Source organism: Pleurodeles waltl, chromosome 4_2 (assembly GCF_031143425.1).
Source record: "Pleurodeles waltl isolate 20211129_DDA chromosome 4_2, aPleWal1.hap1.20221129, whole genome shotgun sequence".
Taxonomy (NCBI): Eukaryota; Metazoa; Chordata; class Amphibia; order Caudata; family Salamandridae; genus Pleurodeles; species Pleurodeles waltl.
In genome coordinates this window covers 1,062,887,482-1,063,031,660 of record NC_090443.1, presented here as the reverse complement: position 1 = coordinate 1,063,031,660, position 144,179 = coordinate 1,062,887,482, and the positions used below count along the sequence as shown (strand labels likewise).

General features: G+C 48.2%; 1 protein-coding gene across 5 annotated transcripts; it reads right to left on the bottom strand.

The window, feature by feature from the left end:
• Positions 1-42,759: 42,759 nt before the first annotated feature.
• On the bottom strand, positions 42,760-87,287 carry LOC138293758 (oocyte zinc finger protein XlCOF6-like). Of its 5 annotated transcripts, XM_069233099.1 has the most exons (4): positions 87,159-87,269; positions 85,782-85,874; positions 82,414-82,507; positions 42,776-46,988 (listed from the first exon to the last, which is right to left on the bottom strand). In XM_069233099.1, exon 4 carries the CDS (start codon positions 46,260-46,262, stop codon positions 44,748-44,750), a length of 1,515 nt encoding a protein of 504 aa, XP_069089200.1. In that variant the 5' UTR covers positions 46,263-46,988; positions 82,414-82,507; positions 85,782-85,874; positions 87,159-87,269; the 3' UTR covers positions 42,776-44,747. The 5 variants fall into 5 exon arrangements, 3 of the variants coding, with proteins under 3 accessions (XP_069089199.1, XP_069089200.1, XP_069089201.1); XM_069233098.1 differs by lacking the exon at positions 85,782-85,874 and having other exon boundaries at positions 42,760-46,988; positions 87,159-87,287; XM_069233100.1 differs by lacking the exon at positions 85,782-85,874 and having other exon boundaries at positions 42,776-46,985; positions 87,159-87,279.
• Between the last annotated feature and the right edge of the window lie 56,892 nt (positions 87,288-144,179).

The following is a 144,179-nucleotide window of genomic DNA, read 5'->3' as shown; positions in this document are numbered from 1 at the left end:
GTACCTTTATTTTTAGTACTTCTGTGTATTGTGTTTTCTTATGATATTGTGCATATGACACCAGTGGTATAGTAGGAGCTTCACATGTCTCCTAGTTCAGCCTAAGCTGCTTTGCCATAGCTACTTTCTATCAGCCTAAGCTGCTAGAAACACCTCTTCTACACTAATAAGGGATAACTGGACCTGGCACAAGGTGTATGTACCTCTGGTACCCACTACAAGCCAGTCCAGCCTCCTACAGGGAAGTACTCTGATGTCACCTGCAGGCACTGGCCACTCGGATTCCAAGGTGGCAGGGAACTCTGGGAGCATCTAAGATGACAAAAACCAGGGACATTCTGGAGGAGCTCTGAGCACCACCCCTGGGGTGGTGATGGACAGGGGAGTGGTCACTTCCCTTTAATTCGTCCCATTTTACGCCAGAGCATGGATTGGGGGTCCCTGAACCGGTGTAGACTGGATTATGCAAGGAGGGTACCATATGTGCCCTTTAAAGCATTTTGAGAGGCTCTGGGAAGCTACCCCTCCCATGCCTGTAACACCTATTTCCAAAGGGAGTGGGTGTAACATCCCTCTCACAAAGGGAATCCTTTTTTCTCCCTTCCTGGGCTTGAGCTGCTCAAGCAACCAGAGGGCAGAAACCTGTCTGTGAGGCGGCAGCAGCTGGGGCTGCCTGGAAACTTCAGAAGGCTGTAATGGCAGTATTGGGGGTCCTCTAAGGAGCCCCCAGAGTGCATGGAATCATACAACCAATGCTTTCAAAAGCCTTCGGGTATGATTCCAATGCGTTTGATACCAAAAATGGCCATATTCGGAGTTACTATTGTGAAGCTGTACATAGGTGGTGTCTTATGTCCAGAGCACGTGTAAAATGGCGTCCCCGCACTTGCAAAATCTTGGAAAATGGTTCTGGAGATCGTGGGGGCACCTCTGCTAGTGCAGGGGTGCCCTCACACACAGGTACTCAGCCCCCAGGATTCTGGGTTAGAAGAACTGCAATAGGGGTGATTTATAAGTGACCTAGTGCAGTGTAAATGGCAGTGAGAGGGTGCATGCACCATTTTACAGAGGCTGCAATGATAGTCTTGCAGAAGCCTTTGCATGGGCTCCTTATGGAAGGTGAAACAAATGCTGCAGCCCATAGGGATCCCCTGGAACCATAATGCCATGGGTACCTAGGTACCATGTACTAGGGACTTATAAGGGGTGACCAGTATGCCAATTCTGGATGAAATACTGGGTTACCAGTATGCAATGACAACATTTAGAGGAGAGAGAGCATAATCATTGGTTAGCAGGATCCCAGTGAACACAGTCAAACACACTGACATCAGGCGGAAATTGGGGGTACTTTCCTATACTGATGTTGTGCTTAGTTGTTGTATTTAATTCTTCTTGGTATACACTATAACGAATAATAGTTGTTCGGATACAGTAAATTGAGCCAAAGGCCATACATGAAATGAAAAAGATGATTCAGCTAACACGTGTTTCGTCAATTCCTTGGCTTTTTTTCAAGTCTGATACGACCATACATGCAAAGATGAGAGCACATTAGTAAGAACTATATTTTCAATAAATCTCACAGAAATACTTTTGCTTAAAAGCTCAAATTTCACCACCCTAGAGTATCCACCAAATGCATTCTCAATATTTGTTGGAACAAGTGAAGAAGTATCCAGAAAAAGAATAACAAAATAAAAGAAATTTCCTTAAAAAGCCACAGTTTCCACCAACATTATAGGGTCGACTGGAAAATATAATAAGCAGAACGGAACCCAGTAAAGAACACGTGTTGGAAATGGACCTCATCGTGAAGAAAAGGTGATAGTACAAGAAAATATAATCTCCCACCATCCAAAACACTGTGTCAAAAAAAGGATGTTTACCCATATTATTTCATCAAATGAAGATCATTGGATTAAAGAAACACAAGGGGAAATGAAACCCATAAAAGTATGAAAGACATGCAGGTGGATTTTCTGGTTACCTATTTCTAGGAAATTGTTGTGTCCCAAGTTTGATACAATGATAGCCATGGGCAAGGTTTTCAGAGGGAAGAGCAAAAAGTAAAAATCGAAAATAACCACCTGAGAAATACAAATAAGAAATGACATTTAAACAGAACCCCTGTATTAATGTGACATCTACTGGAATACTAATATAGGTCTCCTCAAGTCCAGGTGTCTGCTATGTTAAGTCCAATTTGCAGTCTTCGCTATCTATAAGATAAATACGTAAATTTGTAATCACAATGAAAAGATGGTATCTCAATTATTGGCTGAGATGGCAGCCCTAGAATCCATGTCAAGTTTTAGAATCACTAAAAAAGACCCCCCCCCCCCAAAATGTAATCAATACGAGGAGATGGTATCTCAATTATTGGCTGAGGTGGCTGCTAAAGGATCTCTGTCAAATTTAGAATCGCTAAAAGCAGTCCCCTGTATTAATGGGAAGACCCGCCTCACATCATTCATTTAAATTCCATTTGTGATTAACCAAACAATATATCAACACAAAATAAAGTAGAACAAAAAGGACAATGGTTCTCTATTTTTATACAAATAATAAAGTCCTCACACAATTGAACACCATACTTAAGAAATACATTGCAGACACTAAAGTACATAGGGGACTGAGGTAGTTATCTTCCCCTCGCTTTATGATCTATCACCCAAAGTTTTGGCAGTTTGGGAACATTTACTTTTTGAAGCCTCTAAGGGCATGATGATGATTTTGATAGAGCATGCAGAGGAATAGAGGGATAACCTGTTAAAAGAAATTAGGGTTTTAGATCAAAGAAATTGATGCAATTAACTTACCCATGGTCAAAGAAAAAAATGATAGAGAAATCAGGCATATATTTAAAACAAAAAATTAACAAACGTTTGTAGAGACAATAATGATTGTAAAAATGGACAAATCTACACTCTTGCATATACATTTGATGGAATCTCTAAGAACACCACCAATGTGAATGCAACTACTGAACAATGGTGTCAGGGAGTGAGTCAGACATGTCAGTAACTTCTGGCGATGTAGGGGATAATGGTTCTATGAGTGTTTCTGCAAGCATAAGCTCAATTAATAACAACTTGGCCTCTTCCTGTTTTTTACGTGAGGCAAAAAGGTTCAAATTGGGCAACAAATGAACAACCTCAAGACCAATAGGAAAACAAGAGGGGGAAAAGGAGGAGTAGAAACAAAGAACACAGCGGGTGCAAACGAGGTCAACGCAAAAAATCAACAAACTTACAGACTATACTGATTCAGGACGGGAGTTCAGCTACCACTGTAAATAAGGAACATATGATCACAATAGTCCATTTATCTGATCATGTATTAACCAGGCATAAAATAAACATATTAAGCAAGGGTATGGGTTTCTGGCCATCTAATCGGTGTGCTACAACACAGATACATGGAGACCTTTTTAGGGTCACTAGACAAATGAAACTCAAAAAATTATTTTTTGAAAAGCAGAACATACATCTAAATCCTCTTAGAGAGGGGGGCACTCAATGTACGTGATATCCCATTGTTATTATCTTTGGACAATAGTGAAGACGATGACCCTAATGAACAACAGATCTTACAGGGTCTAAATGTATTGCAGGATGTGACTTTCAGAAGTGGACTTAGGCCCAAATCTACGTTCCTACAGACTTTACCTACTGACACTGTCATTGATGTTTTCAAACAGCTGGTGACCAAAGATTTTCATGACCTTGAGAAGAGAGGCCTAAATAGCAATCCGTATATACATCACAGAATGTAACAAGAAGTGAAATAAAAACCCTCGGTGAACTCAGTATGAACAAATCCTCTGCAATCAAAGAGGCAGACAAGGGAGGTAATATAGTTACAATGAACAGACATGACTATTTAGAAGAAATTGACAGACAGTTGGTGGACCCAGTGGCATATACAACATTAAAAGACAACCCTATGCCTTCAATTTCAAATTTGTTTGGTGGGCATGTTACGGAAATGGAGGGATCTGTGTCTAATCGCAGATTTAGAATACAGGTACATATACAATCCTCATCCAGAATACAGTGTCTATATACTCTATCAAAGATCCACAAAACGTGAACATGTCCACTGTAGGAGGCTGGACTGGCTTGTAGTGAGTACCAAGGGGTACTTGCACCTTGCACCAGGCCCAGTTATCCCTTATTAGTGTATAGGGTGTCTAGCAGCTTAGGCTGATAGATAATGGTAGCTTAGCAGAGCAGCTTAGGCTGAACTAGGAGACGTGTGAAGCTACTACAGTACCACTTAGTGTCATATGCACAATATCATAAGAAAACACAATACACAGTTATACTAAAAATAAAGGTACTTTATTTTTATGACAATATGCCAAAGTATCTTAGAGTGTACCCTCAGTGAGAGGATAGGAAATATACACAAGATATATATACACAATAGCAAAAATATGCAGTATAGTCTTAGAAAACAGTGCAAACAATGTATAGTTACAATAGGATGCAATGGGGAAACATAGGGATAGGGGCAACACAAACCATATACTCCAAAAGTGGAATGCGAACCACGAATGGACCCCAAACCTATGTGACCTTGTAGAGGGTCGCTGGGACTATTAGAAAATAGTGAGAGTTAGAAAAATAACCCTCCCCAAGACCCTGAAAAGTGAGTGCAAAGTGCACTAAAGTTCCCCTAAGGACAAAAGAGTCGTGTTAGAGGAATAATGCAGGAAAGACACAAACCAGCAATGCAACAACTGTGGATTTCCAATCTAGGGTACCTGTGGAACAAGGGGACCAAGTCCAAAAGTCACAAGCAAGTCGGAGATGGGCAGATGCCCAGGAAATGCCAGCTGCGGGTGCAAAGAAGCTTCGACTGGACAGAAGAAGCTGAGGTTTCTGCAGGAACGAAAAGGGCTAGCGACTTCCCCTTTGGTGGACGGATCCCTCTCGCCTTGGAGAGTCGTGCAGAAGTGTTTTCCCGCCGGAAGGACGCCAACAAGCCTTGCTACACGCAAATCGTGCGTTTGGCGTTTTTGGACGCTGCTGGGGCCCAGGAGGGACCAGGAGGTCGCAAATTGGACCTGCAGAGAGAGGGGACGTCGAGCAAGACAAAGAGCCCCGACTGAAGCAGGTAGCACCCGGAGAAGTGCCAGAAACAGGCACTACAAGGATGCGTGAAACGGTGCTCGCAGAAGTTGCACAAAGGAGTCCCACGTCGCCGGAGACCAACTTAGAAAGTCGTGCAATGCAGGTTAGAGTGCCGTGGACCCAGGCTTGGCTGCGCACGAAGGATTTCTGCCGGAAGTGCACAGGGGCCGGAGTAGCTGCAAAGTCGCGGTTCCCAGCAATGCAGCCCAGCGAGGTGAGGCAAGGACTTACCTCCACCAAACTTGGGCTGAAGAGTCACTGGACTGTGGGGGTCACTTGGACAGCGTCGCTGGATTCGAGGGACCTCGCTCGTCGTGCTGAGAGGAGACCCAAGGGACCGGTAATGCAGCTTTTTGGTGCCTGCGGTTGCAGGGGGAAGATTCCGTCGACCCACGGGAGATTTCTTCGGAGCTTCTGGTGCAGAGAGGAGGCAGGCTACCCCCACAGCATGCACAAGCAGGAAAACAGTCGAGAAGGCGGCAGGATCAGCGTTACAGAGTTGCAGTAGTCGTCTTTGCTACTATGTTGCAGGTTTGCAGGCTTCCAGCGCGGTCAGCGGTCGTTTCCTTATCAGAAGGTGAAGAGAGAGATGCAGAGGAACTCGGCTGAGCTCATGCATTCGTTATCTAAAGTTTCCCCAGAGACAGAGACCCTAAATAGCCAGAAAAGAGGGTTTGGCTACCAACGAGAGAGGATAGGCTACTAACACCTGAAGGAGCCTATCAGCAGGAGTCTCTGACGTCACCTGGTGGCACTGGCCACTCAGAGCAGTCCAGTGTGCCAGCAGCACCTCTGTTTCCAAGATGGCAGAGGTCTGGAGCACACTGGAGGAGCTCTGGACACCTCCCAGGGGAGGTGCAGGTCAGGGGAGTGGTCACTCCCCTTTCCTTTGTCCAGTTTCGCGCCAGAGCAGGGGCTAAGGGGTCCCTGAACCGGTGTAGACTGGCTTATGCAGAATTGGGCACCTCTGTGCCCAACAAAGCATTTCCAGAGGCTGGGGGAGGCTACTCCTCCCCTGCCTTCACACCATTTTCCAAAGGGAGAGGGTGTCACACCCTCTCTCAGAGGAAGTTCTTTGTTCTGCCATCCTGGGCCAGGCCTGGCTGGACCCCAGGAGGGCAGCTGCCTGTCTGAGGGGTTGGCAGCAGCAGCAGCTGCAGTGAAACCCCAGGAAGGGCAGTTTGGCAGTACCAGGGTCTGTGCTACAGACCACTGGGATCATGGGATTGTGCTAACTATGCCAGGATGGCATAGAGGGGGCAATTCCATGATCATAGACATGTTACATGGCCATATTCGGAGTTACCATTGTGAAGCTACATATAGGTAGTGACCTATATGTAGTGCACGCGTGTAATGGTGTCCCCGCACTCACAAAGTTCAGGGAATTGGCTCTGAACAATGTGGGGGCACCTTGGCTAGTGCCAGGGTGCCCTCACACTAAGTAACTTTGCACCTAACCTTTACCAGGTAAAGGTTAGACATATAGGTGACTTATAAGTTACTTAAGTGCAGTGTAAAATGGCTGTGAAATAACGTGGACGTTATTTCACTCAGGCTGCAGTGGCAGGCCTGTGTAAGAATTGTCAGAGCTCCCTATGGGTGGCAAAAGAAATGCTGCAGCCCATAGGGATCTCCTGGAACCCCAATACCCTGGGTACCTCAGTACCATATACTAGGGAATTATAAGGGTGTTCCAGTAAGCCAATGTAAATTGGTAAAATTGGTCACTAGCCTGTTAGTGACAATTTGAAAGTAATGAGAGAGCATAACCACTGAGGTTCTGGTTAGCAGAGCCTCAGTGAGACAGTTAGGCACCACACAGGGAACATATACATGCACACCTATGAGCACTGGGGCCCTGTGTGACAGGGTCCCAGTGACACATACATATAGGCCACAAACCTATGAGCACTGGGGTCCTGACCAGCAGGATCCCAGTGACACATAACAAACATACTGAAAACATAGTGTTTTCACTATGAGCACCGAGGCCTGGCTATCAGGATCTCAGTGAGACAGTGAAAACAGTGACAAACACCCTGACATACACTCACAAACAGGCCAAAAGTGGGGGTAACAAGGCTAGAAAGAGGCTACCTTCTCACACAACCCCCCCCCCCAAACGAAGGACAATAAGGCTAACCTTGGCCAGTTGAGACTTTATTGTCTAAGTGGTGATAAGTAGAGAGTAGCTCTGCAATAGACTGGTTACTCCCTTTATCATCCACTATATGGTTACTTCCCTGTGGGGATGTAAACCACCCTGTTTGAAGTTTTTTAGCTAAGCAACAATGTGAAGATGTATTTTCAGAGTTTCTATCAGTAAGTTTTAGTTTAGAGCAGTGGGAATTGTCCACTGAACCTATTTGTAGTGATGGAAATGCCAGACAGGGATGCTGTCTCAGAAAAGCCATAGCTGGGCAAAAACTTTGTCCATCTGGCTGGAAGAGAGAACAGGGATGCTGTTTCTCTTGAGTTGGAGCAGGGCAGGGATGCTGTCCTATGAGCTCCACACTAGGGCAGGGATGCTGTCCTAAGTGTTGTGAGGTAGTGCAGGGTTTCTGCACTAAAGTTTCTCTGGGAGGGTTGGAGGGATGCTCCATGTTAACTAAAATGGTGCTGTTTTTCTCACCAATGTTAGTTATCCCACAGAGAGGAACTTCCACCTCAGGGAGTACAGTTTTGCCAACTGATGATTCCCTTGGAACAGGTGCCACCCCAGGAGAGGTTTCTCCCACCACAGGAATGGTATCCTGAATGGTAGGGTGGTTAGGGGATACTGTGATACCCTTTTTACCTGTTGATGGAGAGGGTTCCTGAGTTTTCAGGCCTTCTCTCCTTTGCTTTTTCATTTCAGTAGAAATGAGAGGGAACAATTCCTCGGGGATGCCCAGCATGGCTGCATGGGCATAAAACTCTACATCAGCCCAACCTGAGGCCTCTAGGTCATTACCTAAGAGACAGTCTACAGGTAAGCTAGGTGATACCACCACCTGCTTAGGGCCAGTAACTCCACCCCAACTAAACTGAATTATAGCTAAGGGAAGAAACTTAGTGGAGTTATGGACATCAATAATCTTATACTGTTGTCCAATGATGTGTTGTTCAGGAGGCACTAGGTTTTCAGTCACCAAAGTGAAACTGGCACCTGTGTCCCTGTAGGCCAAGGCCTCAACACCATTTATTGAAACTGTCTGCCTGTACTTATCCATTGTAAGGGGACAAGCAGCCAGTGTGGCAAGGCCAGTGCCACTAGGTGTGACAGAAACTGTCTTGGGAGTGACTACCCCAGTTTCTACTATGGACCCAAACGTGAACCCAACTACACCCTTTGCTTGACTGTTGCCAGCAGTCCCACCACTAGTACCACTACTGCTAGCGGCACTAGAGCTTGATGTATTAGTGGTGGTAGGCTCAGGGGGTTTACCTGGACAGGACTTATCCCCTGGCCTATGGCCTCTGTTTTTACACACAAAGCACCAAGGCTTTTTAATGTGTGCAGGTTGGGAAGAAGAGGAAGAATTTGTTTTATCCCCACCCTCTGAAGAGTGTTTAAGATTTGAAGTGGGATCTTTGGTTTTACCCTTATCCCCATGCTTATCTTGAGATTTTTCACCATCTTTCTTCTTATTGCCATCTTTGTCACCCCCTGTATGAACTTTTCTGTTCACCCTTGTTCTGACCCATTTGTCTGCCTTCTTTCCCAATTCTTGGGGAGAGGTCAGATCAGAGTCTACCAGGTACTGGTGCAACAAATCAGACACACAATTATTAAGTATATGCTCTCTCAGGATTGTGTTATACAGGCTTTCATAATCAGTAACTTTACTGCCATGTAACCACCCCTCCAAGGCCTTCACTGAATGGTCAATGAAATCAACCCAGTCTTGTGAAGACTCCTTTTTGGTCTCTCTGAACTTTATCCTGTACTGTTCAGTGGTTAAGCCATAACCATCCAGGAGTGCATTCTTAAGAACTGTAAAATTATTGGCATCATTTTCTTTCACAGTAAGGAGCCTATCCCTACCTTTTCCACTAAATGATAGCCATAGGATAGCAGCACACTGCCTTTGAGGGACATCCTGTACAACACAGGCCCTCTCAAGTGCAGCAAACCACTTGTTAATGTCATCCCCCTCCTTATAAGGGGGAACTATCTTGTGCAGATTCCTGGAATCATGCTCTTTCGCAGGATGACTATGGGGAATACTGCTGCTGCCACCATGGGTATCTAAACCCAACTTCTGTCTTTCCTTCTCTAATTCTAAAGACTGTCTATCCAAATCCAGCTGTTGCTTCTTGAGCTTCAGTCTGGTTTGTTCCACTCTCAATCTATTGAGCTCCCTTTCTAACAATCTGTCATCAGGGTGGGTGGGAGGGACATTTCTAGATACAGAGGTATGATGGGAATGAACAGAAGGAGAACTGTCCCTTACAGAGGGCACCCTAACAGCTTGGCTAACAGTATAATGTGAGAGCACACCATCAGTATGGTGTGATTCAACCTCTGTACCAACTATGCTAGACTGTCTAGTAATGGGCAGGCTGAGAAGTTTCTTAACTGAATCTTTTCCTGGGGGAGTCCCTGGATCAGATTGAGAACCATTAGCTACGTTTTCACCAGATTGGGCACTTATGGCCTTATCCTGTACTCTAAGCATGTTAATTAACAGTTCTAAGGAATGATTCTTCCCTACACTCAAACCTCTCTCTATGCAGAGACTCCTTGCTCCTTTCCAGCTAAGGTGATCATATGCAAGTTTGGACAGTTCAACATTTTGGCCTGTGCCAGACATTTTTAGAGAGAGTTAAAGTGATAGAAAAAGTGAAGAAAGTTTTCAGAACTTTTTGGAAAGACAGAAAAAACTTTTTAAACTTTTAATAACTTTTTGAAAGTTTTAGAAGTACTTTTCAGCACTTAGAAAAGAGTGAAAAGAGGAAATGCAAAACGTTTTGGCTATGTGTATATACACTGACCTTGTTTTGTATATTTTTCTCTTATGAAAAGTACAATGACAAGAGTGGTAAGTAGTCTCAAACACTTATCCCACCACTGCACAACCAATGTAGGAGGCTGGACTGGCTTGTAGTGAGTACCAAGGGGTACTTGCACCTTGCACCAGGCCCAGTTATCCCTTATTAGTGTATAGGGTGTCTAGCAGCTTAGGCTGATAGATAATGGTAGCTTAGCAGAGCAGCTTAGGCTGAACTAGGAGACGTGTGAAGCTACTACAGTACCACTTAGTGTCATATGCACAATATCATAAGAAAACACAATACACAGTTATACTAAAAATAAAGGTACTTTATTTTTATGACAATATGCCAAAGTATCTTAGAGTGTACCCTCAGTGAGAGGATAGGAAATATACACAAGATATATATACACAATAGCAAAAATATGCAGTATAGTCTTAGAAAACAGTGCAAACAATGTATAGTTACAATAGGATGCAATGGGGAAACATAGGGATAGGGGCAACACAAACCATATACTCCAAAAGTGGAATGCGAACCACGAATGGACCCCAAACCTATGTGACCTTGTAGAGGGTCGCTGGGACTATTAGAAAATAGTGAGAGTTAGAAAAATAACCCTCCCCAAGACCCTGAAAAGTGAGTGCAAAGTGCACTAAAGTTCCCCTAAGGACAAAAGAGTCGTGTTAGAGGAATAATGCAGGAAAGACACAAACCAGCAATGCAACAACTGTGGATTTCCAATCTAGGGTACCTGTGGAACCAGGGGACCAAGTCCAAAAGTCACAAGCAAGTCGGAGATGGGCAGATGCCCAGGAAATGCCAGCTGCGGGTGCAAAGAAGCTTCGACTGGACAGAAGAAGCTGAGGTTTCTGCAGGAACGAAAAGGGCTAGCGACTTCCCCTTTGGTGGACGGATCCCTCTCGCCTTGGAGAGTCGTGCAGAAGTGTTTTCCCGCCGGAAGGACGCCAACAAGCCTTGCTACACGCAAATCGTGCGTTTGGCGTTTTTGGACGCTGCTGGGGCCCAGGAGGGACCAGGAGGTCGCAAATTGGACCTGCAGAGAGAGGGGACGTCGAGCAAGACAAAGAGCCCTCACTGAAGCAGGTAGCGCCCGGAGAAGTGCCAGAAACAGGCACTACGAGGATGCGTGAAACGGTGCTCGCCGAAGTTGCACAAAGGAGTCCCACGTCGCCGGAGACCAACTTAGAAAGTCGTGCAATGCAGGTTAGAGTGCCGTGGACCCAGGCTTGGCTGTGCACAAAGGATTTCCGCCGGAAGTGCACAGGGGCCGGAGTAGCTGCAAAGTCGCGGTTCCCAGCAATGCAGCCCAGCGAGGTGAGGCAAGGACTTACCTCCACCAAACTTGGGCTGAAGAGTCACTGGACTGTGGGGGTCACTTGGACAGCGTCGCTGGATTCGAGGGACCTCGCTCGTCGTGCTGAGAGGAGACCCAAGGGACCGGTAATGCAGCTTTTTGGTGCCTGCGGTTGCAGGGGGAAGATTCCGTCGACCCACAGGAGATTTCTTCTGAGCTTCTGGTGCAGAGAGGAGGCAGGCTACCCCCACAGCATGCACAAGCAGGAAAACAGTCGAGAAGGCGGCAGGATCAGCGTTACAGAGTTGCAGTAGTCGTCTTTGCTACTATGTTGCAGGTTTGCAGGCTTCCAGCGCGGTCAGCGGTCGTTTCCTTATCAGAAGGTGAAGAGAGAGATGCAGAGGAACTCGGCTGAGCTCATGCATTCGTTATCTAAAGTTTCCCCAGAGACAGAGACCCTAAATAGCCAGAAAAGAGGGTTTGGCTACCTAGGAGAGAGGATAGGCTACTAACACCTGAAGGAGCCTATCAGCAGGAGTCTCTGACGTCACCTGGTGGCACTGGCCACTCAGAGCAGTCCAGTGTGCCAGCAGCACCTCTGTTTCCAAGATGGCAGAGGTCTGGAGCACACTGGAGGAGCTCTGGACACCTCCCAGGGGAGGTGCAGGTCAGGGGAGTGGTCACTCCCCTTTCCTTTGTCCAGTTTCGCGCCAGAGCAGGGGCTAAGGGGTCCCTGAACCGGTGTAGACTGGCTTATGCAGAATTGGGCACCTCTGTGCCCAACAAAGCATTTCCAGAGGCTGGGGGAGGCTACTCCTCCCCTGCCTTCACACCATTTTCCAAAGGGAGAGGGTGTCACACCCTCTCTCAGAGGAAGTTCTTTGTTCTGCCATCCTGGGCCAGGCCTGGCTGGACCCCAGGAGGGCAGCTGCCTGTCTGAGGGGTTGGCAGCAGCAGCAGCTGCAGTGAAACCCCAGGAAGGGCAGTTTGGCAGTACCAGGGTCTGTGCTACAGACCACTGGGATCATGGGATTGTGCCAACTATGCCAGGATGGCATAGAGGGGGCAATTCCATGATCATAGACATGTTACATGGCCATATTCGGAGTCACCATTGTGAAGCTACATATAGGTAGTGACCTATATGTAGTGCACGCGTGTAATGGTGTCCCCGCACTCACAAAGTCCGGTGAATTGGCCCTGAACAATGTGGGGGCACCTTGGCTAGTGCCAGGGTGCCCTCACACTAAGTAACTTTGCACCTAACCTTTACCAGGTAAAGGTTAGACATATAGGTGACTTATAAGTTACTTAAGTGCAGTGTAAAATGGCTGTGAAATAACGTGGACGTTATTTCACTCAGGCTGCAGTGGCAGGCCTGTGTAAGAATTGTCAGAGCTCCCTATGGGTGGCAAAAGAAATGCTGCAGCCCATAGGGATCTCCTGGAACCCCAATACCCTGGGTACCTCAGTACCATATACTAGGGAATTATAAGGGTGTTCCAGTAAGCCAATGTAAATTGGTAAAATTGGTCACTAGCCTGTTAGTGACAATTTGAAAGTAATGAGAGAGCATAACCACTGAGGTTCTGGTTAGCAGAGCCTCAGTGAGACAGTTAGGCACCACACAGGGAACATATACATGCACACCTATGAGCACTGGGGCCCTGTGTGACAGGGTCCCAGTGACACATACATATAGGCCACAAACCTATGAGCACTGGGGTCCTGACCAGCAGGATCCCAGTGACACATAACAAACATACTGAAAACATAGTGTTTTCACTATGAGCACTGAGGCCTGGCTATCAGGATCCCAGTGAGACAGTGAAAACAGTGACAAACACCCTGACATACACTCACAAACAGGCCAAAAGTGGGGGTAACAAGGCTAGAAAGAGGCTACCTTCTCACATCCACCTAGTAGGCCGATAATCTCAGGGATTTGATCAGCAACCAAAAAACTATCTGAGTATGTTGATAGATTTCTACAACCATTTGTATAAAATCTCCCATATTTTTTGCAGGATACAAAAGATGTATTAAATAAACTTCAGGGTATATCTTGGTCACCGGACGTGAATTTGGTGACATGAGATGTATGTTCTTTATACACATCTATGCCCAAAACGAGAGACTTGGAGGCTGTATGCCACTTTTTAGCTATCAGATCAGCCTCCTATATTGAACAAACAAACATGCTGGTAGACATGATAGAATTTGTTTTGGACAACGTTTTTACCCATGACGGAATATGGTACAGACAGGCCTGGCATCGTACATTAACCTTCATATGGGCCTTTTTGAATTGAGATATATATATGGCTCAACGGATCCCCTTATCTTCTTTTGGGGAGGAACATAGACAATATCCTTTTGATCTGGACAGGGACAGAATCACCTTGTTGGAATTGTGTGACATCTCAGCAATAATGAATATAACATACAGATGACCCATGAATACAGTAAACAATCCATCTGCTTCTTGGATTTTGAGATCTACACAATTTCCAAAAAAGGTCCATACAAAACTATATTGTAAACCTACACCTTGCAATGAACTATTCCATGCCAGTAGCACTCACCCCCTTGCTCAGGTGTCAGCTATACCAAATGGTGAAATGTCTCGACAAAGGGAACTGCAGTGAGTCTGTGACAGAGCTGGAGGTACTTTGTAACAGATTTTTATAAAGAGTATACTCAGCAAGAGCCCTTAAGGGGGGCAAGCCTAAAATCTGGAAAACATCTGGTAACATGCTTCTGAGAAAAAAAAGGCAAAAACAAATAAGTTAACAACAAAAAAAAACATTATGTTTTTGCACGCCGTACAGTTCTGATAGTAATGCAATATACAAGCTTTTGCTAAATCACTGGCATGTCCTTACAGATAAGTCTCTAACACAAATATTACCATTGAAACCTAAGATGGGTCATAAAAGGGGAAGAACCATTGGGATGTTGTTTGAAACAGCTATTTGTCTCCACTAACGAAAGACATTCAAACTTGGCTACCAGAAAATCAATGGGCTTTTATAAGTGCAGTATGTGACATATGCGTTGCGTTGCAATGCACAAAACTCACAGTTTTAGCTTTAGTCAAAGTAGGACATACAAGATTCAAACACGCATTAATTGCAGCACCAAATGCGTTATGTCCTATGAGCATGTGAGACCATTTACGCTGGTAGTACCACACGTCCTTTAAAAGAACGCATACAAGACACACATGAGGGCGGTGAGAAATACCGATATGACATTGCCACTGGTGAACCATATCAGTGAGGTTCATGTGACATCTGATGCCCTGATAATAAGATTCTTGGGAATCTGTTAAACTAAAGTCAACCCAAGGGGGAAAATCGTGTAGTGGAACTGAGAAAGAATGAAGCACGGTGGCTCATAAGACTTTATAGTGAAGGCAGCTGGGATGAACCAGGACAGCGAGATGCACCATTTCTATGGTAATATCGTGGAGGTGGACATTCTTAATGATAATAAGTTGTCCTTATGCACAGTTTCACATGTTGTGAATTGTTGAATTGCATATTAATATTGTTTAAAACATTTCATATCAAGGATTTGACATGCACATCATGCAACCATGCTGTAACGTTGACTGTGTAATATTTGGTGGTGTATGGATGCATTAAATAAGCCACTGTATTGGCTTGATGCTGCACATTCTTACAATATTTATCTGTTTGAAGAAACAGATATAGCATGAGGCTCTTTACCACTTAATTCTAACTTTTCCTACTGCTATTTTGTGACATCACATTATCAAGTTTTAGTTGTTTTTTTTTTTTTTTTTTTTTACAAATATAAAAATATTTTAGGCTTTTTGATCTGTTAAAAACATCACCTTGGTATCTTTATAGGGCCGCTTCTTCTGACTTAAGGCCTCATCACAAGGCTGGCGGCCTTTAGACGGACACTGCTGTAGGGGTTTGACCACCACATTAAGACCCTGGCGGTCAGAGCACCAGGGTTCTGCCAGCACCACTGGGATCGATGATCCAGACGGCCTGGCAGTGGCAGAGATTGTAATCCGCCAGGGCAGTGCTGCAGCGCTGCCCTGCATGTTACGACCTCATTCTCCACCAGCCTTTTCATGGCAGTTTCTTATTCTCTGCTAGCCTTTTCATGGCGGTTTCATGGGACTCTTTCACCGCCATGGAAAGGCTGGCAGAGAATAGGTGCAAGGGGGCCACAGAGGGGCCCATGCACTTGGCATGGGCAGTGCAGGCGTCACTCTACCCAGCACCATCGCAATGTTCACTGTCTGCTGGTGCACCCTGCGTTCTACAGCTTTGCCACTGGCTTGATTATGAGCTGGAGACAATGCTGTAGCCTGTTTCCCACTAGGCCGGCGAAACTCCTAATAGGTCCGGAGGGGTGGTCACCACTATGGCAGTGGCCACCCTGTCGGGAGTTTGGCAGATGGGCGTTCATTACGAGTGTAGCAGTCTTTAGTCCGCCACATTAAAACTCTGGCGGTCAGACTGCCAGCACCGCCAGGATCCATGATCTCGGTGGCCTGGCCGTGGCGGAGATCGTAATCTGCCAGGGCACAGCTGCAGCTATGTTTACTATGCTTTGCCTAATAGATGATGTGCAACAGTTATACCAGAGTTGCCTTTGTAGAATTCAGACTGGCTTTTTAGAACTATGTAGTACTCTGATAGCAAGGATTTGATGAAGGAGCCTGTGGAGAATGTAGTAAAAGAACCCTGTTTAGAAAGTTCCCATAGGGAGGTATTTCTATTTAGTAGTTTTACATGGACCAGACACAACGCTAACATATTGCTTTACAAAGTAGGTAGAGCGCTAGATTACAGAAATTATAATTTTTGTGTGGAGAAAGATCAGTGTAAATAAGGTACTGATTAGGTGAATCAATACATTATATTTACAATAAAACAAAATGTGTATGATTTCAGACAGTCCCAAAGCTGTGATATCATTCTTTAGATTACTAACAAGAGTATTACTTTTGGCTTAGAGAGTTAAGTCTTGTAGTGAATCCTAGTTCGTTTTAATGGGACAACAGGAGTTAGCTTAACCTATGGCTTGCAGACTAGTGCCCCTGTCACCCAGTGACTTTTACCCTACTTAGCTTGCTCTGTTTTAGTGCATGTATTTAATTATATCTTTTAAGATGGCTGCCTTGTTTTGAGTTAGGCCTATGCGTTATCAGTGCCACCGCGCTAAGGCGTCAATATCAAGTGACAAAGATAAACAAACTGTAGGTGTTCACATTAGGTACTTTCCCTCTTCTCGCTTTCGAGGGAATTGTTTATATAAATTACCGCCCCACGCATGTCTTGTTATCCGTTGTTTGGGAACAGACCTACCTCATGGGTCCGAGCAGATCTGTATAAGTACTCCTTACTTAGACAGATAGTCAGAGAGATTCTTACCAGATGCCATCACTGCTATCGTGAACGCATGTGCCGTTCTCCATGTTGCCGCTCAGCAGATGTCTGATAGGGATACTCCTGAGAACAATGCACAAGAGGTGGAAACCGCCCTAGTGGAATGTGCACGCACTCTTGTGCCCAAAGGTCGACCAGCCTTTTGATGGCAAAAGGCTATTGTGTTCGAAATCCACTTGGAAATGGTCTGTTTAGTAACTGGATGTTCTCTTCTGGGTACACTGAAGGCTACGAAGAGTTGGTTCGATTTCCTGATTGACTTTGTTCTGTGTAAGTAGAATTTGAGACATCTTTTCAAGTCAAGAAAATGGAGAGATCTTTCTGCTCCAGTTTGAGGTTGTAGAAAGAAGGACTTCAGTACTACTGGCTCATTATTATGAAAGTCCGATGGTACTTTGGGGATAAATTTAGGGTTGGCACGTAGGATAACTCTATCCCCTCTGAACTGTAGAAAAGGCTCTTGGGATTGTAAATGCTTGTATTTCGCTGACTCTGCGAGCAGATATTAGAGCTAAGAGGAGCGCTACTTTGAGGTATTTGAGCTCCGCCTTATGGAAGGGCTTAAATGGTTCTTTCATCAGCTGGCCCAAGACTGTATTAAGTTGCCAAGCTGGAGGAGGGGCCTTAACTGGAGCAAATAACTGAAAAAGACCCTTCATAAATTGTTTTATAAGTCTATGAGACCAGAGGGATGATCCCGTAGATATTCCCCTGTATCTAGAAATGGCTGCCAAGTGAACCTTGATGGGCGCATGGGCAAGACCTGAGCGTGCTAGATGAAGTAGATAAGGTAAGATTTGTTCTGGAGTGGAAGAAAGGGGGTGTATGTTCTTGGAGACACACCACAAGCAGAAGCGTTTCCACTTTAATTGGTATGTCTTACTTGTGCTATCTGCATGTGCTTTAGCGAGGATGTCCTTACAGTCGTTAGGAATCTCTAAGTGGCCGAACTCATTGAATTCAGGAGCCATGAAAATAAGTTGAGAGACCTGGGATCCAAGTGTCTCATCTGGTCTTGATTGATGGTTAGCAAATCCGGAATCGGTGTTAAACTGATGGGTCGACACAGCAACAGTAGCTCCGTGTACCAAGGTTGACGCGGCCAGGCTGGAGCAATTAGGAGTATTTGACAGGGCTCCGATTTGATTTTGCTGATCAGTCGTGGGAGGAGAGGAATCAGAGGAAAAGCGTAAGCATAAATTCCTGACCATGCTATCGAAAAGGTATTTCCCCACGATCCAAGTTGGTGATGCCAACTTGCGTAAAATCGGCATTTGGCGTTCTGGGATGTCGCAAACAGGGCCAGATTTAGTTTTCCCCACCCGAGGAATACTCCATCCAGCATTTTCTGGTTCAATTCTCATTCATGGGGAGATGTGTTTAGCCTGCTCAGCAAATCGGCAGTGGTGTTGTGCACTCCTGGGAGATGCTCTACTTTTATGGACACTGAGGGGGTCATTCTGACCTCGGCGGTAAAAGGCGCTTACCGCCGGTCAGAAGACCGCCATAACACCGCCGCGGCCGCGGAAAGCCGCCACGGTCATTCTGACCTACAACGGCCAAACCTCCAAAAATCCGACCTCCACTGCAGCCCGCCACATCAGCGGGCAGCGATAAACTGGAGATGACCAAACCTCCACCGTCACGCCAACAGAAATACGCCCATGCCATTCTGACCCACGAATCCACGCGGCGGTCTTTCAAACGCGGTATTCCATTGGCGCTACACACCGCCGCGGTCAAAATACACACACAGCACCAAAACACAGCCACATTGGACAATTCCAAATACACACACCTGATACACATACACACACCACTCCCACACAATCAATCAACTATAAAACACACACCCACATCACCCACAAACCCCTACGACCACAATTACTGAGAGAAGGAGAGAGAGACACAGCAGACAATCTATAGCAATACACACTGAGGCACACTACACCATCACACACACCACATAGTAGCACAAAGCACCACACACCAACATACTCATCATCACATACACCACCCCACACCTCACCCACACCACCCCATGGCACCCCAAAGGCACCCACGGTTTTCGGACCAAGAACTCCGGGTCATGGTGGAGGAAATCCTAAGAGTGGAACCCCAGCTCTTCGGCTCACAGGTGCAGCACACCAGTATAGCTAGGAAGGCGGAGCTATGGCAGCGGATCGTGGACAGGGTCAACGCGGTGGGACAGCATCCCAGGAATAGGGAGGACATCCGCAAACGATGGAACGACCTACGGGGGAAGGTCCGATCGATGGTCTCCAGGCACAACATCGCGGTCCAGAAGACTGGCGGCGGACCCCCACCCACCCCTCCCGAATTTACATCATGGGAGCAAGAGGTCTTGAACATCCTGCATCCTCAGGGCCTCGCTGGAGTAGCCGGAGGAATGGACTCTGGTAAGTCCAATCTCAACTACTATATCCCCCCCACCCCACCAGCATGCCAACCCACACCCCCACCCTCACCCCCAACCCCCCAGCACACATCCTCCCTGACAATGTCTCACCAGCACAACCCACCCATCCCAACACCAACTCCTGCATGCCAACACAATCCATGGACACCCATCACCTAAGCATGACCACTGCACTTACCCCCCCCCCACTAACTACCCTCACAACACCTCCCTAAAGGGAATGCCTGCACTGGGGGACAAGGGCACCCATAACACGCACGCTATTGCACACACAGAAACAATAACCAAACTCTCTTACCCCATGCAGGACCCGAACGCCAACACACCAGCCAGGAGGGTCCAGAAATGTCCATCCCACCCCCGGAACAGGCCCACAGTGAGGACAGCAGCTCTGTCGACAGTGAACCTGATGACCAGCCCGGACCATCGGGGACCTCTGGGCAGTCGGTTCCGCTCACCCAGACACAGGCCACACCAGACCCGTCCCCCTCTGCCAACACCAGCACAGCTCCCACCCAGCGGGCCCATGCCTCTGTCTCTAGGACACGTCAATCAGCGGTGTGTCTGCCACTACAGGGCACCCAGGCTAACCCAACACCCCAACAACAACAGGGACCTGGGGGCAGTGGTAGCGGGCACACCGTCCAGGGGACAGAGGCCGGGGGAAACCGGGCAGCTCGGAGGGCTGCTGTGCGACAGGGGGGGGAGGGGAGTAGAGGCCCAGGGAACCCACTCTCCAAGAGGCCCTCACCACCATCATGGGGGCCTACCACCACTCCCAAGAGACGATGGCGACGGTACTGGCCAGGTTCACTGAGATCCAGGCACAGCAGGAGGAACGCTACATGGGGTTCAGGGAGGAGCTGAGAATCATCGGGACCGCAATGGGGACCATCGTCCTGGCCCTCAACAGGATAGAAGACGTGTTGCGGGACCATGTGGCACCACACAGGGCCCCTGTCACTAGCCCGGACCAGGAACAGCCTACCACCTCCGCCGGCGCTAGTGGACAGGAGGCCCCAACACCACGACAGCCCACCAGAACCCCACCTCCTGCTGAAGAACAACCACCCCGTAAGAGGAGCCTGAGATCCAAAAAAACGACAGAGTAGGATGTCAAGACCCCCGCCAGCAGGACATACCCCCTGAAGTCTTCCCACTGTCCCACATTGCCACCCTGTCCAACCATGAACTGCCTCTGCTCCATCCTTCCACAGGCAAAAGGTAAATGCACCTGTGAGACTGAGAACTGGACTCTGCCATGGACATTACTCCACCCCCACCCATCACCCTAATAATCACATGTAACAATATCTAGCACTGTAAATAAATCACATATTTCACACAAATCAGTTTGGAGTCATGCTGTATTATTAACAAATGTATTACACATTACTGTTCAATATCTGTTCTGTCAATTAGTGATGACAACATACCAATGTCAATACGGTGTAGTTCATGGGCAAACCAAGCAGAAGTCACGCACTGAGTCATACAGCACTGAGAAGGGAAGGGAAAACCAAAAAGTAGTTAAAAATAACTGGGGGGAACTACAGAAAGTACAGATGCAGGAGGCTATAAGCAATAGTGAAATGGCGTGGGTGATTCTTACCTGTGTGTTACTGGAAATACTGTTGTATCACTCTGTCCCTATTGTCTGTGTCGTCCTCTTCGTCTTCCTCCTCTTCACTCTCCACAGGCTCCACGGCTTCTACAACACCACCATCTGGACCATCCTCCTGCAGGAAAGGCACCTGGCGTCGCAAAGCCAGGTTGTGAAGCATACAGCACGCCACGATGATATGGCACACCTTCTTCGGTGAGTACATTAGGGATCCACCAGTCATATGCAGGCACCTAAATCTGGCCTTCAGGAGCCCAAAGGTTCTCTCAATCACCCTCCTAGTACGCCCATGGGCCTCATTGTACCGTTCCTCTGCCCTGGTCCTGGGATTCCTCACTGGGGTCAGTAGCCACGGCAGGTTGGGGTAACCAGAGTCACCAATTAGCCACACACGCTGTCTCTGTAGCTGTTCCATCACATAGGGAATGCTGCTATTTCGCATTACATACGCGTCATGCACTGACCCAGGGAACTTGGCATTTACATGGGAGATGTACTGGTCAGCCAAACAGACCACCTGCACATTCATAGAATGATAATTCTTCCTGTTCCTGTACACCTGTTCATCGTCATTTGGGGGGACTAAAGCCACATGGGTCCCATCAATTGCACCAATGATGTTGGGGATGTGTCCAAGGGCATAGAAATCAGCTTTCACTGTAGGCAAATCACCCTCCTCTGGGAAAATGATGTAGCTCCGCATGAGTTTCATCAGGGCAGACAACACTCTGGACAAAATCTTGGAAAACATAGGCTGAGACATCCCAGATGACATGGCCACTGTTGTCTGGAATGAGCCAGTTGCAAAGAAATGGAGGACAGACAGAACCTGCACTAGAGGGGGAATTCCTGTGGGTTGGCGGATGGGGGACATCAGGGCTGGCTCCAGCTGGGCACAAGGTTCATGGATGGTGGCTCGGTCAAGTCGGTATCGTAGTATTATATGGCGTTCTTCCATTGTCGACAGGTCCACCAGCGGCCGGTACACGCGAGGATTCCTCCTTCTCATCGCAAGTCCCAGCGGACGGTGCCTAGGAAGGAGAATATGGAGTACAGAGTCAATCCACTCACAGGTACGTACAACACAGCTTGCACAGTACAGGTAAATGTATGGGTTGCTATGTTTGTATGTGTGCCATAGCAAGGCCTAGGCCTGTGTGACGCATTAGAAATTAAGCCATGTGGGCCCTTGAAATGGCGGATGCCTGACCTGTGAAGTGGGACAATGGGATGTGAGGTCACTGCGCTGGCGGGGCACACCGTGGCGGTAGGCGGTCGAAGACCGCTGTGCGAAGACGCATTGGTTAACATTGAAGCCTATGGGTTTCAGGAGCCAATGACGATGTGCGCCGGCGGTCGCGGTACGCACCGCCGCGGGCGTGACCGCCATTTCCTATCTGCTTAATCACTCGAGACCTGATCATCCACAGGAGAGGACCTATACTGCAAGTGCTGCTGTGAACTCGGTCTGGAAGTGACAATGGCTGCTGCGACTGGGGAAAGGGCCCCTGCCTTCACGTCTGAAGAGTTGGACAAACTTGTGGATGGGGTCCTCCCCCAGTATGCGCTACTCTACGGTCCTCCAGACCAACAGGTGAGTACACTGAGTGCACATTGAATGGGTTATGCCTGTGTGGTGTGGGGGGGATGTAAGTTGGTGGGGTGGGGAGGAAATGAGGAGTGCAACGCACGACAGATGAGAGAATGGGACCCATGGCAAGGTTGGGGAGGGGGGGGCATGTACTCCAAACATGCAGATATGTGACGTTTTCTCTTTCCCACCCTGTACATGTCAAACAGGTGAGCGCCCATCAGAAAATCGATATTTGGCGTGCCATCGCCAAGGAAGTCCGGAACTTGGGGGTCCACAACAGACGGGGCACCCACTGCCGCAAGAAGTGGGAGGACATCCGCCACGGAACGAGGAAGACCGCAGAAACACTGCTGGGGATGGCCTCCCGACCTAGGAGGGGTGCCAGTCGCACCATGACCCCCCTGATGTCCCGGATCCTGGCGGTGGCGTACCCTGAATTGGATGGGCGCTTGAAGACATCACAGCAGACACAAGGGGGTGAGTATCTGCACATTCTCCTATCTTTATGCGCAGTGGAGGCGTCTGGGTGGGGGAGGAGGGCTGTGGGTGACATTAGGCCAGGGCGCTTTCTGTAGTGTAGTCCTCTCCCTTAGGCATGGCCCTGTGCCCCCACCTCTGTAGGGTGCCAAGTGCAGCTACCCATGCTCCAGCATCACCCATGTGCGCGTCTGTTGTCCCTAGACCTGTTGGCCTAGTCAGAAGTACTGAGTAGTGTACCCCAAGTTCGCGACTTAGTGCATGAGGCACCTGTGTCTGTCCTCTCCGCAAAGGGTATTGATAAGGCATGCACTCAACTTTGTTTTCTTTCTCCCCCCACCCTTATTCTTTGTTTTCTTGTGCTTTAGCATCATCAGGCGGAGGAGATTTGGTGTCGGAGCACGAGGGAGCTGCAGGTCACCAGGCCCCGGTGGGCACTGAAACAGACACCGAGGGCACCAGTGATCCGGAGGACAAGGGGAGCACCACAACGGGGGCCGGTGGAGACACCAGCGACACGGACACGTCCTCGTTTGGGAGCTCCCTAGCGGTGGCGGCAACATCTGTGCCCCCCGCAACAACAGGTACAGCCGCCACCCAGCGCACCAGCACCGCTCTCCCAGCAGACCCTCAGTCTTCGCTCCGTGCCCGCTCGGCCAGGAAGGCGCGCGTCTCCTTCGCCCCAGGCACCTCAGCCCCTGCCTCTGTTACCCCTGCTGCCCTCAGTGCGGAGCTCATTGACCTCGTGAGGACGGTTATTGTTGGGCAGACTACCCTTCTGAATGCCATCCAGGGGGTGGAAAGGGAGGTGCATCGGAGCAATGCCTACCTGGAGGGCATTCATTCGGGTCAGGCTGCCCATCAACGAGCGTTCACTGCTCTGGCCTCAGCACTGACGGCAGCCATTGTCCCTGTCTCCAGTCTCCCTCTTCTATCTGCCTCCACCCTTTCTCTGTCTCCTGTACCTCAGCCTATCCCATCCACACCATCAGACCAGCCTGCACACACCTCAACACCCAAGGCCAGCTCATCCAAACATAAGCACCACAGAAGACACAAGCATTCACCCAAGCAACACCCAGATGCAGACATATCAACAGTCACTACCACCTCTGTGTCCCCGTCCTCCTCGTCTCCCTCCTCCCTCCCTGTGACGTCTACACTCACACCTGCATGCACACCAACATCAGCCAGTTCTTCCACCACCAGCACACCCTCCACTACAGTCCGCACACCTGCAGTCACCACCCCCACTGGCATTTACACGTCCCCTGTGTCCTCTCCCACTGTGTCTGTCACCCCCTCTTCCAAGACACATAAACGCAGGCAGACACCCAAACAACAGCCAACCACCTCACGACAGCCTACGTCCCAGTCACCTGCACCCAAGGACAGCACACCTGACTCTCATACAACCACATCCTCTTCCTCCACTTCTCTCACCACTACTCCTACCCCTTACCTTGGTCCCAAGAAATATTACCTCTCCAATCTTGACCTCTTTCCCTCCCCTGACCCACCCCCTCCATCTGGGAAAACTCCCAAGGGCACCTCAGCCACCACCAGCCCAGCTTCTAAGGTGCAAGTGGTGCATGGCTTGTGGAGTCCACCCTTTGGCGGCAGTGACACTTCGGTCAGCAGCAAGGGGACAGCCAGCCCCCCCCCCCAGGCAAGAGGACCCGGAAAGTGAAGGGCCGCCGTGAGCGGACAGAGACGGCTGCCCCCAAGGAGGTAACTCCGGCCACTTCACCTGCCACAACAGCCAGGGGAGGCAAGGGCCCGAGAGCCCCATCTAAGGAGCGGAAGGACAGCAGGGCGGAGAGGACAACCACCAGGAGAGCGGAGCAGGAGGGCCCCACAAGCCCCATCCCGGCTGCAAGGGACGACACCAAAGGGCCCAGGACTCCGTCCCCGAAGGGGCCTGACACAGCACGGTCAGAGGGCGAGTGAGCAGGGTGTCCAGGCCAGGTCTGACTCCCTTGACATACTGCACGGGCACCGCTGAACAGGGCCCCGCCGTGAAGACAGGTACCGCTGAACAGGGCCCCGCCGTGAAGACAGGCACCGCTGAACAGGGCCCGCCGTGCAGAAGAGCACCGCTGAACAGGGCCCCGCCGTGAAGACAGGCACCGCTGAACAGGGCCGCGCCGTGAAGACAGGCACCGCTGAACAGGGCCGCGCCGTGAAGACAGGCACCGCTGAACAGGGCCCCGCCGTGAAGACAGGCACCGCTGAACAGGGCCCCACCGTGAAGACAGGCACCGCTGAACAGGGCCCCGCCATGAAGACAGGCACCGCTGAACAGGGCCCACCGTGCAGAAGAGCACCGCTGAACAGGGCCCCGCCGTGAAGACAGGCACCGCTGAACAGGGCCCCGCCGTGAAGACAGGTACCGCTGAACAGGGCCCCGCCGTGAAGACAGGTACCGCTGAACAGGGCCCCGCCGTGAAGACAGGTACCGCTGAACAGGGCCCCGCAGTGAAGACAGGTACCGCTGAACAGGGCCCCACCGTGAAGACAGGTACTGCTGAACAGGGCCCCGCCGTGAAGACAGGCACCGCTGAACAGGGCCCGCCGTGCAGAAGAGCACCGCTGAACAGGGCCCCGCCGTGAAGACAGGCACCGCTGAACAGGGCCCGCCGTGCAGAAGAGCACCGCTGAACAGGGCCCGCCGTGCAGAAGAGCACCGCTGAACAGGGCCCCACCGTGAAGACAGGCACCGCTGAACAGGGCCCGCCGTGCAGAAGAGCACCGCTGAACAGGGCCCCGCCGTGAAGACAGGCACCGCTGAACAGGGCCCCGCCGTGAAGACAGGTACCGCTGAACAGGGCCCCGCCGTGAAGACAGGCACCGCTGAACAGGGCCCGCCGTGCAGAAGAGCACCGCTGAACAGGGCCCGCCGTGCAGAAGAGCACCACTGAACAGGGCCCCGCCGTGAAGACAGGTACCGCTGAACAGGGCCCCGCCGTGAAGACAGGCACCGCTGAACAGGGCCCGCCGTGCAGAAGAGCACCGCTGAACAGGGCCCGCCGTGCAGAAGAGCACCGCTGAACAGGGCCCCGCCGTGCAGAAGAGCACCGCTGAACAGGGCCCCGCCGTGCAGAAGAGCACCGCTGAACAGGGCCCCGCCGTGCAGAAGAGCACCGCTGAACAGGGCCCGCCGTGCAGAAGAGCACCGCTGAACAGGGCCCCGCCGTGTCAAGCACCGCTCCGCTGGGCCCTTCATCTCAAGCACCGCTCCGCTGGGCCCTCTTGTCAAGCACCGCTCCGCTGGGCCCTTCATCTCAAGCACCGCTCCGCTGGGCCCTTCCTGCAAGCACCGCTCCGCTGGGCCCTCCTGTCAAGCACCGCTCCGCTGGGCCCTTCATCTCAAGCACCGCTCCGCTGGGCCCTTCCTGCAGGCACCGCTCCGCTGGGCCCTCCTGTCAAGCACCGCTCCGCTGGGCCCTCCTGTCAAGCACCGCTCCGCTGGGCCCTCCTGTCAAGCACCGCTCCGCTGGGCCCTTCATCTCAAGCACCGCTCCGCTGGGCCCTTCCTGCAAGCACCGCTCCGCTGGGCCCTCCTGTCAAGCACCGCTCCGCTGGGCCCTCCTGTCAAGCACCGCTCCGCTGGGCCCTTCATCTCAAGCACCGCTCCGCTGGGTCCTTCCTGCAAGCACCGCTCCGCTGGGCCCTCCTGTCAAGCACCGCTCCGCTGGGCCCTTCATCTCAAGCACCGCTCCGCTGGGCCCTTTCTGCAAGCACCGCTCCGCTGGGCCCTCCTGTCAAGCACCGCTCCGCTGGGCCCTTCCTGCAAGCACCGCTCCGCTGGGCCCTTCATCTCAAGCACCGCTCCGCTGGGCCCTTCCTGCAAGCACCGCTCCGCTGGGCCCTTCATCTCAAGCACCGCTCCGCTGGGCCCTTCCTGCAAGCACCGCTCCGCTGGGCCCTTCATCTCAAGCACCGCTCCGCTGGGCCCTTCATCTCAAGCACCGCTCCGCTGGGCCCTTCCTGCAAGCACCGCTCCGCTGGGCCCTCCTGTCAAGCACCGCTCCGCTGGGCCCTTCATCTCAAGCACCGCTCCGCTGGGCCCTTCCTGCAAGCACCGCTCCGCTGGGAACCGCCGTCTCAGGCACTGTTTATGGTTCACTGTGCCCACCATGCCTCCTCCTTGACCAGTGGAGACTGTCATCCACCTGATGGACTGTGGCTTTGCACTCCCCAGGATGGTACAGTGGGCAGCCCACCCACTGTAGAGACATTGAGAGACTGTGGCTTTGCACTCCCCAGGATGGTGCAGTGGGCATGGTGGCTCCTCGTGGATCTGGCGTCGTGGACTCATGTGGCTGTGGTGCCCCCCCCCCTTCCCTTCCCCCTGAGGTGCCTGTAGTTTTAACATCTGATGCCCCTGCAGTGTTCTCTCCAAAGGACTCAGGTCTCCTGTGTGGGCTTTGCCCTTGTTTCGCTAAACATTGGCCCACGGACATGTTAGATTCGTAGGATGTGCAGGACTTGTTACTTCAGTTATACACTGATGTGTATATATTTATTTTTTTTGTAAATATTTATCACGGTTGGTCAATATTTTTCAGGAGATTTTTTTGTACATAAATATTTATTCTAAATTTGGTTGTGTCATTGTATTTTTTACAGGTGTTTGGGTGGTGTCACTGTGACTTGTTGCTCTGCATTGGTGTGTACATATTGGGGGGGTCGCATATGTGTGTGTGCCCGTAACCTTTCGTCCTCCCCCCTCCTGTGTGTCGTAGGTGCAGTACTCACCGTTGACGTCTGCGCCGGAGTTCGTACTCGTGGTAGATGAGCAGGTAGACGAGAGCAGGTATGATGTTCAATTCGGGTTCCATGCTGTCCGGATTCCGCGTGGAGTGTCTCGAGGTGAGCGTTTTCCATTGAAAATATCTGTTTCCGCCGTGTTTTTATCGGCGGTGCTCCCGCCCCGGAAAAGGTGGCGGATTGGTGGGTCGTGATAGGGTGGGCGGTACATTGTCTGCCGCCTGGCTGTTGGCGGTGACCGCCGCGCTGTTTGTTTGTTCCGCCGTGGCGGTCGGAGTGTTAAAGCGGCGGCCTGTGTTGGCAGTTCCCGCCAGGGTCAGAATTCCATTTTTTGGACCGCCAGCCTGTTGGCGGATTGGCCGCCGCTTTATCACCGACCGCCAGGGTTAGAATCACCCCCTGAGTGTCGAATGGACCTGGTCCAAATGGTATGTGCTTCTTTTGACAGTAGATGTGACAGAGTCCCTCCCTGCTTGTTGATATAGTGCATGGTGGTCGTATTGTCTGTTCGGACAAGCACTGAAGAGCCTTGGATTCTTGGAAGGAAATCCTGCAATGCCAGATACACTGCTCTGAGCTCAAGGAGGTTGATGTGAAGAGTGGTGTGAGGCATTTGCCTCTTACTTAAAGGTCCTGCAAACATGCACCCCATTCCACTATTGATGCGCATAGTTAGCGGACGGACCTGGGTTAAGAAGCAGAGGCCTCTGGAAATGTTCTCGTGTGTTATCCACCAATCGAGGGAAGCTGACATACGCCGGGTTACATGTACTGTGTCCTTGAAGGAGCCTTGTGTCTGCTTCCATTGCTTGTCAAGCTCCTCCTGGAGTGGACGCATACAAAGGCAACAGTGGGGAATAAGATTTATGCAAGATGACATCATCCCCAGTAATAACTTGTAGCGTAAAACTGAGAGACTTTTTTTGTTGAATTATTCTGACTAGCCTGACTAGCTTGTGTTGTCTGTCCACTGCTGGATAAGCCTTAGTTTGGACTGTATCCAGTATGGTGCCCAGGAAGACTATGTTTGTGGTTGGCTGAAGCTGGGACTTTTCCAGGTTGAGAGTGAGGACCAATTGTCTGAAAAGGAGTGAGGTCGCCTTGAGAGATCTGCGTACTGACTGGATGTCGGAAGCCTTTACTAACCAGTTGTCTAGGTATGGAAAAATTTGATGTTGCTTGCGCATTAGATATGCTGCAACTGGGGCTAGACACTTGCTAAAAATCCAGGGAGCAGACTTGAGCCCGAAAGGGAGCACCTTGAATTGAAAGTGCCTACCAGCTAAATCTTAGGAACTTACTGTGTTTTGGGTGGGTATGTGGAAGTAGGCATCTTGCAGGTCTAGGGAAGCCATGTAGTCTGCTCTGTTGAGAAGCTGCAAGATGTCTTTCAAAGTTACCATGCGGAATGACAGTTTTTTCAGATACTTGTTTAGCTCCAGTATAGGTCACCGTAGACAAGATTTTGTTTGATTAGGAAAAAGCGAGATAGAAACCATTTCCCCTTTGGGTATGGGCACAACTTCTATTGCTCCTTTGGTTAACATCACCTCCTCTTCTAGGTTGCAAAGATGGAGATGTCTTTGACATACTTGGGAGGGAGGTGTCCACAGGGCATAGATATAAATTCTAGAAGGTGACCAAATCGTATTATTTCTAGGACCCACTTGTCATTCGTTATCTGACGCCAATGATGAAGGTGGTGTTTAGCGAGGAAGGAGAGGCAGCCGGCAGTTGGAGGTTGTCATTGCCGTTCTTTGGCTTGCCTCCCAGACTTTTCTCTGTGAGGAGGCCTGCTATAAGGGTTGCAAGGGGGATATTGGGGTCAGGTAGGCAGGAAGTTATAGGAATAAGCTGGATACCTGTATTGCTTGTATCCTCCACGAAAGGAAGCCTGTCCTCTGCCTCTGGCACCTCGAAAGGGTGTTTTCTTATACTGTAGGGAGCCTAGCGATTTGGCAGTATCCGTGTCTGCTTTGACTGTCTGGAGGGCGTCATCAACATGTTTGCCGAAAAGGGCTTCTCCATCATAAGGACAGTCTGGAATCTTTGTTTGGACTTCAGGTAGAAAGTTAGTGGCTTTAAGCCATCCTTGGCGCCTTAACACTGCTGATCCAGCCAGAAGCCTAAAACCAATAGCAGCAATATCTAGTGCGCAGTCTATTATTTCTCCAGAGAATTTTCCTAGCTTCTGCTTTATTCGTTTCTGGAAGCTTGTCCAAGGAGTGAGTAATGTCCGGCCATAGCTGCCTATCGTACCTGCCAAGGAGCGCAAATGCATTTGCTGCACGCACCACAATGGCAGACATCGAGAAGAATCTTTTCCTGTTATCAAGGCACCTACCTTCCTTATCCGAAGGTGCGGTCAGAGGTGCAGAAGGGTTTCTGGAACATCTTTGTGCCACTTGGGAAATTAATGAATCCAGCTTCGGATGACCTGATAGGCAAGCAGGAGCGTCATCCGCTGCTTTGTACTTTTTATCCAGCTTAGGAAAGACCACTGGAACAGTAGCAGGGTTATGCATTATTTTCAAATCCTGATTCCACACATGGTCTATTATTGGGATAGCTCTGATGACTTTCCTATGAGGTTCTCTAAAGTCATACAAGAAACAATCTTGGTGGGTTGTTGGCATTTGCAACTCAAATCGTGAGGCTGTTGTCTCCAATAGATTATGGAAAGTACCAATATCTTCTGGAGGGGACTCAACAGAAGTTGGCTCTGGAAAGGCAGGCTTTGGCAATATATAGCTGTCCCACTCACCTGTGTTAAAAGTACTTCCCCTACTTCCCCGTCTTCCGCTTCACCATCTGACAAAGTGTGGATTTGCGGATTTTGCAGAGAAACATGCAGAGCGGTCGATGTACCTGCAGATGTCGCGACTGTGGAGTACTTGGTACTAAAACCACTGGTTTGGGAACGACTATAGGCTGTGGACGGAAACGTTCTCTATATTCTGCTAGCATGGCTTGCAGGTCAGAAACCAGACCGGAGGGCAAACATACCATTTCCTGCTGCTGTTGTTGAGGAAGTGGATCACAGTAGTGCTGGTCATAATATGAGTAATTGTCAGAATATTCCTGGCATTTCACATGTAATTGGGGTGGACTCCTAGCCACTCCATATACTTCATCATCTGAATATTCATCAACCAAGAGGAGTGACGGTAAACGTCTTGACACCTTACTTGGGGATGTTATGGATGACGTTAGACAAGTCTTGGACATCTTTGTAAGTGGAGTATGCTCCGTCGACAGGTAAAGAGGCAATGAAGATGGTCTTTGCCTTTTTGTAGGCATTAGCTTGATCCTCGACGATAGAAGAGTCGCTGTCACCGACCGTGGCATCGATGAGAAGGTAGTCGTCGGCAGAGGCATTGTTGACGGAACATCAACGTCGAAAATGCCGTCAACAGGAGTATCGTCGACAAGGACGTTGTCGACGGAGGCCTATATGAGGTCTACAGACTGGAGGAAAGTACCATCTTGCCTTGCATATTACCCCCATTTTTACATGTATGTCAGTTTGTTTTTGCCTGTCTCACTGGGATCCTGCTAGCCAGGACCCCAGTGCTCATAGTATGTGGCCTGAATGTGTATACCTGTGTAGTGACTAACTGTGTCACTGAGGCTCTGCTAACAAGAACCTCAGTGCTTATGATCTCTCTGCCTTTATATTTTTCACTATAGCCTAGTGCCCACTTTTACCAATTTCAATTGGCACACTGGAACACCCTTATAATTCCCTAGTATATGGTACCTAGGTACCCATGGTATTGGGGTTCCAGGAGATCCCTAAGGGCTGCAGCATTTATTTTGCCACCCATAGGGAGCTCAGACAAACCTTTACACAGGACTGTCATTGCAGCTTGAGTGAAATCGTTATTTCACAGCCATTTTCACTGCAGTTAAGTAACTTATAAATCACCTATATGTCTAACCTTCACTTGCTGAAGGTTAGGTGTAAAGTTATTAAGTGTGACTGCGACATTGTAGCACCTAATCCTGCCTGCTTTCTCGACTGTTTCCTGGTGGTGCATGCTTTGGGGGCTGCCTGCCTTCATCCTGCACTGGAAGCCACAAAGAAATCTCCACTGGGTCGACGGAATCTTCCCCCTTTTTCAGCAGGCATCAAACTACAGCGTCACCGGTACTCTGGCACCCCTCTCATCCTGACGAGTGTGACGGACCCAAGTGACCCAGACTGTCCAGTGGTCCAACTGTCCAAAGTTGGAGAAGGTAAGTCCTTGCCTCCCCTCTCCACACAGTAATTCTGTGCACCGAGTGAACTGCAGCCTCAAGGGTTTCTGTGGACATTTCCACGAAATCCTGCATGCACAGCCAAGCCTAGGTCCCCAGCACTCTGACCTGCAATGCTCAGCTCTCTGAGTTGATATCCGGTGTCGTGGGACCCTCTTTTGCAGTGTTGAGATAACTGCTGTGTTCAGACATCTTGAACCCGTGTTCAAGGACTTCTGCAGGTGCTTCCTGCTTGTGAAAGGGCTCTCTACATTACTGAGGGACCCCTCTGTCTCCTCTCCCAAGTGGTGACATCCTGGTTCTTCCTGGGCCCGGGCAGCACCCTTTTCCTTTAACCGCAACTCTTGCAGCTAGCAAGGCTGGTTTGCGGTATTTTGCCAAGGAAACAACTCTGCATCCTCCACCACTCCGTGGGACATTTTCTGCATGAAGGAGAAGTTCCTAGCACCTTTCGCTGTTGCAGAATCTTCAGCTTCTTCCATCCAGAGGCAGCCATGCACCTTTATCTGGGGTTTAGTGGGCTCCTGCCCCCCCAGACCCTTTCGCGACTCTTGGACTTGGCCCCTTTCCTTTGCAGGTCCTCAGGTCCAGGAATCCGTATTCAGAGCTTTGCAGTCTGTTGTGGTCTTTGCAAAATCTCATCTCCTATCACGACTTTAGTGTGTTTCTGGGGAAACAGTAGTACTTTACTCCTACTTTCCAGGGTCTTGGCCCTCATTACAACCATGACAGTCGGTGTTAAAGCGGCAGTAATACCTCCTACAGGCCGGCGGAAAAAAAATGGGATTACGACCACAGTGGAAACTAACAACATAGACAGCCACTTTAACACTCCGACCGCCACGGCGGTACAAACAAACAGCACGGCGGTAACCGCCAACAGACAGGCGGAAGACAATGTACCGCCCATCCTATCACAAGATGCCAATCCGCTACCTTTTCCGGGGCAGAACCAACGCAAACAAAAACAGAGCGGAAACAGTACACATAGGGAAAACACTCGCCTCTCCACACCCCACAAGGAACCAAGACGCCATGGAGCCAGAACTGCAGATACTGCCGGCGCTGGTCTTCCTGCTCCTCTATCAGGAGCTCCAACGACGGCGGCGACGACCACAGTGAGTACTGCACCTACAACACAGGGGAGGGGAGGGAAAAGAGAGTGACACACACACGCAACACCCCCACCCCCACCCACAACACCATACACACAAATACATGCTGCAACATTACATATACACCTCCCCACCCCCTTTGAATAACGCAAGGACAAAAGGAAATGAGTTGAACGATTGTAATCAATAAAAATCCAGTAGTCAAAACTCAAAATACAGTATTTACAATTATGTATACCAACTACACAAGTCCGGATAGTGCACCAATCATTGTCTGTGGACCACTGGGCCCAAAATGCATGGGCGAGGCCCACACTAGATACCTGACTCCAAACGGAGAGAACACTGGAGGGGCATCAAATCGAAATGAAACAGGCACCTCGGGGAGGGGAGGGGAGGCACCTCAGCCTGATGAATGCACGACGCCACTGCTCCGCGAGGGGGCTCCATGCCCACTGCTGTATCCTGGGGAGTGCAAAACCACAGTCTCTCAAGTGGGTGGTTTGTCCACTGCTGTATCCTGGGGAGTGCAAAGCCACAGTCTCTCAAGTATCTCAAGTGGGTGGTTTGCCCACTGCTGTATCCTGGGGAGTGCAAAGCCACAGTCTCTCAAGCGGATAACAGTCTTCTGGAGGGGGCTTTGTGCCGAGAGTGCTTCATCCTGCCAAGGACTGAGGTAGTGGATGTGAATCTCCACTGGTTCTGGAGGAGGCTTTGTGCCCAGAGTGCTTCATCCTGCCAAGGATGGAGGTAGTGGATGTGAATCTCCACTGGTTCTGGAGGGGGCTTTGTGCCCAGAGTGCTTCATCTTGCCAAGGGCTGAGGTAGTGGATGCCTTTCTCCACGGAAAGTGATGCTTCATGGAAGCTGCCAAGGCTCCTGGAACTGACCACCAGCCTCGGACGACTGACCACTGTGGATGGCAGCCTGTCTGCGGTGGTGCCATTGCAGGATGTCGCAGGCCGCTGGCAGGGCTTGCGGCGGTGTCAGTGACAGCGGTGCTGGCGGCGGGCTCTGTGGCGGTGCAGGTGGCGGTCTTCTCCGCAATACAGATTGGCTTCGACGTGGACAGAAGGTGTGACACTGGACCCTCAGTCGGTGCCACCATGCCCTCTCCTGACCTGCCCTTCAGTTTCTCGCCCTTCCCCACCTTGGATGGTGGCGCAGCTGTCTTGCCACTGTCCCCTTTCGTTTTCCCTGAGCCCTTGGTGGCAGGTGTTTTCTGCTTCTCCCTCCGGGATGTGGGCATCTTTTTTAGTTTTGCAGGTGGCGGAATGTCCTTGCCCTCGCTTCGTGGCACACTGGCAGGCAGCACTCCAATAGCCCGCAGTTGCTGGCACCACTGTGCCTGGGGATGTGGTGGCTGAGGTGCTGGGTTGGGACCTGGAAAGCCTGGCCCTAGGGGACAGACAGGGGGGGGTTGAGGTATAGGGAAGAGGTCAATATTAGCCAGGAAAAGTTTTTTAGACACACTGGGATGGGTAGATGGCGGGGGTTTGGGAGTGGAGGAAGAGGTAGTGGTTGTAGAAGGTGTACGTCTGCTAAATTTAGGTGAAGGTGCATGGGCTGGAGACTGTTGTGAGGTGGATGGCTGTTGGGTGGGTGTGTGCCTGCATTTGTGTAGTTCAAGAGGAGGGCTCACAGACACACTGGGAGAGGACACAGGGGATGTGTGAATGGTAGTGGGGGTGGTGAGTGCACGTGAGCGGTGTGTGGTGATGGGCGTGGGCGTGCTGGTGATGGAGGTAGTGGCTGAAGATGTAATACATGCAGGTGTGAATGGAGACGAGCCTGGGAGGGAGGAGGGAGACGTGGAGGAGGGGGACACAGTGGAGGCAGTGGATGTTTGTATGTCTGCATGGGTATGATGCATGTGAGAGTGCCTGTGGGACGTGTGGTGCTTATGTTTGCCTGAGCCACTTTTGTGTGTTGAGGTGTGTGCATGCTGGTCTGATGGTGTGCTTGGGATAGGCTGAGGTACAGGGGATTGGGTCTGGGTGGAGGAAGTTGGAGGGGGGAGGCTGGACACAGGTACAATGGCTGCCATCAGTGCTGAGGCCAGAGCCTGAAATGCTCTCTGTTGGGCTGCCTGGCCAGAATGAATGCCCTCCAGGTATGCATTTGTTTGTTGCAAATGCCTCTCAACACCCTGGATGGCATTCAGAATGGTAGACTGCCCAACAGTGAGGGATCTCAGGAGGTCAATAGCGTCCTCACTGATGGCAGAAGGGCTGACTGGGGCAGGGCCTGAGATGCCTGGGGCGAAGGATATGCCCACCCTCCTGGGTGAGCGGGCACGGGACACACGCTGAGGGGCTGCTGGGAGCGTGGTGCTGGTGGGGGGGTGGCGGCTGTACCTGTTGATGCGGGGGCACAGAGGGGCCCACCACCGCAAGGGAGCTCCCATCAGAGGAGTCGCTGTCACTGCTGTCACCTCCTGTCCCCGCCGTGGAGCTCGCCTCACCTTCCGTCCTGCTGGTGGCTTCAAACCCAGTTGTTTCGCCCACCAGGGCCAAGTGGGATGCAGCTCCCTCCTGCTTCGGTGCCACTGCTCCTCCGCCTGATGATGCTATTGCACACAAGAACAGGGAGACCACAAAAAGGGGGGAAGGGAGGGGGGAGACAGAAGACATGTTCTGTGCATGCAACACCACTACCTTTGGCAGACACTACAGACACAGCAGACCTCTGCACTACGCCATGCACTTATAGTTCCTAGATTATTCACAGGGCCATGGGGTAAAAGGCCTATGCCCAATTGCTGCACACATGGAAGTCACAGGAGCCTGACTAGGTGTAGATGGCACTAACCACTAGTGGGGTTGGGGTGCAACTGAGCCTGCCTCACAAGGGACCTTGCCTACCAAGCTCGCCCTGGCCTAGGGTAACCCACTGCCCACCTCCCCCACCCAGACACCTTGTAAGGCACGCAGAGTCAGATCATTGTGACTGTACTCCCCCCCTTGTGGGTATTGTGATGCCCTCAAGCGCCCATCCAACTCTGGATATGCCACAGCCAGGATCCAGAACATCAGGGGGGTCATGGTGCCACGGACACCCCTCCCACGTTGGGAGGCCATCCCTAGCTGGGCCTCCGCCGTCTTCTTGCTCCAGCGGCTAATGTCCTCCCATCTTTTCCGGCAGTGGGTGCTCCTTCTGTGGTGGACCCCCAGGGTCTGGACGTCCTTGGCGATGGCATGCCAAATGTCCTTCTTCTGGTGGGAGCTGACCGAGAGGAATAGTACAGGGGAAAAGGAAAATCTTTACCCATCTGGACCGTAAGTCATTGGCCCACGTTCCCACCCTTGCCCTGACGCACATACACTCACCGTACACTCATGCAGGCCTCAGTTCCCCATGTATCTTCCATCACAGTGTACTTACCTGTTTGTCTGGAGGACGGTAGAGTAGCATGTACTGGGGAGGACCCCATCCACTAACATCTCCAACTCCTCCGAAGGGAAGGCAGGGGCCCTTTCCCCAGACACATGAGCCATCGTCGCTTCCAGACTGAGGTCACAACAGCACTTGCAGTGTAGGTCCTCTCCTGTTGAAGGTCAGGTATCAAGTGAGTGAACAGACAGAAAATGGCGGTCACGTCCGCGGCGGTGCATACCGTCACCGCCAGCCTACATCGTCATTGGCTCCTTGGACCATAGGGTCCAATGTTAACCAATGCAGGATTGCGCCGCGGTCTTTGGCCGCCTACCGCGACGGTGTAGAACGCCAGCGCAGTTACCTCATATCCCCTTGTCCCACCTTACAGGTCAGGCAGCCGCCATTTCAGGGGGCCACATGGCATTAATAATAACTGCGTCACACCTATCTAGCCCTTGCATACACACAGTAACAGGCACATTGCGGATTAATAAATATGTGTAAATGACATTTTGTGATACCTGTGTTGGCTGACTCTCTGCTCGCTGTTCTCGTCCATAGGGCACGTCCACTGGGGCAGGTGATGAGATGGCGGCATCGTCCGGTGTACAGACTGCTGGCAGACCTGTCGACAATGGAAGAGAGACACGTAATAGTCACCTACAGACTTGATTGTGCAACAATCCATGAACTGTGTGCCCAGTTGGAGCCAGACCGGATGTCAGCTATCCGCCATCCCACAGTGATCCATCCTCTAGTGCAGGTCTTGTCAGTACTTCATTTCCTGGCAAGTGTGTCTTTTCAAAGAGCAGTGGCCATTGCATCAGGGATGTCCCAGCCAATGTTCTCTAACATGCTGTCCAGAGTGTTGTCTGCCCTGCTGAAACACATGCACAGCTATATCGTTTTCCCTCAGGTGGAGGATTTGCCCACAGTGAAAGGTGACTTCTATGCCCTGGGACATATCCCCAACATCATAGGTGCCATTGATGGGACACATGTGGCCTTGGTACCCCCCCCCCCCTCAGGAGTGAACAGGTGTACAGAACCAGGTAGAGCTACCATTTGATGAATGTGCAAATGGTGTGTTTGGCCGACCAGTACATCTCCCATGTGAATGCCAAGTTTCCTGGCTCAGTGCATGACGCTTACATTCTAAGGAATAGCAGCATCCCTTATGTGATGGGGCAGCTCCAGGGGCACCGTGTGTGGCTAATAGGTGAAAACAAGGACCCTATACCCTGTGAATAGTTCTATGGGTCTGGGGTTGTCCCTACGGGTTAGTGTGTGTCTAACAGTTGTCCCTCGACATTTGCAGGTGACTCTGGGTACCCCAACCTGTCATGGCTATTGACTCCAGTGAGAAATCCCAGGACAAGGGCAGAGGAACGCTACAATGAGGCACATTGGCAAACTAGGAGGATTACAGAAAGAACCTTCGGCCTCCTGAAGGCCCGGTTCCGGTGCCTCCATATGACAGGTGGTTCTCGCTACTACTCACCAAAGAAGGTGTGCCAGATCATTGTGGCCTGCTGTATGCTGCACAACCTGGCTTTGTGACGACAGGTGCCTTTTCTGCAGGAGGATGGGCCAGCTGTGGAGCCTGTGGACAGTGAAGAAGAGGAGGCAGAAAAAGAGGATATCGACAACAGAAACAACGTTATCCAGCAATACTTCCAGTGAGACACAGGTAAGAAGATAGCACTGCCTCACACATCTCATACTATTGTTTGACCCATCATAAGTCTGTCATTTTCACCCAATGTATGGACCCTGACTTGTCACTTTGCCTTTCCATTTAACAGATGTAGGTCCCACTTTGTGACCTCTGCTATATTTCCTCATGGACTAGAGCTGTGTTACATCGGTATGTTGACAATTAAATTGACATTGCTATATTCCATAGTTATTGCAATTACACATTTGTGAAATCACAGACTGACTCCAGATAGTTTTGTGATTGATGTGTGCTTATTTTTGTGCAAATAAGTGGAGGGGATTGTAAAATGGGCAGGGGTGATGGTGGAAGAATGTCCATGGCAGTGTCCTGTCTATTTGTTTCACAGGTGCATTGTCCAAAGGGGCATAGGAAGTGGAGCAATGGTAGTTTAAGGATGGACAGAGTGACAAAGTGGGACAGAAGGATGACATTCAGGGGCGTATAATTTCCTGGCGGGGTCTTGGCAATGTTCTCTGTCTTGTTCCTGGATCTCAGGGACCGTTTGCGGGGTGGTTCTCCATCTGCAGGGGGTGGGGTGCTGGTGTCGTGTTCCTGTGGCGGTGCTTCCTGTCCACTAGCGCAGGCGGAGGTTGTGGGCTGTTCATCATCCAGGCTAGTGTCAGGGGACCCTTGTTGTGCCACAGTGTCCCTCCTGGTGTTGACAAGGTTCTGCAGCACCCCTACAATGGTGACCAGGGTGGTGTTGATGGACTTCAGTTCCTCCCTGATCCCCAGATAGTGTTCCTCCTGCAGCCGCTGGGTCTCCTGAAAGTTGGCCAGTACCGTTGCCATTGTCTCCTGGGAATGATGGTACCCTCCCATGATGTTGGAGAGGGCCTCTTGGAGAGTGGGTTCCCAGGGCCTGTGCTCCCCCTGTCGCACAGGTGTACTCCCAGTTCCCGTTTTCCTGTGCCTCTGTCCCCTGAACCGTGTGCCCACTGCCACTGCCCCCAGGTCCCTGATTTTCTTGGGGTGCTGGGGTTGCCTGGGTTCCCTGTAGTGGTGGACATACTGCTGCTTGACATGTTCTGGGGACAGAGGGATGGGCCCACAAGGTGGGTGCTGTGCTGGTGTTTCCTGAGGGGGGGAGACTCTGTGGTGGCTTGTGACAGTGTGAGCGGAACAGACTGTCCCGAGGTCCCAGATGGGCCAGGCTGGTCATCTAGATCTAGTTGTGCAGAGCTGTTGTCATCACTGTGGGCCTCTTCTGTGGGGGGAATGGACATGTCTGGAACCTCCTATCCGGTGACGTTGGGTAGGGGCCCTGCAGGGGTGTAAAGTCATGATTAATGCATCTGTGTGTGCCATCGTGTGCAATGGGTGAGTGACCCTGTACTTCAGTGCTTACATTCTTGTCTAGGTCCTTGTGTGATATTTGGTTTGGGGTCTGTGTGGGTATCTGTAGTGGACATGCTTTGGTGATGGGTGTCCATGCTTTGGTGTTGCATGCAGGGCTTAGTGTTGGGATGGGTGGGTTGTGATAGTGGGACATATGTGAGGTGTTGGAGTGATGGGGGTGAGGGTGAGGGTGGGGGTGGGGGTATGTGATGGCATGCAGGTAGGGTGGGGGATATAATAGTTAAGAGTTGACTTACCAGAGTCCATTCCTCCTGCAAGGCCCTCAGGATGCAGTATTGCGAAGACTTGCTCCTCCCATGTTGTTAGATGTGGGGGAGGAGGTGGGGGTCCACCGCCAGTCCTCTGTACTGTAATCTGGTATCTGGAGACCACGGAACGCACCTTCCCCCGTAGGTCGTTCCACCTCTTCCTGATGTCATCCCATGTTCTGGGGTGCAGTCCCACTGTGTTGACCCTATCGACGATTCTGCACCATAGCTCCATCTTCCTAGCAATGGTGGTGTGCTGCACCTGTGATCCGATTAGCTGTGGCTCTACCCAGACGATTTCCTCCACCATGACCCTGAGCTCCTCCTCAGGGAACCTGGGGTGTCGTTGAGGTGCCATGATGTAGTGTGGGTAATGTGTGAGGTGGTGTCTGTTGTGATGTGTGAGGGGATGTGCTTGTGTGTGTTGTCTGAGGTGCATGGGTGTTGTGTGAGTGATGATGTTGTGTGTCTGTGGATGCTAGTGTTGTTTCTGGTGGTGTCTCTCTCTGGCCTTCTTTCGGAATTTTGGTAGTAAGGGTTTGTGGGTGATGTGGGTGTGTGTTTTATATTGGATTGGGTGTGTGGGAGTGGTGTGTGTATGTGTATCAGGTGTGTGCATTTCGATTTGTCCAATGTGGTTGTGTTTTGTAAATGTATGTGTATTTAGAGCGCGGCCGTGTGTACCGCCAATGGAATACCGCGGTTGAAAGACTGCAGTATGGATTCGTGGGTCGTGATAGTGTGGGCGTGACGGTGAAGGTTTTGTTATCACCAGTTTAACACAGACCTTTGGTGTGGCCGACTTGTGTGGGTTTCTGGATTTTGGCGGATTCTGAGCTGTGGGTCGTAATAACTGTAGCGGAATTCAGCCACCGCAGCGGTGTGGTGGCGGTCTTCTACACAATACACTAGCCTAGGAGTCCATTTGTGGTTTGCATTCCACTTTCTTAGTATATGGTTTGTGTTGCTCCTAGGCATATTGCATCCTATTGTATTCTACAGTGTTTGCACTACTTTCTGACTGTTTTACTTACCTGATTTGGGTTGTTGTGTATATTTGTGTATTTTACTTACCTCCTAAGGGAGTATATCCTCAGATATTCTTGGCACATTGCCACTAAAATAAAGTACTTTTATTTTTGGTAACTCTGAGTATTGTCTTTCTTACGACATAGTACCTAGATGATATAAGTGGTACTGCATGAGCTTTGCATGTCTCCTAGTTCAGCCTTGGCTGCTCTGCTATAGCTACCTCTATCAGCCTAAGCTGCTAGAACACTATTACTCTACTAATAAGGGATAACTGGACCTGGCACAAGGTGTAAATACCATTGGTAATCTGTATGAGAAATGTCTTCCAGTCTGAATGTATTCCTTACTTTAGTATATTGTTTGTAGTATTCTAACTTGTAGATAAGGATAAGACGATTGTCAGCAATTAATTTGCAACCAGTTAAATCGGGAGTCATTACATCATGATCATTAACCCGGACGTACCTTTTCATCACAGTGGTTTTTATCAGGAGTGACTTGGCTTCACAGGTAGGTTGGGAAGTATAATATTAAGCCCTTGTATACATGTGTTTTTATATGCATTGGCAGAAGCCATTGTGTGTCAGAGTTTCCATAGGAAAAACTTGTATTGTATTACTAATAACTTGCCACAGTTTGACAAGTTTTCACAAACCTTTCCGAACAAAAAGTTAATTCCTCAAAAGTTTAGGGGTAGTCCGTCAAGTGGGGGCATGAAAAAAGGGGTAGGTCTCACAGCACTTTTCCCCTCAACTCCCATAGAAAAAATTATACAATGAATCAGAAAAAAATGGCTGAACAGAATTACAGTATTATTTGCAGAAAGCCAGATCGTTACTTAGAAAGTGTAGTTTTTGTGACTTGTAAATCTGAGCTGTTTTGGAGAAACTAAGCTCTAAAAATAGAAATCAGGATGGATGGTGCGCCATGACTGCAAATAAAAAAAAAGTGTTTTGATTGGTTGTGAGGCCTCCTCCCCCCCATTGGATCCCATTGGATGGTTTGGACCCAGCAGCCCCACAGGACTGGATGCTCTCACTGACTGGCCGCAACATGAAATAAAATGTTGCAGCTGTCGTTACAGGACACAGAACCTTGATCCCCATGTCCTAAAACTTAGACACAAAGAAGGAAGTAGGGTCTATGGCCATTATAGGGCAAAGGGGGTAAAAATAAAAAAAGAAAGAAATAATTTGGGACAATAGTTTAATGGGACTCTTGCAGGGCATTTTGACATCTCCAATGAGAGTCCTGTGGACTCAGCAAGGCTCCCATCATGTGGTCCAGCAGGACCCAGCACTGCCTCTCTCCCTGTGCTCCTGCGAGTGCCCCGCAGAACCAATTTTATGGGGTAAAAAAAGGAATAAGATGGGGTGGAGGTCTGTGAGTGTTTGTCCGTCGATAGGGGCTTCTCTGCCTGGAGGGGAGAGGGTTTTGTTTGGCTGGCGACTTTACACCTATGCTCTACCAAATGCTGAATCCTAAAAACTGCATAGTACCCCTACACACTATGCAGCCTTGAACCCTTAACACTCCTTGCTAGCCCTATACACTACCCAGTCCTGGACCTAAAACTCCCCTTGCTAACTATATGCAGTACTCATTCCTGAAGCCAATTAACTCCTTACTACCCCTCCACACTGCTAAATTCTTGAACCGTACAATCTCCATACTACCCCTACTCATTTTTATTCTTGAACACTACACAATACGTGCTGTCCCTTAACAGTACCCATCTCCACACCCTAAATACCCCAAACCCTCACAAGAATTTATAAAATCATTATTCCATATATTAAACTATATTTTTAATTATTAAAATAATTCCTATTAGAAAATATTAAATACCCTCATTAAATGTTATATATAAATTACCTTAATTTATTTACCATCACAGTGTATTTAATTTATTAATTACATTAAACTAAAACAAAATGCTAATACAATTCATAGAAGCATAACTGTAACAATATACATGCATATGTGTACCTTTTGTTTTGTGGTTAGTCCTACCTTGGTTTTATTGCGTCCATGTTTGCACACCTTACACTTTAAATATGACAAAAACAGGTATAAGTACTTTTGGACTTCTTTAAATTCATTCTTCACTAACCTTTCGAAGGTCTTACTTTTCTAAATCGTACCTTAATCCCCACAGGGCTGATTTAGAGTTGGGCAGGTGAAGTTAAGTCATCGGTATGTCGCCAGATTTAAAGTTGTACACCAGCCCTGAGGAGAACTCTAAACTAAACGTTTACCAGTTTGTACCCTTTAAAATACATCTCCCCTGTCAAATTTGTAACATTCTTTTTGTTTCAAAAACAAATTCTCAAAGTGGGATTTTCTTTTTAAAATAACGACCACTAAACCACTGTGACGGAGTACCCTCCCTGCCAAACTCTAAATCAGCCTCTATTACTGGTTCTGATTTCAGGACCTTCCAGTGATTCCAGTATTTCATACATGAATCATTAAATGACCATCAGAAACATTTTACCAACATTTCATTTTTATTCCACTAGCTTAAGCAATAAGCCCATTTTAAGAATGAAAGGCTACATGCACTGCTCTGGGTACAAAGTGAAAGGAGCACATCATTAACACAGGCTTAACTTCACATTCAGATTTATAGAACAAAAAGCAGAAACGCCTGGCAACTGTTCCTGGCAGTTAGTGAGCTTCACACTAGGCTGACAAGACTTTACGTCCAGATCTTATATAAGTCAGATGTTTTTATGTAAAGCAGTGTCTTGAAACGCAGCTTTGCCATTTTTTCCAATCCTTGCTGATTCAACCTGGTGGCTGCTACGAGACTGAAATCGCCTGTGCTGGTGAAGGTTGTACAAGTGAAGACAACTCCCGTCAGTGCTGCTGGAAACACTAACACTTTGCTCTAGTGGCGGTCAGGGATCCATGATTATAGAAGAAGACCACAGGTTCAGGTCTAGTTTCCTTGCAGAGATCCTTGATAATGGGAACCATTTACAAGTACTCAGCAAATGTTGTTCCTTACATGGAGTCATCCGTGTTGATCCTGGTGTCAACCACTGTGGAGGAACAGCTCTCACCTGGTGTTCTTGTGGGAAGCTGCACCTTAGGTAATTCATGGTTTCTCTATGCCAGGCCCTTGAGGGTTTCCCCCCTACTTTTCTTCTCATCTCCAACAATATTTAGTTGTCTTTTCTTTTTGGGTACAGGAGGTAAGAGACACTCTGCTCCATAGTGTGCACTGTACAACTAAAGTGCAAAACGTAAAAGGATAGACCTTGTCAAGAAGCCAACGCTAGCTACACTCAGAGTACGCACTGACACCTTAGTCGATAACAGTCACACTTCTTCCCTCAAGTCCACAAATAATGCATTACATTTTGTTCATGAACTATCACCCAGGGGTATTTTCCAGAACCCTGAGCCGTAGATTGGAAAAAAAAAAAAACAGTCTTCATCCACCATCAACTTCTGCAGAAATAGGTTCAGCTGCAGCCCTCAGGTATCAAGGCTCTGCGGAGTCACAGGCCATTGGCTGCCAATAAAAGCGGTACCACCTAAGTAGGTATCCCCTCTTTCACCAATCTCTTCTCTCGCTTCTCTTCAAATCTGTGTAATTCCCTCAGTTCACTGTGTTGTTCTGCTTTAGCTACAGAGATTGAAGCTTCCTGCAGCAATGAAAGAGAGACTGTGTTGGATAATCCAACAGCTTTAGCTTGGTTATAATACTGATAATAACTGGATTTTATGCAGTGCGCATTACAATAGTTTATATATTCTAAGTGCTGTACATAGCAAGTGCTATTATTCTCCAGTTTCTGCGTTTCTTTACTAGAGGTTAAACGTACATGTTCCAGCCATTCCCTCACACCACATGCGTCGCCTCGGTGTCCAAACCAGAAATGTTTTTACTGGTGCTGGCGACCTCATTGGTACTAACTGTAGTTTTCTGCGGTATTCCTTCATTTGTGCTTTCCTTGTTTTGAAGTTCAATATTGTCCTCTTGTTCCCTCAAGGTTAGTGTCTCTTTGTTGAACACATGTATCCGCTGGTGTCTGGTCAAACTTGATGACTGATTAAAACTCCTCCCACATTTACTACATGAAAATGGCTTTTCCCCTGTGTGTATTCGATGGTGGTTGGTTAACATTAATGCCCTGGAAAATCCCTTCCCACACACAGGGCATGCATGTGGCTTCTTTTCATTGAATGTGTAGATTCTTTGATCAGTAAGTCTATTTTCAGACTCGGATGTAGGGGAGAGTTTTTCATGGTGGTTGGTTGCTCCAGGGTCGTGTGTTTGCTGGTGTTCATGTATGTTTGAGTTACTGCTGACATTCGTCCCACAATTAGTGCTTCTCTGAGGATTATTCCCAGCGTGCACTATTTTATGTCTCTTTAAACTAGAGTTTCTGCTATATGTCTTCCCACATTCTGTGCACGGGTATCGTTTCCCTGTGTGCTTTCTACCATGTCGCTGCAGGGACGATAAGTCTTTGAATCTCTTCTCACAATCTGTACAGGTGTATTGTTTCTTTCTGTGTTTTTTATGATGCCTCTGGAGGAATAAGTCATATGGGAACAACCGCACAGATTTAGTGACATAAGTTTCATTACTTGCACTTGGGAGCAGCTTTTCTTGTTTACCTGTACTTTCTTGTTGATGTGCCTCTAATACTTGGGGGCTAATTAAAACATTCTCATTACAAACAGATGATTTCATGTCTATGTGTGTTTTCTGATCTGTGGATGAAAAGTTTTTAAAATATTTTCCCAATTCAATAAATGCAGCTGAATTATCTCCGATGTATGTTCGCTGGTATTTAATTAGCGCTGATGGTTTGCAAAAACTTCTGCCATATTCAGTAGAAATACATTTGACTGATTTCTTTTTAGCTCCCTGCTTCATTACATTTGGCCGGGTGGTGACACTTTGTCCACTTTCAGGAGATTGATCTTGTGTGTTTACAGCACATATAGGCACACTTCCCCTTTTGCTGATTTGTTCTTGTTTGGGAGACTGAATGATTGGAGTCTCATTGTCTTCAAGTCCTTTGGTACAGCTCTCTGGCTTTTCTACTTTCTTTTCAACATATTCTTCCCGTGAGATGAAGGTTTCACATTCTGTCTTTATCGGATGACTGTGACCGTCCTTCTGATGTTCCTGTAAAGTCACTGGTGGCTTCACATCTCCATCCGCTTCAACACGCCGCTGCAAGCGGTTTGGAAAGTTTGTTGGGAGAGCATCTTGCTGAACTCGAACAGACGGTCCTTGTACACCGGAAGGTCCTTGAGAGGAGACACTGTCGCAGGCACAAGGCTTCCAAATAATCCCACTCTCAGCTCTGCGAAGACGAGCTGCTAACCAGAGTCGTTTCATTCTGCTGTCCTGACAAAACCTCTGGAGATGCACTCAAGGAGCTTCAATCCACTTCCAGGTGTGATGAGGGAAAGTGTAACTAGACTGCTATGAAGAGTGAACTCCCAAAGGAAGAAAAAGAGGACAAACAGATTCACCTTCACAGTCTGGGCAGAGGAGGCTTTACCTGCTACCAGAGATTGCTTAAAAGCATCCAAGGAGGCAGAAACAGAAAGGTTACACTACGGTGCAGCAGTCAATTGAGCTCAGAGTAGGGTGATCCGTTCTTCAGTTTCCTGCAACCTCCGGTTGTGGTCTCTTATACACTTCATGCAGGGAGCCATAGTGGTGATTCGCTGTACAGACTTAAAACACATAATAAACACTGGAAAGAAAAAAGATTTACATGTTGCAGAATCTAGGCCTTCATCATAGATATGGAAGTGAGACTGGCACTTACAACCAGGGATGGGATTGGGATCTGAACCACTGATTGTATTGGATATCAGTGTCCATATTGATGTGAGCAGGTTCTTACACCATCTGAATCACTCTTGCCTGCTTCTTTTACCAACCATGTGTGAACTCCAGTTTCTGTCTCACGTGAGCTCTGAGGTCATGGTTTCTTCTCTTTCTGTATACTTAATTTCTTTATTGCTGTCTCTTGTATATGTTGGATTGTTCAGGTATTTCTCCATCTTCTTCAGTTTTAATCATCTCATCATGGCTCCAAGGTTCTGTTCTCTGCTGGAGATAAAGACATTTCACTTCAGCTTGAGAACAGATTCTGAGTAGGAGACAGAATAACAACAATAATGTAATAAAAGCAATTTTCCATCTATGCACCCCAACCCCAGCCCTACATCAATTAAGAAAAAGAGTTCAAGATGCACCCCCTCAAAGATTACTTGTTGACTGTACGCTTGCTGTTCACCCTGCCTTTTTGCTAGGTTTGCGCTATCCAAATATCAAATATGTACATATATTCTTACATACATACAAATGCATACAAACATATACACACATTAAAAAGGCACTTCTCTTTACAAATTAAACTAATTATATGCACCACACTCATTAGCATTATTTAAAACTAGCCTTAAAGGTCACCTACTGGGATGTCTACTGCATGAAAGAACACCTCCCACTACAGACAACTTTGTGATACAAGCTCTGGCACCTTGAGAACCCTTCACCCCAGGTGGAGTATTGAAATGCCACTCTGACTGGTCCCACGAGGTATTTTATAAAACTTGTATTCATTTTCATAAACACCAGAACACAACGGGCCGTGCAAAGTCACCAAGCACACAAGAGGGATAATCCCCACATTGATATTACAGGACATTTCAACAATAAACAGTAGCATAAATGTCAAGAGTAGATACCAGAAGCATGTCTTAATAATTACAGCATTTGACATGGACCAGGAGATCAATCAAAATACAGTACAGGAGAGCTAATAATTACACACTTGACCATCACATCTGCTTCATATCATTACTTGGTATGCAGCGGTCACTCCCCACCATCCGAGCTATCTTCTGGGCTGGAGTCTCCCTCACCCTGGAATTTATTAAGGAGACCCCATGTCATAGTCGCTTCCTCAGCACCCTCATTTGTACGGGTAAGGTGCATTTGACTCTCCTCGGTCACCCCCCATTCATTTAGATCCCACAGCCACAGGGATATCAGCAGCACTTTAGTGCCCATGCAGCCGATAGCCACTCACCTCTTTGCCAGCAGGAGCGCAACCTGGGCAAGCCTATACAGTATTTTTCATCCTGGGGGTCTCACCACTACTTGTAGAGGGCAAATCAATGGGGTCAGAGGTTCCATTATATCCGTTGCCTCTACTATGTTAGGTACCACCTCCTTCCAGAACCCTTGAATCCCAGCAAACCCCCAGGACAAATGCAAAAAGGTGGCCCCCAGTTTCCCATAACTCTTATATCTAGCAGCTCAAGTGGCCCACTCTCTTCAATATACTAAGAGATACGCAAGTGCACTGTAGGAAAGTGAAATGCAGTCATTTAAATCTATGTTTGTAGGACACTGATTTCACCAGCTCGCAGACCTGAGTCCAATCTGCATCAGCAATAGGTAATTCCAGTTCTCCTTCCCCGGCTCGACGTGCTGCATAAGGGTTAACAATCATACCCCCGTATCACCTAATAGAACAATGTAATCACGTGTCTCCCCTCCCCCAAATGAATAAGCCACCAAGCACCTGAGAAGGCTACGTCGCTGCGGGAAATCCATCCCATATTTCCTGAGCCATGTGCTCCAGCTTAGCATATTGAAAAAAGTGCTCTGGTCCTACAACAAAAGCTTCCCACGCGTCCTGAAAGGTGAGAAAGACCTCTCCAGGATAAAAATAAAATAAAATCACCTGCCACCTGGCAATCTCCCCTTCTCCATTGCTCCATGAACACAGCTCTCTTGGTAGATTAAAATGGTTCAAGATCCCAGATTCTCAACTCTGTGTCAAAGGTGGACCTACATAACACCATCCCAACCATCAATTCCCAGATCGAAGCAGTATGCCGCACCGAAAACGTGAATGGTCGCTCTGACCTACCTCCCCACATCAGTACGCACACCAAGGTATCACCGCCAGCGTGCTCACGAATAACCTCTTCTACAAACTGTCGGGGTTCGCCAGCCATTGCATGGCATGTTGTAGATGCGCCGCATAGTAATAAACTTGCATGTCTGGGAAAGCCAGACCTTCATCCTCCAAATCTCATTTGAGGGTCAACAGAGCCACCATACAATGCTGTCCCAAACTAACAAGATCAGCAAACTATCAAGCTTGCAAAAGAACTGGGGTCCAAGTGGAAACATCGCGTTCTGAACCAGATAGCGGCAACTGGGGAGAAAGACCATCTTGGCAACTGCTGACCTTCCAGTTACTGATTGGGGGAGTTTCTTACAGAATCAAACTGAGCCTTCAAGACCAGCTATGACCCTGTCCACATTCAGGTGCTTACAGACTGACTCATTGTGGGCTACTTGAATGACCAGATAACTAAATATCTCTGTCTCGCAGCAAAGGACCAACAAAGGAAGCTAGTCTGCTGGTGACGTCTCCACACTTCTAAGGGGGAATAACAGTGACTTGCAAGCATTAACCCGGAGACCGGATATTGCGCCAAATGTAGTCAGTAACCCCAACAAGATCGGCACTGACCAGCTGGGGGAGCGAACATAAAACAGCGCATCATCTGTGTATAGGGATACATGTGTAGTGTCTTTCACTAGTATCACCCATGGCTCCAATTCCCTGCATAACAATATGGCCAATGGTTCAACTGCCAATACAAAAAGAAGCAGGGAGAGAGGACATCCCTGTCTGTCCCCCCGAGGAGCAGCATCCCCCCATTTTAATCTCCTTCCAATGGCTTCTCATTAAGGGCAAGCACCTCTATAGATTAGCACACATAAATTGCTCCGGCCTACGTCCGAACTCTACTCACCATCTGACCAAAATAGTGACTTTCTCTGGAAGCCAAAAAGTACTGAAACATAGTGCTTAGAAACCAAGGGATTTAGTAAGTGTTGCACTCTGATCCAAACTTCTCAGGGTATGGACCCCACTATTAAACCCCCTACCTTCAGTGCCCCAATACCAGATTTTAAGAAATACCTCAAATCAGCCATCACCTCACTTAATTCTTTTTCTTTTTTTTTGCATTGACATGAAGCTGAAATTACATGGCGTGGCCAGACGCCAATGGCAGAAGAAGTCTCTTCGTGAGGCTCCCGCCTAAAATCCCCCACCCCGGTACATCCTGATTTACAGAGGACCCCCAGACCCTGCAAGCACATAACTAAGGGTGCAGGGAAGACCCAGGACCAGTTGTGGGGTGATCGGCCCGAGCGGGGCACCGGGATCGGGACCGGTGCGTCGCGTGGCCGGGAGCCGCGAGAAAATCAAGATGGCGGCCGCAACCAAAGAGGTGGAGCCGGTGGCCCCCCCCGCCGTGGAAGATGCAGTTAGGGACCCGCCTGAAACCCAGCAACACTGCTGAAAACAGTGCGAGGGGTGCAACAGATGATAACATTGGTCCGGAGCGGGCGGAGATAGGGGCCCGGCGGTACGTGGAGGTTCAGGTGAGCCGGTGGCCGGACGTAAGCGGCAAAGCAGAAGGCTTGGAACAGGGGGATCCCTGAGGGAGCAGTAATCGCTCCTCCTGAGACAGGAGGCCCAACGGGGGCGCCGAGAGGCAAGGGGCACCCCGACCTCGGATCAGGGGGCGGCGAAACGAGACCCCCTTGACAACAGCGCCGTCCAGCAGAGGTGCAGCAACTACGGAGCAATAATAGGAGGCCCATCCAAACAACCCAGAACTGTGAGTACTAAGGAAGACGTCAGGGAATGGGTGGAACCCTGAGGAGTGCACTGCTGGGGCTTGGCCCCGATAAGACTACAGAAAAGGAGACTTGCATGGAGGGAGGAGATATCCCTTAATTCACTGCCATCTCAGAACACGAGGAGGATTTGTTGATAAAGGGAGAAGGCACAAGGGGCACATTGGGGAAGGGGGTGGCTCAGAGCACTGGCTGCACCCTCAACCCTCAAGAGAAGGCCTCCCCAGCAGGGACACGGATCTATGGTGCAGCAGATTTATGAAGGCGGCGAAGGCTGAGGGGCTGGGAAAGTCTTCCACATTTTCCCGGGACGAGGGCTACAGAGCACTCGCTTGAGAGGTGAATCAATCTGGTACCCTCTGCGACCAGGAGGAGTTGGGAGCGAGGCGAGACAATACGGAAAAAGGGGGATGCTGCACCCACTGTCTAACATCAGGAAGAAATAGGGGTGGTGCTCCAGAAGGTGGGTAAGACTGGTCGGAAAAGGGACGCAGAACAGAAAGATGGGGCATCTGCAGAAGCGATGGCGTGTACGCGGGGAACCAAGAATACCCTTCCTGAAGAAAAGAACAGAGACCCCACTCTTCAGGGTGTGCTGCAGGCCATAACTGCCTCCCGCGAAGCCCTGGAGGGGAAAATTGACGCCCTGGCCACAGATTTCACAGTACTCAGAGACGACCACCGCCGTCTGGCCGAAAAGGTAGCCACCACAGCCAATCAGATTAAAGAACTTTTGCCAGAGATTGGGGATACAACTAAGATCGCGCAGCAGATGGAGAAGCGAATCCGGGACCTGGAGCTGCGAGCTGAAGACGCAGAAAACAGATCACGGAGAAATAACATCCGGGTGATTGGTCTGCCTGAACGCATCAAAAATAGTAACTTGGTGGAGTTCCTTGAGAACTGGCTTAAAGAGGAAGTGGCAGACAATGGACTCTCTCCTTTTTTTGCAATTGAAAGGGCACATAGGGTTCCGGCACGCCCCCTGCCGACGGGGGCTCCCCCAAGAAGGATAGTGGCTTGGCTGCTGCATTACAGGGACAGGGACTATTTGCTGAGCCAAAGCAGGAAAAATGGAGACCACACGTTGGACAATCATACGATTCGTATCTTCCCTGACTTCTCTCGGGAAGTACAGAAACAGATAGCCACTTTCCAAGACGCAAAGCAAAGACTACGCCAATTGGGGTTTCAATATGGGATGTTGTTCTCTGCAAAACTCAGTGGTGACTAAACAGGGCACACAGTTCTTTACCACAGCAGAAGAAGTGTGGCAGTGGATTGACAAACAGGCACCATCTGAGAGATCTTCTGGCGAGGGGCCCGCTCACCAGACGTCAAAGGGGAAGCAGGCATAACAAGAACCGTAAATTGGGAAGTCCTTCTAACATAGAGATGCAAAAGGAACGTCAAAAAGCAATGGAAGCACTGGCATCCCTAAGCGGCTCAGACCTCGGCTCTCACATAAAGATAAATGAGGAACTGGAACAGTCGAGATCAGATCAGGAATCAGAAGTGTTGCACGCATCAGACGGGTCAGGTCCAGAGGTGACCCCAGTGACTTCAGACTGTATCATCAGACAGACACAATTCTGTGCTCATACTGAGACTCTGGAATGGCTATGGAAAGCCATCGCGACTGGTACAGCAGTGGCCTACACCCCTGTGACCTCTGCAGTCTGGGAGCAGGGATTGGCAATATGGCACACTCCTTTCAAGAACTAGGAGAACCCCCAGTTTCGATAGACTAGTTGAAATAATTACTGGGGTTGGATGAGAGACGTTCAAACCTTTGTCCTGAAGATGGGGAGTTGGGAAGTTAATTGTTGGGGTCAGTTTATTGGGATATGTGAGTCACAGAGAGAAGCAGCAGTGGAACTGGAGCAGCGCTGTGGGACGGTGGGGATCTTAATCATGGAGGGTGGTCCAGTGTGGGGCACAACAACAGCAATGAGGGATGCACTGATATGGCTACGTTAGACTCATATAAATTCCTCTCGTGGAATATACGGGGCATGCATACGATGGTCAAGAGGTATAAGGTTTTCTCATACTTACAGAGGAGGGGGATATTGCAATGCTCCAGGAAACACACTTAACACAATCAGAGGGGAAAGCTATACAGAAGCGATGGAGAGGCCAAGTATATTACACTACATACTCTGCATTTGCAAGGGGGACCTTGATATGGATAAGGGCCAGGGTCCCATTTCAGATACTGGATAGTCTTACTGATCCGGAGGGACGATTTGTGGCAATTCTGGGGCGGCTAGAGGGCAGAGAGTTGGCAATGATTGATGTCTATGCACCAAACTCGGACCAAGGTGAATTTCTCACATGCATGTCAGGCCTACTAGCCACATCCCCAAAGCACCCCCTGGTTCTGGAGGAGGGGGGGGGAGTTAACTGCGTGGAAAACCCCGCCATGGACCGCTCGCACCCCTGCTGCATGATTCCCCCTTAGGTAGGGTGGCAGGACAATTCTCATCCTGGCAAGCAAATTGGGGATTGGTAGATGCTTGCCGACGGTTGTACCCTGATGCTAGGGACTACTCGTACTTCTCCCATTTGCATGAGATACATGTCAGGCTGGATGTGTTTTTTGCACGTCGGATGTTTTTCCACATATATATAATGCTGAGTATTTAGCTTGCACTCTTTCAGATCATACCCCACTCTTGCTGTCACTGCGGTGGGTTTTGCCCTCCCCGCATCCCCACTTGGAGACTGAAACCAGAGTCATTAGAGGATGTACATTATCACGGGGATTTGAAAAAACACATTACTCAATTCTTTACGGATAATGGCCAGTAGCCCTCTGATCGAATGGGTTGCATTTAAGGTGGTGATAAGGGGAAGATGCATAGCTGGAGCGGCGGGGGTCCGCAGGACACTTCTTAGGGACACTGAGGTGGCAGAAGATAAACTGAGAGAGGCAGAAAAAAATAGACCGGAAAATCCAAACTTACAGTACACCATACTGGAGCTTAGAGAAACAGTAGCGGAATGCGTAGAGCGTCTTCGCTGTTTCGATTACAAGGGCCCATGGGGAAAGGGACAAGGTGGGCCAGATGAAGGCTTGGGTGGTATCACCAACTCAAAGAAGCTCAGTCATACTGGACATGAAAACAGAGCAAGGGGACCATATATATGGACAGGAACAAATTAACTCACAATTCATGGCCTACTACGAACAACTATATAAAAGTAACCTCTGATATGACAGGGACTCCACAGAGGGATATTTAACCCAAATGCAACTCAAGACACTAACACCAGATATAGAGGGGCAGTTGGGAGAAGCCATCACTCAGCCAGAACTCAAGGGGGCCATCAAGGATTTAGCTAGGGGGAAGACACCGGGGACAGACGGTTTCCCTGTTGAATTTTATGCTACTTACGTAGAGCTACTGGCTCCGAGACTGGAGACTCTCTATGGGGTCACCAAGGAGCACGGAATATTACCAGCTTCAGCACGTGAGGCGACAGTAGTACCTCTGCTAAAACCTGGTAAAAATCCTACGGAGACTGGTGCATACAGACCTTTATCCATGTTGAACCTTGGACTATAAGATCCTCAGTAAGATCTTGGCCACAAGACTCCTTCCACACATGACAACACTAATACACCCGGATCAGGCTGGGTTTGTCCTTGGGCGAGACACAGCGGATAACATTTGCAGATTGTTAACAATCATGAGGGACCAGAATTCGGATAGTACAGCACCCGGGTTGCTATCGGTAGACATAGAAAAAGCCTTCGATAGTCTAGAGTGGGAATTCCTCTACACAGTAATGACCCGGCTAAGACTGGTCCCGAATACATTGCATGGGTGAGATTGTTGTATACCAAACCTACAGCTAGAGTGCGAACTGGGCGGATAATATCAAGAAGCTATGCGTTGGAGTATAGCAATAGACAGGGATGCCCCCTGCTTCCGCTGCTTTTTGCGCTGGGAATGGAGCCACTGGCAGCCACAGCACTTGGTGGGGGAGGTGGTTCGGGAGTATGGGCAGGAGGCGAGAGACATCAGATTGCCTTATATGCCGATGACCTGCTGATTTTTCTGGGGGATATGCACAGAGACCTACCCTGGGCACAGCTGATAATTTCTCAGTTCAGTAGACATTCTGGACTGGGAGTGAACTGGGATAAAACCAGGTTGTTCCCTCTGAAATCCTCGACAGCGCCTCCGTTGGGACTGGGAATGGTCAAATGGGAGCCAAGCTGCCTTTCCTATTTGGGAGTTAAGGTATTCCACAACCCACAAGATATCCTAGAGGGCAATGTGGGGGGATCACTGAGGTCCATCAGGTCTAGTATGGTTTTTTTGGCAAACATTACCAATGTCTGTAGCAGGTAGAGTAGGGATTCTTAAAATGATAGTCCTACCAAGGCTATTATACCATTTTGCAGTACTAACGGTGTGGATACCCAGGGCTATATTTAAGAAGCTGGAGTCAATGGTCCTATCATTCCTGTGGGGTAATGGACGGAAGAGAGTGGCTTTGACCAAACTCTAGAGGCAATCCATGGATGGAGGGTTAGTGGTCCCTGACTTTGAGGCTTATTATCTGGCAGCACAGCTCCAGTGGCTTGCGCAATGGATTGCAAGCAGAATGGACCCTGAGGCGAGAGTGAAATCATTCACCCCTACAGGGACTAGGTTACTTGATGTACTGCTGGGGTGCCCAGGTGGTAGTACGAGGGACTCCCCAGAATTAAAAATGTTGATTCAATGCTGGAAAAGCTATCTACGCAAAATTAAGATAAGGACCCCCTACTCCTCGGAGCTCCCTCTGTTGTTCTTGCGGGCTTTGCCTCACAGGAATGACTGGGACGGGCTCCAGACTTGGGTGGCTGCCGGAATTCAGACAGTGGGAACACTGTTTACGGAAAGGATACGGATACCCTTTGAGGTCCTCAGAGCGGAGTTTGACTTACCGAGGGGACATATCTTGCTTTACGGCTCCCTCACGGGCAGTATTCAGCAGCACTGGCAGGAGGGACTGGGAGAATCTCTAACGCAAACAACCTGTACATACCTAGCGACCTCCACCGGCAAATATAAGGTGGTACCAAATTTATACGGCAGGATTCGGGCTGATAAGACCTTCCCCTTGACCCAACTTAAATTGACTTGGGAGGGAGACCTGAGAGCTGATATCACTGACAAGGACTGGGAGCACATTCTTGAGGGGGTCCCCAAAATGACTCAAAATGCTAGATTTAAGCTCATTAACTTTTATGTGCTGCGTCGGGCTTACCTTACCCCTGGACGGATCAACAGGTACTTTGGGGCGGAAGGAGCGGGCTTCCCGAGATGCGGGCTGGTGGGTGCAGAATTCAAGCATATGTTTTGGGACTGCCCTCCGCTAGAGGCATTCTGGGAAGAGGTGAGTCTGACCATGGCTAGAGCTATTGGTAAAGAGATTCCCTGCACAATGGGTCATTGCTTGCTTGGGTGGTTCCCACATTCATCCAAGAATAAAGTAACTAGCAGGTTTCAGGACTTGGCCAATGCACTGGCTAAAAGGGAAATTGCGATGACCTGGAAGAACCCGACAGGACCGAGGTTATCCCAATGGTCAAGAGAACTGACTAAGTGGGCTAGATGCGAGGGAAATATTCTTCATAGAGAGGCCAAGAGAGGAATGAGACTACCAGAAGTAGCGCAAGGCTGGGAGACAGTGATAGATGCTTTAGAAGAGGAGAGCCAGGCGGAGCCCTTCCCATGACCGGATAACTGACCGATAGACTACAGAGACCCTGTTAAGAACCACCTACTGACGGTTCCCCCTTATGGTTAATGAGCTAGACACCACCACACACAAGGAGAGGAACGTTGTATCCAACCTCGATGCACCAAGTTCCACTGGCATTACAGCAATATATCAAAGGGCTCACGAAGGGGAGGGGAAGTTTGGGTGGATAAAGGGAGAGATGTTGGGGGAGTTATTGGGGTCTCAGCTATCCAAGGAATCAGGATTGTACGGATCCATGCACTGGATCACAAGACTATTATATGTTGTACTGTACTATGATTACATGTTAAATGGATGACTGAAACTGCAATCAAATATGTTTTTTTTTTTTAAATGAAGCTGAAATTACATGTTTGACTTGTTTCCTTGTCTCTGGGATTATCATATAAACACTTTTGCTTTTTCTCTTCTCCATTCCCACTTTTCCTGCTCCGTATCTCCTATATCTATTTTCTCGCATAGTGTATCAGTTTGCATTCCTGAGCCTACTTGAAATTCCCTTCTCTTCCACTGAAACAGCATTTGTGACCACCTTACCACACTTAAATGTCAACTATCGGAAGATGTGCCAAAGCTCTCACAAAAGAAATTATTGTTGCCTTCAAATTTACAATTTGGTAAAAATATGTTGGAGGGGTGTGATGTACATGTCTGAAAAACTGGCCATCTGTCCTGAATTAATTGAAAACTGACATTTAATGAAATCTATCTACAGTCTTGTTGTGTACCTGTACGTCTTTCTGGTACTACATTTGTATGAGCAACAAGCCATGTTGTGTATGTTAATGGGTTAGTGAGAGTAATCTGGTCTGATAAGGTTCAATTCATTAACCGCTACTGGGAGGCATTACTTTATACTTCTTGTCATTCTTGAGGGGACAGGTAAATTACCATGAGGTGGATTAAGGTCTGTTTTGCATCAAGGAAGAAACAAGGTGAAGGAGAGAAACCACTAAAGTCAGAGAAGAAACATCTTCCCAGCATTTATCACAGGTTCCAAATTTACTGTAAAAATGGAAAGGAGTCGGTCAATTTAGATGAGGTACAACAGTATGTGTATGAGAACCATAGGACAGGAGCGAGCCCCTCAACATACTCAGTAACGCAGGAGGTGAGAGTCTGAGGTTCACCAACATTCTCAAGATTTCTCACACTCGTCACCCTCACCTACAAACCACTCCACAACTTAGGTCCTGCATACTTCAATGACCACATCCACTGTAGTGAGGAACCTTTAGCACCTGAGTTGGGTACCCCTGTTTTTAGCTTATTTTCATGGTTCATGCATTTTACACATTCTATTCATTCATATTTTTAACAAGCCTGCTTTTAGCCAATTGTTTTATATATTTTATCAGCTGCCTCTTTCTATGAAGACAGAGTTCACTCTGCACATTCTATCAGCCTTTGTACAACATGTAATCAGTAAACTTTCCCAAGGCTGCCATGTGCAGTACATGATATGCTACCTTGTATTGCCAGCCCAGGAACCAGTTCTATCCTCGAGACGCTACATTACATCAGGACTGTTCTTCGAACTCTGCACGTTATTATGTAAATAATACATTGACCCAACGAGGGTAGAGGGCATCCAGGTCATGACCGTCCTGTGACGCATACCACACCATAGACAGCTTTGCTGATCCTGGCGCTGACTCTTCAGCTTCCTGAGAGGATTGCCATTCAGACAACAGGCAGACCCTTGCCATCTTATTCAGGTATGGGGTTGGGGGTTACTCCCTTAGATCGTGACAGGCAGAAGGGTTACAAACAGTATGCTCTTAGATCTAGACATAGGGTTTGGTAGGAATCTCTAGACTTCCTAGAATCACACAAACAGTGGGATTGTTCAACTACTTCACTTTCACAGTAATGTAGATTACTGTGCTTTGTTTCATCTGCCTTATCACAGCCCATGCTTTTTACACTAGGATGCAATTGCTTCAATAAATGCATTAAAATCCACAGTTTGCATCTTGTGTCCTGCCTTGGCATGCATGAACCAATAAGTAACCGAGTATAAGGGATATGATCTATTTCCACGACTTCCCTGAGGAGTCAGAATGTCAGGTTGCCACAAATCACCTGTTCCCCTGTTAGGTTTAGGTGAGGCACTGTAAGCTAGCCAGGACTAAACCTTTCTAAAATGTTCCTCTAAAGAGCACAAGAAAGTAATCAACAGGTCCTGGAAGGCTTGTCAAGACAAGGTCCTAAATCTGGAGAGGCCCTTTTGTAAACTCCTGAAGATGGGGGTTCAAGTGAAAGAATGATGCACAACTGTTGACCCAGATGTTGCAGCAGGTTGGCCACAAAGCGCTCTTCACCTACTAGTCAACACAAACAGCCCCTTATCTGTTGAACGCCGCAGATCTTGTCTCTTCTGACTTGCCCCAAACTAGCAGATCTCACAACAGCAGAGGCAGACCCTATGGCAAATGGGCTCCTATTTGGCGACAAGTTTGTAAAAGATCTGGGCAAATTTGTCCACACATTCAAAGTCTCAGCAAAGGCCCAGACTTCACCAAAAAAGGTGTTCCAGCCATATCTTTTTGGCCAGTCAGGTTCATACAGAGGTTGATAACCCAGCCAAATCATGCTACAAGGCCCTTCCAGAGAATTCCAAAGCAGAAGACGCAGATAGTTAGACTCAACATGAAGCACATTCTTCCACTGCGAAGCGGAGGTCGGGGCAGATACGGAAGATCCCATAACCAAGGAAATTTCACCTCCGGAACAAGTTTGACAGGTAAGAATCATTCCAGCTTCCTCTGTGACCATTGGGGGCATTACAAAATCCTTTCTAGCCAATTGGCAAAACAACTTCGGGATATTAAGAAGACAGGAAAGGAATTCTATGGGTCTCCTGATCAAATATAATAACCATGAACAAAGACAAAAAGTCCCTGAGAGTCCTAGCTAGGATTGTGGGTTTGCTATCATCCTTTTTTTAGGCCATCCTCCCCGATCCCCTGCAATACACAGCCCTTCAAAGACTAAAAATCCAACACCTTCAGAAGGGATCATACTCCAAATTCATCCAAATGACTCTGGAAACCGAAGCAAAACTGCTGTGGCGGTTACACTTGTGAGAGGAGGCCACTTTCTGCATTGTTAACCCCAACTTTTTGCCTGATGTTGATGTGTCCTAGACGTTGTAGTGCCCAGGGCTCCTGCTAACCAGGTTCCCTGGGCCACAGCTCTTTCCCTAAATCTTCTGTGATGCTTGGCACACTTGGATACACACTTAAATATCAATGTAAGTCCCAAGTAAACGGGTGCCCCAGTACCCAGGGCCTGGGATATTAAGAGTAGTCCCCCGAGGGCAGCAGCACTGATTGTGCCACCCTCTGGGGCCCCAGGCCAGATGCTCCAAGCACTGCCACTGCAGGCTGAGTGTACTGAGGCAGACCTAAAAAGACAAACTCGACATGGCACACTCCCTGTGTCCCCCGTCCACCATACACTGCATGTGTCATGGGTAAGTCACCCCTCAAGCAGGCCTTACAGCCCTAATGCAGGGTGCACCATACTATATGTGAGGGCATAGTTGCTTGAGCAATATGCCCCCATTGTGTCCTTGCCAAACCTGGGACATAGTGAGTGAACTGAGCAGCCATTTTAAGTACATGTACTGGACACTGGTCAAACAGGAGTTCCCCAGTTACATGATGGCCACCCTGCACCCTGGGTTGTTTGGTATCAGACACCTCAGAATGATAAATCCAAACTGGTACCAGTATTGGATTTATCCCTAAACGTACCCAGGGGTCACCTTAGAGGTGCCCCCTGCAAAAGCTAACCTAACTGTCATAGTTGCTGACTGGTTCCATCCAGCCTGCCACTTCCAGACAGCCAACATACAATCCTGGGGGAGAGCCCTGGCTCTCCGTTTTGTAAACAATTCCCTTCATGGTTGGAGGAGCTAACAATCCCTCCCTGAGGAATATGCACACTTCTGGTGGTGAGCTTCAAAGGGCTACCACCCTTGAAATTCGAGCCCCCAGGCCTGCTGCTAGCAGCAGATGGCTTCCCCATTTGTCAACCCCCACTTTTGGCAGCAGCAAAGGTGGGAAACCACACAAAGGGTAGGAGGAGGGGTCTCGCTGAGCACGCACCACCCATAGAGTCTTGGAGGCGAAGTGGACCCCCCCAATTTCATTTTCCTCCATGTTTGATAGCCAATGAGGTTAAAGGAAGTGACCCTTCCCACAGGAAGTAGTCACTGTAGTGGGTGCAGCCACACAAGGGTAAGTGTCCAACTTGACACTACCAGGATCCCCCTAAAAACGCCCACTAAATTCAGCATTAAGCAGGCTCCCCTAGACCACGAAATTAGATTCATCAGGAAGAAAAGACAGCACCAAAGAACCGGACAGCTCGAGAACAGAAGACCTACTGCACCAGAAGAGGCTCCAAGACCCCTGCTTGCTGCATCAGGGTCCCGACAATCGCTGCTGCGGAATAGCTGACCACTGGACAGACCTCCAAACACCCTGAGGACCTCCAGGCTTTGAAAATAGCCTAAATCTCCCTCCTGTGTGGCGGCACCACTCAAGAAACCAAAGAAACCTGCAAGGAACCAGCAAAGTGGACAATATCACCTCAACTGGAAGTCACAGCCGGACCCATCGACACACCAATGACAGCCCGGACGACACCTGCAAGTGTGTCAACTTTGGTGGCACAGCGCCCTCCCGAGGCAGAGTTGTGCCAATACACCAGGTACTGGTCAGTGCACATTGGACACCACTAAAAACACCTCACCCAGAGCTGCAACTGGAGCAGGAGGAAGCCCCAGTCGAGGTACTTCAGTGACACCCCAGACCTCCCACTAGAGCGCCCTAGTCATCCTGCAAGGCCCCCTGAAGAAGACTTACCTCCAGCTCCAAAGGGTTCCATTGTGCACAGCATCCAAGACCACCAACTCGCTCTGCAACCGGCAGCCCTAAGCCCTGTATCACGGACTCTGCTGTGTGTCCTCGGTCCCTAACCCCTTGCGACGTTGACAGCCCAAATGGACCCCAAGGCACCATTTTCTTTTCTAGGTGGCCCCTTCAAGTGGCCCTGTGCCAAGAGACTTTCAAGCTCTGCTCCCGCCAGAACTGTGAGCCGCCCGAGGCTCTCCAGCTAGCACAGTGTGCTCACTGACAACTTCGACCATTATGCAAAAGGAGAGACTGGTAATCCAACTGTACGATTTTTAATGCATTTTCTAAATGTGACTGCCTATGATTCTTATGGAGCGTAATTACGCATAGAAAGACTAACTTTATTAAAACTTTGAAAAGTAATCTCTCAAAAAGTACTTAACGTATCTTAAAGATCTTGGTCTTAAAATTTACATAAATGTCTGAAGTATTTTTTTTATAAATTCTGGTCTCAAGTTATTCATTGAGTGTGTGTGGTGCATGATTGGATTTGTGAGTACAGCAAATGCTTAGCACATCTCCTGGATTAGCCTAATTGCTCGACCAGCTACCTTAAAAATTGGTGCATTAGGTGGTCTAATATTTACCTAAATTTTGCACGCTACATAGAGGGCCAGCCCTTTATGGTGGCAGCGGTGGGACGAAGATTTTGCATTTGCTGATAACACTTTTTCAATTGTGTGAACACATGAATAACTCTCTAAATTGTCCTTAGATCATTATTTTTGATTTTCTAATTGACTAACAATTTCTTTACAAATTTCTAAAAATATTTGTTAGGGCCCTGGTTAGGTCCCTACAACTTTAGAAAACATTTTAAAAGGTCTTTTCTTTAGTTGGTTATCCAAAAAGGTTTTTTTTTTAATTATAAAAAGAAGGTCACAACTTTGGTGAGATAAAAATGTCAGAAGCAGAGTCCAGAACCCAGGAGCTCAACCTGGAACCTTATGAGGCATATAGCTAGGACCAATTCATGAAACTCTGCAGATTGTACAAACATCACACTGGAAAGAGCCCCAAAACAGAGAAACTTATGTTTCTGGTGGCCCAGTATGAAAGAGATCATCCCTCAGCCGATGATGATGATACATCAGAGGTGGATGAAGATCCTGTGGATAATGGGGATGCGGGTAGCTCCTCTTCCCTGAGAAGCTCTAGAGCATCCACAGACACAGACTTGGACATTGCTAGGCTGACCAAGAGACTGGCTTTAGAAAGTCAGCTTTTGAAAATAGAGAAACAAAGGAAAGAGTTGGACTTGGCACCTATCTCTGGTGGCAGCATACAAGTGTTGAAAGAAAAAGCTTTCAACATCAAACTCCAAAAAAGGAGTTGTCCCTAACTTCTCTAAAGGGGGTGATATAGTGAAATGCTTTTCTGCCTTTGAAAGTGCCTGCATTGGATGGGAAATTGAGAAGAAGCACTGGGGCACACTTATGTGGGATTTAGTCTCAGGAAAGTACAGTGATAGGCTCCTGACACTGAGTGAGACAGATTCTAAATCCCATGATCTCATGAAAGGTACCCTGATTGAGGGCTTTGGATTTACAACTGAAGAGTACAGTTCAGGGAGGCTCGAAAATCCCAGAACCAGACCTGGGTTGACTTTGTGGAGTATTCAGTAAAAATGCTGGGTGGTTGGTTAGCTGAGAACAAGGTACAAGATTGGGAAACATGGGAGCCAGTGTGAAAACAACAGAGTCTTGTCAAGGCCCCCAAAAACCTGCACAGGAGGGTGGGCCCAGAGACCACTCATAGTCCAGGGTAGGTTACAAAGAGAAACACTTTGCCCCCAGCAAGGCTTAGTGCCAAGATTGTAGAACCAAAGGGCACTAAACTGGAGACTCTAGCTGTAAAAACAAAAAGTGTGCTGTAGGAAGGTACCATCTTTCTTGGCACATTACCCTCATTCTACATGTATGTCAGTATGTTTTTGCCTGTCTCACTGAGATCCTGCTGGTCAGGACCCCAGAGCTCACTGTTTATGGCCTAATGTGTGTGTTGTCAGTAGTGGTTAACTGTGTCACTGAGGCTCTGCTAACCAGAACCTCAGTGCTTCTGCTCTCTCTGCTTTTAAATTGGTCACTATAGGCCATTGACTTCATTTAACAATTTCAATTGGCACACTGGACCCCCCCCCCTTATAAGTCCCTAGTATATGGTACCTAGGGCACTGGGGTTCCAGGAGATCCTTATGGGCTGCAGCATTTCTTTTGCCACTTAAAAGGAGCTCAGACAAAACCTTTCACAAGTCTGCCACTGCAGCCTGCGTGAAATAGTGCACACACTATTTCACAGGCATTTTCACTGCACTTAAGCAACTTATAAGTCACCTATATGTCTAACGTTAATTTACTGAAGGCTAGGTGCAAAGTTACTAAGTGTGAGGGCACCCTTGCAACAGCAAAGGTGCCCCAACGCTGTCCAGGGCCAAATCCCCAGACTTCGTGAGTGCGGGGACACCATTATACACGTGCACTACATATAGGTCAATACCTATATGTAGCTTCACAATGGCCATGTAAGGTGTCAAAGATCATGGAATTGTCCCCCCCACTCCAAATATAGTATTGGGGGGGTCAATTCCATGCATCCTGCTTGCACTGCAGCTACCGCTGCTGCCACCTCACAGACAGGGTTCTGCCCTCCTGGGGTCTGAGTAGCTCAGTCCCAGGAAGGCAGAACAAAGCATTTCCTTTGGGAGGAGGGTGTTACACCCTCTCCCTTTAAATAGGTGTTACAGGCTTGGTAGGGGTAGCTTCACAGAGCCTCTGGAAATGCTTTGAAGGCCACAGATGGTACCCTCCTTGCATAAGCCAGTCTACACCAGTTCAGGGACCCCCAGTCCCTGCTCTGGCACGAAACTGGACATAGGAAAGGGGAGTGACCACTCCCCTGTCCATCACCACCCAAAGGGTGGTGCCCAGAGCTCCTCCAGTGTGTCCCAGATTTCAGCCATCTTGTTTTCCGAGGTGTGGGGACACTCTGGAGGCCTCCGAGTGGCCAGTACCAGCAGGTGACGTCAGAGACCCCTCCTGGTAGGTCCATACTGCTAAGGTAGCCAATCCCCCTCTCAGGGCTATTTAGGGTCTCTCCTGTGGGTTTCACTTCAGATTCTGCTTGCAAGTTTCCATCAGGAATCCTTTGTAACTACTACTTTATCCTCTGACCTCGGATCGACTGCAGACTGCTCCAGAAACCGCTGTAGCTGCAACAAAGAATCCTGAAGGGCTACTTCGACTCTGCAACTTCAGCTCTAGCCAGCAACTGCAAAACTTTCCGCGGTCTGCACGCTCTGGGGACTCCCTGTCTTCACCCTGCACCAGAAGGATCGAAGAAATCTCCAGTGGAGTGACGGAGTCACTTCCCTGCTCCAGCAGGCACCTTCTAGGACGACCGGTTCTCGTGGGGCTCCTCTCCTGGTGACGAGCGTGCTCGTTGGAACACAGGTGGTGGACCCCTTCGACACACACAGTCCTAAGGTCCTGCTGTCCAAATTTGGAGGAGGAAAGAGCTTGCCTTCCCAGTTTGCAACAGTACCCCTGTGCACCCTGTCATCTGCACCCCCTGAGGCCCCTGTGCACTACTTGCAATAATCCTTTGAGCATAGCCTGGCCCAGGTCCCCAGCACTCTATCCTGCGATGCTCAACTCACTGAGTTGTTCTCCGGCGGCGTGGGACCTTCTTTTGTAGTGCTGCAACAACCGCAATTTGCACCTTCTTTGTCCCCATGTCCTGGGACCTCCGTGGGTGCTGCCTGGTCATCTGTGGGTTCCCTCCAGTGTTGGGAGACCCCTCTGCCTCCTCAGTCTGAACTGAGGCCCCCAGGTCCCTCCTGGGTCCGGGCAGCACCACTTTGATGCAATCTGCAACATTGCTTGAACCAAGGCTTGTTGGACGAATCCAGTGCCGAAACTCACCTACATCCAACATCTCCTCGTGGGACATCCATTGCATCATGCAGGAACCCGCAGCCATCTTCTGTGGGGCTTCTCTGTAGTCTTCTTCCAGCCGGAGACTCGTCTTTTGCACCATCTTCTAGGATGGCAGGGGATCCTGTCCTTCTTGGAATCTTCTGCGACTTCTGGGCTTGGTCTCCTCCCTTTATAGGTCTTCAGGTCCAGGAATCCACCATTTGTTGCTTGCAGTCTTGCTTGGTTCATGCAATAACTCTAATCACGACTTGTGGTGTCTCCAAAAGAAACTTGCAGTACTTTGCTCCTACTTTCATGGGCTCTGAATAGGGGGTATTTTACTCACCTTTGTGGTATTCTCACTCTCCCAGCGATTTTCTACACACTACACTTGTCTAGGGGGGAATTTGTGATTCGCATTCCACTTTCTTAGTATATGGTTTGTGTTGCCCCTAGACCCATTTACTCCTATGGCATTCTATAGCATTTCCTACTATGCCATGTCTAATTACTTACCTTATTTTGGTGTCTAGTGCATATATTGTGCATAATACTTACTTCCAGAAGGAGTATTGCCTGTAAGATATTTTTGGCCTTGCGTCACTAAAATAAACTACCTTTATTTTTGGTAACACTGAATATTGTCTTTACTTGTGAATAAGTACTGTGTAACTACAGTGGTATTGCAGGAGTTTTGCATGTCTCCTAGTTCAGCCTAAGCTGCTCTGCTACAGCTACCTCTATCAGCCTAAGCTGCTGGAACACTACATTTCAGTAATAAGGGATAACTGGACCTGGTGTAAGGTGTATGTATCAAAGGTACCCACTACAGACCAAGCCAGCCTCCTACAAGTGCCTCTAGTCAACCTGCAGTAAATGCAGTTGCCAACATCCAGATGGGGTCGGAGGTGTGGCCTGACCAGGTCACTGCCCTCACAGAAGCAACCTTAGTCACTGAGTTTGGGGTAGATTTATCCTATGCTGCCTGGCCAAGTAACATGAAAAAATACAGGCAGCACCCTGTGAATAATGGGGAGGAAACAGAAGCCTTGAGGGATACAGGGGCTAGTATCACCATGGTATCTCAGCACCTAGTTCCCTCATCTCAGTTCCGAGTAGGGAGGACTTGTCCTGTCACCAATGCGGACTATGAGACAAAGTTCCACCCCATGGCTATGGTAAACTTTGGATGGGGCGGTGTAGCAGGGCAGAAAGAAGTGATTGTGTCCTCATCCATCCCTGTAGATTGCCTACTTGGTAATGATCTGGAGCATTCCCCCTGGGCTGAGGTAGAGCTAAAGACTTATGCAGCAATGTTTGGGATTCCTGAGTGGGCTTGTGTCAAGACTAAGGCACAGAGCAAACTTCAGAGAGAAAAAGGAGAGCTGGATCCCGAAATAGTGGACCAGCCACCAAAGAGAAAAGGCAAGAAGACTGGGGGACCAGCTTCAAAACAGATCCCATGACAGGACCCCTCTTCTCAGGAGGAAGAGCCACCCACCTTAGGGGGAACTGAGCCTGAAGAGCTTGGGCCTTACCACCCAGAGCTCTTGGGCCCAGGGGAACCCTCTAGGGAAGATCTGTGATGCGGACAAAGTGTCCCACTCTTGAAGGCCCGAGACAGCAAGCTGCTCAGGAGGAGCTAGGAAATGTCAGTGGTACCCACAGGGTCTACCGGGAGGGGGGGGCTCCCGTTCACTGAGGCCAGAGGCCTCAAGCCTGGTGCAACCAGGAGGGTGATAATGCCACAGACGTTCAGGGACTTCCTTCTTACTTTAGTCCAGGACATCTCCCTAGCAGGGTACCTGGGCCAGAATAAGACATGGAGTAGGTTGGTTAACCATTTCTACTGGCCAGGTATGTCTAAAAAAGTGAAGGAAGTTTGTCAGTTCCGACCATCCTGCCATGCCTGTTGCAAGGCAGGTGGGCACTTAAAGGTCCCCTTAATTCCACTACTTGTGGTTGGGGTTTCCTGTGAAAGGTTAGGGGTTGACATTGTTGGCCCCTGAAGGAGGCTGGCCTGGTTTGTAGTGGGTACCTATGGTACTTACACCTTATACCAGGTCCAGTTATCCCTTATTAGTGAAATGTAGGTAGTGTCTACAAGCCAGGCTCTCTAGAGGTACCAGTGGATGAGCAGCCAAGGCTTATCTAGGAGACATGCAAAGCTCATGCAATACCGCTGCAGTCACACAGCACTTACACACATGAACGAAAATACTCAGTGTTACAAAAATAAAGGTAGTTTATTTTGGTGACAAACACCAAAAATACCATAAAGACTATACCCCCTTAAGAGGTAAGTAATATACAAATTATATACACTAGTATGCAGAAAGAGGCTTACAAACAGTTAGACAACAGTGCAATTAGTGAAAATCACAATAGTTAAAAATAGGCCAGGGGGAGCACAAACCATATACTAAGAAAGTGGAATGCGAAAGTCGGTCTCCCACCTAGGCAAGTGTAAAGTGTAGAGGGGAGCTGGGAGTACTAGAAAACCCCAAAGGTAAGAACTAGAACCCACCCCAGAGACCAGTAAAGCAGGAGTAAAACACAGTAACTTTCCTAGAACACACACAGAAATGAAAAGAATTATGCAAAACCGATAAGAAACTGCAAGACACCAATATTGGATTCCTGGACAAGAAGACCTGTGGAAGAAGGGGATCAAGTCCAAGAAGGACAGAGGACCTAACCCGGGACAGCTAACCCGGATGAAGGTGCAAAAGAAGAGTCAGTACGGCACCCAAGAAGACAGAGTGGGGTTCCTGGTTGATGCAAGTGAAATCCCACGCTGGATGGAGGATTGCAGTCTGGTTTGCATCGCTGGAATCTGCCAACAAGCCTTGGTACACGCAAAGCTCGCGGTTAGTGGAAAAGGACCAGATGGACTCTACCCAGGAGGTGAGTCAGAGGGGGCTCTCAGCGACTCAGAGAGCCCACAGAGGACCAAGCACAGCACAGGGACAAGGAAGGTGCAGAAGAGGACCACGCAGCACAACGACAAAGGCTCCCACATCACCGGAGAACAACTGAGGAAGCTCGGTGTCGCAGGATAGCGTGATGGGGCCAGAGCACCAAGAACTTCGTGGAAGGATGACAACAAGCCTTGGCAGCTGCAAAACATGGGGTGCACTGGGGGTACTGTCTTGCGTGAGGAGGCAAGTTCTTAACTCCACCAAAGTTAGACAGGTGGACGTGAGGACAGTACGGACCACTTCAGTCCACCACCCGTGATGCAGGATCCACGCAGCTCAGCAGGAGAGGGAATTCCAAGGCGCAGGTCGTCATTGCAGTTTGGTGCCTGCAGAAGCAGGGGAGTGACTCTTCACCCCAAGGGAGATTCCTTCTTCCTTCTTATGCAGGCTGAAGACAGGCTGTCCTCAGAGGATGCACAACCGGGAAACAGTTGCAGTTGCTGGCAGGAGCTGGAGATACAATGTTGCAGAAGGCGTCTTGCTTCTTTGTTGCAGTTTGTAGAGTTCTTGGAGGGTCCAGATGATTTTTCTTCAGTGACAAGTCGAAGAGGAGGATGCAGAGCATTCCTGCTGGAGTCTTGCAATGCAAATCCGAGGAACCACCCGACGGAGAGACCCTAAATAGCCCTAAAATGGGGATTGGTCAGCTAACCAGGTAAGCACCTATCTGGGGAGGGCTCTGATGTCACCTGCTGGCACTTGACACTCAGATGCTCCCAGAGTTCCCTGCCAACCTTGAACCCAAGATGGCAAAACCCAGGGACCCCCTGGAGGAGCTCTGAGCACCACCCCGGGGGAAGTGATGGACGGGGGAGTGGCCACTCCACTTTCCTTTGTCCTTGACTCAATTATTGTTTACTGTCCACCCCGGTATTTCTAACACATTACTGTATTCGGTGTCAAAACATCCAGGGTCAGTATGGATGTTAGCAATTCAAGCTACAATCAGGCATGAGATACATCTGTGTATCCAATATCCCTTCATAAAGAGAAATGCCTGCAAGATAGCCCTACCCAAGCTGCAATGTCATGTAAACACTCACCTAAATAAGCATTTGCAATGCAACGGGTCTCCTATTTGCTCGAGTTAGAGCTATTAGCGTTGTAAATTCCTAACCAGACTTTTCTTGACACGTAAATTGAAAGAAAGAAAAACCGAGCACGATCGTGCTATGTAAAACCCAGCGCAACCGCGATGCGTGGAAAATTAAAAGATAAAGCAGTGCAGAAACCAGGCTGAAAACATGGAGCCTCGTATGTTTTCAGTAGTTTACTGGTGCTGTGTAGGAGGGCATGCCTTCACTAATGAAAGCAAGCGGATTCTAAAAGGCTTGTGCGCTTTACCCTAAAGAGTGATGAGGCAGTGTGGTAGTTTGACCCTCCACACACACACACACACACACACCCCTCAACTTAAGTGTGGATTCTGCAAATCAAAGTTCAAATTTCAAATCCCTGTCTTGGCCTGTCAAGCCTCTGAGATCCATAAAAGAAGTACTACTGACTAGAGTAACAGTTTGTATTATTTAGGAGCCAATAGAGACTTCTAGGTAACAACTCCCCCCACAAAGAAGATGCAAAACTCTTGCTGAATATGCCTTTACAAATACACACTGCATTCAATTAGTCTTAAATATGTAAAACAGCTTTTCAACTGAGAATATGTTTACAACAGTTAAATTCAAACATCTGCAGTCCTTATGATAAAAGACAAAACATGCGATTGCGACAGTGCAATTCAAAAACATTCTTCCCTTTAAATTCTGTTTTTAAGTTCAGAAAATGCTTTCTAGAAATGTCACCTCGGTCAGCGTGTACAAAGTATTTCACAGCACTAAGCACTTATAAGCCATGCTCTTGCTCCAGGGGCTTAGGGGCAGATGGATGTGCAGGCAGTGGAACCGTGAATCCCAGGTTGTGGTCTTGGCTACTTGATAGCAAAATGAGTGCTCCTGGGCACAGTTTTAGATCTCCCAGAGATTTGCTTGCATTATCTCCCAAACTTGTCAGTGCTATAGAGAGTTTAGAGACTACTAAGCGCTATGAAAACGAGTTAAAGTTATTGGCGTTTAAACTCCTAACCGGACTTTTCTTGCCACGTAAACTAAAAATGAAAAGTAAAACAGTTTCACATAGTGCGGGCTTTTAACCCTTGATACTTTACTGATCTTTTTATTTGCTTTTAAAGGGGCCTGTTAGAGCCCGGTTGGGATTCTTTTTATTGATTAAAACCTGCTGCTTGGGGACGGCAGACTGGCTTCTACTTGCACCCGGCGCCACGCCCCCTATTTTAATCACATGGGCACTTCAGCCCTTTATAATCAGAAGATGGTGCGCCTAAGGCAAGCCCGTGAGCCCCCCGACCGGGACCAGGAACTTTGCAGGTCCCAGGCAAACGATTTATTATTCTGGTCCACAACTTCTGAATCTTAGGCCTAACTCCTGTAGAGGGAAGGAGGATATGTCCTTTCTTCCATTCCCCCTCAGGGCAAGTTGGAAATGTCAAGCCTGTACTAGGACTCCTGATTGCACACATTATTATGAGAGCCCGACGCACCCCTTTGAGACTGGCTCACAATATACTGGGCAGGATGCAAGCAGTAGTTCAGAGGTCCTTATTAAATGTGGTTTGATTAACGCTCGGTCACTCACTAAACACAGTCTTGAAATTGGGAAACTTTTCTAGATAGAAATTTGGATTGCCTATTCATAAGAGACTTGGGCTAAAGAGGACTCAGACCCTGACTTTGTAGCTGCTCTACCCACAGGATATGGAGCTGTAAGAGTGGGCAGACAGGATAAAAGGGGCGGAGGGGTGTAAATCCTTTTTAAAAATTCACTGAGCTTCAGCCTTGTTCCATTGGTAGCCAACCTAGATGTCTGCGAAGGTGCTTACTTCAAGGTTAAAATGGGAAATGAACCACATTTTGAAGGGCTATTGCTATATCACCCTCCTGGACCGAAGAAGTTCTTGGAAATTTGGGCCCAAATCATTGAACCCTTAACTCTGTTGGACCAGAACATTATTCTTGGTGACTTTAACTTCCATTTGGAAGACAGCGTGGATAAGGACACGTCCACTCTTTTAGACTTTATGTCAGGGTTGGGTTGGACTCAGATGGTTAGTCTTGGTACTCATCTAGCAGGCCATACTCTAGATGGTATTTTCACTACAACTAACACTCTCATAGTAGGAGAATGTAAGCAACTAGATTGGACTGATCACAGCACTATCTCATTTGAGATAATTCAGAAGGGCCGAAATATATCTTTTCTCCCTTATATTACGACTTACAGGAAATGGGATGAGATAAAAAGTGAAGATCTTTCTGCCATCCTAAAGGCTACTCAAAAGGGCATTTGGAAAAAACTGTCTCCCTTGTTTCTGATTTTAATACCTGGATTAAGAAGGCCATTGAATCAGTGGCCACTCTGAGGGCAGTTCATCGCACAGAGGGGACTAGAACTTCTGCCCCTTGGTTTTCTCCCAAACTGAAGACTCTCGAAAGGGATTGCAGAAGACAGGAAAGGAAATGGAAACTCTATCCTAGCCTGGCGGAAAGCATCAAACTGAGGGAAATTAGAAATCAATATAAAATCAGCCATTAGACAGGCCAAGAACGTTTATTTTTCTCAGAAAAGTCTAAAAGCTTCCAATTCCCCCCAAGAACTGTTTAAAATGGTGAAGACCCTCTCTGCTCCCTCAGTACCTCAAGGACTAGACAAATCACAATCTCTATGTGGTAGGATAGCTAGCTTCTTCAAGGACAAGATCATCAAAATCCATTCCGGATTTCAGGACTCTCAATCACTTATGAGAGTCCACGACTCCGGTCCCTACCCAGAGCGAAGGGAGCCTCCTACGCTGGAGAATTTTTCTCCACTAACTACAGAACAAATTAAGGTCCTTCTGCTAAGAATTCATTCACGGTCCCCTACCGACCCTTGCCCCACTAGGGTGCTACAGCGGTTTTGTGACTCGGTTTTAGGGCCATTGGAGAAGCTGTATGCTGAAGTGCTTGAGCGTGGCGAGTTTCCTTCGGAATGGAAGGTAGCGATAATTGTTCCTATAAAGAAAAAACCCATAGGTGACCCAGAGGACCTTAAAAATTTGCACCCAATCGCTCTTCTACCCACACTAGCACAGATGTTTGAGAAACACTTATATCAAGAGCTCACTTCCTACTTGACAACTCATGAGTGCCTTGATAGATCCCAACATGGGTTACGGAAACATCATAGCACGGAAACTGCCCTGTTGGCGACTACAGACTCAATCAGAAAACAGGTGGATACAGGAGGGGGTGCAATTCTAATCCTGCTGGATCGGTGGGCAGCCTTTGATACCATCTCGCCCCTTAGATTAACTGACCGTCTTTCTCCAGTTTGATTAAGAGGACCAGCCTTAAAGATACTTACATCTTTTTTCAATCTATCAATCAATCAATCCCTGCATTTGTAAAGCGCGCTACATAGCCGCGAGGGTCTCAAGGCGCTGGGGAGGGGGAGTGCTAGTGGTCGAAGAGCCAGGTCTTGAGGAGTCTTCTGAAGGCCAGCAGGTCCTGGGTCTGTCGTAGGATGGTGGGAAGAGTGATCCAGGTCTTGGCGGCGAGGTAGAAGGATCTGCCGCCGGCTGTGTTTTTTTCGGATGCGGGGAACTGTGGCGAGGGCGAGGTTGGCTGAACGGAGGCTTCGGTGGGGATGTGGAAGCGGAGTCGGTTGTTGAGGTAGGTGGGTCCGGTGTTGTGCAGTGCTTTGTGTGCGTGGATCAGGAGCTTGAAGGTGATCCTTTTGTTGACGGGGAGCCAGTGCAGGCCTCTCAGGTGGAGTGTGATGTGGCTGCGGCGGGGGACATCGAGGACGAGTCGGGCCGAGGCGTCCTGGATGCGTTGGAGTCGTCTCAGGAGCTTGTCTGTAGTTCCTGAGTAGAAGGCGTTCCCGTAGTCGAGTCTGTTGGTGATGAGGGCCTGGGTAACAGTTTTTCTCGTGTCGAGGGGGATCCATTTGAAGATCCTGCGGAGCATACGGAGGGTGCTGAAGTAGGACGCGGAGACGGCGTTGACCTGCCTGGTCATGGAGAGAGTGGAGTCGAGGATGACCCCCAGGTTGCGTGCGTGGTCCACCAAGAGTCGTCCCAGGCTGATGGGGTGGGTCCGAAAATGAGGACCTCCGTCTTGTCTGAGTTCAGCTTCAGTCTGCTGTCCTTCATCCAGTCGGCTACAGCCTTCATTCCTCAGTGGAGGTTAGCTTTGGCGGTGTGGGGACCTTCGGTGAGGGTGGGTGTCGTCAGCGTAGGAGATGATGTTGAGGTTGTTTTGTCGTGCCATGTGGGCGAGGGGGGCCATGTAGATATTGAACAGTGTCAGGCTGAGGGAGGATCCCTCTGGGACGCCGCAGATGATCTCGGCGGTTTTGGAGCGGAAGGGTGGGAGGCGGACGCTCTGGGTTGTGCCGGAGAGGAAGGATGTGGTCCAGGCCAGGGCCTTCTTTTGGATACCGGCGTCATGGAGGAGTGCTGATAGGGTGCGGTGGCAGACCGTGTCAAAGGCTGCAGGTAGGTCCAGGAGGATGAGGATCAGGGTCCGGATGTCGTCAGTGGCGGCAATGAAGGCGGTCTCGGTGCTGTGGATACTGCGAAAACCAGATTGGGAAGGGTCCAGGATGTTGTTAACTTCGAGGTAGCGGGTCAGCTGTTTGTTGACAAGCTTCTCAGTCACTTTTGCGGGGAAAGGGAGCAGGGAGATGGGCCGGACGTTCTTGAGGTCCGCCTTGGGCTTCTTCAGAAGGGCGTTGATCTCGGCGTGCTTCCAGCTTTCTGGGAAGGTTCGGTCTCTAAGGAACAGTTGACTGTTTTCCGGAGGTGGGGCGCGATGGCTGCGCTGGCTTTGTTGAAGACGTGGTGAGGGCAGGGGTCCGATGGGAACCCGGAGTGGATGGAGTTCATGGTTTTGATGGTGTCTTCGTCGCTGACGCTGGACCAGGCGGTCAGGCGACTGGTGCGAGTGGTAGTCGCAGGGGTGGTGGACTCAGTGGTGGGTGCGGGAGCGTCGGGGTTGAAGCTGTCGTGGATGTCGGTGATCTTGCAGTGGAAGAAGGTGGCCAGGGAGTCGCACAGGTCTTGAGATGGAGGGATGTCGTTGGTGATGGAGCTAGGGTTGGAGAGTTCTTTCACGATGCTGAAGAGCTCTTTGGTGTTGTGTGCGTTGTTGTCTAGGTGGTCCTTGAAGGCGGTCTTCTTGGCAGTCCTGATGAGTTGGTGGTGTCTGCGGGTGGCGCTCTTGAGGGATGTGTGGTTGTCTGGTGTTCGGTCGTGGAGCCATTTCTTCTCCAGCTTCCGACAGGTGTGCTTGGAGATCCGGAGGTGAACCAGGAGGCTTTCTTGTTGGTGTGGTTGGTTGTAGAGGTCTTGAGAGGGGCGAGGGTGTTGGCGCAGTCGTTGATCCACTGTGTGAGGTTGGTCGCGGCGATGTCTGGGTTGGTAGGTGGTCTCAGGGCGAGGGCGGTAGTCAGTTGGTCCTCAGTGACCTTGCCCCAGCAGCGGCGTGGTAGCTGTTGGGTGCGGTGGTCTGTGGTGGGTTTTCTGAAGGTGAAGTGGACACATCTGTGGTCGGTCCAGTGTGGTTCGGTGGTGTGGTTGAAGGAGACGTGGGGGCTTGCGGAGAAGATGGGGTCGAGCATGTGTCCAGCGGCGTGAGTAGGTGTCGTTACGAGCTGTTTGAATCCGAGTTTGGCGAGATTGTCAATCAGGGCAGTGGAGTTGGCGTCGTTGTTGTTCTCGGGGTGGAAGTTCTGGTCCCCGAGGAGGATGTAGCCCGTGGAAGCGAGGGCGTGGGAGCTGATGAGGTCGGCGATGGTGTCACTGAACTGTGGGCGGGGTCCGGGAGGTCTGTAGATGAGAGTTCCTCTGAGGGTGGTGTTGGGGTCGGTGTGGATCTGGAAGTGCATGTGCTCGGCGGTGGTGAGGGTGTCATCGGTGTTCGTTGAGATTTTGATGGAGTCTTTGTGGATGATGGCGATTCCTCCTCCCACTCTGTTGGTGCGGTCTCTGCAGTAGATCTTGTAGCCCTGTGGGATGGCTATGGCGATGTCTGGTGCTGAGGTGGCGATGTCTGGTGCTGAGGTGGCGTTCAGCCAGGTCTCCGTCAGGAAGGCAACGTCGGGGGCTGTGGAGTCTAGGAGGTCCCAAAGTTCAATGGCGTGCTTGCGAGCGGAGCGGGTGTTGAGGAGGATGCAGCGGAGGCGGTTGGGTTCTCTGGCTGGTGGTATGGAGGGTTGGATGCTGGTGAATCTGCAGTTCCGGCAGGTGAAAGGCCCCTGGGTGTGTTTCGGGGTGGCCCGGTAGCAGGGGTGGTCTCGTCTGGTGTTGAGTGCGTGGAGGGTGCTTGCGCCGTAGTGCAGTCTGGCATTGCGGGGGTGCGGGTTCCAGGGGTTCTGGTGCTGGGTGCGGTCCGGGCACAGGCGGGCTTGCCTTAGGCGCGCCAGCAGCGCACCCGCTGCGCGGCCTCCATATGAGGGCAGAGGGAGGGAGGAGGAGGTGGGAGCGGGGCGGCCAATGGGAGTGAAGGGGGCGGGCAGCAGGGGCTCAGCGGCAAGGGAAAAACCCGGGGAAAAAACAGCGGGAAAAGACGGCGGGAGAGGGACAACAGAGCACAGGGGTACAGAAAGCAAAACACAGGGGCACAGAATGAAAAAAACAAAGTGGCACAGAAGCCAAGCGCAGGGGTACAGAAAAAAGGGAGCGAGTAGTCAGGCGCCAAAAGCGGCAACGGAGGTTCAACCCACAGGGGGCTGCGTGGCAGATGGGGGGAGCGACCTGCCTGGTGACAGGGTCAAAGGTCGCTTTTCCAGGACAGGTCACTAGTAGTCAAATGTGGTGATCATAATTCGGATCCATTCCAGCTCCCCTGTGGAGTTCCTCAGGGTTCCGCTCTTAGCTCAACATTGTTTAATTTGTATGTTGCACCTTTAGTCGAACTGGTGCGTTCCTTTGGTTTTCAGGAATCCTCCTATGCGGAGGACACACAAATTATTGTCTCCTTTCAAGACAAGACGAAGGACATAGCTAAACAATTTCAGTCTTGAATGATAGAAGTAAATAATTAGATGGACAGTAACTGGCTTAAGTTGAATGGAGACAAAACTGAGGTCATTATCTTTGGGGCCAATTCATCTATTTGGGATTCAAACTGGTGGCCGGAGTCATGTGGGACACTAACGGTCCCCTTACCCGCAGTTAAAAACCTTGAAATTGTTTGTGACTATGCCTTAACCTTCGATACCCGGGTCAATAAAATCACCAATTCATGCATCTGGATCATTAAGATGCTGAAGAAAATCCTCCTTTTTATACCTCAGGATCGGAGAGCAACGGTAGTTTAGCCTTGATCGGTTCCAGACTGGACTACTGTAATGCTCTTTATCTTAACATCAATCAAGCATCACTTAATCAGCTACAACTTATTCAGAATCAAAGTGCGCGGCTGGTTCTAGGCCTAGATAAGTTCACATCCGCCAAAGATAGTTTGAATGAACTCCACTGGCTACCGATTAGGAAGTGCATTACTTTTAAAACATTGTGTTTGGCTCACAAGTCCCTTTATTTACAGGGTCCTCACTCACCTCTTCCATCAATTAAGTGGTACATACCTGGGCGGACCCTTCGATCAGCGGACCTCAAGTTAGCCTACGCTCCTAGGACGAAGAAAGTGAAATGGGGGGGGACAGAGCTTTCTCAACTGCAGCTGTTAAATTATGGAACTCTCTTCCCTTTAAACTTAGGAATACTCCCTTCCTTCTGCTTTTTCGCAAACAACTCAACACTTGGTTATTTCCGTCCTAATGAAGAGTGGCAGCAGAATTCTTGTTTTATCTCCGTAGCGCTTTGATACCTCTGGTAGAAATGTGCTTTATCAAAAACTCTATACATACATACATAAGCGAGCCAATGGCCGTCATAAGCACAAAGCAAACTCACAAAAGGTAACAGAACGCTCGCAGTGAAAGGTATCGGCAAAAGTGCAATTATTCATGTAACCAGCATAAGTGCAATTATCCATGTAACCAGCAAAAATGCAAATATCCATGTAAGAAAGTTGATGTCATGCAAAGCGCTCTACTAAAGCCCACCGAGATCGCTCTGCCTGCGAAATAAAGAGAAAAGATAGTGTAGAAACCATAAGGAAAACATGGAGCCTCGTATGCTTTCAGTAGTTGGCCGATGCGCTTGAGGTGGGCCAAACACTGGAAAAAGCATGACGTATGCATGTCTTTCACTGATTAAATCAAGCATATTTTAAAAGTCAAGCCCACGAACAAACCAAACTGATGGGCGGGACATGGGCGTGGTTACACGCCCATAGAGAGATTACAACAGGGACAGTGCGCTTCGCGCTTGAGTCTAAAAAGCAGTAAGGAGAAAAACAGTAGACAAAAAGAAGGAGGTTTTGTAAATCCAAACCCAAACAATCGCCACAAATGTTCAAATCAAAGTATCAGTCTCTAATACAGGCACTTCAGCCCCCCTCTACTTCCTACTGTACCAAACAGCAATAAACCAGAATGGACCCATATGATTGGGCTTTTTAACCCACAGGCATTCCTCTATGAGCCTGGCAGGAAAAGGTCCACATAAGGAAAGAACTGCATTGACTGACATGGGGCGAGCTCACCGCTTACTCCTCAAGAATCCTTTCCAACAATTCTCAAAGAGGAAAGGGTTTGAAGGGAACGCCTTTCTTTTTGACAGTGAGTCACCACCCACAACTTTGGGGTCAGTAACTTTTCAATAGTTTATGATCCAAATTCCTTTTGCAAACCACAGATAGGTCTGATAGGTTTGTGCCCAAGACTTGTCCCTTACAAATTTTGAATCAGTATCCATTTGTAAACACATTTTAGGAGTTTGTAAAATTTAACTGACTCCTAAAATGGGATTTGTGCGTTTGCAGAAAAGTTTTTATGGGAGAAAAATTCAAATTGGACTGCTTGTGAATGTAAAACATTTAGTACATCTGGCCATAGACATGGAGATACATTATTCTTTGATTTTGTTGGCCTTGGCCTTTCCCGATACCGCCCCGTTTACTGCACTGAACAGATCATGCTTACTTCATACATCCTATACCCTACATTCCTTAAGATTAATAACCTCATGTAACATAAAATGCGTGAACCTGCGATAGATCAAACAAATGAACAATAGTGGAGGGAAAATTCAGGTCGATCAACAACTGTAACTTCCTTAAGGGCAATTCAGATCTGCTTTGTATCAGAGAAATAGATGAATCTCTCAAAGGGACTCGCTTGAGCAGTAAAACTTGCAGAAATATCTGCGCTCAGGAAGGATCGAAGAAGAAGCCAAAACTACAGGACATTGCCCTGATGGGTTTCACAAACTCATGGGGAATATCAGAGAAGATGCTAAATAATTTAATGTAGCTAACTGGGAAACGAGTGGAAATATGGCCCCCAAAAATCATAAGTGGTCTGTCAGATGACCATTCAGGTGAAACTTACTCACTTTAGCTACTGGTAGTTCTGGACAGTGCAGGGGGAAGCAACATTGCAAAAAACATCACAATTTTTTTCATCAGGCTGCATGGTACCTGTTGCTGCCAGGAGATGTAGGCACAATTAGAACTAGTTGTAGATGAGTAAATAAAAACAGAAAATGGTGACCAAACTTCACTTAGTATAACGGCTGTCTGTATTGAGAGCTCCATCAAGTGTTCTGCACATCAGGCTGACTGAAATTAAATCAAGATTGGTAATTACATCATAAATATTTGCATTTTACCAGGACGCAACCGGAAGAAGCAGTAGAAGTAGAAGGACTGGTATAGCACATAAAACTCTCTGTAAGTCCTTCGGAATACTACACAGAGATAATCTGTGGCAACTTTAATAGCCTACGTGGGAAGGGTATGCCCAGACGTGGGTCCCGTGCTTCCCATGCCACTGGAGTCAAGCTAGCCTGGCTGATTAGGGGTGAAACCCCGAAACCGGTCCCAGGATGCTTGTTTCCAGTCCAATGAAGACCTGGCCTGGCAGTTCGGACTGGACTGTTCCCATGGGAACAGGGTCAAGACTGGTTTGCATATGGCTGGGTCCTAACTAGAAAGGCATGGGAAGTAAAAAAACGATGGATTTAGGCCCAGATCTCTGTACTGGGGTGAATGTTTGACATTGTTCAGAACTCCATCCATCACTTGTTCGTTTTGCAACTTTAATAGCCCAGCCCCCACGTGGGCAAACAAGGTGCATTCGAGGAAGCATAATGATGCATCTCAGCACCAATATTACAACAGAGGAAACTGACTCCAGGGGAGAGAGGTTTCAATGCCTTGACATAGAACTGTGAATTGTGTTTTTGAACATGTGCACTTTGTCAGACTACCGTGCCTCTAAAACCTTTACGTCTTGAGAAAAGAAAATTTGACTGACTACATGTTAATTAACATTGAATAACAGAAGTGGGTGCTAGCCATGAAAGCAATAAGACTACTCAAGAACAATCACGATCCACTGTAGCCAGCCTGGATATAAACCTCCTAAACCTTGGCATCAAAGACTATACCTTTGAAACTGCCCAGCAGACAACCCAAGAGCAGTGAAACTGAGCTCAGAAATATAATAGAACTGGGACCCACTCCTAACAACTTAGATAATCTTTTGAGAAGATTTTTCAGGCCATCTTTAAAGCAAAGAAGGGCAACAACAAAACTGTCAGAGTCATTTGCAATACTTACAGCAAAGATGTGATCACTCTCGTGAACTGATAAATGAGTCAGGAGGGAAGTAAATGAAAAGCGCATCTGGCTAAAGGAGGTTCGGAGTATAAAGAATCGCCAGCTGTCGGTCGCTCTGGTCACATGGAATCATTCACAGACAAAAAATGCTTTTAAGAACTTAGGTAGAGTATGAAGAACATATACACTCAAAAGGCATGAAGGCCAAGAAAACTGCAACAAGCTAAAACCTACAACAGAGGAAAAAAACACAAGAATGTGTATTTTTTTGACTACTGTGGAGTGTTAGGAGGGTAATAAACAGAAGCATCATAGAGATGCAAACGCATGCAGCAGGTGTTACAAAAAGCTTTGTGCTGAAAGTAGTACGACTGCACATTCTGCCAAAGTGAAAGTGTACTGTAGGCTTTTTGGACTGGAAGCTATTCAATAAAGTACACCTAGGGCCAATTTTCTATCACCAATCAAGTGATAATGGACATAACCTTTTGCAACATTCAGGTCAAAAAGCATTTTTTGTCAACTCACTCATATTTAACTGATGTTATCGTTTCTGAACTGGTATTCACCATTCAGCTGTCTAAGAAACCAAATGGCTGTATTGAGATTAATGGCTCTGCCTGCTAGACTCCTCATTTGATGCAAGTCAACAGCTTCACACCCATGCATTGGCCACTGATGCGGGCTGTACAACCAGGTCCTCTGAAACACCCTCCGCAGTTTGTAAAAACAAAGCACACATATGCCTGAAATGAGCAGAATTGCGTACAACCTGAGAACCATGCTTACAAACTGCGAGTGAAACCGCCTCTAAGAAACTCACTCATACATTATACTTTCTTCAACAGTGCAAAATATTCAGGGAAGATCAGAAATAAATGCACCTCCGCTTTATATATAAATTGTCTCTAGCACTGTAAGACAATTACTTAACATGGGAATGTGCCCAGACACCCACAGGTGGTTAATCTATTGTAAATAGAAAGGTTAGCTTTTCTTACATATTTTGGCAACAAGCCTTGGACTTAAGCCACAACCTGTTTGAAAGACGCTTCTGTAACTCCAATTAGTCCCCACCTTGTTTAACAAGGAGCACCGCTTGCGTTTGAACCCTTAATGGTGGATAAAGGTTGTACCATTTACCTTTTACCACACTGAACCAAATTCGTCTCAGAGTCTCACTGTCTTTATGCTACACAACATGCATGTAAATATAGTAACTCTATGCTGTATTGGACTTCAGGCCCTGTACCACCAATTGTGTTTTTTTAAATGATCTAAAGGTTTATGGAGTAATGAGCAAAGCATAATATGGGTGATCTCATCGTTGATGTAATTTAACATGTCACGCATGATGTAACATAATCAGTGCATGGCAGGGCCACAAATTATAGTTAGATCCCTGAAATATAACTAGTGAATTTCAGAGGCTTTTCACTTTTTAAATGTTAGTTCTTGTGTGCCATCATCTTCTACATGGAACGTCACTTTCACCTTTGTTTTTTGAGTGAATTTCTGTTTTTGTATCATAATCTACTCGTAGCATGTGTAATTCTATCTTCGGGTAGGGAGCCCCGCTGCTACTGGTGTACATCCATATGCAGTAGCGGACTGTGCAGAAGGCCTTGGACATGACCAGATGCTGTGCCTAACTCTAAGGAATGATTCCACCTGTGCCCTCCACATGCAGAGTAGACTGGACATAGAGTTTTACCTCTGGATAATCCATCTTTGTCTGTGCTTTTTGTACACTTCTTTGGTTTGATTTTTTGCGCTTTTTTGTAGTTTTGAACTACTGTTTTTTTTTTTTTTTTTACTTTTTAGGTTTGTATTTTGGAACTTTTTCAATTTGTTATTAAAAAAGTAAAGCTTTGCAACCAAGTCCACCTGCACATAGCTGGACTAAGGGGGAGGTGGGTGCAGGGTCTGTTTGCATGACAGGCCCTGCACCCAACCCCTGCTGACATGGCCAACAGCCTTGGGATTTGGTTGTTCTGTGACATGTTGGTTGCAAGGCCTTACTTGGCCAAAGAGATCTGCCTCCATCTTGTACCATACTGGCCTGACCTTACTATTGTTCCACTCTCAGTGGTAGAATTTCAAACTACTTCAAGCTTAAATTATCTCCTCTTCTAAAAAACAAATGCTGCAAGAAAGGGCGATCCTGGTGGGTGTCGATATTGCAGACTCTCTGAAAGTCCCCGCTGTCCCTGAATATCTGTGCTGATGAAAAAGGTAGAACACATCACCAGACACAGAAATTGGGGGAGAAACAGGTAAGGGAGTGTGAGAGAGAAATCCTGGATTTGAGCCAATTTCTGGGGGGTTTCTGCTTCAAGAGATGGCACCACTCTTTCTGGGTGTTACGTAGATCTGACCTGCTGGAAAACAGGGAGCATACGGTAAGTATAATGTTACCAGCGGAGCAGCAAGGAACAAATAACAAATAAAACAAACCCTACCTGTTGGAGCCATGTATGGTGCTATGATGAGCTGGGGGTAGACCTGGAATCCGGTAAGACCTCTGGGCTATGGTGAGCATTCACTGCTACGACTCTGCAAATATATTAGACAAGAGGCAGCACAATCAAAAACACAAGGAGCGAAAGGGACCCATAAAAAGAAAAACAAAAAATAGTTAAGGCATACATAAATGGTAAGAACTATAGCAAGAATCGGAAATCCAATACGATCATGCATCACGGTGCTAGACACAAGACTAAGTTCCTCTGGAGTCTAACTACTGCTCTGTCATTCTTGTCTGGCGAATTACCCCAACCGAGGAAGTGAGTATAAGTGAACCACTGATAGTTAGCTGTCTAGTGTACCCTCCTAGTCCTCCGTGATCTTTACTTTCAGCTCCTCCAGCACCTGAATAGTTGACTTCTAGACTGAATCCTGACAAATCTTAAGTTCTGAGAAGTCTCTGGTCCACCATTTCTTAACAAAGTCTTTCAAAACTGTGTTCATAACCAGCTTAGTTTGTCAACAACGGAAATCTTCTCGCCGAGCTCCAGTTTGGTTTTAGGGCTGGCTAAATTACTAATGATGCTCTTTGTCTTTGGAATAAATGAGACACCTGCCTGCTAATTTTACTTGATCCACGGTGCTGGCCATGGTATAAAATACAATATATTTATTCACATGTTTAAAGGTTAACAGAACCATCGAAGACAGAGTACTGGATTCATTTAAATCTTAACTCACAAATTGCATCTGATTGATGGAAATAAACAGCTCTCTCTCCAAACCATCCCGGTCCCACAAGCAGTTCCCAAAGGTTCAGTCTTGGCTTCCACACACTTCAGTCTGGACCATAAACATCTGATCTCAAAGAGTCTGACATACATTACCATTGGTGTGCTGATGACATGCAGATCTACTTGAAGGTTTCTTGTCTTGCTCATATCTCCTCACTGGTATTGACTCCTAGACAACTGCTTGTATCTCTGCTATCTCCTCACTGGTATTGACTCTTAGACAACTGCTTGTCTTTCTGCTATCTCCTCACTGGTACTGACTCTTAGACAACTGCTTGTCTTTCTGCTACCTCCTCACTGGTATTGACTACTAGACAATTGCTTGTCTCTCTGCTATCTCCTCACTGGTATTGACTCTGAGACAACTGCTTGTCTCTCTGCTATCTCCTCACTGGTACTGACTCTTAGACAACTGCTTGTCTTTCTGCTACCTTCTCACTGGTATTGACTCTTGGACAACTGCTCGTCTTTCTGCTATCTCCTCACTGGTACTGACTCCTAGACAACTGCTTGTCTTTCTGCTATCTCCTCACTGGTATTGACTCCTAGACAATTGCTTGTCTCTCTGCTATCTCCTCACTGGTATTGACTACGAGACATACATTACCATTGGTGTGCTGATGACATGCAGCTCTACTTGAAGGTTTCTTGTCTTGCTCATATCTCTTCACTGGTATTGACTTCTAGACAATTGCTTGTCTCTCTGCTATCTCCTCACTGGTATTGACTCTGAGACAACTGCTTGTCTGTCTGCTATCTCCTCACTGGCATTGACTCTTGGACAACTGCTTGTCTTTCTGCTACCTCCTCACTGGTATTGACCCTTGGACAACTGCTTGTATCTCTGCTATCTCCTCACTGGTATTGACTCTTAGACAACTGCTTGTCTTTCTGCTACCTCCTCACTGGCATTGACTCTTAGACAACTGCTTGTCTTTCTGCTACCTCCTCACTGGTATTGACCCTTGGACAACTGCTTGTCTTTCTGCTATCTCCTCACTGGTATTGACTCTGAGACAACTGCTTGTCTTTCTGCTATCTCCTCACTGGTATTGACTCTTAGACAACTGCTTGTCTTTCTGCTACCTCCTCACTGGTACTGACTCAGAGACAACTGCTTGTATCTCTGCTATCTCCTCACTGGTATTGACCCTTGGACAACTGCTTGTCTTTCTGCTATCTCCTCACTGGTATTGACTCTTAGACAACTGCTTGTCTCTCTGCTACCTCCTCGCTGGTATTGACTCTGCTTGTCTTTCTGCTATCTCCTCACTGGTATTGACTCTTAGACAACTGCTTGTCTTTCTGCTACCTCCTCATGCTCGTCTTTCTGCTACCTCCTCGCTGGTATTGACTCTTAGACAACTGCTTGTCTTTTTGCTATCTCCTCAGTGGTATTGACTCTTAGACAACTGCTTGTCTTTCTGCTATCTCCTCGCTGGTATTGACTCTTAAACAACTGCTTGTCTTTCTGCTATCTCCTCACTGGTATTGACTCTTAGACAACTGCTTGTCTTTCTGCTACCTCCTCGCTGGTATTGACTCTTGGACAACTGGTTGTCTTTCTGCTACCTGCTCGCTGGTATTGACTCTTAGACAACTGCTTGTCTTTCTGCTATCTCCTCACTGGTATTGACTCTTAGACAACTGCTTGTCTTTCTGCTATCCCCTCACTGGTATTGACTCTGAGACAACTGCTTGCCTCTCTGCTATCTCCTCATTGGTATTGACTCTTAGAAAACTGCTATTTACCTCCTTTTCAATTGTAACGCAGCTTCATATTTATATATCTTGCACCATGTTCCAAAAATGGCTGGACTCCACTAAGATCTGAAACTGAAAGCTCTCAGTCACTTGGATTCATTCTTGACCATTCACTCACTCTTCACAAACACATCAATATGGCTCCGAATGAAAATCATCAGCTCAGACTTGCAAAAGGGTGAATCAGGTTTTTGTTACTGGAAAACAAAGAGGAAGTAGTAGTTCAAACCTTAGTATACTCTCCAGACTGGACAATAGGAATGTTAACTTTTCTCGTGTTCCTGAAACTCATCTCGCCCTTCTCAAAGCTGCAATGTTGCAGCAGCGCCTGCTCCGGGGACTTGACCACTTTGCTCACACTATTCCTGTTTTGCACTGTCTGACTTTGCTCCTGGTTGAAGTCACATCTACAAATAAACTCACTTGCTTAGTGTACACACTCCTCCCCTCAGACCACTCTCACTACTTGGTCAAAAAGTTGTGAATCTCACAAGGTTCCCATCAGCCCCGAATCTCAAACACTCTATTACTTGAAATCCAGTCACGTAAAATACCTTGAATCAGCCTTTTTTAGCTGTGCACCCAAAGCCAAGCGCTCTATCCCACCTCCATTCTGACTGCTACTGCTCTACCTGCATTAAAAATAAAATATCAAATAATTCCTACTCCTTCTTTCCTGTAACTCATCTCTTGTTTGAATTCCAGTGAGGTGTTTTGTATTTCACCCACTGCTCTGAGGGTTGTACACATTTGCTGATGTCTGTTTTTTGTTGTTCGGTTGCTGATATTTTTATCTGTATTCTTACCTTGGACGCTTAATCCTGGGGATAATGCCTATCTTGATATACTTTTATAGTGTTCTTTGTAAAGCGCTGCAATGCTGCTGGACTTTGTATAAGCTACATAAAAAAAATCAATCAAAACGAAAACCCTTGTTACATTGTAGAAGGTAAAATGAAAGAGATTGGCTAAACAACAAGCTATAACCAGGACTGTCAATTGGCATAAAGTGTTAGATGAATTAATAAAGTATAACAAAGCCCTGATTTATGAGACAGATATTGTAAAGAACTCAGTGAGAACCATCAGATCAGTGTTTCGGTGATGTAGCAATAGGCTGGTTACACACACAAAAGGCTTCCATTCATGAACTGTTTTTTTTTTAGTACCCAAAGCTTGATGGGCCATCGTGGGCAGGATGGGAGGGAGGAGATGACACCCCTGAATGAGCTGTGTCCTGTCCCAACTCAAAGGGCTGCACTCCCGATCCCCGTAAGGCTGAGCCAGGGCAGGAAGGTAGGACCTCTGTGCACTGCAAAGACCCTTCTCTGAAGTCTTCCCCACTTTAAAGGCAGAACTAGGTGTAAGTACTGGATCTCTGACACCGCCACTGCAGTACACTTCTGGACTTGTGGATTCTCTGCTAGGAAGGACTGCTGTGCTGCTACAGGGACTGCTGCTCTATAAGGAACTGCTGGCCTGCTGTGATTACCTGCTGCCTGTTGTCGTCTTGTCAGGGGAAGGAGAACTGGAGGTGCAACTATCGAAGGTTCATCTCCCTGCACAGCAAGCATCGCGACTTGTGAACCCCAGGCCCAGCCTGCCCATCTGCGACGCCCAGGGAGCTCTTAGCACCTGCAGACCAGCAGCAATGCTCTCGTTGCCTGCAGCGAACGTCTTCCCCACAAATTGGACTTTTGACACAGCTCTTGAGAAGGTAAAACTCCAGTGAGACTAACCTGAAACTGTATCCGAACCGCACTGCATCGCCGTTGGCTTGAACTGCTGGCTTTGACCTAGTTCAGCAAGACCAGGTGGCCACGGTTGGCTTCTAGGCGCTATACTGCATTTTATTCTTTAAAAATTCATAACCCTAGTTCAACGGTTTTCGTGCGGTGGTTTCACTCTTTGAAGTGTTGCACAAACACTTAACACGTTGCCTTGTAAGTTGCGCTTGACTGCTCTGTGCTAAGCTACCAGAGGGTGAAGACAGGCCAACCTCGGCTCCTAGCTGCACCTGCGATACAATGTGCGCCCCCCTGGGGTGAAGCCACCCCCCCCCCCCCCCCGTGACAGGAAGCGCCTCGGGTACAGCCCATGGATGAATGGTGTAATGTCCTCTGACTCTTCCTCTCAGTCACACCCCCCTCTCCCCCAGATACAGGTGTACAGTACTCACGCACCGAGCAGCGCGGGGGCGGCACTGGGGGCGTCGGCGGGGCGGGGGCGACGGGAATGGGGAATAACACTGTCAGCGGTCCCAGCGCCTTCCTCCTGTCTCTGCGCCACCTGACGCGAACCGGAAGCAGTGCGGGGGTCGACCAGGCAGATCCAGGAAGAGGAACCGGAAATAGTGCGGAGGTCAGGCAGATGGAAGGAATGGCGACCGGAAGCAGTGCAGGCGGCAAGCAGAGAAATGCGTGAAGAGGAACCGGAAGTTTTGCCGAGGTCAGGCTGGAGCAGGAAGAGGAGCCGGAAGCTACGCGGAGGTCAGGCAAGGAGACACAGGAAGAGGAGCCGGAAGGTACGCGGAGGTCAGGCAAGGAGACACAGGAAGAGGAGCCGGAAGCTACGCGGAGGTCAGGCAGGGAGACACAGGAAGAGGAGCCGGAAGGTACGCGGAGGTCAGGCAAGGAGACACAGGAAGAGGAGCCGGAAGCTACGCGGAGGTCAGGCAGGGAGACACAGGAAGAGGAAGTCGTGCACAGAGCTGGTTTTTACACCGTACGCGGAGCGGAGACCCCAGCAGCGCCCCCGGGGTCCTCGGCCCGCAGAGGCCGCGCCGGGGCTGGCAGCAGTAACGGAGCCCCGCGCCTGACGGGTGCCTCCAGCTGATCTCATCACCCAGTAGGGCCCAGCCCTCGTCTGCAAGGCGAGGTAGCTGTCAGCTCTCTAGAAAGGTCTCTTCCTGCTCGACATTGGCACCATTTGCGAGGTGTATAGTGTTTGGTAAAAGGCCAGTGGGCGGGTGAGGATCGCGCCGCTTCTAATGGACACAGCTGCGCCGCCAGTAAACATCCAGCATTTCCCCTGCGTTGTGGCCTTTCAGTCGCAGTTGTGCGTTTTCAGCTTGTGATGTGAATAGTTGGTTGAGAGCCACTTCAACCCGTTGTAAACGACGGCAGACGGGCAGTGTGGGCTAGTTGTGTACCGGCGGGCGAGGGATGCAATGTCGCCTCCTCAGCTGCCCATAGCATCCTTCGGGGTGTAACCGAGCCTTATGTTCTTCTAGATAGATGGAGATGTGCGCAGTACGGTCGCGCCACACTGGCGGGCGCCAAGGTTTACGTCTCTCGGTGATAAGACCCAGATCCACTGACAGTATAAAAGGAGCATGGTCGGAAAGGGCAGCTGCTAGGATACAACAGTCCCGGACTGTGTACCAACGAAAGAAATGTATCCTCCCTGAGCCAGGTGAGCGCTTCGCCAGTGATCCACCAGACCGTGCTCTCAAGGCCTCTGGGTTGTTGCCCACATCTCGGGGGCCTTTCCTGTGAAACACTGCATCCCGGGCAAGATTCCAGGTGCCCCCAATTAAATATTGAGAGGTTCCGATCTCAATGAGAAGGCAACTGAGTTGGAGGGAAAAGGAGCGTTTGATGCCCGTGGGTGCTTCTACAGAAACAATGCAGAGCGAACAGTCCCCGACCTTCAGTTTTGCAAAGGCAAATCTATTCGCGTCAGACCCGGATTCGACAATTGTGACGGGCAGAGTTTTACAGAACAATAGTGCAACCATGCATTTCCTGGCTGTACCGCTTCCTGATTCCAATGGGTTTGGACAACTTCTGTGGTTCACCCTTCCCACCCAATCACAAGGTAGTTTAGCAGATTCAAAATCATCTAGGTATTTCTCCTGCAATAGGGCCACACCTGCCAACTTTGACTGGAGGTAGGAGAACACCTTCTTGCATTTCATGTAGTGTGTTAGTTGATCAACATTCCAAGACAGCACACAGAGTGAATGAGGGCATAGGAGGCTGGGCTGGTCATTCCCATGATGCAGAGGTGTGCTGTGGGGAGGATCAGAGTGAGGGAAGGAGAAGGGGGTGAAGCATTTAGTCAACGGAGGAGAGAACAGGTGCCGAGAGGTGGGGGTGGAGGTTCCCACGGGCGCAGTCTGGGTGTGGGAGTAAGGCCACAGTGGGTGTGTAGAGGGAGATGAGTGTGAAGTATGCACATTTATAATATATCAGCATTGTGGAGAGGGGAGGGTAAAGAGAAGTGCCTGGTGGTGTATGGAGAACGAGGGTGAGGGAATAGAGCAGGAAAGAGAAAAAGAAAAGAGAGCATGGGCAATAAGGGTAATGGGATACCCGGTTTGGAGCTGTGGCGAGGCACCAAAGGTCTGTGTCTTTAGACCGTGGGTCCAGATTGTGGAGCCAGCGTGCCGGACAGGGGTCCCTCAGGAGGCGGGGTGCATGGAGAGGATGAGGCACAATCAAGTACACACGTGGGGAGGGGCAGGGAGGGTCCAGCGGGCCAAGCAGTTAGCCAGGTGGGCTTTTGGGGTCATCAGGGTCTTGGTGCAATGGGACAGTAAGATAGCGTCCGATCGCCACCGTGCATATTATGAGGAGGCACCTGTGGGGTCGTGCTGGCAAGGGTGTCGGGGTGGGGCGGGGGAGTGGGGTTTTAAGTAGACGAGGGAGATGCAAGCCAGTCAAGTTTGAGTACTTGGGCAGGCAGGGTCGTACAGACTCCATTGTGTGGTAAGTCTCGACTTCGGTGTCATGCTCAGCTTGGGAAGGATAAATGGTAAGGGCAGTGAAGCTGAGGGTTGTTCTCCTAGGTACCATAAATGTGTGTTACAGTTCAAACCATTAAACACTGAAACAACTGAAACATTTGAAATAGCCATGTAGCCCTTATCAGATTAGAGATCTGCAGTACAGAGCAGGACATTAAACATTGACAACCAGCAAACTAGCATGAGGGGAAGTAGGAGTGAAAGAGAGGGGAGGGGAAGGAACGAAAGGGGGGTAAGGGGAGCCACAGGATCATATAATGTGAAGAGAAAAGCAGCAGAGTAGGTAGCAAAGTGCAGCACTGCTCCTGAGTGGGGCGAGGCCAAGACAAGATGAGGCCCAGGATAGTCATATAAGTAGTCAGGCAGCAGGGTGCTCAGCTGTCCACTGGATACAGGGCGCAGTTCCCATCGGTTCACGCTGAGACAGGAGCATGGGTGGACTAGTGTGGATCATGGCCGGATCCCTGTCACCATGGGGCCTAACAGCTCTCTTGTCCCTGCCTCTGTGGTGAAATTCACTGTCGGTGTGAAGTTGCCCCCGCGGGGGCGAAGTGAGGCTGAGGGGCCAGGGGACCACCATGCTGCGATTGGGGTGAGCCCAAGGGTGTAGTGTCCAAAGGAATCCTCTGCATGTTCTGGGAAGCGGACATTGTCCCTGCGGCTCCTGACAATTCCATGATCCTAGACATATTACATGGCCATGTTCGGAGTTACCATGGTGATGCTACATATAGGTATTGACCTATATGTAGTGCACGTGTGTAATGGTGTCCCCGCACTCACAAAGTCTGGGGAATTTGCCCTGAACAATGTGGGGGCACCTTAGCACACACTAAGTAACTTTGCACCTAACCTTCACCCAGTGAGGGTTAGACATATAGGTGACTTATAAGTTACTTATGTGCAGTGTAAAATGGCTGTGAAATAACGTGGACGTTATTTCACTCATGCTGCAGTGGCAGACCTGTGTAAGAATTGTCTTAGCTCCCTATGGGTGGCAAAAGAAATGCTGCAGCCCATAGGGATCTCCTGAAACCCCAATACCCTGGGTACCTAGGTACCATATAGAAGGGAATTATAAGGGTGTTCCAGTGTGCCAATGAGAATTGGTAATATTAGTCACTAGCCTGCAGTGACAATTGTTAAAGCAGAGAGAGCATAAACACTGAGGTTCTGGTTAGCAGAGCCTCAGTAATACAGTTAGGCACCACACAGGGAACACATGCAGGGCATACTTTATGAGCACTGGAGTCCTGACTAGCAGGATCCCAGTGACACACAGGCAAAAACAAACATACGTACTGTAAAAATGGGGGTAATATGCAAGACAAGATGGTACTTTCCTATACCACTTTCCAGAGGCTGCTGAATACAGTCCTCCAAAGTCTGGAAGCTTTCAGTGCAGCACATCTATATTATATTGCTGTATTCATCTCCATCGGGGATGACCACCTGGTCCACCTGTGGAAGGTTTAGGAGGCCATGCAAAAGGCAGGCCTCACTATCAAGGTTTCCAGGTGCCAGATGGGGCAGGGGAAGGTGGTTTATATGGGACACCTACTTGGTCAGGAACTGATTGAACCACTGCAGGGGAAGATCCAGACTATTTTAGACTGGTCTCCCCCTACTAAACACACCCGGGTCAGAGCTTTTCTTGGTCTCACTGGGTACTACAGGAGGTTTATTAAGAATTATGGCTCCACTGTTGCCCCTCTTAATGACCTCACTTCCAAGAAAATGCCCAAGAAGTGATTATGGATAGCCAGCTGTCGGAAACCTTTTGAGGAGCTGAAGCAGGCTATGTGTACTGCACCTGTCCTAAAAAGTCCAAACTATTCTAAGATGTTTATTGTCCATACAGATGCTTCAGAGGTAGGGGTTGGGGCAGTGCTATCACAACTGAATTCAGAGGGTCAGGCTCAACCTGGTGCTTTTGTTAGTAGAAGGTTGACTCCCAGATTAAAGTGTTGGTCAGCCATAGAGAGGGAGGCCTTTGCTGTGGCCAGGGCCCTGAAGAAGCTAAGATCCTATGTATTTGGGACTCACTTCATAGTTCAGACAGACCACAAACCTCTCTTATGGTTAAAACACACGAACGTTGAAAACCCTTAATTGTTGGGGTGGTCCATTTCCCTAAAGGTGATAGACTTTACAGTGGAACATAGACCTGGGAGTAACTACTCCAATGATGTGGTACTCTCCAGATATTTCCACTTAGACAATGAAGACTCATCTGGGCAAGGTTAGCCTTATTGTGCCATGTTTTGTGTGTGTGTGTGTGTAATAAAGTACCCTCTTTTTTTCATATTACCCCCAATTTCTGCCTGTTGTCAGTGTGTTTGACTTTCACTGGAGTTCTGCTAACCAGCACCCCAGTGCTTATGCTCTCTCTCCTCTCAAATTTGTCACTGCATACCGGTAACTTAGTATTTCATCCTAAATTGGCATACTGGTGCCCCCTTATAATTTCCTAGCATATGGTACTTAAGTACCCAGGCCACTGGGGTTCCAGGGGATCCCTATCAGCTGCAGCATTACTTTTGCCACTCATAGGGAGCCCATGCAAAGGCCTCTACAGGACCGCCATTGCAGCCTGTCTGAAATGGTGCATGCACTCTTTCACAGCCATTTACACTGCACCGGGTCACTTATAAGTCACCAAATATACCAGGCCTTTCAACCCTGAAGGCTGGGTGCAGATTACCTGTATGTGAGGGCACCCCTGCACTAGCAGAGGTGCCCCCATGTCATCCTGGACCATTTTCCCAGACTTCGTGAGTGCGGGATGCCGTTTTACACCTGCACTATACATAGGTCACTACCTATGTACAGCTTCACAATGGTAACTACAAATATGGCCAAGTTTGGGTATCAAACATGTTGAAATCATACTGGGATGTTACACCCTCTCCCTTTGGAAATCGGTGTTACAGGCTTGGGGAGGGGTAGCCTCTCAGAGCCTCTGGAAATGGTGCGACGGGCACAAATGGTGCCCTCCTTGCATAATCCAGTCTACACCTGCTCTGGCGCGAAACTGGACAAAGAAAAGGGGAGTGATCACTTCCCTGTCCATAACCACCCCAGGGGTAATGCTCAGACCTCCTCCAGAGAGTCCCTGGGTTTTGCCATCTTGGATTCCAAGTTGGGAGGGCACTCTGGGAGCTTCTGAGTGGCCAGTGCCAGCAGGTGACGTCAGAGCCCTCCCCTCATAGGGGCTTACTTGTTGCTTAGCTGACCAGTCCCCCTTTTGGGGCTATTTAGGGTCTCTCTCCTAGGTGTTTCTGCAGATTCGGATTGCAAGACTCCAGCAGGAATCCTCTGCATCCTGTACTTCACCTTCTTACCAATGAAACTGCATCTAGACCCTTGGAATGGAAGAAAATAGCCAATGAGGTTTAGGGAAGTGACTCTTCCCAAAGGATGTGGTCACTATAGTGGGTGTAGCCACCTAAAGGTAAGTGTCCCATTGGACAGTACCAGGTTCCCCCTAAAATGCCCACTAAATTCAGTATTTAGTGGGCACCCTTAGACCAAGATTTTAGATTTGAGAGGACAAAGAACACCAGCACCAAAGAAGATCAAAAGCAAGAGAATTGTGGACCTGCTGCTTCCAGAAAAGGTGCCAAACCCTGCCTGCTGCACCCAGGACCTGAAAATCGCTGCTGTGGAGGAGCTGGACACTGGACTGACCCCAAGAAACTCATGGGACCTCCAGGCTTCACAAATTGCCCCAGATATCCCTTCTGAGTGGAGGCACCACTCTACACACCAACAAAGACCAACAAGCCAGTGAGGGTCACTTCACTGACTGGCTGATATCTCCTGAACCGGAAGTTGCAGCCAGACCCGCTGATAAATCGATAACCGCCAGGACAAACCCCAGAAGTGTGCCAACTTTGGTGGCACTGCGCCCTCCAGTGGCCGAGTTGTGCCAATACCCGAGGTACTAGTCAGGGTACGTCGGAAACCAAGTGAAACTAAGTGAAACAGCTCCCCCTTAGCTGCAACGGGACCAGAAGGAAGCCCCAGTTGAGGGACTTCTCGAACACCCTGGACCTCCCACCAGAGAGGCCCGTTATCCTGCAAGCGACCCCGACCATGGCCTGCACCTGGACCTGAGAGGCATCTTTGTGCTCAGCCCTTGGCTCAAAAACTCGCCCTGCACCTAGCCACCCTGCACCCTGCAGTGAGGATCCAGCTATGCCTCAAGGGTCCCTCACCCCTTGAGACCGTGACACCACTTCTCCTGCTGGCACAGTGTGCCCACCGACGACTGAAACTAACCTGCCAAAACTGAGCATGGTAAAGCAAACATGTGATTTTATATGCATTTTTACAGGTGGCTGTCCATTGATTCCTATGCAGTGTAATTATGCACAGAAAGACTGCATTTATAAAAACGTGAAAAATTAATAACTTAAAAAGTACTTAACCATTTTTGATAATCTGGTCTTAAAAATTATATACAAATCTGAAGTATTTTTATAAATTGGTCTCGAGTTATTCCTTTGATGTGTGAGTCGCATGATTGATACTATGAGTACAACAAATGCTTTGCAGTTCTCCAAGATTGGCCTAACTGCTTAACCAAGCTACTTCAAAAAATAGAGGATTAGGTGATCCAGTTTTTGCCTCTGGAAACCAACCTGTGGTTGGCTGGACCACATTTTCTGTATGTCTGATCTGGCATCTGGAATGTTGTAACAGAATGTCTCTGCATGAGCAGCAGAGAGGGACAGCTGGAGGGAAGATGGGGCCCTGATAGGACCTAATGTAACTTCTGAGTACCTCCTGACTCTTTTATGAAGACCTTGCACTCTAACATATGCCATATTTAGTAAATAGGGCTCTGAATTGGTGTCTACACCCAGTGCAACACAGTGCAGCATCTTTGATAGCGGCAAGGTGAAATGTTTCAAATAAATATCCATGCGTTGAAGGGCCAAGAGAAACAAATTACAAAAAACAAGTTTCAGCAAAGAAAGTTACAAGATGCCACTGACTCTAAAAGTCATCTTAACTTTATTTGGTCATTTAAAAACATGAAAAGTGATAAAAAGTCTTTTAGCTAACCTTGCAGCTACCCATAAAAGATTTCAGGGTTTAGCCACCCATTAATTAGAAACAAAGGGCCTAATTTATAAGGATTTTGCACCACTATTGCGTAATTTTTTTATGTGAAGGTGGTGCAAAACTGTCCCCCCACCCCAGGCATATTTACATTGTGTCGGTTTGTAAAGCCTTGTGCCATATTATACCTGCTCCAGGTATAATGTATGCAAGGTAGACGTTCCCCCGTTAAAATCCCTGCAGAAATGGCACAGTGAAATCTACAAGATTTCACTGTGCCATGCTGCACCAGCATAGCGTTGTTATTTAATCCACGCTCAGGGCAGGTGTTAAAGGTGATGCTGTGCTGTTGTCATTGGGGCCCCTTTAACATTGATGGAATAGCGTCAAAATTATGCCGCTAGTCCAGCAATGTTAACGTTTAGTGCCACAATAGCATCAGAAATGTTGATATTGTTGTGGACACTGTGCCATGGAGCACTACATTGTAAATACAACGCTCCCATGGTGTCGTTAGGGGGTGCGCAGGGCGGCGCAAGAAAACTGGCATGTTGATCATGATGAACTAGTTTCTTGTAAATGAGCCCCAAAGATCATAAAAGTTTGCTGAATAGAGAAGAAAGCTCAGAAATTATTATTCCCTTTGAATCGTTTGAATATTTTGTTTTTGTTCATCATTTTACATTGCTCAAGGAAATTCATTCAGTAGATTAAAAAATGACCAGTTTTGAAAAAAAGGTTTGGTTGCGAATTCACTCTTGGACACATCGTTCATTTTGGAGGCCCCCAAATTTGCTGCTTGATTTTAGATTAGCAACCATACCAAAGGAGGGTATTGTATCTGAAAGAAGAGCATATGTTCAGATATTGACACATCATTCAGGTTTGGTATCTCACCAGGTAATCTTCAACTTTGATTCTCTCAACGAGAACTATTGTGGAGGAAAGTCAGTACCACTGTCAGCATGAAGAGAAAATCCATGAGTTGCTTCAGCATATAAAGAGACTCCCAATGTATGCTGCAATAACTGTTATGCAAGTTTTTAAAGTTTAAAAATGCTTTATTAAATAAGGAAACAAAATACCGTGCAAAAACAAATTGATAAAAGCATGCAAAAGAACCTAGATAATACAGAGCACCATTCCAAACAAGGTGCATTACATTATCACAAGGTTGAAGAACATATTAGTATTTTCTGAAAGAATTTTGTGATGGCGGGGGGGAAGAGAAGAGAAAGAGGATAAAGAAAAGCAGAAAAAGAATGAGGGAAAATGACCCTCATTGAGGCATTTACATATAAATTACTATGATAGAATCATACAACTGATATTAAGGATAAAATACTGTACATAAAACAGCATGGGCCAGATGTACAAAACTTTTTGCACGTCGCAAACAGCGAATTTTGCTGTTTGCGACGTGCAAAAAGCATATCACAATGCCCAAACTCCATTTTGCGAGTCGGTAACCTGGTTACCGATTCGCAAAACAGGACTGCGAGTCGCAATTAGGAAGGGGTGTTCCCCTTCCAAATTGCAAGTCGCAGCGCGATGTTGTATTGTTTTGTGACCGCGAACGCGGTCGCAAAACAACCACATTTACCACCAGTGTCACACTGGTGGTAACCCATTCGCAAAAGGGAACCCCTTCCCCTTTGTGAATGGCGTGGAATATTTTTTTTTTCAGAGCAGGCAGTGGTCCTATGGACCACTGCCTGCTCTGAAAAAATGAAACAGAAACGTTTCATTTTTTAGTTTTGTAATGCATCTCGTTTTCCTTTAAGGAAAACGGGCTGCATTACAAAAAAAAACTGCTTTATTTTAAAGCAGTCACAGAAATGGTGGTCTGCTGTCTCCAGCAGGCCACCATCCCTGTGAGTGCGGCGAGTCTCAAAAGGGTCACAAATTGTGACCCATCTCATTAATATTAATGAGGTGGGCCTTTGCGACCCCCTTGCGAGTCGCATGATGGTGTCAGGGACACCATCCTACATTTTGAATTGCGACTCAGAATTTTACTACATCTGGCCCCATGTGCTTTATGGAGGCTCATATTTGATGATTAGAGCTGGAGAAGCAGCACAGGGTCTAGACAGGAGGTAAGCGGCTTCCATAGCCAGTCTCCTGATCATCAGAGGTGTGGAGGTAGTGTCCTTCCAGTTAGACGTGATGCTCTGTAACGCAATAACTATAAGTAGATCGACCACTTTCCCAACCATTGCGTGACGAACTTCCTCGACATATGTAGATGTTATCAAATGGTATATTTATACAGCAAATATCGGATATCGTGCCTCAAACCCATAACCAGAAATAAATGCACATTTAGACACTTGAGAAACATATGAAGGACGTCGCTATCATGTGTTTGTCAGGTCCAGCAATTATTAGTGGTGAAACATTTGAACTTGCTAAGAGAAGTGGAGGTTAAAAACAGTCTGCTGTAGAAAAAGAATATTCTTTGTGTAATACTAGTTGAACGTGAGATACAGTGAAGGTTAGACCAAGTGTGGTTCCAACTTTGAAGAGAAAAGGTTTGTTTGAAATCATGTTCCCAACATAATTCTACTTTAGTCCTTAGACTTTTCTGATCCTCATTATAGTTCTTACCCATTCTGTCATTCCTCAATTGTTGTTCTTTTCTCTTTTGGGTCCCTCAGTTCCTTTGTTAGTCCCATCCTTAGATTTCTCCTCTTGGTTCACAGCCTGTTAACCTTGGTTTCTTGTAGAGATATCCAGTAGAGTCCTTGGGCTTTTGCTAGATTTCTGGCAAGCTCTGGGCTCTTCATAGCATAATTTGTTGCTAGAATGTGTAAACCTTGTTTCTAGATAGCATCTATACTGACCCAATACCCTGTGTCTTACAGCTGGTCGGATCTACCCAAGAATGATCCCCTTGAAGCAGAGTGGCTCCAGCCATTAAAACAGACAAAGGGGGTCATTACCAGTTTGGCTGTCTGAGGACCGCCAAACCTGCAGTAGAGGTCGGACCACTTCACTTCTGGCAGTACGACTGCCAGATTACAACCCTGCTGGTTGGACCACCGCCACCACCAGGATCATGGATCCCGATAGGGTGGCAGCTGTCAGAGTCGTGGTCAGCCACTGTGGCACAGAGTTCAGCTCTGCCGTGCTGATCACAAGTCCTCTTTCCACCAGCCTTTCCAAGGTGGGGTCCCCGCCATAAAAAAGCTGGTGGAAAGCCAGTGCTCGGGGCCACAGGGAGCCTGCACTGCCCATGGCATGAGCAGTGCAGGGCCCCCCTGCCAGCACCCTCAGAATGCACACTGTCTGCTCTGCAGACAGTGCGCATTCCAAAGGTGCCGGTGTGTGACGGCATTGGCCTGACCAGTGAAAACGTCGTAAAATGATGTTTCCGCTGATCAGCCCAGTGGAAACATCATAATACAACTGGGGAGGAGGCTGCTGGCATGACAGCAGCCTCCTTCTCGTGGCTTTTAGTAGTTAGCTCATCCGACTGACAAAGTCGTAATGAGGCTGAAGTCTCAGAGAGCATGCTCCAGTCCTAGATTTCTCCCTTACCCCTTTTTCCGGTTTTCCCTAGGTTGCTGTGTTTCTGGGTGTTTATCAATCTGTTCACCAGCACAGTGTCTAAGGGTAGGAGTAGCCAAGGTTTTGAGCGGTGTGAGAAAGTAGCCTCTTTCTAGCCTTGTTACCCCCACTTTTGGGCCTGTTTGTGAGTGTATGTCAGGGTGTTTTCACTGTCTCAATGGGATCCTGCCAGCCAGGGCCCAGTGCTCATAGTGAAAACCCTATGTTTTCAGTATGTTTGTTATGTGTCACTGGGACCCTGCTAGTCAGGACCCCAGTGCTCATAAGTTTGTGGCCTATATGTATGTGTTCCCTGTGTGGTGCCTAACTGTCTCACTGAGGCTCTGCTAATCAGAACCTCAGTGGTTATGCTCTCTCATTTCTTTCAAACTGTCACTAACAGGCTAGTGACCATTTTTACCAATTTACATTGGCTTACTGGAACACCCTTATAATTCCCTAGTATATGGTACTAAGGTACCCAGGGTATTGGGGTTCCAGGAGATCCCTATGGGCTGCAGCATTTCTTTTGCCACCCATAGGGAGCTCTGACAATTCTTACACAGGCCTGCCACTGCAGCCTGAGTGAAATAACGTCCACCTTATTTCACAGCCATTTTACACTGCACTTAAGTAACTTATAAGTCACCTATATGTCTAACCTTTACCTGGTAAAGGTTAGGTGCAAAGTTACTTAGTGTGAGGGCACCCTGGCACTAGCCAAGGTGCCCCCACATTGTTCAGAGCCAATTCCCTGAACTTTGTGAGTGCGGGGACACCATTACACGCGTGCACTACATATAGGTCACTACCTATATGTAGCTTCACAATGGTAACTCCGAATATGGCCATGTAACATGTCTAAGATCATGGAATTGCCCCCTCTATGCCATCCTGGCATTGTTGGCACAATTCCATGATCCCAGTGGTCTGTAGCACAGACCCTGGTACTGCCAAACTGCCTTTCCTGGGGTTTCACTGCAGCTGCTGCTGCTGCCAACCCCTCAGACAGGTTTCTGCCCCCCTGGGGTCATGCCAGGCTTGTCCCAGGATGGCAGAACAAAGGACTTCCTCTGAGAGAGGGTGTTACACCCTCTCCCTTTGGAAAATGGTGTGAAGGCAGGGGAGGGGCAGCCTCCCCCAGCCTCTGGAAATGCTTTCTTGGGCACAGATGTGCCCAATTCTGCATAAGCCAGTCTGCACCGGTTCAGGGACCCCTTAGCCCCTGCTCTGGCGCGAAACTGGACAAAGGAAAGGGGAGTGACCACTCCCCTGACCTGCACCTCCCCTGGGAGGTGTCCAGAGCTCCTCCAGTGTGTTCCAGACCTCTGCCATCTTGGAAACAGAGGTGCTGCTGGCACACTGGACTGCTCTGAGTGGCCAGTGCCACCAGGTGATGTCAGAGACTCCTTCTGATAGGCTCCTTCAGGTGTTAGTAGCCTATCCTCTCTCCTAAGGAGCCAAACCCTCTTTTCTGGCTATTTAGGGTCTCTGTCTCTGGGGAAACTCTAGATAACGAATGCAAGAGCTCATCAGAGTTCCTCTGCATCTCTCTCTTCACCTTCTGCCAAGGAATCGACTGCTGACCGCGCTGGAAGCCTGCAACACTGCAAAAAAGTAGCAAAGACGACTACTGCAACTATGTAACGCTGATCCTGCCGCCTTCTCGACCTTTTTCCTGGTGGTGCATGCTGTGGGGGTAGCCTGCCTCCTCTCTGCACTAGAAGCTCCGAAGAAATCTCCCGTGGGTCGACGGAATCTTCCCCCTGCAACCGCAGGCACCAAAAAGCTGCATTACCGTTCCCTTGGGTCTCCTCTCAGCACGACGAGCGAGGTCCCTCGAATCCAGCAACTCTGTCCAAGTGAGTCCCACAGTCCAGTGACTCTTCAGTCCAAGTTTGGTGGAGGTAAGTCCTTGCCTCACCTCGCTAGACTGCATTGCTGGGAACTGCGACTTTTGCAGCTACTCCGGCCCCTGTGCACTTCCGGCGGAAATCCTTTGTGCACAGCCAAGCCTGGGTCCACGGCACTCTAACCTGCATTGCACGTCTTTCTAAGTTGGTCTCCGGCGACGTGGGACTCCTTTGTGTAACTTCGGGTGAGCACCGTTTCACGCATCCTCGTAGTGCCTGTTTCTGGCACTTCTCCGGGTGCTACCTGCTTCAGAGAGGGCTCCTTGTCTTGCTCGACGTCCCCTCTCTCTTCTGGTCCAATTTGCGACCTCCTGGTTCCTCCTGGGCCACAGCAGCGTCCAAAAACGCTAACTGCACGATTTGCAGCTAGCAAGGCTTGTTGGCGTTCTTTCGGCGGGAAAACACTTCTGCACGACTCTCCACGGCGAGAGGGATCTGTCCACCAAAGGGGAAGTCTCTAGCCCTTTTCGTTCCTGCAGAAACCTCAGCTTCTTCTGTCCAGTAGAAGCTTCTTTGCACACACAGCTGGCATTTCCTGGGCATATGCCCATCTCCGACTTGCTTGTGACTTTTGGACTTGGTCCCCTTGTTCCACAGGTACCCTAGATTGGAAATCCACAGTTGTTGCATTGTTGGTTTGTGTCTTTCCTGCATTATTCCTCTATCACGACTTCTTTGTCTTTTGGGGAACTTCAGTGCACTTTGCACTCACTTTTCAGGGTCTTGGGGAGGGCTAATTTTCTAACTCTCACTATTTTCTAATAGTCCCAGCGACCCTCTACAAGGTCACATAGGTTTGGGGTCCATTCGTGGTTCGCATTCCACTTTTGGAGTATATGGTTTGTGTTGCCCCTATCCCTATGTGTCCCCATTGCATCCTATTGTAACTATACATTGTTTGCACTGTTTTCTAAGACTATACTGCATATTTTTGGTATTGTGTACATATAACTAGTGTATATTTGCTATCCTCTTGCTGAGGGTACACTCTAAGATACTTTGGCATATTGTCATAAAAATAAAGTACCTTTATTTTTAGTATAACTGTGTATTGTGTTTTCTTATGATACTGTGCAAGTGACACTTGTGGTACTGTAGTAGCTTCACACGTCTCCTAGTTCAGCCTAAGCTGCTCTGCTAAGCTACCATTATCTATCAGCCTAAGCTGCTAGACACCCTATACACTAATAAGGGATAACTGGGCCTGGTGCAAGGTGCAAGTACCCCTTGGTACTCACTACAAGCCAGTCCAGCCTCCTACAAGCGGGTCCCCTACTCAAAATCCTGACACCTATATACTTTGGGTCAGCGTAGTTGTAGTAAGGGAGGTCAAAATCATTTACTAGTTCTGGTAGGGCTTTAATGCAAATACTGAAAAAGAGGGGTGAGAAGACAGAACCTGATGGGGCCCCCAATTTTGGTGTTGCAGGGTTTTGATAAAAAAAGAGGCCTATGGGTCAGGTTTGTTTTACAGTATAGGTAGGGTGAGAGATAATAGTACTGTCTATACCGATTTCTTTGAGACTATGGATTAAGGTATCATGGTGGATGGTGTAAAATGCTGCAGAGAGTCCCAGGAGTAATAAGGCATAAAGCCCATTTTTGGCCACTGTATTATTAAGAACATCCAAATGGCAACTAGAGCTGATGACATTGATTTCCCATGGTAGAATCTGGTTTGGAAGTCAGAGACTAGGGTATTCTCTTCCTTGCATGGTGTGATGTGAGTTAGTGCTTCTCTTTCCATAATTTTGCCAAGAAAATGACTCTTTACTATTTGTCTATAATTGTTAGCATCCTGGGGATTCAACTATTTTTGTAATAGTAGATTTGTAACATATTCTTTAATATCGTATTACCTATTTTGTATATATTTCTTTACCATGATATTGTAACTGTTGTATCTACATAGCATTCAGTTTTTCCAAATAAAGGTAAATTCCTTTTGTTCATGACTCTGACAGGCAGGACTGACAAGGCTAGAAAATGTTTTGTAAGATTTGAAGAAGTCAGGGGTTGAGAGACTTGCTAGTCCACTAAAGTTTACAGGTTTGGGGAATTCACTCATTGACAATTCTTGTAAAGATTTTAGGGGTGAAGTTAAGGTTTTCGTGGCATGGGTTTTTGGAGGTGGGCTGATACAGATTCCAAAATGTCCTTGTCTGTATATTGGGCTGCTAGTTTCTTACAAAAAGTATCAAGAGTTGGGTCTGCTATTGCTACTCCTTTCTAGGACATTTTACGTAGTAGATTCTTCTTGAGAAGTAAGATTTTTTAGTCTATTTTATTGTTGCTTTCTACATTCTTTTATGAATGTTTAAACAATTTGTGTCATGTGGACTCAGATTTGTGCCTGGTCTGTTGAACTGTATGATTTGTCTGTGCACTGCCATGGCGATGGTGGCGGTCCGACCGCCATCGGCTTGCTGGCTGGGCCACTGTATTATGAGTCATGTGGGATATGGACTGCCACGGTCCCACTGGCACTGCCAGGCAGCATAGACCAATGTGGCCACGAGGCAGCATAAACAGGCCGGTTGTTTCCACCGGACACACTCAGGTTGCACACCACCAATGTGACTGTGGCGGTCCAACCACCTCGTCTGAGCAGGTGGAAATGGCGAGTATAAAGGGAAAAACTCACTTGCAGGCAGCCTTACATGTCCTTTGCCACCATGGAGCCCATGTCCTCCCGCTGGTGCTGCTCATCAAAGGTGCACAAAATCCCTACTGCCGTGGATGCAACCAATGTTAAGAACACACACCTACATGTGTTATTATGCTCAAAAACAGATTGTCGCGCCGTCATCCACATCATATGGGGGTCACGCTATGAGCACCAAGTACACGTGTCATCGTGTACACAGCCCAAGTCATTCACAAAGCAGGACACACTCACAGCCATAGAACGCCCCTTTTGGGCAGGTCATTCATTTAGGAAAGTAGCCTCTTTCTAGCCTTGTTACCCCCACTTTAGGCCTGTTTGTGAGTATATGTCAGGGTGTTTTTACTGTCTCACTGGGATCCTGCTAGCCAGGGCCCAGTGCTCATAGTGAAAACTATATATTGTCAGTGTGTTTGTTATGTGTCACTGGGATCCTGCTAGCCAGGACCCCAGTGCTTATAAGTTTGTGGCCTATATGTGTTCCCTGGGTGGTGCCTAAGTGTCTCACTGAGGCTCTGCTAACCAGAACCTCAGTGGTTATGCTCTCTCTGCTTTCCAAATTTGTCACTAACAGGCTAGTGATTACATTTACCAATTCACATTGGCATACTGGTACACCCATATAATTCCCTTGTATATGGTACTGAGGTACCCAGGGTATTGGGGTTCCAGGAGATCCCTATGGGCTGCAGCATTTCTTTTGCCACCCATAGGGAGCTCTGACAATTCTTACACAGGCCTGCCACTGCAGCCTGCGTGAAATAACGTTCACGTTATTTCACAGCCATTTACCACTGCACATAAGTAACTTATAAGTCACCTATATGTCTAACCGTCACGTGGTGAAGGTTGGGTGCCAAGTTACTTAGTGTGTGGGCACCCTGGCACTAGCCAAGGTGCCCCCACATCGTTCAGGGCAAATTCCCCGGACTTTGTGAGTGCGAAGACACCATTTCACACGTGCACTATACATAGGTCTCTACCTTTGTATAGCGTCACAATGGTAACTCCGAAAATGGCCATGTAACATGTCTAAGATCATGGAATTGTCCCCCCAATACCACTTTGGTATTGGGGGGACAATTCCATGATCCCCCGGGTCTCTAGCACAGAACCTGGGTACTGCCAAACTGCCTTTCCGGGGTTTCACTGCAGCTGCTGCTGCTGACAACCCCTCAGACAGGTTTCTGCCCCCCTGGGGTCCAGGCAGCCCTGGCACAGGAAGGCAGAACAAAGAACTTCCTCTGAGAGAGGGTGTTACACCCTCTCCCTTTGGAAAAGGTGAGAAGGGCTGGGGAGGAGTAGCCTCCCCCAGCCTCTGGAAATGCTTTGATGGGCACAGATGGTGCCCATCTCTGCATAAGCCAGTCTGCTATGCCCAGGTTCGGCGTGCGCTGCTGCGTGCCGAACCCGAGCTGCCTCGGTTGTGTCTGCGGGGGGCTCGAGGCGGGCAGAACGACGGTTGGACTGGAGGCAAGACAGAGGCGAAGCTGGCGGGCAGATGCGACTGCGGCGCTCTTAATCTTGATGGATTTAAAAAAAAAGAAAACAGAAAACGCTCACCTCAGTGTTTCCAGAGTTGAATACAACATCACATTTGTGGCGACGAGCTGGTTTCTTACTACGCGTTTAATGTGAGGAGATTGACACCATATTCCTTTGCACTGTCTTCGTGGGGAGAGTCCTCCACAGCAATTTTCAGAAGAAAACAGGCGTATACTGGGCATTTCCTTCAGGAGGTTTGTGAATCTGCAAGTTATGTTGGGGATATAGAACATATACTTACTTGTACTGGAAATGGCCATTTCAGGCGCCATCTTGGAAGTACTTCTTGCATGAATCTTTACTAAAATATATCACCAGTAGTATTTTGTTGTTACGTTGTTCACAGCACATTGACTTTGTACGTCACGTCTGGTCTTAAGTGATGCAGTCAGTCAATCCCCCACCACCGTTCTTTGAAACTCCTGGTGCTCCTCCTATTCCATGGAGACAGTGGTTTGATGGCTTTGAAACCTACCTGGGTGCCATAGGAGCCTCTCGTTTTCGCCCTGAAAGAAAGAAATTTTGCTTTTACATTCATTGGGGTATGAAGGGAGAGAGATTTTCAAACACTTACCTGAGCTACCACAATTGGATGAAGAAGAACTGGATGAATATTTGATGACTACCAAAAAGTTGTCCACAAGATTTGATGTTTTACCTAGTCTAGTAGTTTTGCGGCACAAATTCTTCAAGCGTCAGCCATTTCAAAGCGAGGATGTTGATGCATATGTCAGTGCTCTAAGACAACTGGCTTCCAAGTGTGAATTTCAGGATTTTCAAGACCAACTTATAAGGGACCAGTTCATTGGTCATTGTTCAAATAAACATATTCAGCAGAAATTACTCACCATGGGAAATCCAACGTTGGATGAAGCTATCAAAGTAGCCAAGAGCATGGAGCTTGCCCAGATCTCGTTGATGGAACTTTCTTCTAGCTCTACTGTGAAGGACTCGGATCCTCTTCATGTCAGTGTTGTTGCAAAAAGGGGTGCGGCAAAGAATGTTGAAATGAAGAAGAGTGACAATCCTTTTTTTAGATCTTCAAATATTTGTTTTAGATGTGGAATCATGCCTCATTTCAAAGATGGCAAGTCTTGTCCTGCAAAGAACCTTACGTGTAGAAAATGTGGTAAAAGCCTTCCAAGACATGATTGTTGTGGTCACAGATAAAGTATTAGGGGTCAAGGAACATAACCAATGCATAGATCCCATGGTGGATATTTGGGTTGGGGATAAAATGTTTCGTTTATTGGTGGATTCTGGTGCACGCATTACTATGATTTCATCAGATCTGTTCCATAATACTTGGGGTGACAGAAAGTTATTCCCTCCCGATAGGTCTCCGGTCTCGTATGAAGGCAGGAAAATTGAGTTAGAGGGTTACATAGAAGACAGTTTAGTGTTCAAGGGTCGGAAGATTTTTGGTAAAATCTATATGGCATACAAGGGTTTGAACATTTTGGGGTGGTATCATCAGGGTCTGTTTGGTATGGTGCTGAAACCTGGGACTAAAGAGCAAGTTTTGGTGGTGGAGAGTGCAGATTCCAAGACACCGTTTGAGGATGAGTTTCCTGGTATTTTTGCCCAGGGTTTGGGGAAGATTACAGGATTCAAACATAGAATAAAGGTTAAGGATAGGGCCATTTCTGTAAGACATAAAGTCAGGTCAGTACCGTTTAGTTTAAGAGAAGATCTTAAATCTGAATTGAACAAGCTTCAAGAGAATGGTGTAATTGAGCCAAATGAGTCCAGTTTGTGGCTTTCTCCTTTGGTTGTTGGCTGTAAACGTAATGGAGACCTGCGTTTATGTGTGGATCTCAGGAGTCTCAATAAGGAAATATGGGTAGACTCGTATCCTTTACCCAAGATCAGTGATCTACTTGATGGGCTCAGGGGCTCAGTATGGTTTTCAAAGATTGATCTGGCGTCTGCATATCACCAGGTTGAACTGGATGAGGATTCGTGCCATTGCACCACTTTCAATTCACCCTTTGGCACTTTCCAGTTTTGCAGGATGCCTTTCGGGTTGGCTTCTGCTGCATCAGCTTTCCAACACATCATGCACAAAATTGTGGGGGAAATCCAAGGTATTTTAATCTTTCAGGATGATGTGTTGATTCACACAAGGGGTTTAGAAGATCGCAATGAAAAAATTAGATCAGTATTTAATTTTTTTTAGTGCTTTGGCGTCTGTGTAAAGAAGGAAAAATGTGAATTTTATTTTTAAAAAATAAAACATTTTTGGGCCATTGTGTGTCTGGGGAAGGTATTACACCTCGTCCGGGGTTAGTAAATGCGATTGTAGATTCCCCTAACCCTAAAGATAAAGATGAGTTACGATCTTTTGTTGGCATGTGTGAATACTACTCAAAGTTCATTTCCAACCATGCTAGCAAAATGAAAGTTTTGTCCAATATGCTCAAAAGCAAAGTTCAGTTTAAATGGGACAGTGAATGTCAAACCATTTTCGAAAGGGTGAAGCAAGAGTTGGTGGACGCCAGACCACTGTGTCCTTACGACCCTAGCCAACTGTGTACCATTATGGTGGATGCTAGTAGGTATGGGTTGGGGGCTGTGTTGTCGCAAGGTCTAGGAAAGGAGGAGAAGGTTATTAGTTATGCTTCTAGAGTCTTACGTGATCCTGAACTGAATTATTCAGTGATTGAAAAAGAGTTGCTAGCATGCTATTGGGCTAGCGAGAAATTTAGGAGTTATGTATGGGGCAGAAAATATGTAATTCAAACAGATCATAAACCGTTGTTTTACATTTTAAATGGTGATAAAATTAACTATACGACCCCTCGTATCGCATGCCTCACCACAAAATTGTTGCAGTATGACTTTCAGGTCAAGTATATTCCGGGGAAAGATAATTTCACATCAGATTTTCTATCTCGTCTACCTATAAGTGAAGAAAGTAATCTTGATTTGGAGGATGATGTGGAAGATTGTTTCATAGCTGCAATTGATGCTGATGAGTCCAAGGTGTGCACGGAGACTGTGTGGAGGGAGGCTGAAAGCAGTGATGAGGTGTTGTCTATTGTTAAGCAGCATATAATCAATGGCTGGCCTAAAGAAAGAAATGTGAATCCTGAAGTTCAGCCATATGTCAAGGTGGGTGATGAGTTGTCAATTGAAAATGGTATCATTTTGAGGAATGATAAATGTATTCCCCGTGTGAGATTCGTACAAGGTTGGTGGACCATGCTCATGAGGGTCATCTTGGTGCCACTATGACTAAGAGACGTATTAGAGCACACTATTGGTGGCCTTCTATGGACAAGGATGTAGAAAGAGTGGTTGGTAGGTGTGTGGTGTGTAATGGTGCAGAAAAAGGGTTGAAGATTGCAAAACCTCCATTACAACCCATATCGTTACCGGACAAGGCTTGGGTCAAAGTTGGGGTCGATATGGTTGGACCTTTCAATTTTCTCCCCAGCCAGATGCGTTATGCTTTTGTTTTAATGGATTATTTCAGTAAGTGGCCAGAAGTGCGTTTTTTTGCAAAGCCTACGGCTGGTAGTGCTATTCAGTTTCTCAAAGAGATTTTTTGGAGGGAAGGTTTTCCGGAAACCTTGATTTCGGATAATGGTATACAGTTTGTGGGTTATGACATGGAAATGTTTCTGAGAGAATCTGGTGTGAAACATTTGAAAAGTTCTCTATACCATCCTCAAACAAATGGTTTAGTAGAGAGAATGAATAGGGTGGTTGTGGAGTGTATCAAATAGGCTAAAGCGAGTAAGCTGGATGTGGAAGAAGCAGTTAATTCGATGTTGTGGTTCTATCGCACCACTCCACATTCTGTGACAAAAATTTCTCCTTTTGAACTGTTCAAAGGAAGACGTAGCACCTCAAGACTGTTTCCAGCATGGTTAGCCCGAGCTGTCTCTGGTAAGATTCCTGATTCTGTGAACAAGGACGGGGTGTGGGGTGAAGTAAAAAAAAAATCAAGAAAAGGTAAAAGATAGGTATGACCTGAAGAATTCTACAAATAAACTCTCTTTCCAACCTGGAGATCTGGTGCGTGTCAAGTTACAGACATTTGTGAGGAAAGGAGAAGCCTGCTATGGTTCTCCTGTGAGGGTGAAGAAAGTATGTGGTAATGCCATCTTGGTTGAGGGGGATCAATGGTGGAATATGGGGAAGGTTGTTAAGGTTAAAGATGTCGGTCACCGTGGAGAGGAAGGATGTGACTCCTCTGGGTCAGAGGGCATTCATCGGGAACGCAAGGTGTTAGACAATCATTTGTTAGAACCCGACACCTTGAGGAGGTCTGTCCGTGAGAAACGGGTACCGATCAAACTCAGGGAATATCATAGTATTTAGCAAGAATGTTTTAAGTTTTTTTTAATCTCATGGACACACTGATGTGATTGTTAAATGTTATGTAAAGCATAGGTTATCCAATGCTCTTATGTTTTTGTTCTTATTTTTGTAAGTTGTCTTTTGTTAAAAAAAAAAAAAAAAGAGAGATAATATGTTATGCCCAGGTTCGGCGCACGCTGCTGCGTGCCGAACCCGAGCTGCCTCGGTCGCGTCTGCGGGGGGCTTGAGGCAGGCAGAACGGCAGTTGGACTGGAGGCAAGATGGAGGCGAAGCTGCCGGGCAGACGCGACCGCGGCGCTCTTAATCTTGATGGATTTTTAAATAAAGAAAACAGAAAAGGCTCACCTCGGTGTCTCCAGAGTTGAATACAACATCACACAGTCTACACCGGTTCAGGGATCCCCCAGCCCTGCTCTGGCGCGAAACTGGACAAAGGAAAGTGGAGTGACCACTCCCCTGACCTACACCTCACAGGGGAGGTGCCCAGAGCTTCTCCAGAGTGCCCCAGACCTCTGCCATCTTGGATTCAGAGGTGTTGCTGGCACACTGTACTGCTCTGAGTGGTCAGTGCCAGCAGGTGACGTCAGAGACCCCATCTGATAGGATTTTACCTTTCTTGGTAGCCAAACCTCCTGTCTTGGTAACCAAATCTCTTTTTCTGGCTATTTAGGGTCTCTCCTCTGAGGTATTCTTCAGATAACGAATGCAAGAGCTCATCAGAGTTCCTCTGCATCTCCCTCTTTACCTTCTGCCAAAGGATCGCCGCTGACTGCTCAGGATGCCTGCAAAACCGCAACAAAGTAGCAAGACGACTACTAGCAACCTTGTATCGCTTCATCCTGCCGGCTTTCCCGACTGTTTCCAGGTGGTACATGCTCTGGGGGTAGCCTGCCTCCTCCCTGCACCAGGAGCTGTGAAGAAATCTCCTGTGGGTCGACGGAATTTTCCCCCTGCAACCGCAGGCACCAAAAGACTGCATCACTGGTCATCTGAGTCCCCTCTCAGCATGACAAGTGTGGTCCCTGGAACCCAGCAACTCTGTCCAAGTGACTCGCACAGTCCAGTGACTCTTCAGTCCAGGTTTGGTGTAGGTAAGTCCTTGCCTCCCCACGCTAGACTGCATTGCTGGGTACCGCGTGATTTGCAGCTGCTCCGGCTCCTGTGCACTCTTCCAGGATTTCCTTCGTGCACAGTGTAGGAAAGTACCATCTTGCCTGGCATGTTACCCCCATTTTTCACTGTATATATGTTGTTTTAGTTGTATGTGTCACTGGGACCCTGGTAACCCAGGGCCCCAGTGCTCATAAGTGTGCCTGAATGTGTTACCTGTGTAGTGACTAACTGTCTCACTGAGGCTCTGCTAATCAGAACCTCAGTGGTTATGCTCTCTCATTTCTTTCCAAATTGTCACTAACAGGCTAGTGACCATTTTTACCAATTTACATTGGCTTACTGGAACACCCTTATAATTCCCTAGTATATGGTACTGAGGTACCCAGGGTATTGGGGTTCCAGGAGATCCCTATGGGCTGCAGCATTTCTTTTGCCACCCATAGGGAGCTCTGACAATTCTTACACAGGCCTGCCACTGCAGCCTGAGTGAAATAACGTCCACGTTATTTCACAGCCATTTTACACTGCACTTACGTAACTTATAAGTCACCTATATGTCTAACCTTTACCTGGTAAAGGTTAGGTGCAAAGTTACTTAGTGTGAGGGCACCCTGGCACTAGCCAAGGTGCCCCCACATTGTTCAGAGCCAATTCCCTGAACTTTGTGAGTGCGGGGACACCATTACACGCGTGCACTACATATAGGTCACTACCTATATGTAGCTTCACAATGGTAACTTCGAATATGGCCATGTAACATGTCTAAGATCATGGAATTGCCCCCTCTATGCCATCCTGGCATTGTTGGTACAATTCCATGATCCCAGTGGTCTGTAGCACAGACCTTGGTACTGCCAAACTGCCTTTCCTGGGGTTTCACTGCAGCTGCTGCCAACCCCTCAGACAGGTTTCTGCCCCCCTGGGGTCAAGCCAGGCTTGTCCCAGGATGGCAGAACAAAGGACTTCCTCTGAGAGAGGGTGTTACACCCTCTCCCTTTGGAAAATGGTGTGAAGGCAGGGGAGGAGTAGCCTCCCCCAGCCTCTGGAAATGCTTTCTTGGGCACAGATGTGCCCAATTCTGCATAAGCCAGTCTACACCGGTTCAGGGACCCCTTAGCCCCTGCTCTGGCGCGAAACTGGACAAAGGAAAGGGGAGTGACCACTCCCCTGACCTGCACCTCCCCTTGGAGGTGTCCAGAGCTCCTCCAGTGTGCTCCAGACCTCTGCCATCTTGGAAACAGAGGTGCTGCTGGCACACTGGACTGCTCTGAGTGGCCAGTGCCACCAGGTGACGTCAGAGACTCCTTGTGATAGGCTCCTTCAGGTGTTGCTAGCCTATCCTCTCTCCTAGGTAGCCAAACCCTCTTTTCTGGCTATTTAGGGTCTCTGTCTCTGGGGAAACTTCAGATAACGAATGCAAGAGCTCATCAGAGTTCCTCTGCATCTCTCTCTTCACCTTCTGCCAAGGAATCGACTGCTGACCGCGCTGGAAGCCTGCAAAACTGCAACATAGTAGCTAAGACGACTACTGCAACTCTGTAACGCTGATCCTGCCGCCTTCTCGACTGTTTTCCTGGTGGTGCATGCTGTGGGGGTAGTCTGCCTCCTCTCTGCACTAGAAGCTCCGAAGAAATCTCCCGTGGGTCGACGGAATCTTCCCCCTGCTACCGCAGGCACCAAAAAGCTGCATTACCGGTCCCTTGGGTCTCCTCTCAGCACAACGAGCGAGGTCCCTCGAATCCAGCAACTCTGTCCAAGTGACTCCCACAGTCCAGTGACTCTTCAGTCCAAGTTTGGTGGAGGTAAGTCCTTGCCTCCCCACGCCAGACTGCATTGTTGGAAACCGCGTCTTTTGCAAATACTCCGGCTTCCGTGCACTTCCGGCAGAAATCCTTTGTGCACAGCCAAGCCTGGGTCCACGGCACTCTAACCTGCATTGCACGACTTTCTAAGTTGGTCTCCGGCGACGTGGGACTCCTTTGTGCAACTTCGGCGAGCACCGTTTCACGCATCCTCGTAGTGCCTGTTTCTGGCACTTCTCCGGGTGCTACCTGCTGCTGAGAGGGCTCCTTGTCTTGCTCGACGACCCCCCTCTCTCCTGGTCCAATTTGCGACCTCCTGGTCCCTCCTGGGCCGCAGCAGCTTCCAAAAACGCTAACCGCACGATTTGCAGCTAGCAAGGCTTGTTGGCGTTCTTTCGGCGGGAAAACACTTCTGCACGACTCTCCACGGCGAGAGGGATCCGTCCACCAAAGGGGAAGTCTCTAGCCCTTTTCGTTCCTGCAGAAACCGCAGCTTCTTCTGTCCAGTAGAAGCTTCTTTGCACCCGCAGCTGGCATTTCCTGGGCATATGCCCATCTCCGACTTGCTTGTGACTTTTGGACTTGGTCCCCTTGTTCCACAGGTACCCTAGATTGGAAATCCACAGTTGTTGCATTGTTGGTTTGTGTCTTTCCTGCATTATTCCTCTATCACGACTTCTTTGTCTTTTGGGGAACTTCAGTGCACTTTGCACTCCCTTTTCAGGGTCTTGGGGAGGGCTAATTTTCTAACTCTCACTATTTTCTAATAGTCCCAGCGATCCTCTACAAGGCCACATAGGTTTGGGGTCCATTCGTGGTTCACATTCCACTTTTGGAGTATATGGTTTGTGTTGCCCCATCCCTATGTGTCCCCATTACATCCTATTGTAACTATACATTGTTTGCACTGTTTTCTAAGACTATACTGCATATTTTTGCTATTGTGTATATGTATCTTGTGTATATTTCATATCCTCTCACTGAGGGTACACTCTAAGATACTTTGGCATATTGTCATAAAAATAAAGTACCTTTGTTTTTAGTATAACTGTATTGTGTTTTCTTATGATATTGTGCATATGACACTAAGTGGTACTGTAGTAGCTTCACACGTCTCCTAGTTCAGCCTAAGCTGCTCTGCTAAGCTACCATTATCTATCAGCCTAAGCTGCTAGACACCCTATACACTAATAAGGGATAACTGGGCCTGGTGCAAGGTGCAAGTACCCCTTGGTACTCACTACAAGTCAGTCCAGCCTCCTACATTGGTTGTGCAGCGGTGGGATAAGTGCTTTGAGACTACTTACCACTCTTGTCATTGTACTTTTCATAAGAGAAAAATATACAAAACAAGGTCAGTGTATATACACATAGCCAAAAAGTTTTGCATTTCCTCTTTTCACTCTTTTCTAAGTGCTGAAAAGTACTTCTAAAACTTTCAAAAAGTTCTTAAAAGTTTAAAAAGTTTTTTTGTGTCTTTCCAAAAAGTTCTGAAAACTTTTTTCTCTTTTTCTATCACTTTAACTCGCTCTAAAAATGTCTGGCACAGGCCAAAATGTTGATCTGTCCAAACTTGCATATGACAACCTTAGCTGGAAAAGAGCAAGGAGTCTCTGTGTAGAGAGAGGTTTGAGTGTAGGGAAGAATCCTTCCTTGGAATTGTTAGTTAACATGCTTAGAGAACAAGATAAGGCAATAAGTGCCTCATCTGTTGAAAAAGTACCTAATAGTTCCCAATCTGATTCAGGGACTCCCCCAGGAAAAGATTCAGGAAAGAAACTTCCTAGCCTGCCCATTACTAGACAGTCTAGCATAGATGGTAATGATGATGAGCCACACCATACAAATAGTGTTGCCTCACATCATAGCAAAAGCATTTATTCTCACCATACTGGTAGTGATGTTTCTGTAAGCCAAGCTGTTAGAATGATTTCTGTAAGGGACAGGTCTCCTTCTGTTCATTCCCATCATACCTCTGTGTCTAAGAATGTCCCTCCCACCAACCCTGATGACAGAATGTTAGAGAGGGAACTCAATAAGTTGAGGGTGGAACAAACCAGACTGAAGCTTAAAAAGCAACAGCTGGATTTGGATAGACAGTCTTTTGAATTAGAGAAGGAAAGACAGAAGTTGGGTTTAGATACCCATGGTGGCAGCAGCAGTATTCCCCATAGTCATCCTGTAAAAGAGCATGATTCCAGGAATCTGCACAAGATAGTTCCCCCTTATAAGGAGGGGGATGACATTAACAAGTGGTTTGCTGCACTTGAGAGGGCCCGTGTTGTACAGGATGTCCCTCAAAGGCAGTGGGCTGCTATCCTATGGCTATCATTTAGTGGAAAAGGTAGGGATAGGCTCCTTACTGTGAAAGAAAGTGATGCCAATAATTTTACAGTTCTTAAGAATGCACTCCTGGATGGTTATGGCTTAACCACTGAACAATACAGGATAAAGTTCAGAGAGACCAAAAAGGAGTCTTCACAAGACTGGGTTGATTTCATTGACCATTCAGTGAAGGCCTTGGAGGGGTGGTTACATGGCAGTAAAGTTACTGATTATGACAGCCTGTATAACTTAATCCTGAGAGAGCATATTCTTAATAATTGTTTGTCTGATTTGTTGCACCAGTACTTGGTGGACTCTGATCTGACCTCTCCCCAAGAATTGGGAAAGAAGGCAGACAAATGGGTCAGAACAAGAGTGAACAGAAAAGGTCATACAGGGGGTGACAAAGATGGCAACAAAAAGAAGGATGGTAAGTCTTCAGACAAGGGTGGGGACAAATCTAAAAATGAGTCTTCATCAGGCCCACAAAAACACTCTGGTGGGGGTGGTGGGTCCAAATCCTCCTTTAATCAGAACAAGGAAAAGAAACCATGGTGCTATTTATGTAAAATAAAAGGCCATTGGACAACAGATCCCAGTTGTCCAAAGAAAGGCACCACTGCTCCTACCACTACAACCCCTACTGCTACACCTAGTGTCCCTACTAATAGCAGTGGTGGTGGGAGCAAACCTACTAATAGCCAATCCAAGGGAGTAGCTGGGCTCACTTTTGGTAATTTAGTTGGGGTTGGCCTTGTTAGGGAGGCCACACAGGCTGTGTTAGTCTCTGAGGGGGCTATTGATTTAGCCACCTTAGTTGCTTGTCCCCTTAATATGGATAAGTACAAGCAGCTACCCCTAATAAATGGTGTTGAGGTTCAGGCCTACAGGGACACTGGTGCCAGTGTGACTATGGTCATAGAGAAACTGGTCCACCCTGAACAACACCTACTTGGTCACCAGTACCAAGTAACCGATGCTCACAACAACACACTTAGCCACCCCATGGCTGTTGTAAATCTCAACTGGGGGGGGGTTACTGGTCCAAAGAAAGTTGTGGTAGCTTCAGATTTACCTGTAGACTGTCTATTAGGGAATGATTTGGAGACATCAGCTTGGTCAGATGTGGAGTTGGAGGCCCATGCAGCAATGCTGGGCATCCCAGGGCATTTTTTTGCTTTGACAAGGGCTCAGGCCAAAAAGCAAAAAGGACAGGGAAGCTTGGATCCTAGAACAATGGACCAAGTGCTCCTTAAAGCTAGGGCTAGTAGAAGCAAACCACTTCCTACTATCCCTCCCTCTACAGTGGATTCTACTTCTGAGGAAGAAGAATTCCCTCCGTGTGCAGAACCTACACCAGAGGAGCTGGAAGCAGACACTGCTGAGCTTTTGGGTGAAGGGGGGCCTGTAGGAAAGTACCATCTTGCCTGGCATGTTACCCCCATTTTTCACTGTATATATGTTGTTTTAGTTGTATGTGTCACTGGGACCCTGGTAACCCAGGGCCCCAGTGCTCATAAGTGTGCCTGAATGTGTTACCTGTGTAGTGACTAATTGTCTCACTGAGGCTCTGCTAATCAGAACCTCAGTGGTTATGCTCTCTCATTTCTTTCCAAATTGTCACTGACAGGCTAGTGACCATTTTTTACCAATTTACATTGGCTTACTGGAACACCCTTATAATTCCCTAGTATATGGTACTGAGGTACCCAGGTTATTGGGGTTCCAGGAGATCCCTATGGGCTGCAGCATTTCTTTTGCCACCCATAGGGAGCTCTGACAATTCTTACACAGGCCTGCCACTGCAGCCTGAGTGAAATAACGTCCACGTTATTTCACAGCCATTTTACACTGCACTTAAGTAACTTATAAGTCACCTATATGTCTAACCTTTACCTGGTAAAGGTTAGGTGCAAAGTTACTTAGTGTGAGGGCACCCTGGCACTAGCCAAGGTGCCCCCACATTGTTTAGAGCCAATTCACTGAACTTTGTGAGTGCGGGGACACCATTACACGCGTGCACTACATATAGGTCACTACCTATATGTAGCTTCACCATGGTAACTCCGAATATGGCCATGTAACATGTCTATGATCATGGAATTGCCCCCTCTATGCCATCCTGGCATTGTTGGTACAATTCCATGATCCCAGTGGTCTGTAGCACAGACCCTGGTACTGCCAGACTACCCTTCCTGGGGTTTCACTGCAGCTGCTGCTGCTGCCAACCCCTCAGACAGGCAGCTGCCCTCCTGGGGTCCAGCCAGGCCTGGCCCAGGATGGCAGAACAAAGAACTTCCTCTGAGAGAGGGTGTGACACCCTCTCCCTTTGGAAAATGGTGTGAAGGCAGGGGAGGAGTAGCCTCCCCCAGCCTCTGGAAATGCTTTGTTGGGCACAGATGTGCCCAATTCTGCATAAGCCAGTCTACACCGGTTCAGGGACCCCTTAGCCCCTGCTCTGGCGCGAAACTGGACAAAGGAAAGGGGAGTGACCACTCCCCTGACCTGCACCTCCCCTGGGAGGTGTCCAGAGCTCCTCCAGTGTGCTCCAGACCTCTGCCATCTTGGAAACAGAGGTGCTGCTGGCACACTGGACTGCTCTGAGTGGCCAGTGCCACCAGGTGACGTCAGAGACTCCTGCTGATAGGCTCCTTCAGGTGTTAGTAGCCTTTCCTCTCTCCTAGGTAGCCAAACCCTCTTTTCTGGCTATTTAGGGTCTCTGTCTCTGGGGAAACTTTAGATAACGAATGCATGAGCTCAGCCGAGTTCCTCTGCATCTCCCTCTTCACCTTCTGATAAGGAATCGACCACTGACCGCGCTGGAAGCCTGCAAACCTGCAACATAGTAGCAAAGACGACTACTGCAACTCTGTAACGCTGATCCTGCCGCCTTCTCGACTGTTTTCCTGCTTGTGCATGCTGTGGGGGTAGTCTGCCTCCTCTCTGCACCAGAAGCTCCGAAGAAATCTCCCGTGGGTCGACGGAATCTTCCCCCTGCAACCGCAGGCACCAAAAAGCTGCATTACCGGTCCCTTGGGTCTCCTCTCAGCACGACGAGCGAGGTCCCTCGAATCCAGCGACGCTGTCCAAGTGACCCCCACAGTCCAGTGACTCTTCAGCCCAAGTTTGGTGGAGGTAAGTCCTTGCCTCACCTCGCTGGGCTGCATTGCTGGGAACCGCGACTTTGCAGCTACTCCGGCCCCTGTGCACTTCCGGCGGAAATCCTTCGTGCACAGCCAAGCCTGGGTCCACGGCACTCTAACCTGCATTGCACGACTTTCTAAGTTGGTCTCCGGCGACGTGGGACTCCTTTGTGCAACTTCGGCGAGCACCGTTTCACGCATCCTCGTAGTGCCTGTTTCTGGCACTTCTCCGGGTGCTACCTGCTTCAGTGAGGGCTCTTTGTCTTGCTCGACGTCCCCTCTCTCTGCAGGTCCAATTTGCGACCTCCTGGTCCCTCCTGGGCCCCAGCAGCGTCCAAAAACGCCAAACGCACGATTTGCGTGTAGCAAGGCTTGTTGGCGTCCTTCCGGCGGGAAAACACTTCTGCACGACTCTCCAAGGCGAGAGGGATCCGTCCACCAAAGGGGAAGTCTCTAGCCCTTTTCGTTCCTGCAGAAACCTCAGCTTCTTCTGTCCAGTCGAAGCTTCTTTGCACCCGCAGCTGGCATTTCCTGGGCATCTGCCCATCTCCGACTTGCTTGTGACTTTTGGACTTGGTCCCCTTGGTCCACAGGTACCCTAGATTGGAAATCCACAGTTGTTGCATTGTGGGTTTGTGTCTTTCCTGCATTATTCCTCTAACACGACTCTTTTGTCCTTAGGGGAACTTTGGTGCACTTTGCACTCACTTTTCAGGGTCTTGGGGAGGGTTATTTTGCTAACTCTCACTATTGTCTAATAGTCCCAGCGACCCTCTACAAGGTCACATAGGTTTGGGGTCCATTTGTGGTTCGCATTCCACTTTTGGAGTATATGGTTTGTGTTGCCCCTATCCCTATGTTTCCCCATTGCATCCTATTGTAACTATACATTGTTTGCACTGTTTTCTAAGACTATACTGCATATTTTTGCTATTGTGTATATATATATCTTGTGTATATTTCCTATCCTCTCACTGAGGATACACTCTAAGATACTTTGGCATATTGTCATAAAAATAAAGTACCTTTATTTTTAGTATAACTGTGTATTGTGTTTTCTTATGATATTGTGCATATGACACTAAGTGGTACTGTAGTAGCTTCACACGTCTCCTATTTCAGCCTAAGCTGCTCTGCTAAGCTACCATTATCTATCAGCCTAAGCTGCTAGACACCCTATACACTAATAAGGGATAACTGGGCCTGGTGCAAGGTGCAAGTACCCCTTGGTACTCACTACAAGCCAGTCCAGCCTCCTATATTGGTTGTGCAGTGGTGGGATAAGTGCTTGAGACTACTTACCACTCTTGTCATTGTACTTTTCATAAGAGAAAAATATACAAAACAAGGTCAGTGTATATACACATAGCCAAAAAGTTTTGCATTTCCTCTTTTCACTCTTTTCTAAGTGCTGAAAAGTACTTCTAAAACTTTCAAAAAGTTCTTAAAAGTTTAAAAAAGTTTTTTCTGTCTTTCCAAAAAGTTCTGAAAACTTTTTTCTCTTTTTCTATCACTTTAACTCTCTCTAAAAAATGTCTGGCACAGGAAAAAATGTTGAACTGTCCAAACTTGCATATGATCACCTTAGCTGGAAAGGAGCAAGGAGTCTCTGCATAGAGAGAGGTTTGAGTGTAGGGAAGAATCCTTCCTTAGAACTGTTAATTAATATGCTTAGAGTACAGGATAAGGCCATAAGTGCCCAATCTGTAGAAAAAGTAGCTAATGGTTCTCAATCTGATCCAGGGACTCCCCCAGGAAAAGGTTCAGGAAAGAAACTTCTCAGCCTGCCCATTACTAGACAGTCTAGCATAGTTGGTACAGAGGTTGAATCACACCATACTGATGGTGTGCTCTCACATTATGCTGGTAGCCAAGCTGTTAGGGTGCCCTCTGTAAGGGACAGGTCTCCTTCTGTTCATTCCCATCATACCTCTGTATCTAGAAATGTCCCTCCCACCCACCCTGATGACAGATTGTTAGAAATGGAGCTCAATAGATTGAGAGTGGAACAAACCAGACTGAAGCTCAAGAAGCAACAGCTGGATTTGGATAGACAGTCTTTAGAAATTGAGAGGGAAAGACAGAAGTTGGGTTTAGATACCCATGGTGGCAGCAGCAGTATTCCCCATAGTCATCCTGCAAAAGAGCATGATTCCAGGAATCTGCACAAGATAGTTCCCCCTTATGAGGAGGGGGATGACATTAACAAGTGGTTTGCTGCACTTGAGAGGGCCTGTGCTGTACAGGATGTCCCTCAAAAGCAGTGGGCTGCTATCCTATGGCTATCATTTAGTGGAAAAGGTAGGGATAGGCTCCTTACTGTAAAAGAAAATGATGCTAATAATTTCCAAGTTCTTAAGAATGCACTCCTGGATGGTTATGGCTTAACCACTGAACAGTACAGGATAAAGTTCAGAGAGACCAAAAAGGAGTCTTCCCAAGACTGGGTTGATTTCATTGACCATTCAGTGAAGGCCTTGGAGGGGTGGTTACATGGCAGTAAAGTTACTGATTATGACAGCCTGTATAACTTGATCCTGAGAGAGCATATTCTTAAGAATTGTGTGTCTGATTTGTTGCACCAGTACTTGGTGGACTCTGATCTGACCTCTCCCCAAGAATTGGGAAAGAAGGCAGACAAATGGGTCAGAACAAGAGTGAACAGAAAAGTTCATACAGGGGGTGACAAAGATGGCAACAAAAAGAAGGATGGTAAGTCTTCTGACAAGGGTGGGGACAAATCTAAAAATGAGACTTCATCAGGCCCACAAAAACACTCTGGTGGGGGTGGTGGGTCCAAATCCTCCTTTAATCAGAACAAGGAAAAGAAACCATGGTGCTATTTATGTAAAATAAAAGGCCATTGGACAACAGATCCCAGTTGTCCAAAGAAAGGCACCACAGCTCCTACCACTACAACCCCTACTGCTACACCTAGTGTCCCTACTAATAGCAGTGGTGGTGGGAGCAAACCTACTAATAGCCAATCCAAGGGAGTAGCTGGGCTCACTTTTGGTAATTTAGTTGGGGTTGGTCTAATTAGCGAGACCACAGAGGCTACTTTAGTCTCTGAAGGGGCTATTGATTTAGCCACTTTGGTTGCTTGCCCCCATAACTTGGAGAAGTACAAGCAACTAACCCTAATAAATGGTGTTGAGGTCCAGGCCTACAGGGACACGGGTGCCAGTGTCACAATGGTGATTGAGAAACTGGTGCACCCTGAACAACACATACTTGGACACCAGTACCAAGTAACCGATGCTCACAACATAACACAAAGCCACCCCATGGCTGTTGTAAATCTCAACTGGGGGGGGGTAACTGGTCCAAAGAAAGTTGTGGTAGCTTCAGATTTACCTGTAGACTGTCTATTAGGGAATGATTTGGAGACATCAGCTTGGTCAGATGTGGAGTTGGAGGCCCATGCAGCAATGCTGGGCATTCCAGGGCATATTTTTGCTTTGACAAGGGCTCAGGCCAAAAAGCAAAAAGGACAGGGAAGCTTGGATCCTGGAACAATGGACCAAGTGCTCCCTAAAGCTAGGGCTAGTAGAAGCAAACCACTTCCTACTATCCCTCCCTCTACAGTGGATTCAACTTCTGAGGAAGAAGAATTCCCTCCCTGTGCAGAACCTACACCAGAGGAGCTGGAAGCAGACACTGCTGAGCTTTTGGGTGAAGGGGGGCCTGCCAGGGAGGAGCTGAGTGTGGCACAGCAAACCTGTCCCACATTAGAGGGTCTCAGACAGCAAGCTGTCAAACAGGCTAATGGGGATGTCAGTGACTCTCACAGAGTTTACTGGGAGGACAACCTCTTGTACACTGAGCATAGGGATCCTAAATCTGGAGCTGCCAGGAGATTAGTGATTCCTCAGGAGTACAGAAAGTTCCTCCTAACACTGGCACATGACATTCCCTTAGCTGGGCACCTGGGTCAAATGAAAACTTGGGACAGATTGGTACCATTGTTTCATTGGCCTAGGATGTCTGAGGACACAAAGGAATTTTGTAAGTCCTGTGAAACCTGTCAAGCCAGTGGCAAGACAGGTGGCACTCCAAAGGCACCCCTTATCCCACTGCCTGTGGTTGGGGTTCCCTTTGAAAGGGTAGGGGTTGACATAGTTGCCCCCCTTGACCCTCCTACTGCTTCAGGCAATAGGTTTATCTTAGTGGTAGTGGACCATGCCACAAGATATCCTGAAGCTATTCCTTTAAGGACCACTACAGCTCCTGCAGTGGCAAAGGCCCTCCTGGGAATATTTTCCAGGGTGGGCTTCCCAAAGGAAGTAGTATCAGACAGAGGAAGCAATTTCATGTCTGCATACTTAAAGGCCATGTGGAAGGAGTGTGGTGTAACTTACAAGTTCACAACACCCTATCATCCACAAACAAATGGACTGGTGGAGAGATTTAATAAAACTCTCAAAGGCATGATTATGGGACTCCCTGAAAAACTCCGCAGGAGATGGGATATCCTTCTACCATGCCTCCTTTTTGCCTACAGGGAGGTACCCCAGAAAGGAGTGGGCTTTAGCCCCTTTGAACTTCTTTTTGGACACCCTGTTAGGGGTCCACTCACACTTGTAAAGGAGGGTTGGGAACAACCTTTAAAAGCTCCTAAGCAGGATATTGTGGATTATGTACTTGGCCTCAGATCAAGGATGGCTGAGTACATGAAAAAGGCCAGTAAAAACCTTCAGGCCAGCCAAGAGCTCCAGAAGCAATGGCATGATCAGAAGGCTGTTTTGGTTCAGTACCAACCAGGGCAGAAAGTGTGGGTCTTGGAGCCTGTGGCCCCAAGAGCACTCCAAGATAAATGGAGTGGACCCCACACAATTGTTGAAAAGAAGGGTGAAGTCACCTACTTGGTTGACTTAGGCACTGCCAGGAGTCCCCTTAGGGTGCTCCATGTCAACCGCCTGAAACCCTACTATGACAGGGCTGATCTCACCCTGCTCATGGCAACAGATGAGGGACAGGAAGAAGACAGTGATCCTCTACCTGATCTCTTCTCTTCCACAGAACAAGATGCTCTTGTGGAAGGTGTAGTTTTGGCTGATTGTCTTACTGCTGAGCAGAAAGATAATTGCATAAATCTCCTAGGACAATTTTCAGAACTCTTCTCCATTGTGCCAGGCACCACTTCTTGGTGTGAGCACACTATAGATACTGGAGACAGTTTACCTGTCAAAAGTAAGATGTATAGGCAGCCTGACCATTTCAGGGACTGCATAAAGCAAGAAGTTCAGAAAATGTTGGAACTAGGAGTGGTTGAGCACTCTGACAGCCCATGGGCTTCTCCTGTGGTACTGGTACCAAAACCCAATTCTAAAGATGGAAAGAAGGAAATGACGTTTTGTGTAGACTATAGAGGTCTCAACTTAGTAACCAAAACTGATGCTCACCCTATACCCAGGGCAGATGAGCTTATAGATACACTGGCATCTGCCAAGTATCTAAGCACTTTTGATTTGACTGCAGGGTATTGGCAGATCAAATTGTCAGAAGATGCTAAACCTAAGACTGCATTTTCTACCATTGGAGGACATTACCAGTTTACTGTAATGCCTTTTGGTTTGAAAAATGCACCTGCCACTTTTCAGAGGTTGGTGAACACAGTCCTGCAAGGGCTGGAAGCTTTCAGTGCAGCATATTTGGACGATATAGCTGTCTTTAGCTCCAGCTGGGATGATCACCTGGTCCACCTATGGAAAGTTTTGGAGGCCCTGCAAAAGGCAGGCCTCACTATCAAGGCTTCAAAGTGCCAGATAGGGCAGGGTAAGGTGGTTTATCTGGGACACCTGGTTGGTGGGGAACAGATTACACCACTTCAGGGGAAAATCCAAACTATTATTGATTGGGTTCCCCCTACAACTCAGACTCAGGTGAGAGCCTTCCTAGGCCTCACTGGGTATTACAGGAGGTTCATTAAGAACTATGGCTCCATTGCAGCCCCTCTTAATGACCTCACATCCAAGAAAATGCCTAAAAAGGTATTATGGACAGCAAACTGTCAGAAAGCTTTTGAGGAGCTGAAGCAGGCCATGTGCTCTGCACCTGTCCTGAAAAGCCCTTGTTACTCTAAAAAATTCTATGTCCAAACTGATGCATCTGAATTAGGAGTAGGGGCAGTCCTATCACAACTTAATTCTGAGGGCCAGGATCAACCTGTTGCTTTTATTAGTAGGAGGTTGACCCCTAGAGAAAAGCGTTGGTCTGCCATTGAGAGGGAGGCCTTTGCTGTGGTCTGGGCTCTGAAGAAGTTGAGGCCATACCTGTTTGGCACTCACTTCATTGTTCAGACAGACCACAAACCTCTACTTTGGCTAAAACAAATGAAAGGTGAAAATCCTAAATTGTTGAGGTGGTCCATATCCCTACAGGGAATGGACTATACAGTGGAACATAGACCTGGGAGTAGCCACCCCAATGCAGATGGACTCTCCAGATATTTCCACTTAGACAATGAAGACTCATCAGGTAATGGCTAGTCTTATTGTCCTTCGTTTGGGGGGGGGGGGTTGTGTAGGAAAGTACCATCTTGCCTGGCATGTTACCCCCATTTTTCACTGTATATATGTTGTTTTAGTTGTATGTGTCACTGGGACCCTGGTAACCCAGGGCCCCAGTGCTCATAAGTGTGCCTGAATGTGTTACCTGTGTAGTGACTAACTGTCTCACTGAGGCTCTGCTAATCAGAACCTCAGTGGTTATGCTCTCTCATTTCTTTCCAAATTGTCACTGACAGGCTAGTGACCATTTTTACCAATTTACATTGGCTTACTGGAACACCCTTATAATTCCCTAATATATGGTACTGAGGTACCCAGGTTATTGGGGTTCCAGGAGATCCCTATGGGCTGCAGCATTTCTTTTGCCACCCATAGGGAGCTCTGACAATTCTTACACAGGCCTGCCACTGCAGCCTGAGTGAAATAACGTCCACGTTATTTCACAGCCATTTTACACTGCACTTAAGTAACTTATAAGTCACCTATATGTCTAACCTTTACCTGGTAAAGGTTAGGTGCAAAGTTACTTAGTGTGAGGGCACCCTGGCACTAGCCAAGGTGCCCCCACATTGTTCAGAGCCAATTCACTGAACTTTGTGAGTGCGGGGACACCATTACACGCGTGCACTACATATAGGTCACTACCTATATGTAGCTTCACCATGGTAACTCCGAATATGGCCATGTAACATGTCTATGATCATGGAATTGCCCCCTCTATGCCATCCTGGCATTGTTGGTACAATTCCATGATCCCAGTGGTCTGTAGCACAGACCCTGGTACTGCCAGACTGCCCTTCCTGGGGTTTCACTGCAGCTGCTGCTGCTGCCAACCCCTCAGACAGGCAGCTGCCCTCCTGGGGTCCAGCCAGGCCTGGCCCAGGATGGCAGAACAAAGAACTTCCTCTGAGAGAGGGTGTGACACCCTCTCCCTTTGGAAAATGGTGTGAAGGCAGGGGAGGAGTAGCCTCCCCCAGCCTCTGGAAATGCTTTGTTGGGCACAGATGTGCCCAATTCTGCATAAGCCAGTCTACACCGGTTCAGGGACCCCTTAGCCCCTGCTCTGGCGCGAAACTGGACAAAGGAAAGGGGAGTGACCACTCCCCTGACCTGCACCTCCCCTGGGAGGTGTCCAGAGCTCCTCCAGTGTGCTCCAGACCTCTGCCATCTTGGAAACAGAGGTGCTGCTGGCACACTGGACTGCTCTGAGTGGCCAGTGCCACCAGGTGACGTCAGAGACTCCTGCTGATAGGCTCCTTCAGGTGTTAGTAGCCTTTCCTCTCTCCTAGGTAGCCAAACCCTCTTTTCTGGCTATTTAGGGTCTCTGTCTCTGGGGAAACTTTAGATAACGAATGCATGAGCTCAGCCGAGTTCCTCTGCATCTCCCTCTTCACCTTCTGATAAGGAATCGACCGCTGACCGCGCTGGAAGCCTGCAAACCTGCAACATAGTAGCAAAGACGACTACTGCAACTCTGTAACGCTGATCCTGCCGCCTTCTCAACTGTTTTCCTGCTTGTGCATGCTGTGGGGGTAGTCTGCCTCCTCTCTGCACCAGAAGCTCCGAAGAAATCTCCCGTGGGTCGACGGAATCTTCCCCCTGCAACCGCAGGCACCAAAAAGCTGCATTACCGGTCCCTTGGGTCTCCTCTCAGCACGACGAGCGAGGTCCCTCGAATCCAGCGACGCTGTCCAAGTGACCCCCACAGTCCAGTGACTCTTCAGCCCAAGTTTGGTGGAGGTAAGTCCTTGCCTCACATCGCTGGGCTGCATTGCTGGGAACCGCGACTTTGCAGCTACTCCGGCCCCTGTGCACTTCCGGCGGAAATCCTTTGTGCACAGCCAAGTCTGGGTCCACGGCACTCTAACCTGCATTGCACGACTTTCTAAGTTGGTCTCCGGCGACGTGGGACTCCTTTGTGCAACTTCGGCGAGCACCGTTTCACGCATCCTCGTAGTGCCTGTTTCTGGCACTTCTCCGGGTGCTACCTGCTTCAGTGAGGGCTCTTTGTCTTGCTCGACGTCCCCTCTCTCTGCAGGTCCAATTTGCGACCTCCTGGTCCCTCCTGGGCCCCAGCAGCGTCCAAAAACGCCAAACGCACGATTTGCGTGTAGCAAGGCTTGTTGGCGTCCTTCCGGCGGGAAAACACTTCTGCACGACTCTCCAAGGCGAGAGGGATCCGTCCACCAAAGGGGAAGTCTCTAGCCCTTTTCGTTCCTGCAGAAACCTCAGCTTCTTCTGTCCAGTCGAAGCTTCTTTGCACCCGCAGCTGGCATTTCCTGGGCATCTGCCCATCTCCGACTTGCTTGTGACTTTTGGACTTGGTCCCCTTGTTCCACAGGTACCCTAGATTGGAAATCCACAGTTGTTGCATTGTGGGTTTGTGTCTTTCCTGCATTATTCCTCTAACACGACTCTTTTGTCCTTAGGGGAACTTTGGTGCACTTTGCACTCACTTTTCAGGGTCTTGGGGAGGGTTATTTTGCTAACTCTCACTATTGTCTAATAGTCCCAGCGACCCTCTACAAGGTCACATAGGTTTGGGGTCCATTCGTGGTTCGCATTCCACTTTTGGAGTATATGGTTTGTGTTGCCCCTATCCCTATGTTTCCCCTTGCATCCTATTGTAACTATACATTGTTTGCACTGTTTTCTAAGACTATACTGCATATTTTTGCTATTGTGTATATATATCTTGTGTATATTTCCTATCCTCTCACTGAGGATACACTCTAAGATACTTTGGCATATTGTCATAAAAATAAAGTACCTTTATTTTTAGTATAACTGTGTATTGTGTTTTCTTATGATATTGTGCATATGACACTAAGTGGTACTGTAGTAGCTTCACACGTCTCCTAGTTCAGCCTAAGCTGCTCTGCTAAGCTACCATTATCTATCAGACTAAGCTGCTAGACACCCTATACACTAATAAGGGATAACTGGGCCGGGTGCAAGGTGCAAGTACCCCTTGGTACTCACTACAAGCCAGTCCAGCCTCCTACAGGGCCTGCCAGAGAGGAGCTGAGTGTGGCACAGCAACCCTGTCCCACATTAGAGGGTCTCAGACAGCAAGCTGTCAAACAGGCTAATGGGGATGTCAGTGACTCTCACAGAGTTTACTGGGAGGACAACCTCTTGTACACTGAGCATAGGGATCCTAAACCTGGAGCTGCCAGGAGATTAGTGATTCCTCAGGAGTACAGAAAGTTCCTCCTAACACTGGCACATGACATTCCCTTAGCTGGGCATCTAGGACAAATGAAAACTTGGGACAGGCTTGTTCCCCTGTTTCATTGGCCTAGAATGTCTGAGGACACAAAGGAATTTTGTAAGTCCTGTGAAACCTGTCAAGCCAGTGGCAAGACAGGTGGCACCCCTTATTCCACTGCCTGTGGTTGGGGTTCCCTTTGAAAGGGTAGGGGTTGACATAGTTGGCCCCCTTGACCCTCCTACTGCTTCAGGCAATAGGTTTATCTTGGTGGTAGTGGACCATGCCACAAGATATCCTGAAGCTATTCCTTTAAGGACCACTACAGCACCTGCAGTGGCAAAGGCCCTCCTGGAAATATTTTCCAGGGTATGCTTCCCAAAGGAAGTAGTATCAGACAGGGGAAGCAATTTCATGTCTGCATACTTAAAGGCCATGTGGAAGGAGTGTGGTGTAACGTACAAGTTCACAACACCCTATCATCCACAAACAAATGGACTGGTGGAGAGATTTAATAAAACTCTCAAAGGCATGATTATGGGTCTCCCTGAAAAACTCCGCAGGAGATGGGATATCCTTCTACCATGCCTCCTTTTTGCCTACAGGGAGGTACCCCAGAAAGGAGTGGGCTTCAGCCCCTTTGAACTTCTTTTTGGACACCCTGTTAGTTGTCCACTCACACTTGTAAAGGAGGGTTGGGAACAACCTTTAAAAGCTCCTAAGCAGGATATTGTGGATTATGTACTTGGCCTCAGATCAAGGATGGCTGAGTACATGAAAAAGGCCAGTAAAAACCTTCAGGCCAGCCAAGAGCTCCAGAAGCAATGGCATGATCAGAAGGCTGTTTTGTTTCAGTACCAACCAGGGCAGAAAGTGTGGATCTTGGAGCCTGTGGCCCCAAGAGCACTCCAAGATAAATGGAGTGGTCCCCACACAATTGTTGAAAAGAAGGGAGAAGTCACCTATTTAGTTGACTTAGGCACTGCCAGGAGTCCCCTTAGGGTGCTCCATGTCAACCGCCTGAAACCCTACTATGACAGGGCTGATCTCACCCTGCTCATGGCAACTGATGAGGGACAGGAAGAAGACAGTGATCCTCTACCTGATCTCTTCTCTTCCACAGAACAAGATGCTCTTGTGGAAGGTGTAGTTTTGGCTGATTGTCTTACTGCTGAGCAGAAAGATAATTGCATAAATCTCCTAGATCAATTCTCTGAACTCTTCTCTACTGTGCCAGGTACCACTTCTTGGTGTGAGCACACTATAGATACTGGAGACAGTTTACCTGTCAAAAGTAAGATCTATAGGCAGCCTGACCATGTCAGGGACTGCATAAAGCAAGAGGTCCAGAAAATGTTAGAACTGGGAGTGGTTGAGCACTCTGACAGTCCATGGGCTTCTCCTGTGGTACTGGTACCAAAACCCCATTCCAAAGATGGAAAAAAGGAAATGCGGTTTTGTGTAGACTATAGAGGTCTCAACTTGGTAACCAAAACTGATGCTCACCCTATACCCAGGGCAGATGAGCTCATAGATACACTGGCATCTGCCAAGTATCTAAGCACTTTTGATTTGACTGCAGGGTATTGGCAGATCAAATTGTCAGAAGATGCTAAACCTAAGACTGCATTTTCTACCATTGGAGGACATTACCAGTTTACTGTAATGCCTTTTGGTTTGAAAAATGCACCTGCCACTTTTCAGAGGTTGGTGAACACAGTCCTGCAAGGGCTGGAAGCTTTCAGTGCAGCATATTTGGACGATATAGCTGTCTTTAGCTCCAGCTGGGATGATCACCTGGTCCACCTATGGAAAGTTTTGGAGGCTCTGCAAAAGGCAGGCCTCACTATCAAGGCTTCAAAGTGCCAGATAGGGCAGGGTAAGGTGGTTTATCTGGGAAACCTTGTTGGTGGGGAACAGATTGCACCACTTCAGGGGAAAATCCAAACAATTATTGATTGGGTTCCCCCTACCACTCAGACTCAGGTGAAAGCCTTCCTAGGCCTCACTGGGTATTACGGGAGGTTCATTAAGAACTATGGCTCCATTGCAGCCCCTCTTAATGACCTCACATCCAAGAAAATGCCTAAAAAGGTATTATGGACAGCAAACTGTCAGAAAGCTTTTGAGGAGCTGAAGCAGGCCATGTGCTCTGCACCTGTCCTGAAAAGCCCTTGTTACTCTAAAAAATTCTATGTCCAAACTGATGCATCTGAATTAGGAGTAGGGGCAGTCCTATCACAACTTAATTCTGAGGGCCAGGATCAACCTGTTGCTTTTATTAGTAGGAGGTTGACCCCTAGAGAAAAGCGTTGGTCTGCCATTGAGAGGGAGGCCTTTGCTGTGGTCTGGGCTCTGAAGAAGTTGAGGCCATACCTGTTTGGCACTCACTTCATTGTTCAGACAGACCACAAACCTCTACTTTGGCTAAAACAAATGAAAGGTGAAAATCCTAAATTGTTGAGGTGGTCCATATCCCTACAGGGAATGGACTATACAGTGGAACATAGACCTGGGAGTAGCCACTCCAATGCAGATGGACTCTCCAGATATTTCCACTTAGACAATGAAGACTCATCAGGTCATGGCTAGTCTTATTGTCCTTCGTTTGGGGGGGGGGGTTGTGTAGGAAAGTACCATCTTGCCTGGCATGTTACCCCCATTTTTCACTGTATATATGTTGTTTTAGTTGTATGTGTCACTGGGACCCTGGTAACCCAGGGCCCCAGTGCTCATAAGTGTGCCTGAATGTGTTACCTGTGTAGTGACTAACTGTCTCACTGAGGCTCTGCTAATCAGAACCTCAGTGGTTATGCTCTCTCATTTCTTTCCAAATTGTCACTAACAGGCTAGTGACCATTTTTACCAATTTACATTGGCTTACTGGAACACCCTTATAATTCCCTAGTATATGGTACTGAGGTACCCAGGGTATTGGGGTTCCAGGAGATCCCTATGGGCTGCAGCATTTCTTTTGCCACCCATAGGGAGCTCTGACAATTCTTACACAGGCCTGCCACTGCAGCCTGAGTGAAATAACGTCCACGTTATTTCACAGCCATTTTACACTGCACTTAAGTAACTTATAAGTCACCTATATGTCTAACCTTTACCTGGTAAAGGTTAGGTGCAAAGTTACTTAGTGTGAGGGCACCCTGGCACTAGCCAAGGTGCCCCCACATTGTTCAGAGCCAATTCCCTGAACTTTGTGAGTGCGGGGACACCATTACACGCGTGCACTACATATAGGTCACTACCTATATGTAGCTTCACAATGGTAACTCCGAATATGGCCATGTAACATGTCTAAGATCATGGAATTGCCCCCTCTATGCCATCCTGGCATTGTTGGTACAATTCCATGATCCCAGTGGTCTGTAGCACAGACCCTGGTACTGCCAAACTGCCTTTCCTGGGGTTTCACTGCAGCTGCTGCTGCTGCCAACCCCTCAGACAGGTTTCTGCCCCCCTGGGGTCAAGCCAGGCTTGTCCCAGGATGGCAGAACAAAGGACTTCCTCTGAGAGAGGGTGTTACACCCTCTCCCTTTGGAAAATGGTGTGAAGGCAGGGGAGGAGTAGCCTCCCCCAGCCTCTGGAAATGCTTTCTTGGGCACAGATGTGCCCAATTCTGCATAAGCCAGTCTACACCGGTTCAGGGACCCCTTAGCCCCTGCTCTGGCGCGATACTGGACAAAGGAAAGGGGAGTGACCACTCCCCTGACCTGCACCTCCCCTGGGAGGTGTCCAGAGCTCCTCCAGTGTGCTCCAGACCTCTGCCATCTTGGAAACAGAGGTGCTGCTGGCACACTGGACTGCTCTGAGTGGCCAGTGCCACCAGGTGACGTCAGAGACTCCTTGTGATAGGCTCCTTCAGGTGTTGCTAGCCTATCCTCTCTCCTAGGTAGCCAAACCCTCTTTTCTGGCTATTTAGGGTCTCTGTCTCTGGGGAAACTTCAGATAACGAATGCAAGAGCTCATCAGAGTTCCTCTGCATCTCTCTCTTCACCTTCTGCCAAGGAATCGACTGCTGACCGCGCTGGAAGCCTGCAAAACTGCAACATAGTAGCAAAGACGACTACTGCAACTCTGTAACGCTGATCCTGCCGCCTTCTCGACTGTTTTCCTGGTGGTGCATGCTGTGGGGGTAGTCTGCCTCCTCTCTGCACTAGAAGCTCCGAAGAAATCTCCCGTGGGTCGACGGAATCTTCCCCCTGCTACCGCAGGCACCAAAAAGCTGCATTACCGGTCCCTTGGGTCTCCTCTCAGCACGACGAGCGAGGTCCCTCGAATCCAGCAACTCTGTCCAAGTGACTCCCACAGTCCAGTGACTCTTCAGTCCAAGTTTGGTGGAGGTAAGTCCTTGCCTCCCAACGCCAGACTGCATTGTTGGAAACCGCGTCTTTTGCAAATACTCCGGCTTCCGTGCACTTCCGGCGGAAATCCTTTGTGCACAGCCAAGCCTGGGTCCACGGCACTCTAACCTGCATTGCACGACTTTCTAAGTTGGTCTCCGGCGACGTGGGACTCCTTTGTGCAACTTCGGCGAGCACCGTTTCATGCATCCTTGTAGTGCCTGTTTCTGGCACTTCTCCGGGTGTTACCTGCTGCTGAGAGGGCTCCTTGTCTTGCTCGACGTCCCCTCTCTCTCCTGGTCCAAATTGCTACCTCCTGGTCCCTCCTGGGCCGCAGCAGCTTCCAAAAACGCTAACCGCACGATTTGCAGCTAGCAAGGCTTGTTGGCGTTCTTTCGGCGGGAAAACACTTCTGCACGACTTTCCATGGCGAGAGGGATCCGTCCACCAAAGGGGAAGTCTCTAGCCCTTTTCGTTCCTGCAGAAACCGCAGCTTCTTCTGTCCAGTAGAAGCTTCTTTGCACCCGCAGCTGGCATTTCCTGGGCATATGCCCATCTCCGACTTGCTTGTGACTTTTGGACTTGGTCCCCTTGTTCCACAGGTACCCTAGATTGGAAATCCACAGTTGTTGCATTGTTGGTTTGTGTCTTTCCTGCATTATTCCTCTATCACGACTTCTTTGTCTTTTGGGGAACTTCAGTGCACTTTGCACTCACTTTTCAGGGTCTTGGGGAGGGCTAATTTTCTAACTCTCACTATTTTCTAATAGTCCCAGCGACCCTCTACAAGGCCACATAGGTTTGGGGTCCATTCGTGGTTCACATTCCACTTTTGGAGTATATGGTTTGTGTTGCCCCTATCCCTATGTGTCCCCATTACATCCTATTGTAACTATACATTGTTTGCACTGTTTTCTAAGACTATACTGCATATTTTTGCTATTGTGTATATATATCTTGTGTATATTTCCTATCCTCTCACTGGGGGTACACTCTAAGATACTTTGGCATATTGTCATAAAAATAAAGTACCTTTATTTTTAGTATAACTGTGTATTGTGTTTTCTTATGATATTGTGCATATGACACTAAGTGGTACTGTAGTAGCTTCACACGTCTCCTAGTTCAGCCTAAGCTGCTCTGCTAAGCTACCATTATCTATCAGCCTAAGCTGCTAGACACCCTATACACTAATAAGGGATAACTGGGCCTGGTGCAAGGTGCAAGTACCCCTTGGTACTCACTACAAGCCAGTCCAGCCTCCTACACACAGCCAAGCCTGGGTCCCCGACACTCCTTCCTGCAGTGCACAACCTTCTGAATTGTCCTCCGGCGTCGTGGGACTCCCTTTTGTGACTTTGGGTGGACTCCGGTTCACTTTTCTTCCAAGTGCCTGTCCAGGTACTTCTGCGGGTGCTGCCTGCATCTGTGAGGGCTCCCTGAGTTGCTGGGTGCCCCCTCTGTCTCCTCATCCAAGTGGCACATCCTGGTCCCTCCTGGGCCACAGCAGCACCCAAAAACCTCTACTGCGACCCTTGCAGCTAGCAAGGCTTGTTTGCGGTCTTTCTGCGCGGGAACACCTCTGCAAGCTTCATCGCGACGTGGGACATCCATCCTCCAAAGGGGAAGTTCCTAGTCCTCTTATTTCTTGCAGAACTCCAAGCTTCTTCCAACAGGTGGCAGCTTCCTTGCACCCTCAGCTGGCATTTCCTGGGCTCCTGCCCACTCTCGACACTGTAGCGACTTTTGGACTTGGTCCCCTTGTCTTACAGGTACTCAGGTCCGGAATCCACTGTTGTTGCATTGCTGGTGTTTGTTCTTCCTGCAGAATCCCCCTATCACGACTTCTGTGCTCTCTGGGGATAGTAGGTGTACTTTACACCTACTTTTCAGGGTCTTGGGGTGGGCTATTTTTCTAACCCTCACTGTTTTCTTACAGTCCCAGCGACCCTCTACAAGTTCACATAGGTTTGGGGTCGATTCGTATTTCGCATTCCACTTTTGGAGTATATGGTTTGTGTTGCCCCTATACCTATGTGCTCCTATTGCAATCTACTATAACTTTACATTGCTTGCATTACTTCCTTTTGCTATTACCTGCATAATTCTGGTTTGTGTACATATATCTTATGTATATTTGGCATCCTCATACTGAGGGTACTCACTGAGATACTTTTGGCATGTTGTCATAAAAATAAAGTACCTCTATTTTTAGTATAACCGTGTATTGTGTTTTCTTATGATATTGTGTATATGACACCAGTGGTATAGTAGGAGCTTTGCATGTCTCCTAGTTCAGCCTAAGCTTTAGTTATAGGAAAGAACCCTACACAAGAGTTTCTGTTCAATATGCTTGTTGTAGATGATGAAAACCAGGCTGGTCCATCAAATGAGAGGCAGGAACATATAGAAACTTCCCAGTCTGATTCCGAAGAATTCCCTGAGAAGAATGGGGAGGGTTCAGATCAGGGCCTGCCCCCTAGCAGGATACCCAGTAATGTTGGTAGTGATATAGGTTCCCATCACAGTGGGGCATCCTTTATTCCTAAAGACCAAGTTACAAGGGTCCAGACAGTTAGGGACAGGTCCCCTCTGTTGTTTCAAACTTGTCTTCTGTGTCAAAGCATTCCCAACCCACCCACCCTGAAGACAATATGTTCGAAAGGGAACTCAAAAAGTTGAGAGTGGAAGAGACCAGACTGAAGCTTAAACAGCAACAGCTGGCCTTAGATAGGGAATGCCTATACCTCGAGAAAGAAAGACAGAGGTTGGGGTTAGGACCCCATGGTGGCAGCAGCAGTATTCCTGATAGTAATCCTGTTAGATAGCATGATTCCAGAAATCTGCACAAGATAGTCCCCCCTTACAGGGGGTCCCTCAAAGGCAGTGGGCTGCTATTTTGTGGCTATCTTTCACTGGAAAGGTTAGGGATAGGATCCTTACTGTTAGAGAAAGTGAAGATAACAATTACAAAGTTTTGAAGGATGCACTCATGGATGGATTTGGCTTAACCACTGAACAATACAGGATTAAGTTCAGAGACACCACAAAAGAGTCCTCTCAAGACTGGACAGATTTTGTGGACTGTTCAGTGAAGGCCTTGGAGGGGTGGTTACATGGCAGTAAGGTATCTATGACAGCCTGTATAATCTTATTCTGAGAGAACATATTCTGAACAACTGTGTGTCTGATTTGTTGCACCACTACTTGATAGACTCAGATCTGACCTCTCCCCAAGAATGGGGAAAGAAGGCAGACAAATGAGTCAGAACAAGAGTGAACAGAAAAGTTCATACAGGAGGTGACAAGGATGGCAAGAAGTGTAGGAAAGTACCATCTTGCCTGGCATGTTACCCCCATATTTCACTGTATATATGTTGTTTTAGTTGTATGTGTCACTGGGACCCTGCCAGCGAGGGCCCCAGTGCTCATAAGTGTGCCCTGTATGTGTTCCCTGTGTAATGACTAACTGTCTCACTGAGGCTCTGCTAATCAGAACCCCAGTGGTTATGCTCTCTCTGCTTTCTAAATTGTCACTAACAGGCTAGTGACCAATTTCACCAATTAACATTTGCATACTGGCACACCCTTATAATTCCCTAGTATATGGTACTGAGGTACCCAGAGTATTGGGGTTCCAGGAGATCCTTATGGGCTACAGCATTTCTTTTGCCACCCATAGGGAGCTCTGACAATTCTTACACAGGCCTGCCACTGCAGCCTCAGTGAAATAACGTCCACGTTATTTCACAGCCATTTACCACTGCACTTAAGTAACTTATAAGTCACCTATATGTCTAACCTTCACCTGGTGAAGGTTGGGTGCTAAGTTACTTAGTGTGTTGGCACCCTGGCACTAGCCAAGGTGCCCCCACATCGTTCAGGGCAAATTCCCCGGACTTTGTGAGTGCGGGGACACCATTTCAAGCGTGCACTATACATGGGTCACTACCTATGTATAGCGTCACAATGGTAACTCCGAACATGGCCATGTAACATGTCTACGATCATGGAATTGTCACCCCAATGCCATTCTGGCATTGGGGAGACAATTCCATGATCCCCCGAGTCTCTAGCACAGACCCGGGTACTGCCAAACTGCCTTTCCCGGGGTTTCACTGCAGCTGCTGCTGCTGCAAACCCCTCAGACAGGTTTCTGCTCTCCTGGGGTCCAGCCAGGCCTGGCCCAGGAAGGCAGAACAAAGGACTTCCTCAGAGAGAGGGCGTTACACCCTCTCCCTTTAGAAAAAGGTGTCAGGGCTGGGGAGGAGTAGCCTCCCCCAGCCTCTGGAAATGCTTTGATGGGCACAGATGGTGCCTATCTCTGCATAAGCCAGTCTACACCGGTTCAGGGATCCCCCAGCCCTGCTCTGGCACGAAACTGGACAAAGGAAAGGGGAGTGACCACTCCCCTGACCTGCACCTCCCAGGGGAGGTGCCCAGAGCTCCTCCAGCGTGCCCCAGACGTCTGCCATCTTGGATTCAGAGGTGTGCTGGCACACTGGACAGCTCTGAGTAGCCAGGGCCAGCAGGTGACGTCAGAGACTCCTTCTGATAGGCTCTTACCTGTGTTAGTAGCCTACCGTCCTTCCTAGGTAGCTAAACCTCCTTTTCTGGCTATTTAGGGTCTCTGCTTTGGGGAATTCTTCAGATACCGAATGCAAGAGCTCAACAGAGTTCCTCTGCATCTCTCTCTTCACCTTCTGCCAAAGGATCGACCACTGACTGCTCAGGACGCCTGCAAAACCGCAACAAAGTAGCAAACACGACTACTGCAACCTTGTATCGCTCATCCTTCTGCCTTCTCGACTGTTTCCTGGTGGTGCATGTTCTGGGGGTAGCCTGCCTCCTTTCTGCACCAGGAGCTCTGAAGAAATCTCCTGTGGGTCGACAGAATCTTCCCCCTGCAACCGCAGGCACCAAAAGACTGCATCACCAGTCCTCTGGGTCCCCTCTCAGCACGATGAGCGTGGTCCCTGGAACCCAGCAACTCTGTGCAAGTGACTCCCACAGTCCAGTGACTCGTCAGTCCAAGTTTGGTGGAGGTAAGTCCTTGCCTCCCCACGCTAGACTGCATTGCTGGCTACCGCGTGATTTGCAGCTGCTTCGACTTCTGTGCTCTCTTCCAGGATTTCCTTCGTGCACAGCCAAGCCTGGGTCCCTGACACTCCTTCCTGCAGTGCACAACCTTCTGAGTTGTCCTCCGGCGTCGTGGGACTCCCTTTTGTGACTTCGGGTGGACTCCAGTTCACTTTTCTTCCAAGTGCCTGTTCAGGTACTTCTGCGGGTGCTTCCTGCTTCTGTGAGGGCTCCCTGAGTTGCTGTGCGCCCCCTCTGTCTCCTCCTCCAAGTGGCGACACCCTGGTTCCTCCTGGGCCACAGCAGCACCCAAAAACCGTAACCGCAACCCTTGCAGCTAGCAAGGCTTGTTTGCGGTCTTTCTGCATGGGAACACCTCTGCAAGCTTCTTCACGACGTGGGACATTCATCCTCCAAAGAGGAAGTTCCTAGTCCTCTTCTTTCTTGCAAAACTCCAAGCTTCTTCCAACAGGTGGCAGGTTCCTTGCACCCTCAGCTGGCATTTCCTGGGCTCCTGCCCACTCTCGACACTGTCGCGACTATTGGACTTGGTCCCCTTGTCTTACAGGTACTCAGGTCTGGAAATCCACTGTTGTTGCATTGCTGGTGTTTGTTCTTCCTGCAGAATCCCCCTATCACGACTTCTGTGTTCTCTGGGGCTAGTAGGTGCACTTTACACCTACTTTTCAGGGTCTTGGGGTGGGCTATTTTTCTAACCCTCACTGTTTTCTTACAGTCCCAGCGACTCTCTTCAAGTTTACATAGGTTTGGGGTCCATTCGTGGTTCGCATTCCACTTTTGGAGTATATGGTTTGTGTTGCCCCTATACCTATGTGCTCCTATTGCAATCTACTATAACTTTACATTGCTTGCATTACTTCCTTTTGCTATTACTGCATATGTTTGGTATTGTGTACATATATCTTATGTATATTTGGCATCCTCATACTGAGGGTACTCACTGAGATACTTTTGGCATGTTGTCATATATCTGTGTATTGTGTTTTCTTATGATATTGTGCATATGACACCAGTGGTATAGTAGGAGATTTGCATGTCTCCTAGTTCAGCCTAAGCTGCTCTGCTATAGCTACCTTCTATCAGCCTAAGCTGCTAGAAACACCTCTTCTACACTAATAATGGATAACTGGACCTGGCTCAGAGTGTAAGTACCCTTGTTACCCACTATAAGCCAGGCCAGCCTCCTACAACTCACTCACACTGCACCGCAACACCACACAAAAACACATGTCTGGTCATCTCAGGCACAGGTAAAGTAATTTGTACACAACATTGTGTCACACTACATCGACAACACAGCAATATCACATCTACAAATACAACCAACACCCTCACATTGCACACATTTCATGGACTACCATCACGTTCAACACACATATGTATGGATGTGTCACGGAATACAAACACAGCTCCCATTAAACAGTCCTACAATGGACCCACGCATCACCCACATTGCAACACAATGGAAGATCAATGGGATGCACAATAGACAGAGAGACAAATATACAAAGCTCACTATGCAAACACTACCTCCACAATAGGGGTAGGGGCATCAGAAGCACTCAGGGATGAATGCTGCACTGGGACACATATCACTTTGCACATGCCCCTAAAACATTTCCACAGAAATTGGCCCTTCAGGTATCTCAGGGACAAACAATAGTAGAGCCAAGTGACATGCCTATCTGCAGAATGTGGAAGTGCAAGTTAAGAAAGAAAATACAATTGCAACAGCATCTGTCAGACATCTAGATGAAGTAGTGTAGGAGGCTGGCCTGGTTTGTAGTGGGTGCCTTGGGTACTTACACCAGGTCCAGTTATCCCTTATTAGTGAAGTAGTAGTGTTCTAGCAGCTTAGGCTAATAGAGGTAGCTGTAGCAGGGCAGCTTAGGCTGAACTAGGAGACATGCAAAGCTCCTGCAATACCACTTATAGTTACACAGTACTTATACACAAGTAAAGACAATACTCGGTGTTACCAAAAATAAAGGTATTTATTTGGGTGACACAGTACCAAAAATATCTTAGAGACAATACTCCTTCTGAAGGTAAGTATTATATACAATATATACAATTGACACCAGAATTAGACAAGTAAATAGTCATAGAACAATGCAAACAGTAGGCAATCCTATAGAATGCAATGGGAGAAAATAGGTCTAGGGGCAACACAAACCATATACTAAGAAAGTGGAATGCGAACCACAAATTTCACCCCTAGACAAGAGTAGTGTGTGCAGAATCGCTGGGAGAGTAAGAATACAGTAAAGGGAAGTAAATTACCCCACCCCAGAGCCCAGAAAAGCAGGAGTAAAGCACTGCAATTTTCCTTAGGACACACTACACCTCGTGATTGGGATTTTGCAGTAACCAACCACGTGTACAAACAACAACTGCTGGATTCCTGGACCTGAAGACCTGCAAAGGAAGGGGACCAAGTCCAGAAGTCGAAAGAAGTTCCAGGAAGGATAGGAGCCCATGCCTACCCAGGAGAGGGTGCAAAAGAAGAGTCCATGGTTAGTCAAAGACTGCAGGAATGCACCCTAGGAAGATGCCAGCGGGCTCCTGCATGATGCAAAAGATGTCCCACGGCATGAAGATCGTTGCAGATGAGATTTCGTGTTGGAAGTCGCCAACAAGCCTTGGCTACGACAAAAGTGCATTTTCTTTCAAAATGGCACTGGCTGGACTAAAGACGTACCTGGCGGCCTCAACTCTATATGAGGAAGAAGAGGGGGCTCTCAGCACTTCAGAGAGCCCTCAGGATGCCAGCCAGCACCCCCAGGAGCCACAGGATCTGGGTTCAAAGGAGGTGCAGAATGCGGTTGATGCAGCACAACAAAAGAAGGTCCCACAACACCGGAAATCAACTCAGCGAGTTGAGCTTCGCAGGATGAAGTGCTGGGGACCTGGGCCAGGTTGTGCACAGAGGCCTCAGTAAGCGAAGAAGACGCAGTACACAGGCATACCGTCGCGCTTGTGAAGGCAAGGTCTTACCTCCTCTAAATTGCATCAGCAGGACCTCAGGACAGTCTATGTCGATGATGTCTACCCTCTGTGTCCTTAGGAGCACGCTTGTCACTGTGAGAGGAGTCCCAGGGTACCGGTTGTCATCTTGGAAGGTGTCTGCTTGGAGCAGGGGAGTGACTCTGTCACTCCACAGGAGATGTCTTTGGTCCTTCTGGTGCAGGATGAAGACAGAGAGTCCCCAGAGCGTGCACACCGTGGAAATTGTTGCAGTTACTGACTTGGAGCTGAAGTTGATGAAGAAAAGTGTCTCTTGTAGACACTTTGTTGCAGTTACAGCGTTTCTTGGAGCAGGCAGCGGTTGATCCAAGGTCAGAAGAGTCTGAAGTTGTTGCAGAGGATTCCTGAAGGAAACTTGCAAGCAGAATCTGAAGAGAACCCACAGGAGAGACCCTAAATAGCCCTGAGAGGGGGATTGGCCACCTTATCAGGTATGGACCTATCAGGAGGGGTCTCTGATGTCACCTGCTGTCAGTGGCCACTCAGAGCCCTCCAGAGTGCCCCCACACCTTGCAAAGGAAGATGGCTGAAGTCTGGGACACACTGGAGAAGCTCTGGGCACCACCCCTAGGGTGGTGATGGACATGGGAGAGGTCACTCCCCTTTCCTTTGTCCAGTTTCGCACCAGAGCAGGGGATAAGGTGTCCCTGAACCGGTGTAGCCTGACTTATGCAAGGAGGGCACCATCTGTGCCCTTCAAAGCATTTCCAGATGCTGGGGGAGGCTACCCCTCCCCAGCCTGTAACACCTATTTCCAACGGGAGAGGGTGTAACACCCTTCTCTCAGAGGAAAAGCTTTGTTCTGACTTCCTGGGACTGGGGTGCCCAGACCCCAGGAGGGCAGAACCCTGTCTGTGAGGTAGCAGCAGCTGTAGCTGCAGTACAAGCCCCGGAGAGCTGGTTTGGTAGTACTGGGGGTCCATGGTGGAGCCCCCAGGATGTATGGAATTGGCTCACCAATACCATATTTGGAATGGGGGAACAATTCCATGATCTTAGACATGTTAAATGGCCATATTCAGAGTTACCATTGTGAATCTACACATAGGTATTGCCCTATATGTAGTACACTTGTGTAATGGTGTCCACACACTCACAAATTCCTGGGAAATGGCCCTGAACTATGTGGGGGCACCTTTGCTAGAGCAAGGTTGCCCTCACACTTAGTAACTTTGCACCTAACCTTCAGCAAGTGAAGATTAGACATATAGGTGACTTATAAGTTACTTAAGTGCAGTGAAAATGGCTGTGAAATAACGTGTGCGTTATTTCATGCAGGCTGCAATGGCAGTCCTGTGTAAGATTTGTCTGAGCTCCCTATGGGTGGCAAAAGAAATGCTGCAGCCCCTATGGATCTCCTGGAACCCCAATACCCTGGCTACCTAGGCACCATATACTAGGGACTTATAAGGGGGGTCCAGTGTGCCAATTGAAATTGGGAAATTAAGTCACTAGCCTACAGTGACACATTTAAAAGCAGAGAGAGCATAAGCACTGAGGTTCTGGTCAGCAGAGCCTCAGTGACACAGTCAAGCACTACTGACAAGTCACACATTGGGCCACAAACTATGAGCACTGGGGTCCTGGCTAGCAGGATCCCAGTGAGACAGGCAAAACACACTAACATATAGGTTTTTTATGTATGAGCACTGGGGTCCTGGCTAGCAGGATGCCAGTGACACAGTAAAACACACTGACACATACTCACAAACAGGCCAAAAGTGGGGGTAACCATGCTAGAAAGAGGCTACTTTTTCACAAGAAGATGCAAGGAACACACAGCTAAATGGACACATACACAGTCAAATGCAAACAAAGTTAGCACAATCGAACACCCTCCATGTCTGCACAAAAAAAACGTGAGATCCCACACATGAGACAAATTACAATCCATATCACGTGGACAAGTCTAACACCATACATGCTGACATTGGACCACACAAGATAAAATACTTACCATAGCAAAAATAACACAATGCAATGACATCACAATTGCATTTATATCCACAAATCCACACAGCCAACATATATATTTGGGTTAGGTGACAGCAGCACTGCCCACAGAGTCAGATTTGACAAACAACAGCAGTCTACACTGCTTCAGGGACCCTCAGTCCCTGCTCTGATGCGAAACTGGACACTGGAAAGGGGAGTGATCACTCTCGTTTGAGGCTATCCTTAGCGGAAGCCAATCGCGGAAGGTTCAATAGCATTATAGCAGCAGTATTCTGCATCAACTGCAATTTATTGAGGGATCCTTTGTCCAGATTGAGCAGAAGAGCGTTACCGTAGTCCAATCTGGACAGAACAAGGGCCAGGGTAGCTGTAATTCTCCATTGTTTTTGAATATAGGGAAAAACCTTCTTCAATTTCTTCAGGATCCACATACAGGTTTGGACCGTCTGGTTGACCTGAGTTTTAAAAGATAGATGGTCATCAAAGAGTAGGCCTAAGTTCTTTGAGGTGGATCCCGGGATGGGGGAATGCCACACTCTTTAGGCCACCGACTCAGGGACCAATGTTCCCTGCTCATACTAAAGCAGAGAATCTTGTTTTTTTCGCAATTCAGTTTTAGCCAATTGGCCTTCATCCAACTACTTACAGCTAACATACAGGTGTTAAAACGAGCCGCAACTTCCTCCACATTTTTATTGATAGGGATGATAAGTTATGTGTCATCTGCGTAGGAGGTAGGGATGAAGCCAAAAGAGCGTATTAGTTCAGCCTGTGGGGCAACATAAACATTGAATAGAGTAGGGCTGAGATACGAGCCCTGCGGTACCCCACATGGCAAAAGATAGGTAGGAGATTTAAAATCTCCACAATTTACCGTAGACCACCTGCTAGTTAAAAAAGATTAATGGAGCTTAAGGGCTTGATCCCTGACACCTGTCTGATATGATTGTTCTAACAGAATATGTGGTGTGATGGTGTCAAATGCTGCAGATAGATCCAACAATATCAGACAGGCAACCTGACCCTCATCAACCAATCTGCAAATGGTATCCGATGAAGAGATGAGAGCGGACCAATCCCCCTTTCAGGGCTCTTTAGGGTCTCTCTCTTAGGTGGTTTCTCAGATTCAGATTGCAAGACTCCATCAGGAATCCTCTCCAACCTCTACTTCGACTTCTGACAGATGAAACTGCATCTGGACACTCCAGGACTTGACAAGCTGCAACAAAGAAGCAAGATGCCTCTTGCAACATTGTATCCACAGCTCTTTCCAGCAACTGCAACATTTCCCCAGTTGTGCATTCTCTGAGGACAGCCCGTTTTTAGCCTGCAACAGGAGGAAGAAGGAATCTCAGTTGGGGTGAAGGAGTCACTCCCCTGCTTCTGCAGGCACCAACTGTGACAACGACCAGCTGTGTGGATCCCTATCTCCTGCTGAGCTGCGTGGATTCTGCATCACAGGTAGTAGACTAAAGTGGTCCCGATGGTCCTCTCTTCCAGCTTTCCAAATTGGGTGGAGGTAAGCCCTTGCCTGCCCACACAGGACAGTACCTCCTTGCACCGGGTCCTTTGCAGCTGCCAAGGCTTGTAGGCATATTTTCCATGAGATCTTCAGGCATCCTGAAGCTCCAGTCCCCAGCATACCATCCTGTGACACACAGCTCCCTGAGTGGTTCTCCTGCGGCATGGGAGCCTTCTTCGTAGTGCTGCCTGGGCTTCTTCCTCAACTTTTATGTCCCTATCCTGTGGGACTCCTGTGGGTGCTGCCTGGTCTTCTGTGGGATCTCTGTGTTGCTGAGGGCCCTCTCTGACTCCCCCTTCTGGGTAGAGTCCACCTGGCCTTTCCTGGTCTCCGGCAGCTCCACTTTCAACTAACTGCGAGTTTTGCATGTGCCAAGGCTTGTTAGCAGAATCCGAAGACGCAAACCCAACTGCAATCCTTTTTCCGGTGTAGGACATCACCTGCATCCTCCAGGAACTCGACTTTGTCTTCATGGGTATAGTGCTGACTCTTCTTCTTCACTGTCGACTCACCTCTTGTACCTTCAGTCTGGAGGGAAGGGGATCCTGCTCTTCCTAGGCTCTGCTGTGCTTTTTGGACTTGGTCCCCTTCTTCCACAGGTCCTCTTGTCCAGGAATCAACTTTTGGTGTCTTGCAGCCTCCTCTGGGTTTTGCATTCTTCTTCTTTTCTTCCAAGTGGGTTTTCTGGGGAATTTAAAGTGCTTTACTTCTGCTTCCCTGGTCGCTAGGGTGGGTTGTGGTATTTATTTTTGGGCTTTCCTAGTACTCCCAGCTCCCCTCTACAACTCCACTTACCTAGCTGAGGGACCGACTTTCGCATGCCATTTTTTAGTATATGGGTTGTGCGCCTTTAGGGCTATTTCTCTCTATTGTGATTTTCACTATTTGCACTGCTTTCTAACAGTTTTTATGCCTATTTCTACATACTAGTGTATACACCTTGTGTATTACTTACTTCCTAAGGGAGTACAGCCTCTATGGTATTTTTGGTGTTTGTGTCACCAAAATAAATTACCTTTATTTTTGTAACACTGTTTTCTTTCATGTGTGTAAGTACTGTGTGACTATAGTGGTATTGCATGAGCTTTGCATGTCTCCTCGATAAGCCTTGGCTGCTCATCCACAGCTACCTTCTAGACACTGACTACACTACACTAATAAGGGATACCTGGACTTTGTATGAGGTGTAAGTACCAGAGGTACCCACCACACAACAGGCCAGCCTCCTACAGGCACAATTGCTGCCACCTCTAGTACAGGCCGACAACAATCCTGCCACACCTTTCCCACTGGGCTGACCGGTGGAAACATTTGTTT

Coding starts and splice junctions, on each gene's coding strand:
- LOC138293758 (XM_069233098.1), bottom strand. CDS start 46,262: ATGAAACGACTCTGGTTAGCAGCTCGTCTTCGCAGAGCTGAGAGTGGG.